This window comes from Jaculus jaculus, chromosome 2 (assembly GCF_020740685.1).
Source record: "Jaculus jaculus isolate mJacJac1 chromosome 2, mJacJac1.mat.Y.cur, whole genome shotgun sequence".
Taxonomy (NCBI): domain Eukaryota; kingdom Metazoa; phylum Chordata; class Mammalia; order Rodentia; family Dipodidae; genus Jaculus; species Jaculus jaculus.
Window position 1 is genome coordinate 98,971,047 of NC_059103.1, and position 144,179 is coordinate 99,115,225.

Consider the following 144,179-nt stretch of genomic DNA (forward strand, 5'->3'; position numbering starts at 1 on the left):
TGGTGCATCCTCCTTGTCTGGTCTTGGCTGGAACAGTTGGGCAGGGGTTTCAGTTTAGCTGAGCATGGTGGTATGTAGGAAAGGGATGAGTGGAAGTTTTCAATTTCCCCAAGTTTCTGATGGCATATGGAAAAGCAGCTGTGGAATGCTGTCTGGAGGTGCTCTTGTTGAGATCAGCTGGGTTCTGTTGTCCTCTCCTTTCAGTTTTTCCAATTTTGCACAGCTGCTATGAGAGAGAAGAAGCTCAAGGCTCTTGCTGGTATGTAATTGTGAGTAAGGAGGAGTGTGTCTCAGCAGCTGGTGGGGACTGAGCCAAACTGATGATTAGTGGCACCTCCCTTCAGCTCCTTTGTTAGGATCTCATCTGGCTCAATAAGTCTTGTTTTACTGATCCTGTCTCTTGCTGAAAAAGAGCATAGTGTGCCTTACCGTCCCTCCTTATTTTTCACCTGGCTGTCGTTGGCAAGGCTTCTACTTCCCCATCTTACTCAGAATTCTCCACTCTACTTTTTACATCAATTTTCTGTGTTAACTACTCTTTTGTTGCTGTGACAGTATCCTTGAAATAATCTTAAAAGTATAAATGCTTTATTTTGGCTCACAGTGTCTGATATTTCATGCATGGAGCCTGGGCTCTCTTTTTCTGAAATTATCCATGGTGAGTAAAACATCACACTGAAAAGGAATGGCAGAGAGCAACTCCTTACTTTGTGAAACAGAGATAGTCAGGAAGCACCAGACACAAGGCATGCCCCTCAAAGGTATCCTTCCAGTAACTACTTTTCCTACCAGGCCCCATGTCCTGACATGCAATCCCAAAGTCATTAATGGATCAACATCACTTAATCACTTTTCAATAATGGCATCAACTTGTGACCAAGTCTTTAACACATGATCCTTTACAGGGGGTGGGGGAGCTTCATACTCAAATCATAAATGTTACTAAGTATTATTAACAATTATAGTTAATATCTTTGAATACAACTATGTATTTGATATAGCTCCAGGTACTTGAGATGTTATATGTAATCTTTTGATAATGCTTCATTTGATAGATAAGGACATTGAGGTAAATATTCTATCCATGACCATATAGATAGTAAATGGCTAAATTTTATTTCTGACTTAAAAATAAATTATCTTTTGATAAGATGGCCAAGTAATCTAGGCTTGCTTTCTCTTCAAACACAGAATAGTAGATATAAAAAAACTTGTAAGCGATGATTGAGATTCCTGAATTAGCAGAAAAGCCACTAAGAACTCTCCAAGTAGACAGAATGCAGTTTAAAGTAGTGTGGAGTTTAAAAAGTAGACTATAACAAAGGAGATAAAACAGGTTTGGGTGCAAGAACTTTCTACATGCTCCTTCTTTCTCTTTCTGACATTTGTATGTGAGATTACTTCCACATTATCACCGCAAAGCAAGCAATATGCCATCACCACAGTGTCAGCAATAGTTGATGTTAAGGTGGCACTGGAGTTCAGCTGAGTATGGGTGAAAAATACAAAGTTGTGGGTGAACAGATCATCCTATAGGTATTCTCTCCTTGTGGGAGCTCAACTATCCTCAATAGATGAGGTCATTGCAGAAAGCATGTTGAAATGTAACACCCAGGGAAGAGATGGAGGAACGGGGTATGTGCGAATGGTGCAGACACATCAGTGTAATCCAGATCCTAACACTAGAGGTTCTTCACCCTGATCCGGGTTAATTTTATCCATCTCTAAACTAACTATGGCTGGGATTATAAAGGATCCCTGAGATAGACACTGGAAGTCTAAGATTTGATATCTCCAAGGAAATGCTTATTCATTATAGAACATATCACATTTTAATAAAGCAACATATTACCTAATAAAAGACCAGATCAATTATCTCAACAAAATTATTAAGTATGTAAAGGACTATTGTACATAATAAGCAAAAAAAGGAGTTAGAAATAAGAATTAACTGTGGGTCCTTACTGAAGGAGATAGGAGAAAAGTAACTTCTCTTAGGCAGTTCTAGTTAGGGACAGCAGACCAAAGAGGGGTCCAGGGAAGATGCCACCTCACCTTGGCAGGAATGGTACTCAAGTCTGATCCAGTTTCACCCACAAAGGCTGCAGTGACCCTTTCTGCCTCCCCAGTCTGGTACTCTACCTAGTGGGCTAGACGTTGGGTCACCCTTGAGTCTTCAAACCAATCAAATCTTCCCCTTACATACCTAAGTATGACAAATCCAGTTTTAATTGACTGTAAAGGATTGTCCTGCTGGTACCTGCCTCTATCTGCCCTGTGATCTGTTCCATCTGGACATGTAAGTCTGCCTCTCTCTCTCTCTCTCTCTTTTTTTTTTTTTTTTTTGGTTTTTCGAAGTAGGGTCTCACTTTAGCTCAGGCTGACTTGGAATTCACTACGGTCTCTCAGGGTGGCCTTGAACTCATGGCGATCCTCCTACCTCTGCCTCCCAAGTGCTGGGATTAAAGGCGTGCACCACCACACCTGGCTAGTCTGCCTCTCTTCATGTCTGCTCAGGAGAGAAGGCTTCCCCTCAGCCTGGGCATATTTTTATTTGTTTGTTTATTTATTTATTTATTTGAGAGCAACAGACAAAGAGAGAAAGAGGTACAAACAGAGAGAGAGAGAGAGAGAGAGAGAGAGAGAGAGAGAGAGAGAGAGAGAGAATGAGCACTCCAGGGCTTCCAGCCAGTGCAAATGAACTACAGACACGTACGCCCCTTGTGCATCTGGTTAACATGGGTCCTGGGGAATCGAGCCTCGAACCAGGGTCCTTAGGCTTCACAGGCAAGCGCTTAACCGCCAAGCCATCTCTCCAGCTGGGCACATTTTTAAACTCTAGATCTAACATAGGGGTACTTCCTCTGAACTCTAGGCCTGCTACATGTGTAATTTCTCTAAACTCAGGGTAACCATGGGTGTAACTCTCTTTACTACCCATTTCTTATACGAATTTCCTGGTCTCTGTTTTGGTACTTTCTTTCTGCTATTCTTTCTTAAGCCATCACCACTTACTCTCTTAACTTCTTCCATGGGGAGGCTCACGGCAGATGCTGTACCTTCCACATGAGTGCATGTTTATTCTAAATCTCCCTTCATAAGCTTCTAGACCTTATCTTCTACATGCTTGTGGCTCTCTCCAACCTTTTCCTAGACCTCAGCTTCTCTTAAATGAACCTCATGAACTATGCTGTGCTTTACTCACTAGTCTGTGTCTCTTTTTTTTTTTTAATTTAATTTATTAGTTTTCTTTTCAGTAAATACAGGCAGTTTGGTACCATTATTTAGGCTCATCTGTGATCTACCCCCTCCCATTAGACCCTCCTTGTTATTGAAAATGGGTCATGCATTGTGGAGTTAGCCCCCAGTTATTAGTATGATAAATGTCTCTTCTACATCTCTCTACATGAGCTTCTAAATCCTGTCTTCCACATGATTGTGACTCTGCTCCACCCTTCTTCTAGATTGCAATTACTCTTAAAACCCCACAACTTATAACTTCTCTTTAAATAAAAATCAATAATTCATTATTTATCCACGAGTTTGTGTTTATCAATTCTTTGTTAAAATTATATAGGGACCTTAAATTGGAATTGATAAGTTTGGAAGACCCCTCCTGAATCCCCAAATCCTATATTACTATGATTTGGATTTGAAAGCAATAGTGAAAATAAAAAACATAACAGCAGCATAACTGGATATCAGTGAAGAATTAATGGTAAAATGGAAGTTAAGTAGCTATTACAGAAGAAAACAAGACAAATTTAAGGAAAGAAAATTACTAAAATCTTAATGAATAATTATGAAATAAAATATATGAGAAGTTAAAATGTATAAATACAAAAATTTATAGAATATCAGTAATAGAAGAAAGAAGGAAATAGGAGAAAATATTACATGAATAGCTCATAAAATAAAGGAAAGATCCAGGTGTGATGGTGCACACCTTTTGTTGCAGACAGCTTCAGGTTCTCTGAGATGAACTTCTAGATTAGGCACAGTTATGGAGGAAGGGATTTATTGAAGTTTACAGATCCAGGGAAAGTTCCATAATGGCAGAAGAAGCCGGCCTTCTTTCACAGGACTAAGCACACAGAGAGAAGCACAAGCCTAAAAACCAAAAGCTACACAGCACAGCACACTTCAAGAACTCCAGATAGGTACACATTGCATATCTTTAGATTGAAATCTCAAACCCACCACCACACCTTAAGATCCACCCAGTGAATATATGGGGAGCCATCTATTTAAATTACCACACCTTTAATCCCAGCACTCAGGAGGCAGAGGTAGAATTGCCATGAGTTTGAGGCTACCCTGAGAATACAGAGTGAATTACAGGTCACCCTGGGCTAGAGTGAAACCTTACCTAGAAAAACCAAAAATAAATAAGTAAATAAATAAAGAATATAAGATAAACATGAAAATTAATTATTTTGGGCTAGAGAGATGGTTTAGTGATTAAGGCACTTGACTGCAAACCCTAAAGACTCAGGTTCTGATTCCCAGAACCCATGTAAGCCAGATGCACAAGGTGGTGTATATGTCTGGAATTCATTTGCAGTGGCTAGAGGCCCTGGCATACCCATTCTCTCCCTCTATCTCTCTCACATAAGTAAATAAATCAATAAAACTAAATATCAAAAACAAATATTTTAAGAGTAGCTGAAAATTAAAATTGGAACATGTAAATTTATTGTCATAAAAAATAATCATTATGCAATAAATGAAAAAAGAAGATAAAAATACATAGCAAATAGAAATCTTGAAGTCATAATACAACTTTAATATTCAATGATAGAAATAAATAAAATGTATTTAATGCATAACTCAAGACTTCAACATTCAATAAAAATATAACCAAATTTTATAAACCATTCTTGAAACAGGAAATTATAGAATTTTTATATACCACAAAAACCCAAAGAATTATTGAGTAAAAATTTTATCATGAAAAAGACAATTCAAAACAACAAAAGTATTAAGTACTGATAAAAAGTATAAAATGTAGAATTAGCAAAGATTATAACATTTATGTATTTAATAATATATATTTGTAATATAAAAGAACTTGAATTTATAGAATCCTGATGAACATAAACTTGTCAGAAATGGATGAATTAAACCCTGTCATTGGAGATTTTTATAGAACATTCAGGGAAATTGGTAGATGAAGCAAATAAGACAAGTCTACATTTAGAAAATTCAAATAACACAGGTGAAAGGCTAAACTCAGTGTGGCAGGGGAGGGGAAGAGGTAGGGTAGCCATGGAATTTGCAAGGGATTAAACACACACATAACTGCTTGGTAAGGCTCCTGCCATGCCAAAAGCACTCTGTAAACAGCAACTATTTTTCACAAATGACTGCATCACAATGAGGAAAACAATGATGTCGATCCCTATATTCTGACTTTTGCTTTAAGCAGTGTATTCCTCAAATCTTCAGGTCCATCACAATGCAAACTTTCTAAGTAAGAATCCAGCAGGAGAATGGGTTCCATAGTGTGACAGTTAGCATTCTGGACTCTGAAATAAGCAAGAGACCTTATGGATTTATCACTATTTCTTGTTCTGACTTTATACATTCGTAAATAATTCAATTTCAGAGCCAGGTCTGCAGCTACTGAGTCCTATCCAGGAATTTTAAGCTCTATGGCTTGGCCTAGCTGTAGCATTAGGAGAACTTGAGACATGGGATTGCTACAGGGAGCTTGTTTGGAGATTTCCCTGGAATAGGAGGTATAACTCTCTTGAACTTCCAAGCTCTTTTTGCCTTAATATATAGTGAGTGTCTGAAACCTTTTAACCCATTCAGTGCGACTTCCTAAATTGCTAATTTAAGGTTGCCTTTACTTTTTTAAAGGTTCTTAAGATCTTTCTGATGAGACATTATCTATCTTTCTTTCATTTTCTTCATGTTCTTGTGTAGTGTTTCTCCAGAGTATCCCAGACTGTGAAGTCAGGAAAACTTCAGAGCCTAGAGCAAATGATTTCCACTTAGAATATCTGGGACAAGAACATGTTGGGATTCTTTCTTGAGTTGCTACTACTGCATCAGGAATTAGAATCACATGGAAGGGTACAAAAGAAGTCTTCCTTGCTGATGATCCATAGAGTATTCATCCTGGATGTATTACACATGCCCCACTACACCTGATCTGTCAAAGAACAACAGAGCATCACTGAGCAAAAAACTTCTAGGATTTCACTTCACTGTTGTCCCAAGTGACCCATGTATGGTGAGTCAGGGTAATGTAATTTTCTTTCTGCCATTGGGGTTGGGGAACACCCTCTAAAACCTTAGGTGTTAACAGAGGAAAGACACTGATGCAACAGAGGAGAAATGGGACTTGGGTCACAGGTTCATGGGTTCCCCTCACCTGTCGATCTGCTTGCCAGGGATTCACTGGATTGTTGCATTATTTACTGAAATTGATGACTTAGGACTTGGGATAATAGTCAACTGAGAACAGGCAGCTTCCGTGGCATATCTTCTGTCTTCCATGATTATGGTGTTACTTTTCAGGGATGAGGAGAATGCCAACAGCTGATGTTCAAGGTGTAAATACTGTCCTGGGTCATTATTTTCCTACTGAAGCATCACATGTGGCATCAGAACCTACAAGATTCTTCTACAACCTTTAGATGTTGTGGCCTATGACCCTTGTGTGAGGGGGTACCTTTCATTGGAGTTAGGAGTCACTGTAATGCCCTTCTTTCTCTGAGACTACTCAAAACTACTTACTGTGCCCTTGGTGTTCAAGGAGTATTCCCAAGTACAGTGTACACTAAAATCTAGCAGGGTCCTCCATGTTGTGCTTTTGTTTTGTTAGTGAGGACACTAGGTATAGCAACTATTTTATTTTGAGGAAAGTTAGGGTTTAGGGATGTTTTAGCTTACTCCAGACATTTGACCTCTACATTTTATGGAGGTGAGATGCTTGTAGGTGGTATGTTGTTTGTTCATACAATAAAAAAAAAAAAAATCCTCTTCTTCTGAGGCTCTGATTTGTCAACCCAAACTGGTCTTGAATGCTTAGTTCTTTCTTGTTCATCTTCTTCTGTCATAGGACCCTAAAAGGTGAAGTGGAAAGGAATTTCAGGGCAGACGCTTAGGAAGGCGCTATTATTATATAGATGGTGACACTGAAGCACAGAAAAGTTCATGAATGCTATAAAATTTCACAATAAATCTGTGCTAGCATTGGACATGCAGCCAATGGCCCTTTGCTTAACCTGCATTTGTTGCTTTGAATCCTCTACTGTCTTGGAGTCCAGAGCTTATGTAATTGCTAATAAGTGAACCATATGTAAAGTCAGTGGTCTTTGTTCTCCAAGAATAATATTGCTAATGCTAGCTATGTTTAGCCAGCGCTATGGGTTCTGTCAAGCAAATTTATTTATAGTAGTCCATTTTATCATCCAAGGAACCCCCTGAGATTTATACTTTTGTCACTTCATAGATGAAGGAATAAAAGTTTAGAGAATCAGTTGTCTGCCCATAGTGTCTCAAGTTAAACAACAACAACAACTATGTTTTATGAGGTAGTTACAATTCTGTCTTCTGAACTGATTTACTATAAGCCATGAAAAGATGCTTTTTAAATGCTAACTGAATATAAATATATGAAATCATGTCATTTAGAAATTGTCAATCTTTCATGGAAATATACAATGTCCAATTATAACCATGCACATAGAAATAGAAGGATAAATTAAAAACTATTTCGTTTATTTATTTGCAAGCAGAGGGAGACACATAAAGGGAGAGAATGGGCATGCCAGGGCCTCAAGCCACTGCAAAGGAACTCCAGATGCATGCACTACTTGTGAATCTGGCTTTATGTGGGCACTAGGGAATCGAATCCCAGTCACTAATCTTTGCAAGCAAGCTCCTTAACCATTGAGCAATCTCTCTATCCCAAGAATCCTTAATTTCAAATGCATAAAGCTGCTATCAACTTTTTCAATACAGTTATTGGGTACTATACATTCATTCATTTAAAAATTATTGGGTACTTACTGATTGACCAGCATTGTTCTAAGCAGTGCAGATTAGTGTCAGAATGGACAAAGCCTTGCCTATGAGCAGCTTAATATTTATATAAACTCACATTGTTTATTAGTCATATCATGGCTTAAACTCAAGCTGACTTTTTGTGTACTGTGATATTGTCACCAAAGTGAAACATGATGAAGAAATGACTGGCTCCTTGGACAGATAGGTGAGGTAGAATGTACAGCTTTATTTGGTAGGTTACCTTCCAAATTATTCCTCTGTGACAGGGGTAGGCTAAAAGAAAAAAAGAAGGTGAACAAAGAACTTCTGCTTCAAGCATAATTTCCTTACTTGCTGATACCATTTCCACTTAAGTAAATTTATCTCACACTCATCTCTTTCCTCTTATACCCATAAAAGCATCGTCCTCATTTCTAACTTCCAAGCTTGCGTACTATATTTGCCAGCTTGTGGTTACCTATGGAAGACGTTTTATGGCCTGAAAATGCCTGGATGAAGAAGCTTCCCTCTCCCCAAATATGCAGAGTAAAACTGATGGTAACATATGGCCCTATATTTTTTCCCTTCTTGCCAGTTCACTAAAATAAATTTACTTTCAATTTACATATTCTTGTCTACATTTCAGAGATTTAAATATATTTGTAAGGTCTGTCCTGTCTATCTTTTTCTAAGATTATGCAACAGCTTTGCATGCTGTTTAGGAAATAACAGGAACTTTTATGATTTTTAGAATCTTTCATTTCCTAAGAAATTTAGAAAAGCTTATGAGATCAAAAAGAGAAAGACCAGGATGTCCTAAGGCATTTAAACTTATATAAAATGAGAGCAGAATGTCCTAAGAAATGTAAACTTATGAAAAAAATATAAAACTATTGTTTCTATAGCTTAGATAGTAATATACCTTTCAAATCTGACAACATTATTTGTATCAAACTTGGCATAAAAATTTAATTAGGCTTAGTGGTTAAGGTGATTGCCTGAGAAGCCTAAGGACTCAGGTTCAATTCCCCAGAACCCATGTAAACCAGATGCACTAGCTAGAAGCTCTGGCATACCCATTCTATCTCTCTATCTCTTTATCTCTCATAAATAGATAAATTTAGAAAATATCTTAAAATTTTTATTAGGTAGGTACATCCTACCCCTATACAATTCTATTTGGATCCTTTAAATAAGGGCCAGCTTTTAAGGAATTGTAGCAATGTGACAGAATTTGTGTTAGAGACTTTAATGAAGGAGAAACTTATCAGGGAATGTTGGATTTTCTAAAATGGAATTAATAGTCTTATCCAGAGACAATGTTCCTTCATTGTTCTTAGAGAGAAATGCTTTGAGAGAATGACTCAAAAGATTGGCTTCCCTTTTCTGTGGTCCAGCTTCAACTATTCTTGAGATTTTTTTTGTCACCAGACAATTGAATGGAAGAAGGAAGGGGTTTATATTCAAGTAGCATCATGTCTACTATGTACCCATGGGAAAGTGTTCCAATCATGTGAGGAAGCAATGCTGGTCCTGTGTTGCTTACTGATTTTCTGATTCCACTGTGGAGAGCAGAGCTGGGTCTGATCTGACTGAGCTGGGTCTTCAACTTCCTCGCTTATCACATGGTCAAATCTTACTTAACCATGCCTGATAGGTCATGGATATGGAGTATTTAACTTGGGTACCCATGTTTTCCCTCAAAATCCATTGGTCAGTTAGTAAGAGTGATGTTTATGAGTCAGATGTTCACTGAGATGCTTTAAGAAAATTTTAAGAACAGTAGTCTCAAGCTGAAGTTGTTTGCAGCCATTTGGCACTGTCAGAAGTTTGTCATTACTGAATGGAGGGCTACTCTATCTGATAATAGTGATGTGGGCATTGTTAAGTATGTTATAATGCACAGAGCAGATTTTCATGATGAACCTTTGGGCTGGCTAGATATTAGTTTTATTTTGTAATTGAAATATTTTCAGGGCTCAAACTCTGATACGGTCAATTGTGTTCTAGAAGTGTTTGAAAGACAATTCTTATCTTCGTTATTCTAGTGCTTACCACATTCCTGCCTTCTTTTTGGAGTACTATTTCATTCTTCACAATATCCCTGGATCTATGGAAGCAGTTTAGGATCCCAAAGTGAATAGCTTTTTTCTTGACTAAATGTAGAAATTGTCCCTGGGTCTGTAGGGGAAAATCTAGGTCATTACACTTTATTACAGACAAGAAATGTCAGAAGGGTCTGGACTTTCCTTATCACTGCCTCTTAGGGAGTCCTTCCACTATCTTCTGAGACAGTGCTTCCTAGAGAATTAAAATCTCTGGGAAGATTGCCCTTTTCCATAAATACTGACCCCAGATACCAGATGTCAGAACTATCTTTTTATTTATGGGGCAAAAAAAAAAAAAAATCTAAGGGCCAGGAATGGTGGTGCACACCTTTATTCCCAGCACTCACAGATTGAGGTCGGAGGATCACTCTGAGACTACATAGTGAATTGCAGGTCAAACTGGGCTAGAGAGAAAGACTCTATCTCAAAAAACAAATGATCAATCAACCAACCAACCAACAAACAACAACAACAAAACACAATCTGAGTCTCAAGGTGTGTGTGTGTGTGTGTGTGTGTGTGTGTGTGTGTGTGTTACTTAATAGTTTATTTTGGTAGAAAGTCACTTAAATTATCTGGTACTATAAATTGGAAAGCATTATAGCTTCCCTGCTTACTCTTATTTTTATTAAATCAAGGACACACTTTATAGGGATGATACCATCTTTTCCCTCCTCCTGCCCACATTCTGCAGAGGACCTTTCTCAGTAGCTTTGCTGGTATTCCCCATGGGGTTGTGGGAGTAGCAGTCAGTTACTGAGGGGAGGCAATGCCTTTGGGCACGACATCCCAACCTGTGGCCCTTACAATCTTTCTGACCCTCTTCTGCAAAATTCCCTGAGCCTTGGTGGGCGAGTTTTAAGTCTACTTCAGTGATGAGCTCTTAGGAGCCTCTGGATCTCTTCTTTGGTAGGCATTGACTGTCCTCAGTGTCTGTCTCCTTTACCCTGGTGCTGATTTTCTGGCTCATACTAGAAGCAGCACTCTTGCTCATCTCCCCAATTCCTCTGCAGTTTTACCTGGGCCTTGACTGAGATATGAAGGGTGATTTATCTCCTTGGGTCTCACTACCTTCTGAAAAAGAAAAACAAATTCTCTAATGGTGAGTGAAGTCAACATAGGCTAAATTGGATTAAAGTTATTAATTTAGGGAGAGTTTGATGGATGTAGCCCCTCTCTTAGCCAAATACTAGTGGGAACTTGATGTTGGAGAGAATAATCTTTGTCTCCATTATATTATGACCTGGTTCCCAGTTACATATATGGCTTCCTTTCCACTGAGTAGAACTTGCAGCTAAGATCTTGCAGGTCTTTGCAGAAAGCCAGTGGTTACCCACCAAGGCTATTGCCACTATTGCACTGATGTGTACATCTTGTCAGGCTGGGTGCTTCTGAGTGGATTAGACCACTTTCCCCCAGGAGCTTATGTAGTGCTTTACAGCACAAGACAGGCTATCTGAGGACTGGCTGTCTTCTGGATTCCAGCCAGGTTTCTGTGTTCTGTGTTGGCAGAATATGGTGTTTTCAGTAATAGGGTCTTACCTTTTATGAAGATGGGATTCTTGCCTCCCTGGCCAAGAGCTCTGTCTTCTTTCATTCTAAGTTCTGGGCTTTTCAATGTATTCTTCCCTCCCTCCATTCCTTCCTTCCTTCCCTTAAGCCACATCTTCTCTTAAAGCTCTCCCTTAGCAAGTTATAAACTATAACAGCTCTCCTTCCTAAAACTCTAAGCTATAATACAATCTTTCTGCACTTTATCTTTGGTCTGTGGATTTCATTAGAATTCATAGACAAGAATCTGAAGAAACCCCCAAATTATCAACACATTGGCATATTGTATCTGTGTGTTGGTAAGGAACTCTAAAATTACTGTATCACTATCTCCATTGCACCCATGTGCATGCTCATTCCTGGTCCTATCCCTGAAGATCATATCAGGCCTGAGCTTCACCTGAAGAAATAGACTCAAATGCACTGTAGCAAACTGCTGAAAGTCAAGCAGGTTTGTTTTTTAGTATGCAAAACGCTATCTTAGAATGTCATGCAACCAACTATATGCTTGAACAGAAAGATTCCTTAGTGCATTTTACTTATATTGCCCAGGCAATTTCTGACTCATTTTCTCATGCTATTTCACATTACAGTGTAGCCATCATCTGGCATAGGAAATATATGTTAGTGCTCCTATATTTGCTGAAAATAAATGTAGGTCATAAAATTTATATATGCCATAAAACAGGCACTGAAATGATAAATAATGAAAATGAACAATCACTTGGAAGCAAAAGAATATGGTGAAGCATCAATTAGCTTTGTTTTTTACAGAATGGAATTGATAATGAGTAATGTCATCAAAAAAGAGTAGAGTGGAATTTCCTTTCCAAATTTTCAGCAGAGCAGATATTTTATAATCAGCAAGTGCAGCAACAGAATCATAGTTAAGGAGGCAGAAGTAATATACAGTAGATGAAAAGTTATAGGGCTGGATGGTGATTTGAAATTGTAAAAAAAAAAATAGTTTTACATTTAAATTATATTCAGAGACATGGAAAGACAAGATTAAAGCCAAAGTGGGGAAGTGATGTTTTTGCATGTGTGTTCAATCATGAAGGCTTTAAAACAGTGTAATTAGCTTGGGATCTCAAAAACAGCAGTGTCTGACTGTCGGGAAGAGTCTTATTGTGGGAGATGGAGCAGCTGTTCATGCTGGTGAGACAAGTGCAATGGAGATTTCTGAATTTGAGAGATCAATACTTATAATTGTGGAGCTTGACATTCTTAATCTGATAAGAAAAAAATTTCACATAGTATGGCATTCTCTGTCTCTCTTTGAAAACAAACTGAACTTAGGAAATTATTTCTCTTTCTGATAGGGAGACATTAAAGGATTATCATATCACAAAACTTTCTAGGCATTTTCTCTAGAATGCATCATAAAAATTCAGAGAGAATGAAAGAAAATAATGAAAGAATAAGGGATGAATTTGCTCGATAAAATCCTTTTGGAAGGATGGTCTTGCCTTCTCAGTGGAAAAATCACACAGTTTTTTTCTACTTCCAAACTAGGATGTCTCACCTTTATTAACCTCTTTTAATTATTTCCATATTTGTCCCAAACACATCCCCTCATAAAGGAAGGAAACACATGCACAGTAACCAGTGGAATATTTTTGCTTTTAATTTTACTTTAAAATTTCCGTAAGCTGCTTTTTATAATTGCTTACTAAAACAAGTGAGCCTAGCAAATTTGCCAAAGGAGACAAGAAACGCTTCATGTCCTGAGGACTTTCCATCTTCCACAGAGAGTTGAATTTTGGCATTACACAGTCCCATCATGGCCAAAAAATTAAAGGATTTTCTATTTGAATAGCTAGCTGCATTCAGAGATGTTAGCCTAATAGGAATGTGTATGTACAGTCAATATTACCTCGGATGGATTGCAAATCTGTGCCAGGGAAGTCTCTCAGAAATCACTGCAGCTGCTGTGTTTCTGCTGGAAAATAAATAACAAATATATCGACATGTCTTTTTCCTGCAAGATGAGCTGTACTGATCAATGTTGCCGGAAGGGCTGTCGGGCCCAGTCAGAAGTTGAATGTGACAGTCAAAGTTGGTGCCACACACATTGATGTACTTTGTGGTAGTAGAACTCAGTTCTTCCTGTTTGAATTCTCTAGATATTCTTTCAGTACAAAACTAAAATTTCATGTCACTTGTAGAGTAATAGTGTGCATCTTTTCTGCATTTTTCTCCTTGCTGACATTCTAGAGTTGAACCATAAGACATCAGCAGAGGGGAGATACATGACTCCCCTTTTCTCCCTCTCTCTCTTCCTCTGTAAACTTGCAATGAAAACATTTTGCATAAACAAATTCCCAATCATAGCTAATCATATGAAAGCTGACAAAAGCACGTTATCCTGCTCAATGAAAATACTAATCAAAGCAGCTTGTCAATTGTTAAAGTTAATGATTTAGATATGCAACACTCTGACTAAATTTTAGTGGGTAATTACATAATTATGTACAGGTTAACACAATCAAAAATAGCAGTTGCCTCCTCAGTCTTTAAAGTACATGAGGGTTCCACAGTTTCTTTCAGAAAATGACTGCATGTCTCACAATATTTGAGACTCAGGTAAGGCTCACCTCTTGCACTGAGCAAGGATTTCTCAAATCTGAACTAAACTACCCAGAGGCTCAACAGCAGGAGGCCAGTCTGACCTTGGCAACCAGTATTTACAAGTTTCTATCCCCTTTTGGGAGATCAGCAGATTTATTATTCATTACACGATAATTCATTCTAATTCATGATGCCAATTTTCCATCTTTAATGCTACTTAATGAAAAATCTGAAAAAAGTTAAAGATATTTCAGAACAATTTCCTTCAGATATTTCTTCATTAATTTCTACTACCCATTGAAAAGTGCTTCTGACAAAGAAAAGAATTTCCAGAGGAATGATTTAAAATATTTTAGAATGTAGTACCTTGAAATGTTGGGATGTTCCCTAAGGCTAAGAACATGTACAATTATGAGCTGGAGAGATGGGTTAGCATTTAAGGCACTTGCCAGCAAAGCCACAGGACCCAGGTTTGATTCCCCAGGACCCATGCAAAGCCACATGCACAAAGTGGAACATGTGTCTGGAATTTATTTGCAGTGGCTGGAGGCCCTGGCATGCCCATTCTCTTTCTCTCTCTATTTGCCTCTCTTTCTCTCTCTCAAATAATTAAATAAATAAAATATTTTTTTAAAAGACTGGAAGAATATGTGCAATTATTTTAACTTTAAATTTTCTACTTCAAGCACATAATATGGAAAGAATGAAAGGAGACCTGGTCATGTGTGTTCTCATGTCCTTCTTTCTCTTCTTTGGCTCATACTGTACCTATTATCCTTTATTGTTGTTCATTGTGTCCTTAATATGCCTCAAAGACCATAAGATGTTGGGTGGGGGCATTAAGAGAAAAACAATTAACAAGCGTTGTATAAGACACAAAGACAATAGAGACAGAAATGCTAAAATTAAAGTATAAGTAGGAAATTATGAATGTGGAGGCAGATATTTTACTTTTGCAATGTTGGGGACATACAGTTTGGAAGGGTCACAAAGAAAATCACGCATCTAAATGCAAGTATTTAGGTAAATAGTTTTCTTTTTTTAGGTAAGGGAGCTTGTGCAAAGATTAAAGAGTCTAAGAACCTTCTGGTGCTGTGTTTGGAAAGCTCTGGAATATATAGGATTTATGTCTAGGAGTATAAAGGAGGCTCTGGGCAATATCTGATATGGGGCCTAATACTTCTGGGACTTCAATGTGATGATCTTTTTCTTCATGTAAACATATGGGATTAATAAGCACTGGCTATTTTTATGTCAGACTCTCTTCCTTTCAAGAGGGAAAGTCAGTGTCACATCTATTACATCTATACATTTTCCACTTGAACCTTTTGCTCCTGCCTCTTCTTTTCATTTCTATGAAAGAATAATATAACAGTGCTCCATAATGACTTTTTCTATACCTTGTGGACTTTTCAGTGAGTGTTTTCTTGGGTCAATATATACCACCTCCCCTCCTCACCCCAGAAATGTCCTGAAATTGACAAGACATCTTTCTTTAGGCTTGGACAACAAGATATGAGACAAAATTTATGTTCTGTTTTAACGTAAGATACAATCAGGAACAGGAAGAGTAAAGGGAAAGGAGACAAGATGAAGGGGTAGAAGAATAGATTAAAATGGCTATAGTTTCAAGAGCAAGTAGAAAAATATCAGATCCATCAGTCTTTGGAAATAACTCTGAGAAATTATATGGAGAATCACATGTCTGCAAAGGGGAGGGAGGAAGAGGGATTTATTTCCAGAAACATTTTGCTATTCAAAGTGTGCCCTGTCGCTTTAACTTCCTCATTTTCCCCGGTGTGCCAGCAGTACAGGCATGCAGCCATGCAACAGGAAGTGGTTCTAAGAGAGGAGACCACATGGTGCAGTCAGTGCATGTGAGGAAGAGAGGTTTCTGAGAGTAAGGAATAGCTGTAGAGTTCTAGAGGTTACTATTTTATCTCAGAGTATGGCATGTTAAAAGCTTTTTGAATGGCACATTAATTTAGTAACCATGTATATTCCAAAAATTTCTGGGTAAAATTGGTCACCACAGTACCATTATAGAATTAGACAGACTGAAGGGACTGTAAGCCCTTTGAACAGACCTAGGTACTATTGGAAAAGCCTTGTGGGCTCTGACTACATGTTGTGTGACTGGAGGTCATTTCTGGTATAACTAATGATTAGAACACTTCTCAGAATGACATTTTCTTTTATTACAGAGACACCCTTGACTATACCATTGTATTATGTCCTCTACTTTTAAATTCTTGTGTATATAAGCAAAGACTTCAAGAAAAGATTTCTTTTTTTTATAAATAATCTTCAAAAATAGGATGGGTTTTCACCATGGGTTGAATAGTTCCTTTGAGGAACAAGTTTTGCAGTGTTGATAGTCAATGCTAAGTGACAAGACTGGCTATAGATTGTATAAACTGGACTTGTGGTCAAGTAGAAAAACCCCCACAATTCCATACTCTCCTATGACATCTTTAAATTTTATCCATATGAACTATGTATTTGGACATCACTTTTACTAATAGTTCATTTTGACTCAGAATGAAAGAATATCATTTATACTTGGAAAGTTACATTTTAGAGTTTTTTTCCCTTAGTTTTTTTTTAATACACTCCAGATATTGTTATAATTTTTAATGTTATTTTAAAACTTATTTCCTCATTTCAGTTAAAGGATACATCTTTTGTACATGTGGTTGTTCAAATGAAAGCTGAGAAAGGCATTTTTTGACCACAATATAACTTACACAAAAGAGAGATCTGCCTCCTCCTTTAAAGAAGCAACACATTTGTTCAAAAACTTTCTCTCCATGCATTACTTCCCATATTACTAATGGAAACATGTATAAGCACCAACCCCAAAGTTCAGTCTTCAAGAGAAAGTTACAAAGTTAAAGAAGGGTAGCTTGCCGTGTGTGTGTGTGTGTGTGTGTGCATGCATGCATATATATATATATATTTATAGTCAAATTCTCATGACACCAATGCTAAAAGTGGTATCAATTAAATTTCCATTTTGGGGGGGGGTCCCCTGCTCTTCAATCAGATTTTTTAGCATTCATAAAGTATATTATTTCTATAAGTTTTCCATTATGTACAGATTTATTTTCCTTAGGAAGTAAAATGAAGTTTGAAAGTACAGTTTGAGGTGTGGTGACAGCAGCAACAGCCAGTTCCTGTCCATCAACAAGCCCTAATTCTTTCAATGTCTTCGAAAGATCCGGCCTTGTTCGTTCTTCGATAGAGGTTACTGACTGTAAGTAAAGTGTTCTATTTTTCCCCTCTAATGTGGCCGTGATAGCTGGTGATTTCATTTGCCTGGAATTCACTATGTAGTCTCAGGGTGGCCTCACACTCACGGCCTTCCTTAGTTTTGAAGGCTAGATTGAAAGAAATAACAATACCTATGCTAGGCATGTTTTTAATCTATTTTTAATTTCTGTTTCAGTGAAACCTGCAATGTTGATCCATTGTCCTTTGCATTACAGTGAACCTACTTGCTGCTCAGCTCGTAAATGCTAATATTCCTATGACACACAGAGCCCAGCTCCTGCAGCTTTTGCTTCAGGCATCACCTCCTTATTCTTTTCAGCTCCTTATTAGAGAAACACACCAACCTCTTTCTAGGGTCTCTTACCCATTCAGTACTTGAGGAATGGCAACTCACCTTGTGTCTCCAGTAGGCCCGCTGTGCTTCCACACCATCTTACACTCTGCTCTTTCCCATGTCCACCTCAGAATAGACATACACAAAGTAACATTTTCCTACTCTGGTTCTCTAGTTCTCAGAGCGCATAGTACCTTACCTCCATTTCAAAGAGGTCTACACTCACAGCATTACTAATAATGAGAAGACATTTTCCTAGTGTCTTCTTTTCTTTTTTTTTTTTTTTTAATTTAATTTATTAGTTTTCTTTTCAGTAAATACAGGCAGTTTGGTACCATTATTTAGGCTCATCTGTGATCTACCCCCTCCCATTAGACCCTCCTTGTTAATGAAAATGGGTCGTGCATTGTGGAGTTAGCCCCCAGTTATTGGTATGATAAATGTCTCTGCAAATCATGACCCAACGTGTGATTCTGACATTCTTTCCGCCCCCTCTTCCACAAAATTTCCCTGAGCCATGTTGGGTTCATTTTTGGTCTGCTTCAGTGCTGAGGTGTTGGGGGCCTCTGAGGCTCTGGCTCTCTGATTTGGTAGGCGTTGATTTTTCTCTGCTTTGGTCTCCTTCCCTTTGTGCTGGTATCTGGTTCACAGGAAAACATCACCCTTGCTTGTTTCGCCAGTTGTCCTTAGTTTCAGTTGGGCCCCTTTTGAGGTATGTTGGGGCAGCTCTCTTCTTAGGATCTGCATCTATCTGGAAAAGAGAAGCAGATTCGCCAACGGAGAGTAAGTTAGCACCCGGAAAATTGAGATAACACTTACTTTTTTGATAGACAGTATGATAGGTGTAGACCCTCTTATACCCCGTGATTGATGGTAGCTTGATATTGTAGAGTGGGCTTGTGTTTGGGTATGGTTGTGACTTGTTTCCAAGCTCCAGCTATGGGTCTAGTACCACTGAGTGGATCAGTTAGCCACATCAAGAGCAGTTGGTTCCTCACCATGGCTGTGTACCACTATTGCACTTGTGTGGGCATCACATCCAGTTATTTGTTGCTAATTAGGTTAAACAATGTGTTGCTTGGACAGATCTTGGTCATTTCCCCCAGTCACCTATGTAGCACCTTCTGGCACTAGACACGCTGACTGTCTGGGGACTGACTCTCTCCTGGCTTCCAGCCATGTCATTCCATTTTATGCATCAGCGGCGTATAGAGTCTTCAGCAATAGGGTCTTACCACTGGCCTTTGGTGGGTCATCAATTACTCTGACAGAAGTCTGTCATTGTTTTGGGAAACCTTATAGGTTTCTCTGATCAAAAGCTCATTGTGGATGGTAGTCCCAAGCTGGAAGTGGGGGTTACAGGTCAGTGTCCACTAAGAAATTGAGGAAGCACATAACTAATATACAAGAGTTAGAGAGGAGAGAGATAGAGGGGAGAGGGAGAGAGGGAGGGAGGGAAGATGTAGGAGATTTACGTCAGTCTTGATCCTACCCTCTCCAGTGTCTTGTGGTTCAGGTGTTTCCTGTAAGGGTCTAGTGAAGGTTCAGCCATTTGGTCTGTCTTTTAGGACAGGCAATTCACAGAGGAAGAGATACAAATGGCAAACACACACTTAAGAAAATGTTCAACATCCCTAATCATCAGAGAAATGCAAATTAAAACAACTATGAGATTCCCCCTTACCCCAATAAGGATAGCCAACATCAAAAGGTCAAATGAAAATAAATGCTGGCGAGGATGTGGAGAAGCAGGGACACTCATTCACTGTTGGTGGGAATGCAGGATGGTACAACCACTTTGGAAAGCAATATGGAGACTCCTGAAAAAGCTGACTATAGAAATACCAACAGACCCAGTTATACCATTACTGGGCATCTACCCTAAAACCTTCAAACCAAAAGCCAGAGAGATTTCCTCAACCATGTTTGTAGCGGCTCAATTCGTGAGAGCTAAAAGCTGGAACCAACCCAGATGTCCATCATTAGAAGAATGGATAACAAAGATGTGGTATATCTACACAATGGAATTCTATACAGCAGTAAGAAAAAACGACATAAAGAAATTTGAGAAAAAATGGTTGAACCTGGAACAGATCATTCTCAGCGAACTTACCCAATCACAGAAAAAAAATTGACACATATTCTCACTCATCTGCAACACCTAACCTGAATTTGCCCAAGATGCCTTACATACCCAGCAAGCACCTCATGGACTAGACAATAAGATGGATGGGAGGGTGGGGAGGGAATCGAAGGGTGGGAAACAGTAATCCGGACCCAAACGGCAATGGTACCATAAAATTCTACTTCCTAATAGTGTCTTCTTTTCTAACACTTATCTCACTTCTTTTTTCCTTGCCAATTGCTATGAATTAGTATTTCATAGAAGACACAATTCCAATGTTATATTTTCTATGTACTTGTAGGAGTTCTGGTTTGATTCATCCCACTCCCAACTTAAATCTTAACTGTTATGAGAATAAAAAAATGTTTCTTCAATTTAAACATATTTTGAACATAGTATGCCAGAACTGTTTTTTTTTTTAATGGGATATTAGTTACTGCAGCAAGTACAAAAGATTATTATTATAAATATCATTATTAGTAGTTGAAATGCTACCCAGGGCCTACATTTTGAAGTTCTTTAACCATCATTCTAGACCCAGAATTTAAGACATTTCCATACAAACTCAAAGCAAACAGACATTTTTCACAGGTGACACAAAATTTCATAGTCTCTTTTCTTATCTTTTCCTTCCTTTTGTGTAGGATTGATTTATATAAGAATTCTACTTTGATGAGTGAGCCCAAATGAGAGTTCTTCTATCACTTAACATCCATACTTCTGAACAGGTTTGAAGTTAGGGCCAAAGGGCTGTGCACCGCATGAAATGGAATCACAAGTGCAGGCGGCAGTTTTTACAACTTATGTGCACGATAAGAAGCCACACCGCACACCACTCAGGAAAGAAAGAAAGAAGCAGCTTCAGAACAACAGAAAAGTGGAAGGTTCACTGTATAAAAGACTCCAAAAGAATGCTTGTGGGATACTGTACCATTTCTCAAATCAACATAATCTCCAATTTTACCAGTGAATAATAGGGTGAGTTCAGACACTGAAACTGGACCGAGTAAAGCCTGTGTTTACATGCCAGGAAAAATGATACACTGGAGGCATCTGCTCCTGGCTGCCATTATTTTGGGATTGCACGTTCCTTTCTCCATAGATTGCTTCATTCTTCAGAAGTGTCGGATGGAGAGGAAGCAGAGTTCATATCGTCTCTGCATGAGTGAGATCTTAATAGTTTTTTTTTTCAGTTAAAAAATTTAAAAATTGGGCTGGAGAGAAGGCTTAGTGGTTAAGCGCTTGCCTGTGAAGCCTAAGGACCCCGGTTCGAGGCTCGGTTCCCCAGGTCCCACGTTAGCCAGATGCACAAGGGGGCGCATGCGTCTGGAGTTCGTTTGCAGAGGCTGGAAGCCCTGGCGTGCCCATTCTCTCTCTCTCCCTCTATCTGTCTTTCTCTCTGTATCTGTCGCTCTCAAATAAAAATAAATAAATAAATTTAAAAAAATTTAAAAATTGTATGTATGTCTACTTTATAATAAAAGAAACAGTGCATTTAAAATTGGTTAAACATTGAACAGAGGGATTATTTTTACCAGTGCCACTCATATAATCTTTGGGTTTATATTATGACAAATACCACCATTTGGTCAGAAAAAGATTTCTTCAACAAATAAAATCATGGGACACTGAAACAAGTATGTCTTTCTTTGGCATAAATGATATAAATAATGAAAACAAAAATATTCATAGCAGATATTGATGTGAATTACTAATGTAAACCCTAAAATCCAGTGCACAAATCATTCATTGAGGTTTCTGGACATCATTTGGTAAAAATCTGCAAGATGGTTATTGTCCAAGGACAGTAGGTACCAGGATGACTTCTTACTAAGTTATGTTCAATTCTAGAAAAAAGCTGGGGAAATGGGGAAGTAATCCCAGATCTCTTTGTCTATTTCGTCACCTAAAAAAATTCAAATTGCTCATCACTCATATAACATTAACCTGGTATTTTTTCATGCCACTTGTTTAAAATCCTTGAGCTGATGATCACCACCTTTCATATGAAGTGAAATTTCTTCACTGATCTACGTGTCCTTTCATTATACAATGCTTTAAGAAGTCAGTGCCTGGTTCTCTCCAATTTTTCCCCAGCTACACAACACATTACAACTATCAGCTGGTGGAAGATATGACCACATAACCATGACTATTACATATGCTATTCTATCACCTTGGATAACTTTTCCCTACTCTCTGTATACTTATCATACCTTTACTTAATTTTTGAATGCCTCAGTACCATATATACCAGCATCTGTATGTGTTTAATGCTCTATATTTCATTGTGTATGTTTTCATAGTTCTGCTTTTATATATGTGTTCATTTTGTTCATCTTTCTCCCTATATGAACTTGGAGGGTAAATCCTGGGCTTTGTTTATCTTGTACACTAGCATTTAGCTTTTTATATCTGTTGTACAGGGATTATAAGGTGAAAAGTTTGTAGAAGGACTGAGTGGACACAGCTGTAAGCTGCAAATGTCACAACTAATTGATGGAAACTATTAAATCCATCACATCTAGTTTGGAAAATAGATCCCAATCCAAAGGCAAGTTGTGGATTGTGGGATATTTACAAAGCAGATGTAGAACTCTGTTGTAGTCAGGTTCACATTGCTGGAAGAAATCACCCAACTGAGAACAGCTTGTGGGAAAAAAGGTTTATTTTGTCTTAGAGACTCAAGGGTAGGCTCCACGATGGCAGGGAAAAATGATGGCATGAGCAGAGAATGGACATCACCTGCTGGCCAAAATCAAGTTGACAACATGAACAGGAGAGTATTCCAAACACTGGCAAGAGGAAACTGGCTATAATGCCCATAAGTCTACCTGCCAAAATATACTGCCTCCAGCAGGCATTAATTCCCAAATCTCCATCAGCTGGGAACCTAGCATTCAGAACACCTAAGTTTATGGGGAACACCTGAATCAAACCACCACAAAGTCCTGCCTTCAAAATGCAGGACATCCATTCAAATCCCGAACTCCCCAAGTTGTCAAGGATAGGTCAGTGAAGTGAGATTTCTGTGTAAAGTAAAAGTTATTTACTTTGACCTTACTGGGTGTTTTTCTTCTTTTCTAAATATGCTAATAAGTAAATCCTTTATCTGATGGGTTAATTTTAATTTGGTTAAGTATTTTAATGATACAGTCATTAATGTGTAAAGGACTGGCTCTTCAGGGTAGAATCTGCAAAGCATTGATCCAAACTTATCTTATTATTTACAAACTTATCTTCCTACCTCAGGTAGTTGGCAGCAGGAGAGAGGAAAAGCACAGCTACAAAGTGAAAGCAGAGCACGTGGTGAAAAGAAAAGAGGGACACAGGCAGATGACTTATTCATCTCACAGTTTCAGCACCTAGCACAGGCCTTGATACTGGTAGGTGCTCAATATAGTTTTGTTGAATAATTGAATGACTGAGTGAATGAACAAGCCAGGCAGACAGAAGGAGAGAGATATAGAGAGATGCTATATTTGGGTAAGTTTCAGTAGGGGAAAATCACAGAATGAAAATGTTCTAGTCTGATCATGAATAAAAAGCAGAGAAATATATGAAGTATTAGAACAGATCAAGCCTAGATTTTTGTGTATGTAATTTGCCATAAAATAACCAATTTTAGCAGTGCATTTTGATGAAGTTTCATTAAGTTTAGAGTTATTCAATCAAAGACACAATCTAGTGTTAGAACATTTTCATCACTTCAACAAATTCCTTCATACCAATCCTTGCCCCAGGCAAACATTGATTTGTTCTCTGTCACTACAGTTTTGCTTTTTCTAGAAATTCACACAAATGAACCATATCATGTGTGCACTTTTGCTTATAGCTTCTTTCACTGAATGTAGTTGCTGAGGTTTTATATTCATGTATCAGTGATTCATTCTATTTCTATTGTAGATTAGCACTATTGCATTTTAATAATTTTATCAATACTGTTATACTTTGAAAATGAAAGGCCCACCACAGTGTCATGTGCTTGAACACTTGGTCTCTAACTCATAGGACTGTTTACGAAGGTTGTAAAACCTTTTGGATAGGGGACCTCACTGGCATACATGGGTCACTGCGGCTGATGTTGAAGGTAATAACCAGTTCCTAGACTGCCTGATATGCCAGGATGTGAGCATGCCATGCCTTAAACTCCCTCTACCATGGACAGAGCAGCTGCCACTGCAGTGCCTCCCCTGCCATGGTGGGCAGATATCTACTGACATATGCATGAGCTAAACTAACCCTTCTCTTCCTCTGAGTTGCTTCTGTCAGGTATTTGGTACAGCACCAAGGGAAGCAAATAAACAGATCGTGATATCACCTAAATCATATTAAATTTTATAGGAGAAAAATCATCACGACTCTTCCATATAATCAAGCACTAAATTACAACAGTTTAATCAATGACAAGAGCTCATTTCGATGAAATACTAAAAAATACATAAACACATTTTATTGCTAGGAAAAGTTCCAGCTTTGTATCTTGATAATGTTCTTTTCACTTAATGAATCTTTCAATTAAATAATCATAGCATAAAGTCACTTTTGAACAGTGATTGTAGAACTTTGGCAAAATTTTGCAACAAGGTAAACATTATCAACTTTAAACTTCAAAAAAAATTAATTGCTTGGTTAGATAAACAAGATAGCTCATGAGTTGCTGTGAACAGCATGTACATCCTGAGAGGGAGCTGGTCATGGTTTCCAGCCTTGGAATTACCTTAACGATATGGTTGTAAAAGCATTGTCAGCAGAAGCGTGCTAAAAGCTTCTTGAGTAAAATGGCTCATTTTGGTTTGGGAATTGGTTCCATTAAGTCACTGTAGCTTGAATGGGCCTGCATTTCATTTCTTGTATGCACAGAATACAGACAAAAAGCAGCTAAAGATAAAAATTAAGTACAAGAAATGAAAGAAGATGGAGAAGAGAACAAGTGCATTGTTCTGTTCTGGCATCTCTCCTTTTGACCAAGAGAGTGACAGGAAGTGTGGGCTGGTCATCTTTATCGACCGTAAACCACGAGCCTGGTGGACCATCCCTGCTCCACATCAGCTGTCGTCTTAATGTGTTCAAGACTGCAGTGGTAAGTCAATTAGTGTCATACACTGGTGTTCCTCGCAACTGGTGTTTGTTCTTTACTTCTGTTTGCCTCTTATCCCTTCTCTGAGAAACACAGTTAGCTAAATGATGGCTTTTGAAGTGTACACTTCTACCAGACACTCAGATATTTTCAAGGAGAATATGCATTGAGAATCAGGCTGGAACTGAGCTGGGAATCTCCTTTCTGTTGACTAACTGCCATAATGCTCAAATTCTAGGTAGCCTGCTTGAGGCAGTGGGGTAGGAGGAGAAGGTTTTCAAAAACCTTAACCAGCCGTGTATCCTCCAAAATATATGACCAAACAACCAGGAAAGATGTGCCCCCTTGGAGCAATAGTGGCATGATTGTGATGGGCGTACCCACAGATGGGAATTCATGCCTGGCATTGATAACCTAGTCAAAAACTATGGCTTAGAAGGTCATAAGCCCTAGGGGGAAGCTAATATTGATGTTTGGTTAAATGATATGCTATGCCCATCAAATTGCCCTCTTTAATGTTGATGTTTATGCTCATAGAGAGTGCTGTTCTCACTTTTGATCAGAGAAGCTTCTTTTCACAGACAGTGGTGACTACTGGGAAAGACTCAAAACTCTTCAAAATGCTGAGAAGTAACAATTAAACATTTGGTATTAACTGAGGCATCCCTCTCATACTTAGCAAGGCTCAGGAATATTTGCAAGAGAGATGACTAAAAATAAGGTAAGACTCAGAGGATGAGGAGGAGTGCTTTGGAACACTGCATTCTATTTTTTTTTTTTTTTTTTGAGGTAGGGTCTCACTCTAGGTCAGGCTGACCTGGATTTCACTGCGGAGTCTCAAGGTGCCCTCAAACTCATGGAGATCCTCCTACCTCTGCCTCCCAGGTGCTGGGATTAAAAGCGTGCGCCACCACACCCGGCAGGAACACTGCATTCTAGACACAAGGCGGCCATTACATTCATAGCTTCTCAGGTGCAATAAAGTACAATACTGGGCCCATCAACATGTCATGGATGATGGAGAAAGGCAGAAAGAGAAAAATAAACAAATATGGAAAGAAAGAATGATGCCAAGTTAGAAGAGGGACCAGTTGGAGGAAGGAGGGGCTTCAGTGGAAGAAGCATGGGAGGGGATAAGAGTCCTAGGAGGGGTTTTGATCAAAATACATTATATGCATATATAAGATTGTTAAAAATAATTAACTGATGGAGTACAGGTATCTTTTCAATGTATAGTCTTAAAATTATGAATAACTACATATTACAGTCAAAAAATTTTAAATGTCTAACCATTAGACTGTTACCTCTATATGAGCTGTGTTTATATGTTTTCTTATATTGATCAAAATTTATTTTTTTAACCCAGAAAAGAAATACTTTAAGGCAAGTTAGCCAATGAGGAGAATAAAATACTCATTGTCCAAGGTGGAGCTCCTTCTTTAGGTTTAAAAACTGAACTGAGGGCTAGAGAGATGGCTTAGCAATTGGGGTGCTTCCCTGAGTAGCCTAAGGGCTCATGTTCGACTCTCCAGATCCTATGTAAGCCAGATGCACAAGGTGACACAAATCCACAAGGTCACACATGCATACAAGTTGGCTCATGCTTCTGGAGTTCAGTTGCTGTGGCTGGAGGCCCTGACATTCCAATTGTCTCTCTGTCTCTCTCTTTCTCACTCTGTTTCTATCTCTAATAATAAAAAAAAAAATTTAAATGAACTGACCCAAGCATGGTAGCACACACCTTTAATCCCAGCACTCATGAGACAGAGGTAGGAGGACTATTTTGAGTTCGAGGCCAGCCTGGGATTACAGAGTGAGTTCTAGATCAGCCTGGGCTAGAGTGAAACTTAAAGAAAAAAATGAAGTACACTATGCATTATGTAAAACAAAGCCTTCGCTATTTATAAAGTTAGAGATCTAGAATCAAAATAAACATGATACAATGAGTTTTGTTAGTAACTTTGCAAAAGGAAAAATAGAGGCTTAGAGAGGTTACCCAAGGTAATAGTTTGCATATAGCTATAAACATTGCTGACTATTTTGACAGCCCAATCTTCTGTTACTTGTCTCTCAACATGCCCTCTCTCCCTCTTAGTCTATGTTCTTGTCTTACCTGTTATAGTTGGTGTTTTCAAGAGTCTAAACTCAGCAGCAACACAGAGAAGATACAAGTTTATCATTTCTCAGAGGACCACCATGAACCATTGCTGTCCTGTACATTTCTAAGGTGAATTTAATGGCTTCCTAGGACTGAAGAAGACCAGTTCAATTAAACTTAAAATGACAATAATGGCCATTGACAATATTAGTCACTTCTCATCAGGCCAGGTCTGACCAGTGGTTTATGCAGGGAATGCGTGTGCTTGCCTGCTTCTTGCCATCTCTCTTACCTTGTCATTTGATTTTGTGTTGAAGTAAACAGGAAGGATTATACATAAGGATTAGTACTTATGTCTTTAAGTGAAAAAGTTATTGGGAATCTTCAAATTGCCACCAGCACCATCTCTGTGTCAGTGGCCACATGACTGACACTTTTTTGGAATATGTGTTTGTGCCCTTCAGGTCCTTCTCATTCTAACCTGGGGTCAGCTCTCATTCTTCTTCCTCTGGTCCCAACTCAATTGACTTGTGGGGAACCCCTACTCTGTAGCCTCTAGCTATCTGGATATACCTGCTCAATTGCCAGCCTTCTGAGGTCTGCCCCATACATGCTGGTTTAAGTTCAGTTACAGTTTAAACCAGAAAGGTACCAGTTCTTATTAGCCTGGCCATGAGGCATTTCCTACATTTGTACTTTATGATTTTAGGTTTTCTTTTAATAGCCCTAATTTCTAAATCTCTACTTTCAGATTATCTTTTTCTCCCTTAGTTAAAAAAAAGAACATGTTATAAGCAGTTTTCTTTATTAAAACATGTCTACAAATTAGTCTCAAATACCAATGGTTAAAAAATAAGGTACCTCATAGGACCTTACAATTTGTCAGCGAAACCAGTCTGGATCAAGTATCCATCTGTTCATCACTTCCTATCTAAGAAATCTTATGACTTTACATCTTGGTAAAGTATGGAAAACAGTTTTACTTAACACACAGGTCCATCAAATAGCCAGAGACTAAACTAACTTATCAACAGTTATTAGGTTAAGAGATATTTATTAAAATCTACATTTGTTTCAGAAAAAGAACCTCCTATAAATATCACTTTAAATTATATCCTCCTTGTTTCTAGATTAAAAATATAGCTGTGTTACTGTTCCTACCACTGTGACAATATACCTAACAGCAACGATTTAAGTAAGGGAGGAATAATTTTGGCTTGTGGTTTCAAAGGGTTTAGTCCATCGTGATGGGGAGAGCAGTTCACATTATGATGGGCAGGAACCAAAGGAAGAGGAAAGCAAGTGTTTTGCTGGCTTTTCCCTGTGTCCCCTTTTGTTCTGTGTAGGCCCTCATTTAATCCCTTCTTGAAAATTCCAGCAGATATTCCAAGAGTTATGCCTCACTAATCTCCTAGGTGATTATAAATTCAGTTGACAATGAAGATTAACCATGTGGAATCTGACATATAAAGAATGGTTGCTGGCAGGGATAAGTCATCCTTTTTCTCAGTTCAAACTTTACAGTCCTAGAAAGCACATGAGGGCCAGTCCTTTTCTCTCTCTTCATGGGATATTTCCAGGGGTTTTGCTCACTCAATTTTCTACTCAGAGATGCCTAGACAGGTGCAATCCCTTTTGAGTTGAAAATATGTTATAAAATTTATTAAAACTCTGGAAAGTTATCAGAAAAAGGATTATTGTCCCCATTTTACAGATAAGAAAACTGAATGTCAAAAAGGTTAAATGAGATGCACAAGGTCATGTGATACTTAATAGCAGTGTTACACTTAGAACCCCATGCCTCTGGTTTTCAACTCCATGTTCTATCTGCAGCATGTTTGGAGAGCCTGAAAGGTTATCACAACAGAAGGAAAGTTAATTCAGCTGCAGACTGATTAACCTAAAGGGGAATCCAATCAATGCTGGTGGAGGGCCAGAAGAAGCACTTTTCTTTCTACACAGATTTTTTTTTTGAAACCAGGACAGCACAATATCTTCCATCTGGATCATAATCAGAATCCCAAATACCATAACAAGTGAAATTACTCTTCCCTTTCTGTCATTGCATCTGTCTTCCAGGGGTGGGAATATAAGTTGCTAAAATTTTTATCTGGCAGCCTGGAGCCCTTCTCTTTATTGCATTTGCTTTCTGTGCTCAGACCCAGCACGTTTCTGGACGTGAGATGGTGGACGATGAACCTAATCAAAGAGTGAATATTCACATGATGCAAAGTGGAAATGCTAAGGCGAACTAGAAGGTAGTTAGAATTTGTGTAGGTCAATTACCATTCAGGAGGGCAGATCTGCGCTCAGATTTCCTCCTTTGAGTAGAATGCTGGCTCCCATTCAGGAAATGGCATTTTAAGTGTGGCCTTACAGGCTTGAGACCAGAGCTTGTTTTGCTTATTCTCAAGGGAATTATGATAAAGGTAAAATCAGGGAGGTGAGGTTTTATAATTACTACAAGGATATGAAATATGTGTGTTACTTTCATTTTCATCGAGTAGTTGTAAGTTACAGTCATCCATTAATAGCAATTTTACTTTGTCTTCCTGTGATGCTCTCTTACATTTTTTTCATATTCAGTTTTTCTTCATTAAAAGGCCAAGTATTAATTTTACATTAATTGGAATACATACAATGCATTTGAAAGATGTATCTATATTTTTAACTTATTAAAACAATCGGTTTTTCTCACTAAGTGTGAACACAGCAGCACTTAACTCTTTTCTATTATAAAGCACTTTATGGATCACATTTGCTCATTCATTATCTCATTTTATTCTCACAACATCCTGTGAAATAGAATGTATGAGACATTGTTTCCAATGTAAGCCTATATATGAGAATATGTCTCTATGCTTTGGGGAAATTTTATTTTGATTTATTACATAGTTTGCTAATGTGAAAACAGCTTAAATAGTCTTCTGTTCCTAACGTCTTAACTGCAGATGGATTTCAATACATTTTTATAAAACAAAATGTAGATAAATTCTCTCTTTTAAATAGCATTAGGGGAAAAGGAATAGACATAATTTTATTTAGGGGGAAATAGAGAACATTTCATAATTTTTGCTAGTTTTCTGGATTATTACCTATCGGTCTCTCTCATTTTTAAACTATTCAAAGTAGATTCAAGTTTCTTTCATTCAGAAATTATCTATTAAGCAACTGTTGTCTTGGTTTTCATAGTGATATTTGCTCCATTTTTCTGATAATATTTACCAATTTATAACCTGTCCCTTTAAGATGTGTAACCAGGGCAAGGAGCAAAGACTCTGCAATATTCTTTATAATTTCATGGGGTCTTCTGAGGAAATGTGCCAATTTTATGGGGACTCGTAGGGAAAAATTTTGATTTCATGTGGATTCGAGTGAAAAGGTAAATTTCATGGGATTTCTAAAAATGGCTGAATTTCTCAGGATCCATGAAATCTATGACAGCCATGGAGAAAATGGACTGCACTTGTCATGGGGTAAATTTCAGTGCAGTTTGTAAAACTTTTTTTCTTATTCACCTGGTATGACGTACAGTGTACACTTTGACTGTTTACTTTCTCTTTGATGGATATGCTTAGTAGAGATAGAACTTTACCTACCTAACAACAAATAAAGAAGTGTGTGGGGGGAAGTTATGGCTTGTTAAGAGCATATATGATGTGCTTGCTAGCCATCCATGACTTAAGTAGACTTTAATGTTGGAAGCCTGGTCAGTGTGGTAATACCTGATGTGGATGGTATAATCAGGGAATGGAAGAAAGAGTGTCCTTCTCATAGACTTTTTCTCCATAGAGGAATAAATGTGTAAGTTTTATGGAGACCTTATTGTTGTGGTTCTCCAAGCTTGACATACATACAACAGAGTCCTTGGTGAAGATGTTAAAAATTCAGGATGTTTGTACTCACCCAAACCAACTGATCAAGTCACTTCGAAGATAGAATTTGGTATTCTATCTTTATAGTTTAATGCCCTAGTAATTTTAATTGTGAGAGACACTATTTGTTCAAATCCACTATGTGTTCAACTTCAGTTGAGAGACACTATTTGTTCAAAACCACTTTTCTTCTCCAATGATACCTATCTAATACAATATTTCAAGTTATCTAATAAATCTTCCATACTCTCTTTATAAAAAGCAGGTCAAGTCCAATCAGCTGGTCTGGTGATTGGAACTAGGGCTGTGTTATAGAGAAAGCTGCGATGAAAAGATATCGAAGCCAACTGTGAAGTTTGGGCCTAAGGAAGAATTGTGAACATAATACCTACAGTAGCTGATACAAATATCCTTTTGGTGACAGTGTTTCCATGCATGTTTCCCCTGAAATAATGAAAAAACTTTAAAATTTTTTAAATTATGTTTATATATTTATGAGCAAGAGGAAGCAAGAAGGAGAGAGAGAGAGACAGAATGGGTGCGCCAAGGCCTCTAGCCACCGCAAACACATTCCAGATGCACGTGCCACCTTGTGCATCTGGCTTATGTGGAATCTGGGGAATTGACCCTGGGTCCTTAGGCTTTGCAGACAAGTGCCTTAAATACTAGGTTATCTCCCCAGTACCTAAAAACATTGTAACAAGATCCAAATAAAACAGAATATAATTTCCCCTCAATTCATGATATCTGCACTTATATACCCTTCAGTTCATATTCAAAGTGATGGATACTTTAAGATGCAAAACAGTATTAGATTTTAATGTGTATAGAGCTTTTTCACATAGCCAAATGTCTAGTGGACACTGGAGGTAGTGTGTATGCAAGCGCCCCCTTCTTAGTGTGAGGCCACAGGTGGAGAAGGTTTCTAGTAAGCGTATGTCCTTGCCTATAACCATGACACCTCCTTATTGTGCTGAGAGAAACTTTCCAGATTTTTCAAAATGTCTCCTAAGTTGTAACTTACTACTTCTTCGTTGGTTTACTAAGCTATATTATATGCAGACATTACCAGAAATGGAAACATGAATAGATAATTATTCTGCTTCTAGTCTTTCCATATCTTCCTATTTCTTTCAGTGTAAAAATTCAACCACTTATATTAGCATGTAAAGCCTCCAGAGTCTGGTTATTGTCACTCTACTATTTTATTTATTAATTTTCTTGAGGTAGGGTCTCACTGTAGCCCAGGCTGACCAGGAACTCACTCTGTTGTTCCAGGCTGGCCTCGAACTCACAGTGATCCTATTACCTCAGTCTCCCCATTGCTGGGATTAAAGGAGTACACCCCCACATCCAGCCTGCCTATGGCTGCAGGCTTACTGGTTTGTTTAAACACTGGGCTGCTTTATGCAAACCTGCATTTAGAGGTGCATGTCACTCTTCTTAGAATATGATTTCACTTTGCTCATCCAAAAGTTAAGATTCAGTTAGAGAATCTGGAAAGTTTGTTTATGTTGTTTCTCTTCTCTGCTTTTCTGACCGTTCCCTAGGCCTATACTATTACGAAAGTATTTTACTCAACCTTTGAAAGAACTTGGATACTACTTTTCTTTTAAGTTTTTTTTTTTAACCTTATTTTATTTATTTGAGAGAGAGAGAGAAAGAAGGAGAGAGAGTGGCTGAGAGACAAAGGGCATGCCAGGGCCTCCAGCCACTGCAAATTAACTCCAGATGCATGCATCCCTTGTGCATCTGGCTAACGTGGGTCCTGAGGAATCAAACCTGGATCCTTTTGTTTTGCAGGCAAACACCTTAACCTCTAAGCCATGTCTCCAGCCCTTTTAATTTTTTTTTTAAAATTTATTTATTTGAGAACGACAGACACAGAGAGAAAGACAGAGGAAGAGAGAGAGAATGGGCGTGCCAGGGCTCCCAGCCTCTGCAAACGAACTCCAGACGCATGCGCCCCCTTGTGCATCTGGCTAACGTGGGACCTGGGGAACTGAGCCTCGAACCGGGGTCCTTAGGCTTCACAGACAAGCGCTTAACTGCTAAGCCATCTCTCCAGCCCCTTTTTTGGTTTTTACTTTATTTTTATTTATTTATTTGAAAGAGAGAGAGAGAGAAAGAAGAACTTGGATACTTCTTCACAATGTCTATATTTTTCATTGTGGTGTACAAAATCTTTAAGATATGCTCCTGTATATCTTCCTGGCTCCTCAGTTTATGATTTCTGCTGACACACAGCATTTCACCATTGCAACTCTGAGACATACCCATATTCATCAGCTAGCCTGTAATCTTGGGCATGCCCAAAATGTTATTTCTTAATTTCATTACCACCATGACCCCTGCTCATTCTACAGGACTGCTTGAATATCAGCTTAGTTGAAAGTCTATTGGGTATCAGATATCATGATTGTTAGTGAGGTTGGCAAAATGGTGGAGACTGGGCCTTTGTTTATATGGCCACAGTAATCCAGTTATCAATCTTCCCTCTCCCCTGAGGCTGGGTTATAAACCTTGGATCTGCCAAATCTCTATTACAGCACTTATCTCCTAGCATTGTACTATGGGCTGTAAGCTTCTTGATGAAAGTCAGTGAGCCATTGGTCTCTGTGTGTTCAGCACTTGGCATAGTTCTACACTTGCAGCAGGCACTTAAATAGTGAGTGCAAACCTGAAGAGTTCACCAACTGGCAAGATATCCAAAATAATATCTATTAGAAAGGTCTGGAGGACATTTTCTTCATACTCTGAGTTTAGATCATTATTTTGTGTAGTAGTTTGAAATATGTCCTCATTTATTTTCTCTTCTCTTCCCCAATTCTCATAGAATGTTTCTCTTGATATCAGCCCCAGAGCTCTGACTTGGTTGGTATTCCTGACTTCATCTACTCTGTAGAAAGGAGAGGCCCAGAGTGGAGAGTTAGCATTTGCACAGATTTGCTTATATGGCTCCTGGGTACAAGTGAAGGGGTAAGTTATAAGTCCTCTTCTAACATCTGTAAGTTAGACAATACTAACTAATACTAGATCTTCAATTTCTCTGCTGTCTAGTTAACTAATAATTTAAAGAAAAACAGAATGGCTGCCTGGACTTGAGGATTATGCATTTTCTAAAACAATCCTGCATAACTTGATTTCTACTTAGGCAATAACAAGTTTCACTTTTATGTACACAAGTAACACAAGTACACTTTTGATAAATATGACATAAGTTTATTCATCCTTCAAAATACCTTCAGGAGCATAATCTGGGCTTCTGAAGGATAAGCTTACCTTTATAAGCAGATATCTAATTTTGTAAATGAGACAAACTGACAGTGGAATTCCTTATATTTTATTTTTATATTTAAGCTCGGCCTGTTGGTTCACACCTTTCTTCCCAGCAATTGGGAGGCAGAGGTAGGACGATCACCATGAGTTTGAAGCCAGCCTGAGACTACATGATGAATTCCAAGTTAGTCTGGGCTAGAGCGAGACCCTACCTAAAGAAGAAGTGTATGCTTAGACTTATTAGAAATCAAACAAAAAATGTCATTGTTCTTTCTAGAATAGTAATTGGTAGTGAGAAAGTTCATAATTTATTATGTGTATGTGTGCATGCATGTCTGTGCACCATAGTTCAGCCATTGTGTTGTCCTCTCCTGTGTAAGACAGACGGAGTCCTTCTTTGTGCTGTGCCACTAGGAAGCCCAGACTAGCTGGCCCATGAGCTTCAGGATCCTGCTGAAGCCATCTCCCACTGCTATAGGTGCACTGGGATTGCAGACACATGCATCACTTTGTACCTGGCTTTATGTGAGAGCTGAGGATTCAAATCCTGGCAGGCAGGCTTGCAGAGAAAGCACCTTTAATTGCTGAGACATCTCTATAGCCCTGCTGGATTCATTCTCAGTGTACTCCCTGATGTCATTAAGTTTCTGGGTACTTGCACAACAGTGGTTTTTCACAAACCAAGCCCTTACATTTCAGTAAGTAATTTAGGAAAATTGCCCAAAATGGAGAATTTTAAATAAATTTCTTTAAATTAGAGCTTAAAATCAGATTGGTACCTTTAAATATTTTTTAAACAAACTAAACCACACAAATGCACACACAAAATGTAAGCCATGTTACTCACATTCAGTTATATTTCCCTTTCAAAGGGGTCCTGAGTTGATTTTTACAAAATATTTATTTCATACAGCTTCAAGTTTGTTGTGAATGTTGTTTTTTGCTTACTTGTATAATTGCATTTATTTGATATGTTCCTTTAGAATATGGTCTCTATTGTTGCCAGCCTCTGGTACAACTTTCATTATTGGATGTCAGGAATATTAAACCTATTCAACTAGACAATCAAAGCAACTCATTTCAGCCCCTCCCATTTGAGAAATGACCATGGAACAGAGATAAAATAGGGGTCCTATTCCCTACCCCTCAAATGGTGGCAGGCTGGAGCCACTCTTAGCGTTCATACAAGATTCATGATAATCCTGGGACTGGCTTGGTTCTGACACTGTATTAGATATGTGAAGATCCAAGCTGCTCTCTACATAACTCAGGGCAGAATAGGGATTGCTTTGTAGCCACCCTGGCTGTTTTAAAGTTTTCTTTTAACCCAGTGACTTTGAAATTTCTCAGTATTTTTTTTTGTGTGTGTTTGAGTGAAAAGCGAGTCAGACAGAGGAGAGCTGATGTTCCCCAGGGGCAAATCGTGTTTCCCCGCTCCTCTTTATACCAAAGTTTTTCTCGCATTTTATCTTATATCTCTTCCTACAAGCTAAAGATTTGAGCAGTTCCTTTCTTACTAAATTTAAGGGAGGAATGCTGCAAGGGCATGCACCATCTACTCCATCTTAAATGTTTCCTCAACATGTACAAGGTAAATGAAGAAGTTTTCTTTAGACTCTTACAATATTATGTGGCCTATAAGCCTTTTCATTAGAGTTACCCAACCCCTTTCCCCAAATCCTTGGATATTTGTAGAAAAACATTTGAGATCTTCACTTCAAAAAACAATGGTGAACTGGAGAGATGGCTCTGTAGTTAAGGGCACTTGTTTGCTTGCAAAGCCTGTCTATCCTGCCTGGAATCAATTCCCCAGTAACCACGTAAACCCAGATGTACAAAGTGGCACATGCACCTGAGTTTTTCAGTGGTGAGATGCACTCGTCCTTCTATATATTCATTCACCCACTCATTTTTTCACTGTCTCTCTCTCCCTCTGCTTGCAAATAAAGGTTTTTTTTTTTTAAATGGTAAAACTATGCTTTTATAGTTGTAACTTTCATCAAGAACTAGCAGCAAGTACTTTTTCTTCACTCTGTATTGGTAGAGAGGAAAGTGAGAAAGAAGGAAATAGATTTTGCTATCCAAAAACCACTTGGACTCTACTAAATAATTTAATCTCATTTACGAAAGTCCTAAGGACCAGGTCTTTCAAATGTAAGTTGAGATGAGCAGGAATGGGCTCAGGAAGGTCAAGTGAGATACTGAAAAAAATCACACAGCCACGTAATAAATCCAAAGTTCAAAATCAATCTTATCTAGTTCCCAAGCCCACACTTTTCCTGGCACCTAATGCATCATATAGGAAGAAGAGAAACACAGGCACCTAGCCTAACCAGGGGACAGTGAAGATTTGTGTTTTATTTCCCTGGTTTCTGAACAACCCTTCCATGAAATGGGAGTAGTATTACCATATTGCATTTCAGGGCTGTTAAATGTACAAAATACTGGTCAAATTGTAACCAGCACAAGTATAAATCTTAGCATCTTCATGTTTCTTTCTGAATCCCTGACAAGAAATTTGTGAGATTTCTCCTGTGATTTGGTCTGAGTTAGCATTTCCTTGTTGGGACACCTGCTTCTCCACTCATTTGCTACACAGGACATTGAAATGGAGAGGTAGATAAATGTTTTTCGAGCATTGGGGAAATGAACAGCAACAGGTTAAGTAGGGCATTACATCTCCTGTATGAAAAATGATAGATGAGGCAGTTTGGTAATATAATTCCATTAAAACATCTAATTTAACTCTCCCCCCATGACATGTATAGTAAGTAAAAAAATCTGTTTTACTCACTCTTCAGCTATAACTTTTGTCCTTACTTTACCACTGTTGGCAAGGCTGGCTATTATGTTGCTAAAAGGTACCTCTGTGTAAGAAAGCTATATTGACACATTTCCATATTGATTTGATCATATTTACTTGACTTATTCTATTTTATTTTATTTTATTTTTTTAATTTATTTATTTTTTAAAAATTATTTATTTATTTATTTGAGAGCGACAGACACAGAGAGAAAGACAGATAGAGGGAGAGAGAGAGAATGGGCGTGCCAGGGCTTCTAGCCTCTGCAAACGAACTCCAGACGCGTGCTCCCCCTTGTGCATCTGGCTAACGTGGGACCTGGGTTAGCGAGCCTCAAACCGGGGTCCTTAGGCTTCACAGGCAAGCGCTTAACCGCTAAGCCATCTCTCCAGCCCTATTTTATTTTTAAATGAGCATAGAAAAGAATAGATTTGATTCTGATATTTTCATACAGTATTTTGGTGGGTCCTCCTCTATCACTTCCTTACCCTTTGCTGGTGCTCTTAAGCCCCAAGGAGTCTCTTTTCTACTTTCATGTCTAATATATCCCATTTATCTCCCCTCATCTCTTCCTTAGAACCTATTTCTCTCACTTACAATCCCCTTCTAGTTTTATCATCCATACTTACACTACTATATAAATAAATTCATGTAAAAATAAGAAGCTAGGATTTGCATATGAGAGAGAACATGTGGTATTTTTCTTTCTGAAACTAGATAGCTCAATGAATGTAATAATTTCTATTTGTTCCTGGAAATTTCATTTTTTATATATGCATAAAATTTATTTTTGTGTATGTTTCACATTTTCATCATCTATTCATCCGTCAGTGGACATCTAGGTTGATTCCGTTTCCTTACTATTGTGAATACAGCAGCAGTGAAGATGGCTGAGCAAGTCATTCTGTGGTAGGTCATAAAGTCCTTTGGTTGTATGTCCAGGAGTGGTTTGGCTGGGTCATATGGTAGATCTAGTTTTAATCTTTTGAGAAATCTCCACGCTAATTTTCATAGTGGCTATACCAGTTTACATTCCGACCAGCAGTGAATAAGGGGCCTCTCCTTCCCTGCATCCTCACTAGCATTTGTTGACTTGATATTATTTTCTAACAGAGGACTGTGTTCAGGGAACTTGAAAGGTTCCCAAGAAACAGATTCGCATCCATGCATTCTAAGCTTTCTCACCGTCAGCTGTTTCTAAGGAATCTTTTATAGGTTGCCTTTCCTTCTTACCTGTGTTATGCTCTGCAAGGGCACAGAGTAATTTATTCATAGAACTTGCCAGTTTTGAGCTTTTGCTTCATGTTAGGTACTATTTTCGGAACTGGAGGTAATAGCAATAAGGGAAACAGAGTTTGGTTTTAGTAGCTAGTGTTTTAGTGTATATGTGTTTGGTGAGGAGCTGTTTGTTGTGTGTGGAAAGGTGAAAATAGATAACAAGCTAACACATGTAAAATATATATAATGCTATGAATCAATGCCATTAATGAGGCATGTTATTAAAAGTGCCAAGGCATGGAGTCAGAAAGGAACTGAGGAGATGATGTTGGCTCCTATTTTACATTGAATAGTGAGAGAAGGAAGCTTTGAGAGGTTATTTTCTAAACAAAGGCAGGGATACTTAAACTGGGTGGTACTTTGTATGTTCCCAACCAAGATTCCCGTCTTTATTACAGCTTGTAACTTGGATTTCCAGCTGCCTAGCTGGAAGAGATGTCACAGTGGGTGGATGCTGGGGTCTACACCTAAGGCGTTACTGGGGGCGGATCTGATTTTCTAGCCAAAGTGATATGCTCTGGGAAGTGTGAGCTCTGGGGTCTGCTATAGGTTTTGTGCTTGCTTGGATCTGTGAAAGGGGGAGGGAGGCAGCTTCTGCCATCCATGGAAATTCCCTTGGATCTGTATGCTTCAAATAAATCCTTTCCTCCCTTAACCTGTGTTTTTTTGGAAGTTCATCCCAGCAATGTGAAGATAACAACAACACGCAGCGTGAGCTCTGTGATGTCCACGTGCGAGTGTCCCAAAGAGAGTGGTCAGAACAAGCAGTGGTCCCAGTAAGTGTGCATGTGCATTCATCAGAATCAGCCAAAAGGCCAGCGTGGCTTGAAAATAAGGAAGAGGTAGGTGGGTAGGCAAGCCAGAAGCAGTCAGATTGGATAGAACCTTTGTGAAAATTTTGATTTTTTTTTTTTTGAGGCAAGTCCAACAGACTAGCCTTTTTTATGAGTGTGTGTGTGTGTGTGTGTGTGTGTGTGTGTGTGTGTGTGAAAGAGAGAGAGGGGAGAGAGAGAAAGAAAGAATTGGTATACCAGGGGTTCTAGTCACTGAAATTGAAGTCCAGATGCATGAGCCACCTTGTGCTCATGTGCAACCTTGCACATGTGTCACTTTGTGCATCTGGCTTATATGGCATCTGGAAAACTGAACATAGGTCTTTTAGCTTTACAAGCAAGTGCCTTAACCATTAAGCCATCTCTCCAGCCCAAATTTTGATTATAAATATACCCCACCCCACATAGTAAAGGATTGGTCACGGCCTGTGGCACTACGAAGACATGGTGGAACCTAGTGGAGAGAAGTTAGGTCATTGGGCATGGCAGAGAAGTAGTATCATGACTCTGACCCTTTCTTCCTCTATCTTTCATTCTGATTCCCAGCCTCCAGGTATAGTCAACTTGTGTACTCCTGCCATGCTGACTGGCTGCATTCCAAAAGAAATGCATCCAGCCAATAATGAGGAGAAACTTCTCAAACCATAAGCCAAAATAAATCTTTCCTTCTTATAAATTGCTTCATCTTAGGTATTTGTCACAGCAAAGCAAAGCTAACTCAGTCTCCTAGACTATGGAAAAGATACCAGATTCTACTTGGAATGAAATGGGGCTCATTAGTCTGCTTTGCCAGAGGAGGAGTACTCAAGCTTCTGTGTCCAGACAAATCCAGTGTAACACTTAGAAATCTTTATAAATGGGATGTGGGCAAACTTGGATTGTGGGAAGTCATACAAAATGAGTTAATGCACATAAAGAGCTATTATACTAGTTACTTTACTCACCAAAATCCCAGAGAGAACAATTTAAAGAAAAGAAGACTGATTTAGGCTCAGGGTTTCAGAGGGCTCCACCCATGGCTGTTTGGATCCATGCACTGGGGCAGAACATGGGGCAGCAGGCATGTGTGACAGATAGGAGGCAAAGGAAGAGACAGGGACCACATGTGACCTTCAAGTTCATGTCCTTTGTGCCTACATTACCTGGTCACCCTCTTCTAAGGTTTCTAGAGTCTCCCAGAATAGAACCACCAGCTGCAGAGCAAGCATTCAACCCCTGGTACTGTGGGGCATGTCCTAATCACACCATGGAGCTGCTGAGTTAGTGCACCCCATGATCCTACAATGTGACTGTCCCCACAACGTCAGCTTGGAGGCTAGCATCATTAGGTGATTTGGAGCTGAGCACTTTCTGGGCTCTGACCTAGATCCCTTTCTCACTTGTATTGGTTTTGGGAAAATTATTTTTTCTATGTTTGGTTTTTTCATTCACTGAAAGTATCCTCTTTAAAGTATCCTCTTTTTTTTTTATATGGATAACAATATTCTGTATTCATGGGATCATTGTAATGATTAACATGAAACTACTTAAAATACTTAGGGTACCGTGTTCAATGCAATAAACACCCAATGGATGGATTTTCAGTTATACCACTGTATAACATTTGGCTTTAAAAAGTGGTTTCACATGCTTCCTTTCATAAGAGCCTTATGAGGTAAATAATGTATTATTATTTCCATTTTGTAAAAGTAGATTGTGGTTCAGAGAAGTGAGGTGACTGGTTAATGATCACGGAGCCAGAAAACAGTTGAGCTGGTATTGCATCCAGATCTTCAAACTCTAGCCACTGTCTTTATTATGATCTGCTGTATTTGAATATTTACATGTCTTAGAGGAGCTTAATATTAAGCATCATAACTTTAAAGTGGTTATTCTTTCTATTTTAATCAAGGTTCCTAAGACAATATTTGCATATTAATATATATATATGGGAGAACCCTTTAGAAAGAAGACAAACTTAGGTTGTTAGAACATAAAGCATGGACTTTGGAGACTAGATGTGAATTCGTTATTGACACATTGTAGGCTTCTGAGGAAACTGCCTAACATCTTGAATCTTTGGTTTCTTCATCTGCTAAATGAAATCTCAGTATATTCTCATATCTGCTGGCTAGATTTTTTAAGTCATATGCCAAGATAAAGATGGAAACACTTAGGGAAAAAATGCTACATATACCACATGTGTTGCTACTATTAAACTCCTCTAAGAAAATTCAGATCTAGACACCTCCAAAATACCTTCTGGGGTTGGTTAGTAAGCATTTGCTCAAAAACTTGAATTCTTTTCTTTTATCAGGGAAAAGAATGAGTATGGATTAAGAAAACTTTTCCTTAGTGGCTCAAATTAATGGAAATTTTCTTAAATTGCTTAAAGAAAGTTGTTCAAACCATTTTCTTCTTGACTTGTAAGAGAAATCTCCTGGTCTCTGAATCTGCTTTAGCGGCTGCAGCAAAACACCATAGACCAGGTCAATTATGCACAACTAAAACTTATATCTCACAGTTCCGGAAGGTGACAAGTTGAAGATCAATGTGGCCACAGATTTAGTGTCTACGGAGGACCCCTTCCTGATTCATAGACTGCATCTCTTTGCTGTGTCTTCATGTGGCAGAATGGGCTAAGAGTGACTTTAAAGTCTTTTTGATAAGGGTACTAGCCCCATTTCTTCCAGCTCAGGCCTCATGATTGAATCACCTCCCAAAGGCTGTGCCTGTAAGTACCTGTACACTGGGCGTAGGTTCCCATGTATGAAGTTAGTATGGATTCACATACTGAGATCTTGATACCTGGCTTTCTTCACCATTAGGAGGTATTGCCATGGGAAAGAGTTTTTACAAACCTGTCTACTTATTACAATAAACATTTTTTGAGTCTCTATAGTATACCAGTTGTTCTATTAGGGGATGATGACAAAGACATATCAGCTTTGACTTCATGGGCCCTAGAAATTAATGGCCTCAATAAGTTTTGCAAACTATGCTGGATCCACACATTATATAAGCTATAATAAGGCCTTTTATAGAGCACTGTGGGAGTATAATTCAAAGTATACCCAACTCTGCCTGATGTTGATGGGGATGACTGAATCAAAGGAATATATCACAAATGACTTCCTTGTTTTTTGTTTTGTTTTTTCAAGACAGTGTCTCACATTAGCTGAGGCTAACCTAGAATTCACTCCGCAGCCTCAGGTTGTCCTTAAACTCACAGTGATCCTCCTACCTCTGCCTCCCAAGTGCTGGGATTAAAGGTATGTGCCACCATGCTAGGCACAAATGACTTTTAATATGAACTGTGTACCAGAAGGAAAAGCTTCCCAAGAATATAACTGGAATGGGAGGAAGAGTTTCATAGCAGAGAAGGACATTTGTAGTATAACTAAAAAGCAAGGCAGTCATTGACCTCAACAGTGTATGGAGCATATGCAATGATGCTGTGGGATGTGATTGAATATGGAGGCTGAATTTAGAGAAAGTTGTTTGGTGGTTAATACAGTAATTGGTCTAGTTGAACCAGGACAGCAATGTGATTGTGTATGACTTCTGCAAACCTTTAATAATGTCTGCATTAGAGGAGATACTTAGGTTGCTATTTCTGTAGGTTCAGTGACATATGGGTGAGGAAGGAACTAAAGTCATGAAATGGAGACATGGAGACTGAATAGAAATGATTGAAGTATAAGAGCTATTGACCAACTGAATGTGCAGTTTGAAAAAAAAAGAGAAAAATCTAAGACTGTCTCTGCGTGTATAAATTTTGATTAAAAGAGAAAATTAGGTGCCTGGGGAATATTTCTCAGTGGTTAAGAGCACTTGCTGAGCAAGCATAAGTTCCTGTGTTCAATCTCCAGCATCCACATAACAAAACCACATACACCTGTTAACCCAGTGCTGAGAGGGCAAGGCAGGAGGATAGCTGGGGCTCTCTGGTCAGCTGGTGCAACCAAACAATGATGTGAGTGAGCTCAGATTGAGTGAGACACCCTGTCTCACAGAAATGAGCAGAGGAGTGATAACTGAGTACACCCACCATCCTCTTTTGGTCTCTGCATGCATACATGAGCATACATCTGTGAACATACATCTGCACACACACACACACACACACACACACACACACACACGCACACACACAAATGAGCTTTTAAAAAATAAGCAAACATGGAGGGAACTGTCAGTAGGTAAAAAGATTGAAAGTCAAAGTGTTACAGTAATGGACATAATTTTAGGGCAGATATAAGAAAGTCAGATAATACATTGTGGATAGTTTAGATGAGGTTTTAAAGCAGCAATGAATGCTGGTAATGGTGAAAGAGATCTTTGTAGATTTGGAATATGGGTGAAAAATGAAATAGAACAGATGAGGAAACTAAGGGGAAATGGTACTTTGAGCAAGGAGATAGTCATGAAAACCCCACGTTAGACCAGTAACATCAAAAGGAACCTGAAGAAAAGACCAGAGAGGCAGGGTAACAAGGTGAGGCTTTGGAGAACAAGAAAATAAGAACATGCAGAGAGTAAGTGAAGGATGCAAGAATGCCCACATTATAATGGAAGATGCATTTGGCCACGTAGGAAGTCATTGCTGTCCTTTTCCAGAGCAGTTTTAGTGAAACAATGAGGTCAAAAGCCTAATTACAGAAGAGGGGCTCAGAAGACGTTTGCAGACCCTGTGGGGTTTATGCCTTTTACTTTTTTCCCCAGATAGAGTGATATAAGAATTAAGAAATGTGATAGAGGTGTGAACCATAGTGGGAGGCCATTTTTAGCGAGGAGCTACTTTATTATACTTACAGGTTTAAGGAGGAAGAGCGAGATCCACACACTGTTAATCCATACAGGTTCAGGAAACTTGAGTGAAGGAAGACTTGCCTTGTCAAAACTGCCATTCTGAGGAGGGACTGAAATGGTTAAAGCACACATGTGTGATTTGTGTCACTGTGACAAATGTCCTGACAGAAACAATTCACAGGAGGAAGAGGAGATGAGGTTTTTTTTTTTTTTTTTTTTTTGGCTCATGGTTTCATCCATGGTGTGGAAGGTATGGTGGAGCAGCTTGGTTCTTGGCGGTGGGGGTTTGTGGTAGAGCTGTTCATATCAAGGAAGAGCAGAAAGCAGGCAGAACAGGAGGAACTGGAAGCTGAGGATAACCTGAAAAGGTCCACTGCTACTGACCACTTCTAACTAGCTAGGCCCCACCTCCTAGAGGTTCCACAGCGTCTCAAATTAGCATCGGCAGCTAGGGACCCATGTCCTAACCATGAGCATGTGGGGGACATTTGTGACTCAAACCACAGCAGGTGGTAAGGCTGTGCTCTGCATTGCAACACTCCCTATTCAAGATCATAACCCAGGGACATGAACTTCACAAAGAACAGTGTTAGTTTTTCCCTAAACTATAACACATTTAAGTGTCAAAATATTTTATAACAATAATAGTTCAAGCTATAGTAAAGACATGATTTTTTTTTTTTGAGCCACTTTTAAAATTTCTATCTTGTTTTCAGAGTAGGAGATATAGTCAGGTGGTTGGAGAAAGGTCACAGACTCTATGGGACTGACTGGGATAGATAAGCAGTAGATATTTTCTGATATTTATCAAGACCAAACTTGAATGCCAAACCTGGAACTTTGCCCAGCTGCATATACTATCTGGCTTATGCTTTTTCCGACAGGGAAATAAGTAAGGATCAGATGGGTGGCAGAAACCCGGCCATATGCATATTTATAATATTGCAGACTTGCCTCAAGCTAAGCCAATTCAAGCACGCAAGAACTGAAAAGTTTAGATGGAAGCTGATGTTTTCAGGATTCCAGGATGTGGCTCTGCCAGAGCAGTGTGTTAACTTAATGAGGGAGAACGTTTGTGTTTCAGGAAGGGAAGCAGCCACGTTGTCTTGACAAACACATCGATCCCATCCCTCCATGCGGGGCCTGTGCTTTACAGAACACCCCTCCCAGCTCCCCACCGAAAAGTAAGCACTCAGAATCTGACTGTGAAAACACCCTCAGGGTTTGGATATTGCCCATCTAATCTCCGTATGCTTTTCTGCAAGCCATAGTAATTGCTCTCTGTAAATGCATTGCTTCTGAATTCCCTTTAATGCAATCTTTTGTTCCTTTCTGCTCATGGCCTCCTTTGCTTTTGAGCCACTTCCTATCTTTCTCTTCTCAATACCCACCAGAGTTTTAGACACCTCAGTAATTATCTCTTCGAAAATCTTCTTTTCTAATGAACAAAAACCTAATGTTTGTACATTCTCTTCACAGTGACCAACATTGGTGCCATTTGTCATTTTGTAGTCATTTCTGCACCTTCCCATGTCTTTGATATTTTCCTGTAATAAGAGGCTCTAAACTTTGCACAGTATTTCAGCAGCCTATTAGTGTTTGATGTGTGTTCTTCACTAATTTTTCTCAGATCCTCAGTTTCCTCAGATCTTGTGTTTTGAATCTTGTAGAAGGCATTGAAACCATGGCATCGGGTTTCTGCTTGCTCTGGGCTCTGGGTTTTTCTTGGTCCAGATATTGCTAACAGCTTTTGATAACTTGAATTTATGGTATTACTTGGATTTACTTCTCTGGCTAGGATGTATTCTCAGGTTGCACTCATACCTAACATACCCCACAGTCTCATTTTTAGAATGCTTATATAGTCTGTTGTGCTATACTGCTATAGTTTGGATTATCCCCTCAAGATCTATGTATTAAATACCTGGGTTTCATCCTGGTAATATTAGAAGCTAGTAGAAGCCTTCCAGGATGTGGGATTGTACTGGAGAGTTTGAGGTTGTTGGGGGCATGGTCTTAAAGACACTGAAAGTGCTAGTCTTTTACTCCTGACCATCATAAGCAGCTTGCTCTACCACATATCCCCACCCCAGTATGATGCTTCAGTAAATTTAAAAAGCAATGAGGTCAATTGACCATGGGCTGAAACTTCTGAACACGTGAGCCAAAATAAACCTTTCCCCCTGTTAAGATGATTATCTCAGGTATCTCATTATAGCAATGGAAAGCTGACAAACACACATACTCAGTGAAAAGTGTATACCATATGTATTCTATTTCTTTCTTTCTTAAATAGTCATGTCTCTATCTTAAGTCCCATCCTGAAAATAAAAAAAGAATTCACTTAACAATGTGTGAAGACAAAGGGAAAAAAATCATCAAAGCTTTTTCAAGTGCAATTTATTGTTAAAGTTCTTTTTATCAAGATTTCCTAATGTGAAATGCTTGTATATTTTAATCTACTTCCTTTTGCTCACTAAACTTAAAGCTCTGGACTAGCCTTCTTCCCTCTACCCTCAACTTACATTGCCAAGGTCAACACATGGATACAATTTGGGTTGTTAAGGATCTCTGAGTTCATCTACTCCCATGTGCATCAAGATTATCCTACACCGAGAGACTTAGACTTGGTAGAAGATTAAATGTTTCAGTGTGTTTTCTGTTGCTAATATGATAGACTGGGTAAGTTATAAAGGAGAACAAAATTGACTCATGATGCTAGTCCACAGTCAGTGGACCAGAATATCTGGCATCAGGCCATCTGGTGATGGCTTTGTTGATGACAGAATTCTGAAATGGTATAGGATATTACATGACAAGAGACAGGGAACAGCAAAATATCCAACCAACCTTGCTAGAAAAGTGGATCCATTCTTGAGATGAGGTGTCATTTGGTCATATCCATTACTATCTTATGGAGATTATATCTCAACACGAGTTTGGAGATGACAAGCCATAGCTGAGGAATTACTCTGTCCTGGTACACAACCTCATCAACAGAACACAATAATTAACTCCCTAACAGATTTCCTGTTAGAAATTTCAAGTTATTGCACTTCAGTTTCTGTCTGGGAAAGGAAAAATTATGTGGGGCTTTCCACTTGCATGTTTGGTAAAGCCAAACTTCGTGGGAGACAAGTAGCATTTTGCCTTTGTCTCATTTGAGTGAGACAGACAAGGAAAGAGGTCCAACAAAGAAACATTCTGGGAAGGAAGTCTATTCCCTAATAGTTCCAGTTTATATATAGAACCTCAGGAGCCTCATGAATTTTAAATATGATTTAATTTGGAAGTACATACATATTTTATCTTCCAGAGATATGGCACTATCATTATGCAAAACCCAAATAAAAGGATACTTTTAGGGCTGTAGCTATAGCTATATGCTGAAATGATATCTTTCACATGGCAAACTAAATCTCCATAGGAGAAAGGGTCACTCTGGCTGTAGGACCTTAGTGGTGGCACCAATCTGCTCATATAGCTTGTCAATAAAGGGTTGGAGTGCTAACTTAGAAGGCAGAGTCAGATTGCCAGACAGGGAATCCTGGGAGACTGAGTATTGTGTGATGAGGGGAGAGGATGCTCCCTTTCTCAGGCTCTTAGAAGGAGTAGAAAGAGACAAGAGGGAGCAGTCCATCATCGAACAATATTCCCTTGTTGCAGAGCCGAGGCTGTGGAGAGTCCAGACTCATGTGGTGGCAAGACAGAAAAGTAGTGGCTAAGAGCAATCATAGCCAAATGAACACAAGATAATCATCTAGGGCTCTACCAATTGGTTTCCCTTAATTAGTCCCCAGGGACATAATATCCCTTGTACAGTTATTCACACAGACAAGTCTCATTCACGTCATCGAAACAAATGCTTCTTTGGCCCCTTCTCTGTATAAAATACTTTGTTGGATACTGGAAATACAGATAAGCACGTGGTTCTTGCCTTTAAACTGAGCTTGGGATGTCTTACTGATGATGAGATGATTTTTTTAATGATGCAATGTGTTAGTTCTTTCATAAATTGTCTCTGACTCATTCACATGACAAGTTTATACCAATTGCTAGTGAGGCGCCATTGGTACTATTTCCTGTCCAAATATCACAGATGATGATTGGGTATAATAGGATGTATTCAACCTGGTCAGGCCCTTAGAGAAACTTGACCCCACAGAGCATGAAAATGAATACCTTGGGTTTCTGAACAAGCCATCTCTTTGAATAATATGCATGCCACTGTTGACACAAGAGAGAGGTCTGAGGCTGTTTGATTTAAAGTTTTAAAATGACTTGCTTATGTCCAGAAAGCATTCTAATTCAAGACAAAACAACTCATGTTGCAGAAGCATGAACACACATGGTAACACTTGTGATAGAAATTGATAAAAATAAGAGTCATAGCTAAAGTGAAAATTTTGCTTTAAATTACACAGGAATATTTGTGGTGCTTCCAACACTCCCTCATTTCTCACACAATGGAGTCCTCTTTCTTTAGCTCTGCTTTTCCACAGAGAGAAAGGAATAGACCCAAGGACACAAAGTCCTGCGTTGGAGCCAAGGTTGGAATTCGGATTTTTGGGTTTTGTTTTGTTTTGTTTTGTTTGGCTCCTAATTTGAGCCCATTAGACTATGTCTTCTTTTAGTTCTATTATTTGGTTTTCTGTTCTCTCTGTGTTTACATACTCAAAGTGATAAAGTACGTCTTTGTTCTTATGTTACTAATGCAGGAGAGGTATTTTTCAATTTTGCCAAACTACAACACTCTAAACATGCCAAATAACTGCTTTCAACAAAATTTTTTTAAGACATGCCTTCAAATGGGAGTTAAAAATAGGAATGCAAATGCTAATAGCAGTATTGATAAAAGAAACTCCAGCTTCAAAAGTGAGAAATTCAATTATAAAAAAATGGAAAAAATATTTGAGGAAAATACTCTGATGTGTATGAAAGTACTGATGGAAAGCGTCATTCTGTGGCATTATTATAAGTTAAGTGCAGTGCTCTTCTATGTAGTTACCTGCAGGTTAGCTACAATGACAGGAGAATGGCTCTAAGACAGCCCATTATGGTTAAAAATGCCTGTGGAGATGACGTTTGTTTGATATTTGGATTCCTTGGATACTTTTCAACAATGCAATACAGTGTTACTAAGTCAGGAAATTGACTAGACTCAGCCCAAGTAGCTTCTTAACATTGAAAACGTACATGCCAATCATAAACTTAATCCATCTGCATTTCAGAGAAATTAGGGCTTCAGCGAACACACTTTTTTAAGATCACCTAATGTATAAATGGCTATGTAGTCAGACAAGAGTAACATTATGAGAACATACTTCATTATTTTGTTTGTTTGCTTGTTTGCTGAGGTAGGGTCTTGCTGTATGTAGCCCAGGCTGACCTGAAATTCACTATGTAGTCTCAGGCTGGCCTAGAACTCGTAGCAATCCTCCTACCTCTGCCTCCCAAGTTCTGGGATTAAAGATGTGTACCATCATGCCTAGCTAAAGTACTTCAATTTTTAGAGCGTCTTACCCAAAGTAGCTTAAGTTCTTATCCAATTGCTGGTAATTAACTTTTTCAGCACTTCTATAAGGGTAAGAAAACAAGATTCACCCTTTTTGTTGTTGATATCAATATTTTTAGACAACTCTTAAGATTTACCATAAACCTTGAGGAAGCTGTAAAGTCTAACTGCAGGATGTTTTCATCCTAAGAATTCTGGGTAACGTAAACCTCTTAGATATCCAGACCATGTGCAACAATCAAGAGTCAAAAGCCTTCTACAGTCCAAGACTCAATCACTAGAGAATGAGAGTAGGAGGTGAAAGATCTGGAATCCCGCCATGACAGGATGAATGCAGAATTCCAGCTTAGTAAAAAGAGGCTAAGGAACACATGTGATTCCCAGTGGTAGACTTACAGGTATTAATACATCACTTCATAGAATCTGGTGTGTCTGCCTCTATCACAGTGGGGTTGCATTGGAAAGGCAGCCTCTATCTGTATTCCACTTATCCTCTATCTGTATTTCACTTATTAGCAGCCTTTTCACCTTCCTGTCTAGTTTTATCTACCTATTTCTAGAGCTGGAGTCGAAATCCAACTACAGGCCTTTAAACATATATCTAAATGCATAAAGAAGAAAACTGGGAAGCAAAGCTATTAAGTGTATTACATCTTCCTCCATTAGCTTTATGCCTTCAGATTTCCCTGTGAAGCTAGATTCAAGTTTAAAATTTTTACACTAGGAAAAATTCTCAAAGGAGACCTTATTATTGGCTCAATTGTACCTGCCCCCAAATTCATCTGTTGAAGTCCTATCTCTTTCATCCTTCAAAATGTAATTGGTTTTGAGATGAAATGTGTTAGTCAGTTTTCTGTTACCGTAACATATTACCTGAGATAATCAACTTACATACATGACAAATTTATTTTTGGCTTAAAGATTTGGGCATTCCTGTCTAAGAATTGTCTCCTTCAATGGCAGTCTCCAGGGACCTATAAAATCCTAGTAAGCCCCTCTGCTTAGAGCTTCTACCTCTTAGGGCCACCTTTAGGACCAAACCTGTAACACATGGACTTTTGGGAGAACTTCCAAAGCCAAACTCTAGTATAGAGCCTTGAATCAGAAACAAAATGACGATGGGTTTATTAGTGTAAACTCTAATCCACTATAACTATTTCCTCATAAGAAAGTAAAATTTGGGCACAGACACATACAATAGGAAGAAATTGTTATGTCAAAGAGAAAATACAGCTGCCTGTAAGCCAGCGATCGATATATATATATATATATATATATATATATATATATATATATATATATATATATATGTATATATATATATATCGAGAGAGAGAGAGAAAGAGAAACCTCTAAAGAAACCAGCCTGCTGCCCCTTGATCTCATATGCACCCTTCATAATTGTGAGAAACTTCAAGCTACCCAGTACTTAGTTCTTCTGAAAAACTAATAAAGCTCCCAAACATCTTCTCTGGTCTTACATAAGCTATTGCTCATAATGTTATGTTAAACAGCTGACTTTAAAATTAGTGACATTCCTTTGAATTTTCCATTGCTCATCAGGTAACCACAGGTGCTATGAAGTGTATGAGGATTCTATAAAGTAGTAGTGGTTTGAATAAGAAGGGTCAGGTGAGAAGGAATGTAGACGGACCTTACGGAGCCCAGATGAAAGTCAAAAGAAATGGTGCCTTCAGCATCACCACCAAGATGAACTGAATTCTCTCAACAACCCAAGTGAGTTTGAAGTAGATTCTCCATAAAAGCCTGGTCTAGCCAACACCTTGACTTTGACCTTGTGAGACCCTAAAATCAGAGAACTCATCTAAGAGCTTTTGGACTTCTGATCTATAGAACTATAAAAATATCAGTCAATGGGAGTGTTGAAAGTTGTGGGGTTGCAGCCACTCATTTTGCCATACTAAAGACTACTGCAATGCATAGAGAGTTTCAGCTCAGAAGAGAATAGTGGTTGCTCCTGTTGGCTGGGTCTCATGGTTAGCTGGGGTGTTTAGTACTCTTATCACCACAAAATCCACCAGAGTTTGTATACCATATACATTAAGAAACTTCATGGTAATGGAAAATTAAGATTTCTTTTTCAAATCAGACGAATAATAGACGATTGTAATTTGAGTTCTCTTTAATGTGAAGTTAAGTCATAAGTTAGATTTGAGGTGCAATAAATTTAATACATCCCTACTAGATGGAAATGAGTTAAAATAACTTGAATAAAATGTGACAAATACTCAGATCTGGGTAATAAAAATGGTATTGTGTAACAAGTATGCTGCTGGAAATCTTTTCTACTATTGATGAACTTCAAACTAAAGTAGCCTTTCTAAGTGGAAATGTTTTGTATGCAGTTAATGACATGAAACAAGGACTCATGGAAAGATGAGCAAGGATAGAAAGAGGTGTTTTGTCATAATTAGTATTATAAGTATGGTGAAAAGTGTAATAAGAGATTTTCAGGGAGAGGGGTGCAGAGGGGTGAATGAAACCTTGAAGGTTTATGACAGACAGGGCACAAAATATGAAGAAAATCAAGAAACAATATATGACAGAGAAAATAGGCTCTCAGAGTGAAAAGATTTTACAAATGGCCTCTGCTAAGCAGGATGGAGTAAAGGGAAGATGAGACTCTCATCCCCAGGTGAGTATTGACCTGGACACCTTGCTTCTTTCCATCATCTGTTCTGTTTACTCTTATCAGTGTACTCACTTCTGACTTCTCTGTACAATGTTGTCACATGAGTTAATGGCCATGTTAGACATTTCTACAACTTTGAGATTGTATTAGTTGACTTTCCTCCCTCTTGGACTCAATGTCTCAGATAATTTTTCATTTGTATCACAAAAGAATTGATTAAGTTTGAAAGTTTGGAACATTTCTCTGGCCATGCTGAGTGGATCTCAAGGTAAAATATAGCAGCCAGAAGAAAAAAAGATTAATAAAAGGGGCTAAAAATCAAGTTGTCATCATTGTTTTGGAAGAAACAATCTATTGACATAATAATTAAAAAGAAAATGCATTGATTGATTAATAATTCACTCTAATACCATTTTGCATTTTTAATTTCCTATGGAATTAGAAGTGTCCAATATGAAGCTGAGTTTGGTACACATTATTTGGGAAATGTACAGCCAAGTTTCAGTAAGATTTGACATCACATTTATTATTTATGTTTGCTTGGACTATCAGAAATGATTCCAGTTTCATTCATCTGACCAAGGAGAAAAAAAGCATCTACCACAAGAACACTAGGCTGAAGATACTGTGTACATTGTGGAGATTCCTATAATCAGAACCATAATCACCTATCTCATCCACATGTAGTGAGTTCCTACTCTGTGCTGTGTTTTATTATGACAACAATATAAAATCCTGTTTTCAGGAAGTTTATATTTAAGGATTGGGGAAGAAAAACTTAAACATGAGAATAATATACTTTCAAGTACTGAGATAATCTACATTATTTTCAATGCAAATGGCTTTTTCATGCTTTGTAAATTTATTCTAATATTTCATTTTCTATTCCACACCAAACATTACCCATGAATTTTCAACCATGGCTCATAATTGGATCTTTGTTTGATGTTATTCTTTTGCGTCTTGAAAACAACTTACCCTTTACCTAGAGATGCATTTCATCTCTAGGTAAAGGGTATTGTCAAATGTCCTACCCTTATTTACTATCTTTTAAAGGCTTCTCATCAAACAAAAATAAATGCCATATGCAGGGTTGCTCTGGGTTTCATGACCAAGCCTGGTCAACTTACTCTCTTATTCTCTCTCCTATCCATTATGACTCCATTATACTGGAATTCTATTAAGAATTTAGGTAAGACATAGAGTTTAGGGATCCTGTGGACTTGCTTTCCAGCCAAGGAAACTAAGGTCATAACTAAGAGGTCATAACTTTTGTAGGTTACTCAAATCTTGCTTGGGCTCAATTTTGTTTTCTTTAACATGGACAGCATTACCTACTTGAATTGTTATGAAGATGTTATTTGATTTATGTATGTTAACTTTACAGTCATGAATCTTGTATATTAACTTCTTATATATAATAAATGACGTAACTAATAGGTATTATTATCATTATCCATCCCTGGCCTAGAATATTAAATCTCTAATATTTACTTAGGTGTTCATAAAACAATCTTTCACTCTATTTTTCAAAATTAATCACAGACATAACTTTCTCTGAGATGTCTCTAAACTTAAAAAATTAAGTACTTGTGAATTTGTTAGAATGGAATTTAATTGTAGCTACACTGTATTCTGCATGGTGGTGGGTTAAAATTTCTTTGATCTTCAACTTTTGCACTTGTGGGATAAGGACAAAAGTCCTGTCTTGTGGGTTTTTGCACTAGAACTAATAAGTGAACCTTTCTTACTCTAATACACAGACATATTCATATCACTTTGTCATTATTTGTTTCAATATTAATAGAGAGTCACAGTGTTTATCTTTCCCTCACTACTATGAGAAAATAACTGAGGCAAGATAGCATTCTAAAAAGGAGTTTAGTTAGCAGAACATTTTGCATGCTGAAGACCCCTGGTGCAGGCTCTCTGAGCTTTCCTGTCCCAGCTGTAGCAGATACTGGGCTTCACACTACCTTTCAAGAATACACCACCTGGAGATCTAAAGACTCCACGCTGGGCTGCATTACCTCAATGTGTGCCACCTCACAACATTGCCTCATTATGGACCGTGCTAACAATACATGAATTTTTGGTGGTAGAAGCTCTATCTATATCTCAGCAGGCTTTCCAAATTATGGGTTTATTATTGACCTCTGTAACCCTTCCTTGAGTGCTCTTGCCATAAGCATGGGATCTTTTCTATGTTTCCTTCAGAAGCAGATAGGCTGTGTCTAGTCATGTGGAATCTAGTCATGATGCATTTTTTAAATCAAATACCAACACAGCTTGCTACATAGAATGGTACCACCAGAGCACTCCATCTTGGCATGTCCATATGCAGGAAGACAGAATCAAGTAAGATTTGTTCTGGAAATTGCAAGTGAAGTACAAGTCATATGTAGAGCCAGAAAAATCTTATTTTATTTTGAGAGTGTGGTAGGAGAATTTCTTTAAGGAAAATTGGCCAAAAAATGGCTCAAAAAGATACATACTAATGAAAAGATTTTACTTTAAATAAGCACCTTAAAATTATCACATCATTATTTTTATAAACATGTACAACATACACCAACAATTAAGTTTTAAATAATAATGGACATAATAAAAATATAAAATTACTCACCTGTCATGTTTATGTATTTCATTTTTGCTGTTATCACTGTTATCCTTATTCTTCAATATTACAACATCTCATTGCAAAATTATTTGGAGAAAAGCTCCCAGATCTCTGCACAACCATGTTATTTCAATATTACTATTTGAATTGAGTATATATCAGAGATGAAGATAACTGATGTTAGCTTACTGGTAGATTTTAGTAATGAAGGGAGCACTTATACTGCCTATCTCAGGCCATTTTTAATAACAGTTAATAATTGGTCACTACATCAAATCTATAGTAAGCAACCCCCAATCTCATTTCCATCTGCCATTCACTTTCTAAACGCAGTTGCCATCAATAAGCTCTTGTCCTATACATATTTTAAATTATGCAGAAGTGCTTCCTTGATTAGTACACTCTGAGATTGAAGTGTGTTTTTAATAACCTTGCACATGTATAGATACTATATTAGCCTTTTATTGCTAAAAATTTTCTATTTAGTCTGTTACATTATAAAGTTTTAGTTTCTCTCAAAATCTTTGCAAACCATTTGGGCCATGGTGAATGGTTGCTTGAATGAGTTGACTCATCTTTTCCTGTTTCACACACATATACTCCTGAAAGAGATGAATCACCAAGAGTGAACCTTGAGTCCAGACTGAAGCTCAGCCAAAGTAAATACCAGACTAAGTAAATCAGTGTTTCCTTCAGCTGGGCTGCCTGGGGGCTGACTAAGGCAGGGCTACACATACACAGAAGAGGAAGTGCCAATGACAGAGAGACCCTGACAGCCAATCAAATCATTCTGAATTGGAAAGGCTCAGTGAAAGTAGGAGAGAGAAATGCCATAAGAATGCATCAAGTTAATTTCACGCTTTTCCACCTTCAACTTTTGCACAAATTAAATTTAATGCTCTTCAGCCTGAGTGGTCTGCATGCAAAATGGTATCACATGGTTGGGGATGACAGAGATAAAAGGGTTCATCATTATTTACAAAATTCCAAGAAAATATTTGTTCTGTAATTATGAGTAATTTCACAGTAATTAAAATGCTCCTCTTATCCTTTACTTAAATGTACTTACAGCTCATTCATTAAAATTAAACCATTTACTTCCCTGATATTAAATACCAAGTTAAGACAATAAACTAATTCAACCTATTTTTGGTTTCAATTTTCATGTAAATAAAATGAGGGGTTTTGTTCATTAGATAATCTCTAGGACACCTTTTTGTTCTAATGCTTTGCAATCTAAATATGGTCTTCCTTGGTGACAGTCCTAACAGAAATGCTAGATTAAAACTGCATTGTGGGGCTGGAGAGATGGCTGAAAGTTTAAGGCATTTGCCTGAGAAGCTTAAGGACTCATGTGAGACTCTTCAGGTCCTCTCTAAGCCAGAGGCACAGGTGACACATATGCACAAGGGGGCACATGTGTCTGGAGATTGACTACAGCGGCTGGAAGTTCTGGCATGCCAATTCTCTCTCTCACACACACACACTCAATCTTGCTCTCGTTCTCTTGCATGAAAAAAGGTAAGTCTGCCGGGCTTTCTCCCCAAACCTGCATAAGACAGGGCTGGAGAGATTGCTCAGTGGTTAAAGCACTTGTATGCAAAGCCCAAGGACCCAGGTTCAATTCCCTAGTACCTACATAAGGCCAGATACACAAGGTGGAGTTCCTTTGTAGAGGCTAGAGGCCCTGGAGTGCCCAATCTCTCTTTCTCTCTCTTTTGCTGCCTCTTTCTCTCTCTAAAATAAACAAATAATTTTTTTAAACTTGCATAGTACAGGAAGATAGGACATAGGCATGGTTTATGTCATATTTGCAGGAGAGAATAGACACATTTCTGATATTTAAGCAAAGGACTGAATCCAGTTTTCTATGCACGATGGAACAAACTTAAATTAACTGCACCAACAAAAGATAGCCTCAAGCAGTAAGTAATTTGTTTTACCTGGACATATGTGTGAGAAAATCCTCCTCCTCCTAAATATACCACTCACCTACCACAGAGCATTGAAGAAGTTTTGGAAGTAGAAGTCTGTCTTCTTGATCATTTACTTCAAGCACAAGGAGGTGAAATAACCCATAAAAACCAGAAGGGTAATTGTAGGGGGGGGCAGCAAAGACAGTCTAAGGACAAGGACCTTGCAAAGTAGGCAAAAATCAATATTTGTCATTAAAAATATTTATTTATTTATTTATTTGACAGAGAGAAGGAGAGAGAGAAAGAAAGTGAATGGGCGTGCCAGAGCTCCAGCCACTGCAAATGAACTCCAGATGTGTGCACTCCCTTGTGCATCTGGCTTACATAGTTCTTGGGGAAGATCCTGGGGAATCAAACCTGGGTCCTTTGGCTTTTCAGACAAATGCCTTAACTGCTAAGCCATCCCTCCAGCCCTTCCTTTTAAAAAATATTTCATTTTAATTTATTTACTTATTTATTTGACAGAGAGAGAGAAAGGGAGAAAGAATATTTGTCATGTTTCAAAATCACAGTTAACAATATTTTTCTGCTGGCAATACTCCAAGGATGTTTTCCCTTGTTTTGCTCTATAATTTGGTTCCATAATAATATGTTCAATAATACAAAATTTCATAGCCTAAATGTGGGAGTACCTGTCTACTAGCTCTGGGAAGAACTTTTCCTGGTGAATCCTGATCAACCCAGAAGACTGGGGTGGTGGGTAAAAGTGAGTGTGAGGCATCTGGGTTGTTTGACTGGGGCTGGTGCTCTCATCGGGTTGGACTTCTTTTGAGAGAATGTCCTTTCTGATGGGAGAAGGGATGCAAAGACCCTGGAGATACAAATGGCAGAACGGGGTTGTCATCATCTTCATCGACTTTTACCCCTCATGAAGATGACACTTGTTAGAGAGCAGAGAGCCTAGTGAAGTCCGCTCACTGTGTCACAGAGGTGTGGGAAGTGTATGCTTGACTCAGGCTGAGGGAGTGTTCCCTGGATGGTGCCTGCAGGGGCTTGATAATTTTTCTTCACCATATAGAGTATGACATGAAGCTCAAAGATTTTGTCTCTTCAGTAGAAATTACAGTGAACACATGTGTTCTTGCCTTGTGCAATCTAGGTGTGGGTGGACTTTTTCTTTTTTGTCTAGTTCAGGCAAAATGTCTTTGAGAAATACTATTTTATTTTCTCCCGATTAGTATTATTATTTTTCTGTTTGTATTCTGAGCCTTCCTTTAAAATACTGCATTTAAGCTAATGTCTGTACTTCTTTCTGCCCTAATCCATGACCCTCTCTCAGTTTCCATGTAATTAAAATGCTCCCCTGATCATGTAATCTCCTTCCTCTCTCTTCTTTCCCATCCTTAGCTCCACCTCCTGAATTGGTGACACCTTTCAGCATGTCTTTTAGAAGTTGCTTAGAAACTTCTGTGAAGTCTTTTCTGCTTGCCCTGGAAGTGCTTGTTACCGCATAAGGTACCATGGAAACCTCCCATCAATATTTATCTAATTGCACTCTAGTTATCAGCTCACATCTATTTACCCCCCTAAATCATGAGATCCTTAAGGGCATGGCTGTGAGTTCGCTGACTCGGTATCCCTAGTGTCCATCCTAGTACCCAGGCACTCAAATAAATATTTGATAAATGAATGAATCAAAAACAGGAGGAAAGAGTAGGAGGTAGAGGGTGGCACAGAAGAATCAGAGCGAGTCTCTGAAAGGCTGTCACCTATCCCACGGTCCCTCTTCCCTTCCCTGGAGAGACTGCAGCAGGCAGCTTTCGTGTGGACAACATGAGGCAACTTTGAAGCAAAGATGAGACTGGTCAACCAGATGCAGCAAAGCAAGGAGAATCATTGGTCCGGCAGATTCTGGATAAGAAGCCAGTGGTTTTTATCTACTATTTGATGGAATACAGGCGATTTTTAAAGCATTTACATATGCCTTTCATGCGATAATCTGCAGGAAATGGTTATGATAATGAGTTTCAATTTATGACTTATCTATCATGGAAATTTCTACTATGTTAGGCAGTTGTCTACCTTATTGACCATCATTTTGAGTACCCTATATCATTTTCATTATATGTGAGGCAGCAAAAAAAAAAAAAAATCTGTGAAAGTCTAGTATTTCATAGTAGGTCTTATAACTGTTAAGTTTTGGAGTAATGCAAAGTGGCTGCATCAGTTGAAGACCAAAGCCAGAGAGTTACCCATAGAACATTTCCTACCAGCATCTGGAAGGAGTGGATTTCCTCTGGTGTATGACCAGCGAGGCTCCTGCTGGTTCTAAGAGCCACAGAAGTCTTATGATTTCCTGCTTTGTACCAGAAGAGTTTCATTGCCCTTAACCATTTCCTACAGTGTGATGGAAGTTTATATATTTTGCCAGAACTAACAATGTTACAGTACCCCAGGAACTTTGGCTTACAGGAGCATTGCTATACCTCAAGTTCCTGTTTTCTCAACCAAAGTTCAGATGGAGTTCTCTGATGCTCATCTCCTTTCTTATGCACTCGTTCTAATAATGCATGGTGGTTCTTCCCAGACTCATTCTTCCATTTCATTATCTACTTTTTAAAAATTCATTTGCAAAAGCAGAGCAAGAGCCAAGTGTGGTGGCACACGCCTTTAATCCCAGCACTTGGTAGGCAAAGGTAGGAAGATTGCCATGAGTTTAAGTCCACCCAGAGACTCCATAGTGAATTCCAGGTAAGCCTGGGCTAGAGTGAGACCCTACCTCGAAAAACAATAAAATAATAATAAATAAATAAATAAAGCAGAGCAAGAGACACTTACACACACACACATGAGAAAGAGAAGGAGAAAGACAGAGACAGAGAGAGAATATGAGCGGGCATGTCAGGGCCTCCTGCCATTGCACAGGAACTCCCACTTTGTGCATCAGGCTTTATTTGGGTACTGGGCTCAAGTCTGAGCTGACAGTCTCTGCAGGCACATGTCTTTGATCACTGAGCCAAATCTCCCTCTAGCCCCTCTTCTATTTCTTCATGCCCAATAACTTCCTTTCTTTCCCTGAGATCTCCATTTATGGCATACTGAGCTTCCCACACCCACACCCACACCTCTTTCCCAGAAAGCTCGCTTTACTTTAGTTATTGGAAGCCTGGTTCCTTCTTCAGGATAGGAACCTTTTCCCTGGATCTGTCCTTGGGGGACACTATTTACTCAGTCCTTATAAGGTAAGGAATGGGTAGTCTTTTCTCTGAAGTCTCCATCACCACAATGGAGCTATGATTTCTCAACCTTTGCTTACATATCTTACTGCTGTTTCCTCTCCTCTCTGTTCACTGTAAGGTCCTCTTTCCATGGTGAGATCTTTGCTGCTACTAAAAGTCCTTCTCTTCTTCATTGATTACCTTTTGATTGCTGAGATTTGGACTTGTCTCTACCATTTTACTTTGTGCTAAAAATGTTTTTAAATTTGTTATGCAAATGGAGAGAGAAAGAGCACGAGAGAAAGAAAATGAGAAAGAGAATCAGGATGGGCCTACCAGGCCCTCCTGCTGTTGCAAATGAAACCCAGACACATGCACTACTTTGTGCATCTGGCTTCCTGTGGACACTGAGGAATTGAGCCCAGGTTGTCAGGCTTTGCCAGCAAGCACCTAACTACAGAACCATCTCTCCAGCCCTTCTTTGTGTTTTTTAATGATCTGACTTTTCTATGTATCTTTTTCCTTGGCCTTTTCTTGAGTGGTTGAGGTATTGATGTTTTCTCTTTTGATTTGTGTCTTCTATTTCTTTGGATGAATAAGATCTACCTTTATTCATCTAGTCCTCATTCTTTATGTTTTGACAATCAGGTTAGTCAGTCTTAGCCCATTGCGTAAGAACATTATGACTCAGAACATTTTGTGATCATCTCTTATAATTCACATAGTATTGCTGTCCAGCAAGTATATCCATCTACCTTTTAAAATGTCTCATAACTAGAATATTTTAATTTTTATAAGGTAAAATGGAACTTTGTGGAAGAGGGAATGAAAAGATTGTAAAAGCCACAGAGAGGAAGGGAATATAGGGAGACACTGCCCCTCCCCTTACAATGACTGACTGCTGCTCTCACAGCTCAGAACCCACCCCCCATGGTGAACACCAGCACTCCCACTGAGAAGGGCTCTCTGCAGAATGAGGACAGGGAGGAGGGAAATGATGGTACCAACACATGATGAGTCCATACAAATTTGTCCTAAATAAAAAATATTATCACCCATCTGCCATTCTGTTTTCATTCTGGTATCCTTAAGACTTTTTCTGGACAGATCAAACAAAATTTCTTTAGCTTAAAGCAACCTTTTAATAAAAAGTTAGTGATATATACATGAAATGTTTCCAGGTATTAAATAGTGTCCAGCTTGATGAATTCCCACAATGAATACATACAAGTGAAAGTCCAGGAACTGGAAGATTGTCAGAGTCCCAAAGCATCATGGATATACTCCCAGTAATGGAAGCCCTCTTCTTTTTCTATGATAGCCACTCTTCTGACTCAAACATTAGGGGAATATTGTTGTTCTATTTTACTTATTTATTTGCAAGCAGAGGAAGACACAGAGGTTGACACACACACACATAAACACTCACACACACAGATTGAGAGGGAGAGAGAGAGAGAGAGAGAGACTGAATGGGAAAACCAGGGCCTCTAGCCACTGCAAATAAACTCTAAACACATGCACCACATTATGCATCTGGCTTTGTGTGGTCACTGAGGAATTGAAACTGGGTTGTTAGGTTTTGTAGTGAAGCACCTTAACCACTGGACAATCTCTCCAGCCCTAGATGAATTTTTCAAAATATTTTATTTTTTATTTATTTGAGAGATAGAAAGAGGGAGGGAGGAAAAAGACAGACAGACAGAGAGAGAGAGAGAGAGAGAGAAGAGAGAGAGAGAAAGAGAGAGAGAGAGAGAGGGAGAATGGGTGCACTAAGGCCTCCAGCCACTGCAAATGAACTCTAGACACATATGCCACTTTGTGTATCTGGCTTACATGGGTCCTGGGAAGTCGAACCAAGGTCCTTTGGCTTTGCAGACAAGTTCCTTAACCACTAAGCCATCTCTCCAGCCCCTCCTGTAAATGAATTTTGTGTTTTCTTCTTTCAGTTTCATGCTTGTGAAATTCATTCCCATTGTTTCAGATGCCAGTGCTTTGTTCATTTCATGTCTGTATAGGCATTGACTATAGGAATGTGTAAACATGTATAATTATCCTATTAATGGACATTGAGTTAGTTCTTAGGCTTTTGCTATTTTAAATTATATTGCCATACATATTCTTGATAATATCTTTTTTAGAATATGTATGCATAATTCTATATACTACATGCCTACAAGTAAAATTATTATAAAATACTATATAAAGAGAATGATTGTGAGAAAGGGCTAACTAATTTTCCAGAGTTGTATTAGTTTCCATTTTATAATGATGATGACCATCAGGGTGTGAGTGTTCATTGCTCCAATTCTCATTGATACCTCTAAAAACATCTTGCCATTTTTAGATAATTTTTCAAACTCATACAAAAATTGCAAAAGCATGACATAAGTTCTATAACATATTAGCCATCTCCCATGGCCATGATCATTTATTAAAAGTAATAAAAACAGGGCTAGAGTGATGGCTTATTGGTTAAGGTGCTTGCCTACAAAGCCTAACAATTTGGGTTCAATTCTCCAGTACCCACATAAGCCAGATGCACAAAGTGTGCATGCATCTGGAGTTTGTTTGCAGTGGCTAGAGGCCTGGCATGCCATTTCTCTTTCTCTCTCTCTCTCTTTCTCTCATCCTCTCTCTCTGTCCCTCCTTCCCTCCCCTTTATGTCTCTCTGCTTGAAAATAAATGAAACTAAGTATAAAAAATGCTTTTTAAGAAGTAAAACAAGCTAATTTTTACTAACTAAACTACAGATTTTATTCAGATTTTACTACTCTAATGTTTTGTTGTTGTTGTTGTTGTTCCAGAATCCAACACAGGATTTCACATTAAGCTTTCTTGTCATTGCTCCTTAGTCTCCTCTATTTGATGGCCTTGACTTCCATGACTTTGAGAGATATAAAGGACATTTCTTGGTTTTTGAATTGAATATCCTTTAATCTGTGCTTTTGTTCAATTTTTTTTCATAATTTACTTAGACTTATTCAATTCATCTACATTTTGCAATTTTAGCATGTAGATCTTAAGGCTGTCTTTATACTTATTTCTAAATATTTGCTTTTTGAGTCTAGGAAGCCATTATATTATTTCAAAACTTTCACATTTATAGAAATCATATACAACTGTACAACATGTCTCGCCTAAATTATATTTTGATTGTATATGACAGAGTACAGGCATGATTGTGGACCTATAAGATTACAATGGAGTTGAACTTTTTAATTGCTTAATCATGTTGTAATAATCATAAGATACTAGCACAATGTATTATTCATGTGTGGGTTCTGAAGGTGGCACAATCAAATCTACGGTGCGAATTGTTTAACAGTATATACAGCAATGTAATTATGTGTAGTTGTTAATGGTATATCTCCCATGTGTCCTACAACATGGTAAGCCCATTTATGAAAACTTCTGAATAGATTATGAAGTTATATGTTGATATAGATGATTTTATTTCATATTTCCCCAGCTTTCTATATACTTATTTTCCTGCCTTTATTATACTAGCTAACTTTCAGTAGGATTTTATTCCATATCCTAAGAATTCACTGAGGTTTTCAACATTGTTTGTAGTATACACTTTTTATTTCTATTTTTCAAGAGCTTGTTTTAGGTTATTAAAGTTCTCTCTGCACCTATTTTGCTGGAGATTTTTCTAAAATGCACATATGGCGAAATATGTCAAAAGCTTTTTCTCCATATATTAACAGTTCATATGGCTTTCTTATTTAGTGTTTTAAGACAGGTTTATTTTTGAATATTGAACTAGATCTACATCTTTGTTATGGTATACTACTTATTATTTATTATGGATTAAATTTTATCATATTCTACAGAATTTTGAATCTATTTTCAAAAGGGATGTTACTCTATAATTTTCTTTTTAAAAATATTCTATTTATTTGAAAGTAGAGAGAGACACACAGAGAGAAACAGAGAAACAGAGAGAGGAGAGAGAGGGGGTGGGAGATGGATATATTAGGGCCTCTAGCCATTGCAAATGAACTCCAGATACATGTGCCACTTTGTGCATCTGGTTTTATGTGAGTACTGGGGGAATCAAACCTGGGTCATAAGGCTTTGCAGCAAAACTACTTAATGGCTGAGCTATATCTCCAGTCCTAATTTTCTTTCTTCATCTTTTTTTTTAAATCTTCTCTGATTTTAACATGAAAGTGATGATTATTTATAAAGTAACAGCTCAGAGGGTATTATGTAAAGAGATATTTTTTCATGTTTTTAATGTCTAAGAGAATACAGCAGGAAAAAATATCTGGATCTTGAGTTTTAAGGCTATTTTTGTAATCTACAAATTCAATTTACTAGGCATAGATTACTTGTGGGTACGTTTTAGTAGTTGTATTAGCTTTCCATCATTCCAACAAAATAACTGAGAAAATCACTTCAGTCTGTGCTTGACTGGCTTCACTGCTTTAGGTTCTGAGTCGAGAAGGACAAGTTGGTGGAGTGATGCTCATTGCTACTTACATCATGGTACTTGGAAAGCAAAGAGAAAGAAAGGAAGTAGCTGGAGTCCCAGTATTCCCTTCAAGGGCATGCACCCAACGACCTCACTCTTTCACTTGGCCTGCCTTTAATGGGATCAGCCTTCTCCCAGTTGTGTAGCAGGCTGGTGCCCAAGATTTTTGAAACATGGGCTTTGGGGACAGTCTTGATCTAGTCATGCCATGGTTGTCTGATAAATCCGCCATTCCAATGATCTTGATTGTACAGATATGGCACTGTTTCTCCTCCTATGCTGTTAAGGTCTGCAGGCTTGGAGTGCTATCTTCCCTTTTATTCCTTTTATTTATATGTTGTACTTTCTTTTTCTTTGCCAGTTTGGCCAGAGGTTTTCAAATATTACTAATATTTCGAAACATTTGGATTTTAATTGTTTTTTCTTATTTTTAATTTCTTTGATTTCTGTACTTGATTATTTCCTTCTGTCTAATGTATGTTCAGCATGCTTTGCTTCATACTGTTTCTTAAACTGGAATCTAGATGATTGACTTGGGACCTTTCTGCCATTCTAATGTAGCATTCAAAACTTGACACATCAGTGTAAATTCTGCTTATGTTGCAGCTCAAATACTTTGCAATGTTGTACTTTCAGTTTCAGTTGGTTAAAAGAAACTTCCAATTTCTCTTGTGTTTCATTTTCCTTTTCCTCTCTCTATTTTCCTTCATTTCTTCCATCCTTCCTTCTATCTCTTTCTTTCTGCTTTTTTTTCTCTTTCTATATCTTTCTTTTTTGGGGACAGGTCTCACTGTAGCCCAGGGTGGACTGTAATTCACTCTGTAGCCCTAGGCTCCTTCCTCAGCCTCATAAGTGTAGGGATAAAGGCATGAGCCACTACACCCTTGGGTTGCATATCAATACATTGTGTAAGTACTAAATAGCTGAGATTTTCCAAATGTCAATCTATAGTTGATCACTTCTTTACTTCCATTTTGATCCAACATCATGCTTTCTATGAATGTTCAACTAATAACATGTATATGTACACATATGCAGCTATAATATGGTGCTATTGCTGGTGATGTTAATGATTCTCAAACTTCCCAGCACAGAATCATTTTCTTATCTCACTCATATTCAAACTTCTGGCTTCAACTATCCATTTTGAAAACTCTAAAATCTGTGTGTGCAATACAGATGTCTATTTTTGTGTCCACCTTTGTGTGCACCCAAAATCTTCTCACTCGTCTGTTCGTTGACATCACAAATATTCTTAAAAGTTAACACCAAATGTGAACATAAATTTACTTTTCATACTTTACTCAGAAATATTCTTTAACCTATCTAGTTTCAAAGTCTAGAAACCCAAAACTTTCTCTTCATCTTGCTCTATTCTTATTTCTTTTCTTTCTTTATGAGAGAGAGAGAGAGAAAGAGAGAGATATTTGGCACACCAGGGCATGTGTGACATTGCCTTACCTTTGTGCCTCTGTCTAACATGGGATCTGGAGAGAAGAACATGGGTCCTTAGGCTTTGTAGGCAAGTTCCTTAACTGATAAGTCCTCTCTCCTGCCCAGCTGTTCTTATTTCTTATCTATATTTATGGAATTGTGTTCTACTTTCTTTCTGCCTCCAGAATTAAATGTCACAACATAGTATCCCTTTGTTGAAATCATCATACTGAAGTATAAATTTTGACAATTACTACTTTACCCTTCTCTCAGTACATGTAAGACTAATGTTTCATTGCCTTAAGATTATGAAACAAATCTTATGATGGTAGGTTGTAGTCTATATGCTTCCTAGTTATGCTAATTTCGTTACTACTTTCCCGTTCTTTCTGTACTTTACACATTAACCACATAGAACTGCCTGCAAAACATTTCCTACCCTCACCTAATTTTCCACATATGCATTACCTATTCTCCATGAACATATGCGTAATGTCTTAATATATCATATTGTAGTTGTTTGCTATTTTGTGAACTCTTTCAGAATGTAATAATTTTACTCATATCTTTCTATATCCAGTCAAGTATCTGACTCACGATAAATACTTAATAATTCCTGTTCTAAATGAATGGCTTATTGAATGAAAGAATAGCACTGAACCAGGTTTGGAAAACACATATTCTGATCTCAAGGAATGCATTTGTTCTATTTGTAGTAGAGAATTATTGGCTAGGTGCCATTTTAGTATAGGGCAGGTCTTACTTCATAAACAGGTAAAGTTTTTTTGTTGTTTTTTTTAACCTTTGTGACTATGGAAGCAATTGTTCTGGTGTTTTGAATAAATATTTCAGAGGTACTCAGGTCTGTCGCTTTTAAAAGGTTTAACTGATACTTAAATGTGTTATTTGTACTTTCTCATCTGGGAAAACAGCTTCTACATTTCTGTCATCACATGGTGTATCAGTTATTGTCTCACTGTTGAGAAAAATACCTGACCAGAAGCAACTTAATGGAAAGAAAAAGGATTAGTTCAGCTCATTGTTTTAGAGGATAGAATACATCTTGGCAGCAAGGCATATCAGGTCAGAAGCTGAAGTGGTAATTACTCCAACATGAAGGAGAGAGAGAGAAAGAGAGAGAGAAAGAAACAGTGAGTAGGGATAAACCACAAATCCTAAAGGCTGGTGACCAGTGCCATGCCTTTTCCAGTTGAACTACATCTCCTATCTCCTAAACATTCTAGAACCTTCCCAAACAGCACCAGCATCAGAGGACTAAGTGTTCAGACACATGGGGGGGGGGGGCATTTGAAATTTAAGCCACCAAGTATGACCTTCCATAATCCTAGTACAACATTCTACTCATTAGATTATCTCTTCACTGACTAGAAGAACTTAGTGTTATTTATAACTTGAGAACTATTATATTGCTAATTTATGAAAAGTTAAATAAAAATTATTCTAGTATAGGTGTAAGAAGCAGCAGGTCTTCAAAATAAATTGATTCCTGTCATTTGTTTTGTTAATCTGATCTAACAGTTACAATAACTTCTGGGCTGAGCTTTGCTTTTTTAAATTATTAAAATATTTAACTATATTGAATTCAATGTCTCTTCCTTATTTAATAACATGTTAAAACTGGTTAGTCATAACTAATGTGTCCTCATACACTGAAATTGTAAGATGGGGTTGTAGAATTTATCATAGAGATGTCATAGGTTACAGTGAAATGTGGTACTTGAGTATTCCACTAAAGAATTTTGATGTTGATTTTGTTATATACAAGTTTGGTAATACAGTCTGGTTCAGTCTTTTGGTACTGATGAATTATCATGACTTCTAATGCATCAGGGCATCTACTATGCCTAGAAATTAGCACATGGCCAGCTTTTAATAGATATCTCCTGAATAAGTCACTCTTTCTGGAAGATATAAAAATGAATGCATTACTACTGCCAAAAATCATTGATATTGTTTATTTGTAGCCAGGTTTGGTGGAACAAACCTTTAATCCCAGCACTTGGGAGGCAGAGGTAAGAGAATGACTGTAAATTCAAGGGTACCCTAAGACATAGTGAATTTCAGGTAATCCTGGGCTAGAATGAGACCCTACATCAAAAACACTTAAAAAAGTGAATAGATTGTTTACTTTGTGTTTTATTAGTGTGTAATAATTATACAAAGTAGTGAGTTTCATTAAGACATTTTGATATGTGTATATAAGATACATAAATTATATTTATCCTCTGCATTATCCATACTTATCACTTCTCCCCCCTCCAAATGGCCCACTTCCTACATGCTAATGTCTATTTTTTCTTTAGATCCCACATATGTGAGAAAACATGTCATCCTTCCCTTTCTTAGTCTGACTTATTTCACTTAACATAAAAATATGATTTTGTTCTGAATGGCTGAATAATACTCTGTTGTGGATATATTCCACATTTTCTTTTTCAATTCATCATTGGAGGGCATCTATAATCACGAGTAAGGAAATATCACTATTGCACACTGCCTTTGAATTCTTTGGTAGTAGCTCCAGGAGTGGTATAGCTGGACCATACTGTAGTTCTAGTTTTAGACTCTTTTAGGAACCTCTATAGGGATTTCCATGATGGCTATATGGATTTACATTCCCATCACTAGTGTAAAATTGTTCTCCACATCCTCCTCAGCACTTCCTGTTTTGGATTTCTTGATGGTAACTATTCTACTAGGGTGAGATGGAATCTCAATGTAGCTCTTTTATTTGAATTTCCCTGGTGGCTAAACATGTTTTGATTCTTATTAATGGCATGTTTCATTGAGTCCCTAGATTTATTTAGTCTATGTTCTAAATTATGAACATTTATTTTATCCCTAATTATGCTGGAAAACTATTTGGGATATTGGTATTTATTCCTATGTCAAACTTAACATTTGCAGGACAAATTATAAGAAATTTGAAATTTAAATTTTGAATATTATTGTTTTCTTTTGCTTTCCTTTCATTAAAAGGAGAACTGGGCATTTAATACCTATTTTCTTAAATGAAGATAAATGGGTGATGTATTTTCATTCCCTGTGTATGGCATATTTCCTTTTAGGCAATAAGTTAATATCCTTCTTCATCATCTCATGTTTTTCCCTAATTTCAGATGCTCATCCACAAAATAGGACACTATTCTGCATGGGGTAATAAAAATGAAATACAACAAAGATGGAAAATCAGATCTGGCATTTAGGAGACAGTTTTAATATGCCACAAATTCTTGCATCCTTAGGCTGCTCAGAGTTAATAGACATCGCATGTCCTGTGAAACCACAGGACAGAAATAACTGATAAGGGAACAAATTAACTAAAACATAGTTAAGACATCTTCTTTGTAGTGGCTGATTAAAATTTGGTTCAAGGCATATTATTTGTGACTGGTGGTAACAAGGAGTCCAACCAATTAAGGTCCTTAAAGAGCCCAGAGAACTTATTCCAAAAATTATTTTTACCAATGTTTTCCAGTTGGAATAATTGTTTTCTGTTCACCTGAATTTTTCATTTTGCTGTCCCATTCCTCTAACAGGATGCTTCAAGGAATCCTTTCCCCTTATTAACTATCCTGATGAGCGAGTAAAACATCTGTTCTCCTTGCCTCTACTCCAGCCCTTTCTGATTTTTTTTAGCATCAGCTTTATTGAATTATCAATTGAGCAGCTTCTCTTAAGATGATCATCTCTGGAGAGCAATGTAACTGCCCCAGTTCTGCTCACATTAGGAAATTGCTTCCGCAGACATTATGCAACAATAGAAGGTGATAATCCTGGTCCTGACCCATCACACTATGTACTCCCCCCTCGTTTCTTCACGTGGCTATATTAGGGTGCATTAATTGGAATGCAGAGAAGAAAGACTTCTCTGGGGAACATAGCTTCATTGTACTTTATAGTTGCAGGGAATATCTGACATACTTCCCCAGTTCTAGGCACACTTGTAGTAAAAGCACCTTGGAAAAGATACTATGTAGCCAGTGGAAGGTTACCAGAATATTCAGAAATGTTAGAAAACATAGAGGAAGACAATTGGAAGAAAGGACATATACTTATTTTCAAACCTGAAGGTAGTTAAACTTATTCTGCATTTCCTCAGATATTTAGATGGGTCACTGGGCAATGATTATGTGAAGAAGGTTATATGGCAATAACAAAATTTCTGCTTCCACAATATTTGCTGGACTTCACTTCCCACTGTACAAACTCTAGACCCAAATGACCTCCCTACTCATACCAGCTTCTCTGATAACTTTCCGTCTAGGCTCTCTTGTCCCCCCTTTTTTAGCACTTCAATCCATCCTCTGAAGGGCAGCCAACATGTTACTAAAACCTGCACTAGGCTATGTGATTCCTGCCAAACCCATTCCTCTTATTTTGGATACAAGTATCAAAACCAAATTCCCTTTCTTGCCTACAAGGCCCTGAGTAATCTACTTTGCCAAATATCTTTCTGCTCTTTGCACATGTTCTTGTTGCATAGGTAGTTTTCTTTCTATACCACCAGGCTAAATATCACAAATGCACACCCAAATGTTAGCTCTTGGCCCAAAAGGAATACTTGGCCCTCAGGTTCCCACTTCTGACACTTGTCATTCAGCAACTACCCAAGTGCTTAATTTCAAAGGGGCCAGAGCTAGCTAATTGTGCTATTTCTTCATTACTTTTAACGTATCTCATTTTACCCTAGCACTTTCAGAATATATCAATTTGTTTATTTTGGAAGTACAATTTTACATTTATAAGCACAGTGACTTTTTTACATTTAATTTAATTTATTTATTTGAGAAAGAAAGGGAGAGAGAGGGGGAGAGAGAAAATGATAATGGGCATGTCAGGGCCTCAATCCACTACAAACTCCAAAAGCCTGTGCTACCTTATACATCTGACTTACATGGGTCCTAGGGAATCAAACCTGGGTCCTTCAGCTTTGCAGGTAAGTGCCTTAACTGATAATCCATCTTTCAAGACCTTATCTGAGGAAAATGTTTGGCTCACAAAAGGAGACAGGAGGGATTTATTAGATGGAAACACCTCTCTACCCCTCCTATTGAATGACATTATAATTCTAGATCTCAACATGTCCAAAAGCAAGTACAAGTGGCCTATCCATTTGCAAATGTTCATTTAAATTTAAGTATTACATCTATACATTTCATTTACACAGGATACCCCTGTGGTTAAAAGGGTTATACTGGAGACCCCAAACTGTAATGGGTTTCTCACCAGGTTCTGTTGAACAGTGCTGTGCTCACTGTGAGACTCTTTGAAATTCCATATTTGAAAATATTTCACATACACTTTGAGCCTTATAGTGTTTCCCACTCATTGTGCTTAAGTCAACCAGAATATACATAGTTCTTGGCAGGATGCCCTAAGAGAACATTCAAGTGTTAGCTGAGAGGAACAGCAGCACTATTTTATACAACTGTGTGATTGTTGGGCTGTTCCTTTTATATGGGGGTGAATCAACACCAGAGTGAATTAAATAATGACAAAAATTTTAACTATGTTTTTAAAGCTCCAGAAATTGAAATATTCCACGTTTTAATGTCATCTTATGTCTGGTTTTGTATTTTTTTGCTGACAAGTGATGGGCTTTCTGATTATTTCAAGGGGCAAGAGGAGAAAGGAAAGATTGGATAAAAGATAATGTCCATCTTTGAACCTCTATGTAAATCAGATTGCTTTTTGTTCTCAGAGATTGTGATGCTAAGCAGTTCTTCCTATATGTGTGAATATATGTATATGTGTATATATATATATATATATATATATATATATATATATACACATATATATACATATATATATTACATTGATATTTAATAGCAAAATAAAATAGATTATTACTAGTAATAATCGACATTATTAATCAGAAGAAACAAACTCTACATATTCTTATTTGCATTCATAGGGAATTAAAATGCAGTGCAATAGTCTAATTATGCATATCTTCTGAACATTAATATTCACCTTAAGTACTAATTCTCCATTCATATGAATAATTAAACCTGGCTTTAGTTAAGTTTTTTAAAGTACTTTTGAAAACTCATTCATTTCTAAGGACTAAATACCCTTGATATATGCTTTTTGATCCTGATTCCATGAGAGTATTTTCTTTCCTTTTTGTTATTGTACATTATATAAAATTGGATACTCAAAGTTTGTATTTCATAACTATCTCAACTTTTATTGAAGAATAGTAAAGTTAAAGTTCTGTCACATCATAATTGGAAATCTTTAGCTAAAGATTGTATAAAATCTTTAAATTTTATACACTAAATAAAATGATTCATTGGAAAGTTCATTGGCTTGATTCCTATTTCGAAAAACTCCCTCTTCTTAAGAGTAAGGAATTGCTTGAAATATTCTACTTTACATATCATACTTTTTAGCATGGTCATCTGGTTTCCTTAACTTGGTAAATTTTCTCTGACTTGTGAGGAAAGCAAGAGGAAATCAACTAAATTATTTTCACTGATAATCCAGGAAAACATGTTTGCAGGCATTTCAACAAGCACCTTGTTATTCAAATGAAAATGGTTTGCACGCTGAGTGTCTTGCTAAATTCCTAATTTCTCTGCCCATCCATATCATTGATTGATCTGTAGATGTAGATACTTGTCTTCCCTTTAGGTCGCTACAGTGGCTGTTTTTCTGAAACTTGGCATCTCACTAAACACTCTGCTAGCACAAAACAAACACGGGGTACCTGCCTTTTGCATTGAGCTCTTGAAAACTATTGCTTAAGACAAGTGTTTTCCAAAATTTAATGAAATAGTCACCAAAACAGCATTGAGAGATCAGCTGTCTTGTTTGGTTTTCTGGAGCTTTACTCATTAAGTAGAAGTGAGGTAGAGTCCTATAAGGCCACTGACTAACTTTCCTAAGGCCTTGGCTACAAATCATTCAATTGTTTGGCTGCTAAATTTTTAGTGGCAGTAACAATTTGAATAAAAGCTACTAAAATTCAGCCTCCTGATATGTCACAATACATCAGTAGAAACAGCCTTCCTAGAACTCAAACAAGGGGACAAAATGTTCATGTTTTGGGGACTCATAATAATACCTGAGAAATGTTGCAGAGAAAGACATATGCCCACATGTGGGTGTTCTGAGGTTTTTCCAAAGGGGAGTTTTATGACAAATATATTTATTACTATGGTGCAGATGTAAAGTTTTACCCAAGAGCTTATGTGTTGACGGCTTGATACACAGCACGTGAATCCAGTCACTAAGAAGTGACCTATCATCTAATCAATATGCTAATGCTTTGATAGACTCATAATCTGATGGTTTTATCTTTAAATAATATGAATTAGAAGGTTGGGGCCAATTGGAGGAAGTTGATCACAAAGTACATGTCCCAGAAGGGTTCATATTAGTTTTGGCTCCTTCCTGTCCTTCTCCCTTTTTATACTTCTTGTTTGGGTGCATAGCTGTGCTTTACCAGGCCCTGACACCACCATGTTCAGCCACATCACTATCCCAGAAACAATGCAGCCCACTCACCATGGGCTATACTCTCTGAAAATATTAATTTGTGTCCCTTGTGTGTTTGTTCCCATGACAATAAATCTGACTAAAAAATTCATGGACCATGGTTTACCCACAAAATAAAGTTACAAACTAATATTACTTATACCCTGATAATGGATTATTTTTGGGGTTGTACTCATGATAACCAAGCCATAGCTAGAAGGTTCCTTGTGTCAGGCTATTTTTTTTTTTTTCCTTTTGCCACTTTGATAGGGAGGAAACTCTGGACAAACTATCTATGACATGATTTCAAATAGAAAGAATTAGAAGATATGCAAATGGAGGGAGCATGGTATGAACCAGAGTGAGAAACAAAAGGATAGAGGTCAAGATACGTACATCTCTCTTAAAAGGCACTTTTCAACTTCCATTAGGATCTCAAAATTAAGGCATTTATCATCTACCAAGAAGGCAATTTATGGTGGCTGAACTATCATAGGAAAGAACGAAATTTATATTCTAAGCAATGAAGCAATATGCAAACACTAAGATGAACAGTTAAATTAATGGAGCTAGAGGGTTAAAACATTAAGAAGCTGGATGTGGTGGCATGCCTTTAATCCAAGAACTAGGGAGGTAGAGAGGTAGGAGGATCTCTGTGAGTTTCAGGCTACCCTGAGAATACAGAGTGAATTCCAGGTCAGCCTGGGCTAAAGCAAGACTGCCTTGGAAAACAGAAATGAAAAGAAAAACAAACAAAAAATTAAGTAGGAAGAGGCATTATGATGAGTAATTGTAAATTGATTATTTAGTTCTGCTTACCATGTTGATAAAACAATTGTCATTTTTTATTCGTAGAAAATCTACTCTTCAATTATTTAAAATTTTGTGGAATTGATTTAATTTACTTTTCAAATTCAGCCTCTGTTTCTCCCAGTTCTGCTGCCTTCCTTCTCTTTAAGAAGTGGGTCATGGTGCGTCATGCCTTTCCAATCACCCTTCAGAGCATTACTGCAAGGTGATAAGAGCACTGGTCTTACTTAACTGCTCAAAATTTGATAAATGCATAAAGTCGCATAGCACTGATTCAATTAATATTATGAACACTAGAGTAATTATTATTATTTATTCCACTAATACATAAGGGGAAATAAAACATATTTTAAAAGTTTGTTTTTACATTTCATTTAGATCCAAAAATGAGTTTGTGATATTTTCATTTGCATTTTGCTTATATTTATCTCCTGATACAAATCCCCACCTACTGCCCCTCACTGTTCCCTTCCTCCTCACCTTCTGCGTTATTGTCATAAATAGTATGTATTTAACCTAGCTATGATAGAAAGCATGATTATTATTTTTCTTCATCTCTTCTTTTACACATGATCCTCTTATTCACTCACATACATATTAATATTAATGTAAATATATAGATACATAGGTAGATTCTGAATATGATTGACAAATTAAACATATATTTGTTGAAGTCTGATTTATTTCACTTAACATAAAGATCTCAAGTTTCATCAGTTTTCATGTGAATGATATAACTGCATTCTTCTTTATGGCTGAATAAAATTCCATTGTGTATAGATGTCATATTTTATATGGATAACTAGGCTGTTTTCATACCTTCATTATTTTGACTAGTACAGCATAAACGTGAATATTTACATTGCATATTTCTGGGGTATGCTGACTTAGAGTGTTTTGGGAATGTATACAAGATATAGTTGCATCAAGCAGAAGTTCTATTTGCAGGCTTTTTAAGAATGCCCATGCTGATTTTTATAGTGACTACAACAGTTTCAGTAATGATCAGGATTGTAAAAATCTTCATTCCCATGTCCTCATCAGCAGATATTGTCCCTTGTTTTCTTTTTACTTGGCTAGAAGGAGAGGGGGAGAGAGAGAGAGGTAGTGCATTTTCCTGATAAATAAGGATGTTGAACATTTTTCAATATTTGTTGGTCCTTTCAGTAATATCTATTCAGTTCATTTGCCCATTTCCTGGTTTTATGACTTTTTTCAATGTTTAATTTTGGAGTTCTTAATGTATTCTAGATATTAATCTCCTGTCTGATATATAGGTACAAAGATTTTCTCCCATTCTTTAGGCAGTTTTTCCTTTGCTACACAGAAGCATTTTAATTTCAGATATCTCAATGTCAAGTTGATAATGAATTCAGGCCATCACACAAACAATCTTGGTGTGTGTGTGTGCCTTCTCCAGAATAAGACCCTAAAAGAGGTTTGGTGAGTATCATGGAGGTCAGATTTGGATCTTGGGAAATTATGCTTCAACATAGTATCTCCGTATGTTATGTCTCTTTTCCTTACCATTTACTGTGTGTATTTTTTTTCTAACTCAACTATTGTCCTCAGTAATTAATGCTGATACCTTCCATGCTTTGTAGTTACATGTGTGTAACAGAATCATTCCACTTGCCTTCTTCTATGTATTTTTCTGCTTTACCTGTGCTTGTTCTGCATCAAACTTTGTGCACTTACAAATTTTGTCAGTTGAATGTACTCCTGTTATGTTTAGACATTGTATGTAAGTGTCTATTAATAATCATGAACTCCATTTGCATAAGACACTTTTAAGAATAAGAAAATAAGTCTTGCCAGGTGTGGTGGTGCACGCCTTTAATCCCAACACTCCAGCGGCAGAGGTAGGATGATTGCCAAAAGTTCAACCCACCCTGAGACTACATAGTTAATTCCAGGTCAGCCTGGACCAGAGTGAGACCTATCTCAAAAAAACAAAAAGCAAAAAAAAATGAAAGAAAGAAAATAAGTAGTCTTGCTTTTGGGTAAAATGTAGATTACAAGCCAGTTTCATGTGATGTAGTGAAGAAGAGTAAGGATAACAAAAGTAGACTGTGTTCCAAAGAGAGAAAGATTAAAAGCATTATAAATGACCATGGGAGTAAAAGGACCTCTGAAAACTATGGAGAAATGGGACAACTCCATAAAAGAAGTATATGGCCCAGCCTTGCTCTTCATGGATCCCTAGTCATGGGAAGGAGAACAGAAACTTCATTGAAATGGTAAACTGGGAGGGCCTGGCAAAAAACTGGCAGGCAGTTCTACCAACAGGACACACTATAGTTCTTGTAAGCCACAACCAAGTTGCAGGGTTCAGTGAGACAGTGGCTCCTCTGGGATCAGCAGTGGAGAACAGGTCCTTCCTGTCATATCCCATGATTTCAGAGGCTATTATCAGATACCACCTTGAGAAGAAACCTATTGTTAAAAGTCAGGCTACCTTAGGGACCTGAGAATAAGGAACAATGAAAATTTCATCACAGCTGAATAAAGTACATTGTGCATATGTAACACATTTTCATTATTCATTAAGCAATAGACATTTAGGCTATATATGTGAAGGGAGGGAGCATGGTGTGAACCAGAGTGAGAAATGAAAGGATAGAGGTCAAGATAGGTACATCTCTCTTAAAAGGCACTTTTCAACTTCCATTGGAATCTCAAAATTAAGGCATTTATCATCTACCAAGAAGGCAATTTATAGTGGCTGAATTGTGAATAGAGCAAGAGAGAAAATGGAGGTCTAAGTCACTGTGTAGTGGGGATATAGAGTAGAGCCCTTTAAGAATATGCTCAGGAGGACTAAAGCTGAGTCAGATGATAGATTTATTTTTAGTTGTTTGAGAATCCTATACACTGGTTTCGATGGCTGCAGCTGTTTATACTCCCACCAGCACTGGATAAGAGTTCCAACACTGAATAAGAGTTCCCTTTTCCCCATATCTTAGCCATCATTTGTTATTATTTGTTTTTTTCATGCTAGCCATTTTCACTGGGATAATATGGAATCTCAAAGTGTTTTTAATTAGCATTTAACAGGTGTTAAATGTTTCTTCTGAAACATTTGTTAACCATTTGTATTTCTTCGTGTGTGTGTGTGTGCGTGTGTGCACGTGTGCGCGTGTGCGTGCGCACATACCACAGAATATGTACACTGGCCAGAGAACAGTAATCTGGTATCAGTCTATGTTTTCCACCTCTTTTGAGGCAGGCTACCTTTTTGTACAACATAGTTTGGGGGGCTAGCTTTTCTGTAATCTTTGAGAAAATTATCTTGTCTCCATTTCCCTTTTCACTATAGGTATGCTCAAATCATACAATTTCCAGTTTTTGTGTGGGGTCTAGGAATCTGAACTCAGGTACTCACACCACAATGACAAGTGCTTTATCCACTGTTCCAGCTTCCTAGCAAATTTGGCCCCATTCTGAAGACGGCCACATCACTCAAAAGACAATTAAAGATTGGTGGTCTCATTTATTGATATTTGACCTTTTTGCCTGGATGAATGAAGTCCATTCAGAAAGTCCTTACCTATGCCTTCATCTTGAAGTATACTCTAATTTTTCAGTGTCTAGTATTATATAAATTCCTTGATCCATTTGGAATTGAACTTTACATAGGGTGAGAGATAAAAGTCTACTTTCATTCTTGTACATATAGAAATCCAGCTTTATAAGAACCATTAGTTGGGCTGGAGAGATGGCTTAGCGGTTAAATGCTTGCCTGTGAAGCCTAAAGACCCCAGTTCGAGGCTCGGTTCCCCAGGACCCACGTTAGCCAGATGCACAAGGGGGCGCACGCGTCTGGAGTTTGTTTGCAGAGGCTGGAAGCCCTGGCACGCCCATTCTCTCTCTCTTTCTCTCGCTCCCTCTATCTGTCTTTCTCTCTGTGTCTGTCACTCTCAAATAAATAAATAAAATTTAAAAAAAAAAAGAAAAAAAAGAACCATTAGTTGAAGATACTAATTTTTCTTTATTGAGTATTTTTGGCATCTTTTTCAAAAATCATGTGGTTGTTGTTACATATACTTATACCTGGTTTTTATTCTTATTACATTGAACTATATGTACCTTTTGTGCCAATGCAGTTCTCTCTCTCTCTCTCTCTCTTTTTTTTTTTTAAGCAAAGGCAAAGAGCTTTATTTCAGGCTTAAGCTCAGACTCTTGACTTCACCATCGCAGTGGATCTGTACAAGAGCCCCAAGTAGCAGGCGGGCAGGGTTTTTACAGGGATTTGAAGGAAGAAGTGGGCAGGTACATGATTGGTTGGTTTGAACAGTAACTCTACTTGTATTCTTTTGATTGGCCTTAAGGTGTTGGTGGGCAGAGACTAAGGGAATTCCAGGCATATTAGATAACCTTTATTGTGATTGGCTAAGGCAAGCAGCAGTAACATTTGTATGCTTTTGATTGGCTGGGGCAGAGAGGCAGAAGGGACAAGTGTTGGGCAAGTCTTGCCCTGAACAGGTCTAGGGGCTGACTCAGGCCCTTGAGTGGATATCTTTCCTGAACATATGTCAGTGCAGTTGCTCTCTGCTTTCAGTGGGACCGTGAAATTTAGGGCCTAGCCAGGGTAGTGCCCTAACGAAATCTGTCATGGCATCACTCTGGTGCTTGGGTCCTTCATTCCCCCCACTCTATGTACCTAAGGGAAGCTAATCTTGAGTTCTAGGGGAAGGTACTGAATTCTCAAGACCATCAGTTGAACACCTGACACATTGTTGGACAAACAAAATTAAGCCACAATTCTCTTTTGATTATAGTATATTGTAGTTACCTCCTTGTTCATGGGACAAACATCCAACCAGAAGTAGTTTATGGGAGGAAAGGATTTCTTTCAGGCTTAAAGATTCCAGGGGAAGCTTCTTAATGGCAGAAGCTGGCTCACTTCATCACACATCCATAACAGAGAGAAAAAAAAGAGTAGCCAGAGCTCAAGTGGTCTCTGGATGCATCTTAGTATTAGACTCCATTTCAAGGCCTGCCTGGGGTGACACACCTTCAATAGCCAGGCTCTATTTGCTAGAGACTAAAGTACTAAGTTTAATCTTAATCAAAAATACCTGAAGCAAGCTGGAGAGATGGCTTAGTGGTTAAGTGCTTGCCTGTAAAGCCTAAGGATCCTGGTTCCAGGGTTGATTCCTGAGGGCTCATGTAAGCCAGATGCACGAGGGGGTACAAGCATCTGGAGTTTGTTTACAGTGGCTGGAGGCCTTGATGCCCCCATTTTCTCTCTATCTGTCTGCCTCTTTCTCTGTCTGTCACTCTCAAATAAGTAAATAAAGATAAACCACCATGCCATGGTTCTAAAGTATCTTGATACCTATGGCATTATTCTTTTACTCAGATTTGTTATGTAGCTGTTGTGGGAATTTTGTTGTGGGAATATATATTTTAAGATTGTAGTTATGTGTGTTACAGGAAAATTTTTCCCTGGGGAGGCATGGACACAAGTCTATTCACCCAGGATAGGCCACACATGACAGACCCAAGTATGATTACATCAAAACTAGTTTTGGTGATTCAATATCAAGAGACCAAACTTTAAAAATCATGGATAAAAGATACCACTGATAGCCCATCTAGTGCTGGAAAGTGCTGCATGAGCTACATGAAGGGAAAGTGGCCAACAACTGTCTGAGCAACCAGAGGTCTAAGCTACTCAGAAGCAAACACCCTGACAGGATGTACACACCAGTGCAATAGTGGCACATAGCCTCAGTAGGTAACCAATAGCTTTCTAATTGGCTAAGAGATCAGCTCAGTGTAAAGAAACCCATATATAGAATTGGGAACCAGATCAGAGTCCTATGGAGACAAAGATTATGCTCTCCAGTGTCAAGCTCTCACTAGTTTTTGGCTAAAGGGGGGTTATATGCATCAAATTCTCCCTGATTAAAAATGTTTATCCCATTTAAACTTTGTTGACTTCACTCTCCATTAGAGAATCTGTTCTTCCTTTCCAGAAGGTAATGAGACTGAAGAGATAAACCTCCCCTTGCACTTTAGCCAAGCCACAGATGAAACCACAGAGGAATTGGAAAGATGAGCAAGAGTGCTGCTTCCATGCTGAATCTGATAACCAGCACCAGGGTACAGGAGACAGACCCTGAGGATACTCAACACCTACCAAAGCAGAGATCCAGACGCTCATAAGAGCTCATCACTGAAATAGACTTAAAACTTGCCCATCACAGCTCAGGGACTTTTGTAAAAGAGGGGGTGGAAAGATTGTAAGAGCCAGAGGTTGAGACATCATGCCCAGAAGCTTTCCTTTCCACAAAAAAATAACTGACTACTACTCCAACACATAAACCGCAACTCATAGGGGATATCAGTAACCCCAGTGAGGAGGTCCACAGTGGAAAGGGGGCAGGGACAAGGGAAAAGAGGGTACAAACACGTGATGTATCCATATGAAATATGTTGATAATAATAATAATAAGGAGAGAACTGAAATGAAAACTACAGATGAAGAAAATCTACTCAATAAAATTTTAATAGTAAAGTTTCCAAATCTAGAGCAAGAAATGGCCATGAAAGCAAGGGGCATTTACAACTTCAAATGGATAGAAGCAGAGAAAGTCCATCCACAACACATTTTATTCAAGAATTAAAGTGCAAAAATACAAAACAAAACCAAGAAAAACAATGCTAAAAGACATACATTAAAACCCATTTAGCTTATAAAGGAAACATCAGAATACCATTATATATCTCAATGGAAACTCCATGAGTCAGGAAAGCATGGAACAAAATATTTCAAACACTGAAAGAATTCCTGCCCCAAATTACTACATTAAACAAAGTTATCACTTAAGATTGATAGTGAAATAATGACATTCCAAGTGAACTACAAATAAAAGTAACTCATATCCTCTAAGCCAGCACTGTAAAAGATAGTTAAAAATCCTATTATGGTGGAGGAGGGATGACAGTTTCAATCATGACAGTGAAGAAAAGAAGACATTTTATGAAAGAAATATGTGAATGAAGGAAAACCAAGAGAGCTGGAGAAATTTCTTAGCAGTTAAGGTGCTTGCCCACAAAGCCTAAGGACCAGATTCAATTTCCCAGTAACCACATTAACTAGATGCATAAGGGGCACATGCATCTAGAGTTCCTTTGCAGAGGCTGGAGGCCGTGGTGTTCCCATTCTCCTGTCTGTCTCTATTCTATCTCTCTGCTTTCAAATTATTAGAAATATTTTTTTTTTGCTATCTTTCTTTTTTATTTTAATTTTTTTTTATTAGTTTTCTATTCAGCAAATACAGGCAGTTTCGTACCATTATTAGGCTCATCCATGACCTACCCCCTTCCCATTGGCCCCTCCTTGTTGAGGTAGCACCTTCTGGAACTAGACATGCTGACTATCTGGGGACTGACTCTCTCCTGGCTTCCAGCCATGCCGTTCCATTTTCCATGTCACCTGCATATGGTGTCTTCAGCAATAGGGTCTTACCATTAACCTTTGGTGGGTCATCAAGTACTCTGACAGAAATCTATCATTCTTTTAGGAAACCTTGTAGGTTTCTCTGATCAAAAGCTCATTGTGGATGATAGCCCCATTCTGGTACTGGGAGTCACAGGTCAGTGCAAAACTAAGAAGAAAACCATCAAGCCCAACACAATGCAGCAGCAAATATCTAATACAAGTATGAGACAATAAAAACAACAAATGTAATCCAAGCAACCAGAAAAACACCCAACAAAATTTCAAAAGTTAACAAGCTTATCTCAGTAATAATCCTAAGCATATATGGTCTTAAACTTTCTACACAGAGTAGTTTATTGGATTAAAAAACAAGAACTAATGATCTTTATCACCAAGAATCATAGTTTAAATGATAAAAATACAGAGCAAAAAATATAAGTCTGTTTACAAGGAATTGGAGGTTGAAATAAGCCAGCATTATTATTGTGACATAAGATAATATAGATTTCAAATTAAAATAACCAGAATTAAAGTTCATTATACAGGGAATAATCCACTGATAATATAGAACTATTTTAAGTATATTTGAACTGAAATTTAGGATTTCTAATTTTTTTTCCTGCTTTGAGCAGAGTTTAGTAAAAGGACTATTTACCAGTGTGACAGAAGGACATAAGGACACCATACCAGAGGGTCTTTTTTTCCTCAGGCTAGAGTCGTTGCCAATATCTCTTTTAAGCTCAAAAAGAAACTGGAAAGCCACTGAGTTTTGGATGTGATCAGTTTTCAGGGCAGCCACCAGCTGGAGGGAAGATGCCATGCGGGACAAAGAGGTAACATTCAGAGTATTAGTGCTGGTGACTTTTAATGGCAATGTAGAGAGTCAATGATTGCCTCACTATTATCCATAGTCACATTACAAATATATACATATTTAAATTCTCCTGAAATAGATGCTACGATTGCCATTTTATTTTCTCTTTTGGACTGATCTAAAGCCTGACCTTGCTCTTCTTGTAAGTCTGGCCTTAGGTGTCAATTATGTAAGAATATCTGTGCTCCTAGAGAGAGGACAGTGCAACGCTACTGAACATAAGAGATAGGGTATTTCACTCATAGGTTGTTATGATACAGAATTAATGATTTTTGTGAGCAACTATGTATGACTTTTACAAACAAAGACTTCCATGAAGTTGAAGGGGCAGTTGAAGTGGATCACTTTAGGTCATGTAAGCAGATCATCTCCAAAACAGTTATATTTGTGCTTAGATCTGAATAATCCATAGGAGACTAAATCACTGTGCATGGCAGAGGATGATCATTTTAGGCAGAGAGAACAAGGAAGAGGTCACACTGGAGGAGCAAAATTCTCAGTGGACTGAGAACATAAAGCACCAGGGAAATTTTGAGAAAAGTCGACATGGTATCAAATCAGGCGGGAGCCAAGAAGATGATTTGTGACTTTGTAAGTCATAGGACAGTTGGTATTTTATTCAAAATGCAGGAGAAGTTATATTCCTGCAAGATTGCTCTAAATCTGAGAATGGCATGAACTAACATACAACTAAAAACATTCTCCTACATTTATTGGCTATCTGTACATTTTCTTTTGAGAACTATTGGTTCTAATTATTTATTTTGTTTTTGTTTTTGTTTTTTCAAGGTAGGGTCTCAGTGTAGCCCAGGCTGACCTGGAATTCACTCTGTATTCTTAGGATGGCCTTGAACTCATGGGAATCCTCCTAATGTCTGCCTTCTGAGTTCTGGGATTAAAGGCGTGTGCCACCACACCTGGCTTAATTATTTCTTTTTCACTCTTTTCTAATATTTGTTATTATTACTACTAATAGTAACATATTTATTAATAACATATTTCATATGTATATATCATATGTTGGTACCCCCTTTTCCCTTGTCCATGACCCTTTTCTGTTGGGGACACTCCTCGGTGGGGTTGCAGGTATTCCCTATAGAGTTGTGGTTTATGCGCTGTAGGAGCAGCAGTCAGTTATTTTTGGGATGAGGGAATGCTTCTGGGCATGATGTTTCAAACTGTGGTTCTTACAATCTTTCCATCCCCTCTTCCACAAAATTCTGTATGCTGTTGTGTGTGAGTTTTAAGTCTACTTCAGTGATGAGCTCTTAGGAGTCTTTGGATCTCTGCTTTGGTAAGGTTGAGTATCCTCAGGGTCTGTCTCCTACACCTTGGTGCTAATTATCACGAACAGCAGGTCAGCAGCACTCTTGCTCATCTCCCCAGTTACTCTGTGGTTTCAGCTGTGGCTTGGCTGAAATGTGAAGGATAGTTTATCTCTTCCAGTCTGGCTACCTTCTGGAAAAGAAGAACAGACTCTCCAGTAGAGAATGAAGTCAGCATAGTTTAAATGGGATATGCATTATTAATTTAGGGAGAATTTGATGCATGTAAACCTTCTTTTAGCCAAAGACTAGTGAGAGCTTGACACTGGAGAACTTAATCTTTGTCTCCACAGGACTCTGATCTGGTTCCCAATTCCAGATATGGCTTCCTTTGCAGTGGGCTGATCTCTTAGCCAATCAGAAGTTATTAGATACCCAGGGAGGCTGTGTGCCATTGTTGTACCAGCCTGTACATCCTGTCAGGGTGTTTGCTTTTGAGTAGCTTAGACCTCTGGTTGCTCAGGCCATTGTTGGACACTTTCCCCCAGTAGTTTATGTAGTGCTTTCCAGCACTAGACAAACTGACTGTCTGGGGACTGGCTTTCTTCTAGCCAGGCCTCTCCATGCTCTGTGTCAGCAGCATATGGTGTTGTTGTGCCAAGACCCCTGACCAGGAGCCAAGACCCCCGGTCACCCAGAAGTCACCCAGAGAACCACCACAGAAGCCGAGACACTCAAATGGAAAAGCAGCAGGTTTCTTTATTGCAAGCATAGGTCTGGGCTCCGTCCACACAATCCAGCACAGCGGTAGTGAGGGAGAGAGCCCCGACCCTCAGAGGGAAGGGGTTTATAAAGAAAAAAATACCAACAAGGTTACATCATATTGTGACTTTTAAAATGTTTGGTTCTAAAAGGGCACAGCCTACTTATCTTAGGTCAGTAACTTGTTTGCAGAACCTATCTTTTGCAAGAGGCCGGGGCCTCCATGGCTAGGTATCTCTGGAATGCCCTTAGGTGGAGGCTTCCCAGAAATCAAGGGGTGGGGAGGCTATAGCTAAGCAACCATGGATACAGAAGGAAAAACTAGCACATTAGTCAGCTAGTTCCTCATCTGAGCCGGGTCTGGGCTCTTTATTTACTCAAAATGGCTGTCTGACTTAAAATGGCAGCACCACTGTCCAGCCACTAAGCAAGGTCACAGGAGCCAGATGCAGCACATTACTTCTCCTTGGTCTCTCATTGTCTTTAGAAATAAGGTCTTAGTTTTTGCCTCAGGTAATCAAGAGCTTTGACAGAAAGCTGTCTTGATTGGGGCACCTCCTAGGTCTTTCCAATCAACAACTCAATATGGGTAGCAACCAATCTCTGGTGCTGCAGGTTACAGGCGAGAGACTGAAAAAAAAAAAAATGCTTTTGAGCTTAGGCTTCCTTCCACTCTTACCAGAGCCCTACTTTTCAGGTGCTCCCTCTTTACTCCTTGTGAGGGTTATATCTTTCAGGCTATCTCGAAGGTTTCTATGGTATCAGCTCATTTTGGATTTGGTCTTGTGTTTGTTTTCCCTCCCTCCCCTTCTCCTGATCACACATCCATCCATGCCTATTGTCTGGGCCTATCAGGTACATCAGCAATTTGAGCAGGGCCAGGTTAGGAATCACAGATATGTGACACTATGAAGTGTTTGACTTTCTGTGGTTGTGAGTTTGCTGAGTATGATCTTTCCCAAGTCTGTTCATTTTTCTACAAATTTCATTGTATCATTTATTTTCTTACTGCTGAGAAGAATTCCATTGTGCAGATGTCCACAACTTTGTTATCCATTCATCCAATGATTGGCATCTGGGTTGATTCCAGTTCTTAGCTATAATAAATTGAGCAGCTATAAACATGGTTGAGCAAATATTGCTGTATTTATGCATGGAACATTAAGGATAAATGCCCAATAAGGGAATAACTGGGTCTGTTCGTGGTTCTATGTTCATCCTTTTGAGAAATCTCCAAATTGATTTCCATAGTGTTTGTACAAGTTTCCATTCCACCAACAGTGGATGATGAGAGTTCCTCTTTCCCCATATCCTCATCAACTTTTGTCATTGTTAGGTTATTTTTTTAATTTATTAGATATGGATATATTTAGTATGTAAAGAGCACATGTTGGTACCATCCTTTCCCTCCTCCCTGCCCCTATTCCAAAGAGGGCCTCCTTGTTGGGGATTCAGGTCAACCCCATGGGGGTTGTGGGTCATGCATTTTGTGGGCAGCAGACAGTTATGGGTGAGAGGCAATGTCTCTGTGCATAATGTCCCAATTTGTGGCTCTAACAATCCTTCCACCTCTTCTTCTGCAAAATTCCCTGAGCCATGTTCGGTGCATTTTAAATCTATTTAAGTGATGGGTGCTTAGGAGCCTCTGTACCTTTGCTTTAGTAGGTGTTGAGTGTCCTCAGTATTTGTCTCCTTTACCCTGGTGTTGATTATCAGGTTCAGCATGGAAGCAACTCATTTCCCCAATTCCTATGTGGTTTCAGCTGGGGCCAGGGTGAAGTGTGCTGCTAGGTTGAGGTCCCGTTCCCATCTGATAAAGCAAAGCAGAATCTCCAGAATCTCTGGAGATTGAAATCAGCACCTGTTAACTGTGATAACTATTATTAATTTAGAGAGAATTTAAAGGGTGTGGACCCTCTTATTGCCCAAGATTAGTGGGCACTTGATATTGGAAAGCAAAATCATTATCTGGATATGATTCTGACTTGTTTCCCAGTTCCAAATATGGTTTCCTTTCCACTGAGCAGATCCATTAGCCAATCCAAGAGCAGTTGCTTACCCACCATGGCTGTGTGCCACTATTGCACTTGTGTGAGCATTACGTCAGGTTGTTTGACTCTTAGTAGCTTAGACTTTGAGTTGTTCAGAGAGATGTTGGCCAATTTCCCCCAGTAGCTCATGTAGTACTTACAGCTCTGGATGGGCTAACTGTCTGGGGACTGGTTCTCTTTTGGATTCCAATGAGGTCTCTCCATGGTCTGTGCCTATAGCATATGGTGTCTTCAGCAGTAGGGTCTTACCAATAACCTCTGGTGGATAATCAAGTGCTCTGACAAAAGTCTGTTGTGTTTGTTTTGGGAAAACTTGTAGGGCTCTCTGATCAACAGCTCATTGTGGATGTTAACCATGTCTTGGTAGCAGGAATTATAGGCCAGCACCAAGAGAAAGAATAAAGAAAAGGACAGAAAAAAAAAAGAAACAGGAGAAATTGAAGGTTAGGCTTTATTTCACCTTCTCTAGGGTCCTTGGATTCTGTTGCTCCCTGTAAGGTCCTGTTGGGGGTTCAACCTTCAACCTAACTTCAAGTATGTAGGATTATATGATAACAGCTCAATTTGGGTTCATATTTGTGTCTCCCCCACACCCTTCCCCTTCTCCCAAGTTCTACCCTCCCTATTGTTCAAGCCTCAAGATGCCATTCAGGTATGTCAGCAACTTAGGCTGATCCAGGTTAGGAACTGCTGATGAGTGAGACCATGTGACAATTGTCTTTCTGTGATTGTGTGAGTCTGCTTAGTATGATTTATTCCAAGTTCAACCATTTTTTCTATAAATTTCATTGTGTCTTTTTTTCTCATTAATTGCTGATTAGAATTCCATCATGTAGATATACGACATCTTGGTTATCAAATCATCCAATTATGGGCACTTGGGTTGATTCCAGTTCTTAGCTATTATGAACTGGGCAGCTAGGAACATGGTTGAGGAAATATCTCTGAACTGAGGTGCGGATCTTTTAGGATAAACGCCCAGTAAGGGAATAATGATCTGTAGGTAACTCGATATTCATCCTTTTCAGAAGTCTCCATATTGATTTCCACAGTGGTTGTACCAGCTTACATTTCTACCAACAGTGAATGAGTGTTCCTATTTCTCCACATCCTCGCCAACATTTGGGGCAAGGTAGAATCTCATAATTGTTTTAATTTGCATTTCCCTAGTGGTTAGGGATGTTGAGCATTTTCTCGTGTGAGTTAGAAATTTGTAATTCTTCCTCTGAGAACTCCCTATTCAGTTCAGTTCTCTTTTCCACTTTCGGAGTGGGTTGTTTGACTTTTTGTTGTTAAGGTTTTTGAGTTCTTTGTAGATTCTAGATATTAGGCTTCTGTCAGTAATATAGCAGGCAAAGATTTCTCTCCCATTCAGTGAATAATTTATTGGCTCTGCTTATGGTATGTTTGTCTATGCAAAATCTTTATAGCTTCATAAGATCCCATTGGTTGAGTACTTGTTTAATTTCCTGGACTACTGGGGTTTTGTTCAGGATGTCTTTCTCCTCTTCTATATCATGGAGAGTGCCTCCTATTTTTTCTTCCAGTAGTTGAAGAATTTCAGGTCTTATGTTGGGGTCTTTAATCCATCTGGACTTGATTTTTGTGTATGGAGAGATGAGTGGGTCTAGTTTCATTTTTCTATTATATGGTCATCCAATTTGTCCAACACCATTTATTGAATATGCTGTCTTTTCTCCAGTCTACATTATTGATAGCTTTGTCAAAGATCAAGTAGCTGTAGTTACTTGACCTAAAGTTTGAGTCTGCAATTCTGTTCCATTGGTCTATGTTTCTGTTTTTATGCAAGTACCATGCTATCTTGATTCCTATAGCTTTACATGGGGTATGGTGATACTTCCAGAGGTTTTTTTTTTTTTTTTTCCCCAAGGATATGTTTGGATATCCAAGACCTGTTGACATTCCATATTAATTTTTATATCACTTTTTCTATCTCTGTTAAGAATGATGTTGGGATTTTTATAGGTATTGCATGAAATCTGTATATTTCTTTTGGTAGAATTGCCATTTTCACAATGTTAATTCTATCTATCCAGGAACATGGGAGGTCTTGCCATCTTCTCTAGTCCTCCTCAAACTCTATCTTGAGTGTTTCTTTTTCTTTGATTTTTTTTGTTTTGTTTTGTTTTGTTTTCATTATATAGGTCTTTCACATCCTTCGTTGGTGTTATTCCTTTAATAACTTCAGTAAAGTGGCAGGATACCAAATCAATACACAAAAATCACTAGCCTTTGAATATGCAAAGGATGAATATACAGAGTAAGAAATCAACGAGGCTGACCCATTTTAAATAGAGCTTCTAATTTTATAAAATGAAACAAATAAAATAAATAAACATATAATAATAATAGCTGGTGGTGTCAATACCTCATCCTCCCTCACTAGTAAACAGCACATACAGACTACAAATCAACAAATAAATTTCAATTCAATGCAACATAAATGGACTTAACAGATATGTCCAGAATATTCTATTTAACACTAAAACATATTAATTCTACTAAGTAATTTATGGAAAATTTTATAAAGCTTGCCACATTTTAGGCCATAAACATGTACTAACAAATATAGTAGTAGAAGTAAAATAATTTCTTGAATCTTGTCAGACAATAACAAAATAAAACTAGCAATCACCAGGAAGAGAAATGACAAAAACTGTTTAAGTGCATGGCAATTCAATTGTGCATTCTTAAATAACTTTACAAAATCAGAGAATAATTTAAAATTCCTAGAATCAAATAAAAATGAAAAGACAAACCTTCACCAGGCCCTTACAGGAAACACCTGAACCACAAGACACTGGAGAGGGAAGGATCAAGTCTAACCTAAATCCTCTACATCTTCCCTCCCTCCCTCTCTCTCCCTCTCCCTCTCTCTCTCTCTCTCTCCTGTCTAACTCCTATATATTAGTTACCTTTTTTCCTCATTTTCTTAGGGGGCACTGACCTGTAACTCCCAGTACCAGCATGGGGCTATCACCCACAATAAGCTTTTGATCAGAGAAACCTACAAGGTTTTCTAAAAGAATGATAGATTTCTGTCAGAGTACTTGATGACCCACCAAAGGTTAGTGGTAAGACCCTATTGCTGAAGACACCATATGCAGCTGACACATGAAATGAAACAGCATGGCTGGAATCCAGGAGAGAGTCAGTCCCCAGACAGGCAGCTTGTTTAGTTCCAGAAGGTGCTACATGGGCAACTGGGGGAAATGACCAATATCTGTCCAAACAACTCATGGTCCCACCTACTTAGCAGCAAATAACATGGTGTGATGCCCACACAAGTGCAATAATGGAACACAGCCATGGTGGGGAACCAACTGCCCTTGATTTGGCTAACTGATCCCCTCAGTGGTAGGACACCCATAGTTTGTGCTGGGAAACAAGTCAGAACCATATCCAAACATAAGCCCACTCTCCAATATCAAGCTATCATCAATCATGGGTACAAGAGGGCCTATACCTATTAAAATCTCCACAAAAAAAGTAAGGGCTATCTCATTTGTCCTGGTGCTAACTTACTGTCCATTGGAGAATCTGCTTCTCTTTTTCAGATAGATGTAGATCCGAAGGAGAGAGCCACCCCATCATACCTCAAAAGGGCCCCAGCTGAAACTAAGGAAAATTGGCAAAACAAGCAAGGGTGCTGTTTTCCTGATGAACCAGATACCAGCACAAGGGGGAAGGAGACCAACACAGACAAATTCAACGCCTACCAAATCAGAGAGCCAGAGCCTCAGAGGCCCCCAACACCTCATCACTGAAGCAGACCAAAAATGAACCTAGCATGGCTTAGGGAAATTTTGTGGAAGAGGGGGCAGAGAGAATGTCAGAGCCACATGTTGGGTCAGGATATGCAGAGACATTTATTGTACCAATAATTGTGTGCTAACTCCACAAGGCATGACCCATATACCTCAACAAGGAGAGGTCAATGGGGAGGAGGTAGGTCAAGGATGAGCCTAATTATGGTACCAGACTGCCTGTACTTGCAGAATAGAAAAGTAATAAAAATAAATTAAAATAAAAATGAAAGGACAATGGATCAGAACTATTGGTATATAGCAAGGAAAATTCTAAGAGGAAAGTTCATATTAATGCTTATTTACAAAATCTTATAGAGATCTAAAATAAATACCTTTATCATGTACATCAAGGTCTTAGAAAAACAAGAACAACCTAAAGCCGAAATCAATACAGAGAATTTTTTTTTAAAGATTTATTTTTATTTATTTATTTGAGACAGTGAGAGAGAGTGTGTGTGATAATGGGCATGCCAGATACCCTAGCCACTGCAAACAAACTCCAGATGCATGTGCCACCATGTGCATCTGGCTTATGTGGGACCTGAAGAATTAAACATGTGTCCTTAGGCTTCAAAGGCATGTGCCTTAACCTGTAAGCAAACCGTCCAGCCTAGAAAGAAAATTTTGTTTTTGTTTTTGTTTTAGTTTTTGTTTTTTCTGAGGTAGGGTCTCACACTGGCCCAGGCTGACCTGGAATTCACTATGGAGTCTCAGAGTGGCCTCAAACTCATGGCGATCCTCCTACCTCAGCCTACCAAGTGCTGGGATTAACGGCATGCACTACCACAGTTTTTTGAGGTAGGGTCTTACTCTGGCCGAGGCTGACCTGGAATTCTCCATGGAGTCTCAGGGTGGCCTCGAAAGCATGGCAATCCTCCTACTTCTGCTTCTCGAGTGCTGGGCTTAAAGGCATGTGCCACCACGCCCGGCTAGAAAGAAAAGTTTTTTAAATTCAGTACAGAAATAAATAAAATAGAAGCTAAAAGAACAGTACATAGATTCATGTTGGTTCCTTTAAAAAACAACCAGGATAGATCAGTGTTTAGCCAAATTAGTTACAAAAAAGGGAGAAAACCAAAATTAATAAAATTAGAAATAAGAGAGAGGAACACTAAAACAAGCACCAATGAAATGTAAAAAATTATTAGGAAATATCTTGAAAATGTGTATTCTAAGAGAAGGGAAAATAAAAAAGAAATGTATAAATTCCCAGATACACAGGATCCATCAAAATAAAAGCAAAAATATTTGAACAATTCAAACATATCTATGCCAAGCAATAAGATGGGAAACCCTATCAAGAGTTACCCAATAAACAAAAACCTCTGGCTGGATGGAATCTGTTGAGTTCTACCAAATCTTTAAAGAAGAGATGACACCAAGACTCCAAAACTGTTCAATAAAATATAAGGGGAATAAACACTACCAAACTAAGAACACAGTATTACCCTGTATTACCACAACCAGACAAAACAGAAACAAAAGAGAAAAACTATAGGCCAATGTTCCTGAAGGGCATAATGCAAAAAATCTCAATAAAATACTTTAAAACTAAACTCAAGAATGCAGTAGTATAATATACCATGACCAAGAGGGTTTCATCTCAGGGATATAAAGATGGTTCACACATGAAGTCAGTCAATGTAGTGCATTGATGTACAATGTAGTATATCAGTAGACTGAAGGACAGATGATCTCAATAGATGCTGAAAAAAGGTTTTGACAAAATTTAACAACTTCATGATACAAACCCTGAAAAACTAAGAACAGAAGAAACCTACTTTAGCATAATAAAGGCTACACACAATAATCCTATAGCCAACTGTTGTAGTTAATCTTTATTGTCAACTAGACTGAGTTTAGAATCACCCAGGATACACAACTATGCATGTATCTATGAGGATTTTTCCAGAAAGGATTAACTAAGAAAGGAAGGCCTCTTTGAATATGGTGCCATCCCATGGCATGGGGTCACAGAGTGAATAAATAGGAGAAGGTGAGCTGAGCACCAGCAGTCTCTCTGCTTCCTGAATGTGGATGCAATGTAACCATCTCCTACCACCCATTACTTCCAGACCATGACAGACTGTATCCTAAACTGTGAACCAAAATAAAGCCTTCCCTCTTTAGTTGCTCTGTCACAGTGAGTGAAAGTAACTCCTACACTGGCAAAGTCCTGTCTCGGGAAGCGTCGGTGGGGATATAGGAAGGAAGGAAAGGGCAACACTAAGAGGCCTGGGCTGAGCTAAAAGGAAATCTATTAAGACCAGAAATAAGGAAATGAACTGCTATGTACTTCATTAATGTATGTTGTTTACTAGACATTTTATCTCATTACTAATTAAGCCATTTTAAAACTTTATTATTTTATTCTCTGAAGTATAACATGATGATGGCATGTCTGTCCTGTATACTTGCTGAAAGTCCCTAGATGATTTTTTCAGCATATTGATACACTTGTCAAAACATCCATTTTAAATATCTATCATCAATTAGCACTTATTAAATATTCATGGAAAAATACAACTTTGAAAAATCTGTTAAGTTGACTCAGTAGATATAACAGTAGTTAGATCTCATACAACTTTAAATTTTTTCTCCTCCTCTTCCTTTTTCTTACTTTACAAAGGTTGTAATATTATATTCCCTCTTTTCTGGTCCCCCTTTCCCTTAAGGCTCTCCTCAGTAGGGTTGTTGGTGTTCACTGTTGAGTAACTGAGGCCCCAGTCAGTCTTTGCTGGGGCTAGGTCTTAGGCTATTACTACCCATTCTGTGGCTCTTACAGTTTACCCTCTTCTTCCTCAATGGTCTGTGAGCCTTAATGGGTTTGTTAGCAGTTTGATTTTGTTATGAGTTCTCTGTATCCTGAGTTTCTTATTCAATGTATTTTTAATGAAGATGTGGTATATACCCAATGGAATTCTACATAGTTCTAAGAAAAAATGAAATAATGAAATTTCTAGGAAAATGGATGGAGTTGGAGAAACAATTTTTAAAAATTATTTTGGTTATTTATTTTAAATCAGGAAGAGAGAGAAAGACAGAGAAGAGATGAGTATGCCAGAGCCCCTTCCACTACAAACAAACTTCAGATGCACGTGCCACTCTGTGGAGACTGGAAAATTGAACTCAGGCAACTAGGCTCTGCCAGTAAACACCTTTAACTGCACAGTCATTTCTCCAGTCTCCTCCACACATTTTATACATAATTTCAAGTTAAATTTTAAGGATATGTTCAAATTAGTGCAGTAATAATTGAACAACATAAAAATGGGGACAATACTAAAAGTATAAAGTAGAAAGTCAATTACTCAGAAGCTCCTTCATTAAAATCTTCCATTTAATACACTATTTGACCAAACAGTATACACACATTTTCTGCATTCTCTAGAGCATATGGTATATAAAGTGCTATATTGTAATTTTCACTACCCCGCCTTTTTTTTACTGAATCACAGTGAGAGTGAGAAGTCAGCTCAGTAAAATAAAATGTGCATTTATGCTCATTTTTAGTTGTTGTTAGTGTTGAGATACACACACACACACACACACACATATAGAAGTGAGGTCAAATTCCCTGAAGCATGAAAAATATTTTGGAAATTAGAAGCTCCAACACCATCCTGTGGAGATAAGTACTGTTAAGGGGAAATAGACTGGTAGTCTGCTTCACCCACAAAGAGATCATAAAGGATCTGACTAGGCAGTACAGGAGTAACCAGCATGTGGAAGGAAGAATGGAATACAAAGTAGCAGCCTGATACTCTTTAATGAACTCACTCAAGGACATGAAGTCACATGCCTAGGTCTCACCACAAACCAGCTGATTCAGAATGGAGGGGGTTTGTTTGTTTATTTATTTACTTAAAAGTAAAAAAAAATAATTCAGGTTATTCTGATGCATGATGGATATAACACATGATGTAGTCCAAAGCCAGGCTGGGGGTGGGGCTTCTTCCAAATTGACACTAGAGGATCCATCCATAGAGGTCCCAGTGTTAAGAAGCAGCTAAGAGGACTCCTAGACCCAAAGGGTAGGGTGGGGCTTCTAGTACTGAGAATTTCTCTCCACATCTGGGTGACTTCACTGCTCAAAGAGGGCAGCAACTTACTGAACCAGCTGCCTGGTCTGTAAAAGGAGAACAGCAGCCCTCTCTTAGTGGCATGCCTTTCCATAAGTTGGATATGAACATGGCCCTGAGGAATGCACTTCGTGTGTGCACAGGCTGAGCTGGTCTTTCCTTAGATGGGCTGGGGCAGCACATGCAGAAAGTTCCCGGATACACTCACCGAAACAGTAGCCTTTTCTCTTTTCCTGCATCTTCAAGGGGTTTCTCTCCCAGCTACTAAGAAGAGACAATGGCAGAAACTAGGCAAAGGAGAGGAAAAGTGAGTAGAATTCCATGCTTCCATGAGGTGGTAATGTACATGCTGCCTAGGAAAAGGGGCAGAATAGTGGCCAGCTGGTTTCACCCCCTTAAGGGAGGGAAAAGAAAGAATTCCTGGCCTGTGAATGCAGGGAGGGAATAGGACTTGCTGCAGCTGTGCCTAGCTGTGAGGTGAGGGCAGGAAGAGGCAGGCCCAGAGGGGAAAGAGAGATGAGGTAGGGACTTACTTTTACTTTTTAAAAAATATTGTATTTATTTATTTTTGTATATTTGAGAGACAGAGAGAAAGAAACAGATGGAAAGAGACAATGGGCACATCAGGACCTCTAACCACTGCAAATAAACTCCAGATGCATGTATCACCTTGTGCATCTGGCTTACATGGGTACTAGAGAGTTGAACCTAGTCCTTAGGCTTTACAGGTAAGCACCTTAACTGTGAAACCATCTCTCCAGCCCTAGTATAAACATTTTGAAATTCATAAATACTTTCTAGAGTGAGTCTGTCAATTTACAAACACATTGGCAATATGTTGTTGACATTAGATGTCTCACCAAAGTACAATCAGAATAATATTAATTATTTGTAGAAATGTTTATTCATTTGGTAGGTAAAAGTTATTTTCATAATTTACTTTTCATCTACTTGATAATTAGTACAGTTAAACATATTTTTATAAATTAATCAGGTTTCCTATTTGTTTTGTGAACTCATACTATTTTCTTTGCATATTCTCCTGCTGAGGGATTAATGTTCTTACCAATATGTATATTTACTTTATAAGTATTGATAATTTACCTGTAAAGGTTATATACCTTTGGGTGATATAATTTAGTAAATACTTACTCTCGATGTGTATGTCCTGAAAGTTTGTTTATTTTATTTTTGATATTTGTCCTATAAAATTTTGAATAGTTTGTCTTAGTGGTTAAAGTGCTTGCCTGCAAAGCCAAAGGATCTCACACTCACCTGAGAAGACATTCACCTAAGAAGCCTAAAACCGTGGTTTGGTTCCCCAGAACCCACGTAAGCCAGATGTACAAGATGGCACATGCATCTGGAGTTCATTTTCAGTGGCTGGTGGCCCTGGCATGACTATTCTATTCTCTCTCTTTCTCTCTCTCTCTGCTTGCAAGTAAATAAATAAAAAAGAAAAAAATAATTGAAGAGTTATTTAATTTTATAATGTATTTCCCCACAGAATTTGATATTTCAATGATACTAAGATGAAAGCTTTATATAAGTAATTATCTTTCATATACAGTTTTTAAGTGTAAAACACTCATTTAAGTTATACTCATTAAAGCCTCTGTGAGATAAAGGGAAGTTACTTGTAAATCAGTGAGCTAGGGGGTTTATTGATGGGCTCAGTTCTGAAATGAGCCATAGACATTAGGGTGTGAGGAAATCAGCAGCCTGCTTTCTTCCCTCATCTTCCTGCAGTGGAATCTCATAGGGCTATAGGCATCTCCTACAACCCTGACTACAGCTTTTCTCAGCATACTTTAAAAAAATATTTATTTATTTATTTATTTGAGAGAGGTGAGGGAGAGAGAGAGAGTGCGTGCGAAAGAAGATAGAGATAGATATACAGATAGATAGATAGATGATTGATCAATAGATTGGGAGGGGGATGGAATGCCAGGGCCTCCAGCCACTGCAAATGAATTCCAGATGAACTCCAGATGCATGTGCCACCTTGGGCATCTGGCTTAAGATGGTACTGGGGAACCAAACCAGGGTTTTTAGGCTTCTCAGGTGAGTGTCTTAACCAATAAGCCATTTCTCCAGTTCCTCAGCATGTACGTTTAATATCAGATCCAATTGCACAGTTCCCTGTTCAGATTTCAAGAGCATGGCCAGCTCATCTTCATAGGTGAGGTCTCATTCTGGGTTTCTGACCTAGTGCAGATTTACTCTTTCAGCTGGGGGTTCCCTCTATGGACAGTGATGCTTATGCATCAAACTGACATAGAGTTTACTTTGGGCTGGCCAGTGAATCTGAAGCACACAGATTTAGGTTTGCTGAGATGTACTTCCAGACCAGGCACAGTTATGGAGGAAGGGATATGTATTGAAGCTTAGATCCAGGGAAAGTTCTATAATGGCAGAAGAAGCTGGCCTGCCTTCCCAGGTCCAAGCAGAGAGAGAAAGGAAAAAAAAAAAAAAAAAACAACAAAAACCACAAGCCAGAAGCCAGAAGCCATACAGCACAGCACACTTCAGGAACTCCAGCCAGGCATACTTTACGTATCTTTAGATTGAAATCCAAAACCCACCACAACACCTTAAGATCTGCCCAGGTGGTTGCAGATGCAAAATACAAACTTAAAAAACAAAAACAAAAACAAACAAACCAAAAAACCCACTGAATATATTGGGGGCCATCTATTCAAACTACCACATTCTGCCCCTGGCCCTGAATACATTCATAACCATCACACATTAAAAAACTGTACTTAGTTCAACTTAGAGGGTCCCCATAGTCTTGACCAATTTAAGATAGCAAGTCCTATAAAATCAAACAAGTTAAATATTTCCAACATATAAAGGCACAGAGCAAACATTTTCAACTGGTATAATTCATAGCAAGGAGAGACTAAAACAATGCAAACTCAACCACCATCAAGCAATCATCAAACTTCTGCAGTTCAAGTTCAATATAACCAGAGACTGACAGTCTCCAGATTTTCCAGTTCCACTCCAACTGGGCAGAATCATCAGGGAACACTTCCATCCTAGGCTAACAGTGTGTTCTCTGGTAGTCTTTGCATAGTCCTGGCATATTCAAAATTCATGTAAACCATGGTCCATCTTCCAAAGACTCTTTTAGCCTATCAGGGCATCAGGTCCTGCCTCATGCCGCATCTGAGCAGCAGCTCCTGGAATTGTGTGCAATTCATGACCACTCCTCACATTTTTCTAAAACCAATATCAGGTATAGAGGACACAGCCATATTTAAATTTTTTTTTGTTTATTTTTATTTATTTATTTGAGAGCGACAGACAGAAAGAAAAAGAGGAAGATATATAGAGAGAATGGGTGCATTAGGGCCTCCAGCCACTGTAAATGAACTTCAGATGCATGTGCACCCTTGTGCATCTGGCTAACATGGGTCCTGGGGAAGTGAGCCTTGAACTAGGGTCTTCAGGCTTCACAGGCAAGTGCTTAAGCACTAAGCCATCTCTCCAGCCCCACAGCCAGATTTTTAATTCAGGGACAAAATAAATTTTAGCCTTGAAAATCAGGTTTCTTCTCCAGTCAACTCTTTCCAAAAGAGTTTGCGTTTCTATGATAGTCCTTCCTCAGGCACCCTTTTCATTGTTTTAAAGTAAAGCAGTTGGGCCATCTTCTAATGTGTTGACAATAGCAGCTTCAGTAACCTAAAACCAGTCTCAGGGGCTGTAATTTTAACTTGTTTGAAGTTTTTCAACTTAAAAATCTTAAATCTCTCAGTCCAATATCTTTAGCCAAGCACATAAATCCATAACAAATTTAACCTTGATTAAACTCTCTGGGCCTCAGCAGCAGAATGTAGCCAGCCCTTATGCCAGTACCTCAGTTCTAACAATGTCCTCTGTAGTCTTTCCTTTCCCATAGAAAGCTCATAAACCAAGCTTTGAAGTTTAATACTGTCTGAATTTAGCATTCTCAAACTCTCATCAGAATAGTCCATAAAACTTTGCTTACCACTCCAGAAGGCATCTTTAGTTGCAAGTACTAAGTCCATGCCCATGCCTCCAAAACAAATGTTCCAAAAGAGCAACATCTACATGGTCAGGTACATCTCACCCCATTCCTGGTACCAAAATTTGAAGCAGACAGATTTAGGTTTACTGAAATGAACTTCCAGACCAGGCACAGCTATGGAGGAAGGGATATTTATTGAAGCTTACAGATCCAAGGGAAGTTCCATAATGGCAGAAGAAGCTGGCCTGCCTTCACAGGTCCAATAAGAGAGAGAGAGAGAGAGAGAGAGAAGCAGAGACACAGAGAGAGAGCCAGAGAAAGAGAAAGAGAAAGAGAAATACAAGCCAAAAGCCTGAAGCCACACAGCACATTACACTTCAGGAACTAGCTAGGCACACTTTGCATATCTATAGATTGAAATCTGAAACCCACCACCACACCTTAAGATCTTCCCAGTGACACTGTCTCCAGCCAGTTGGCTACAGATGCAAACTACAAACTAAAAAAACAAACAAACAAAAAAAAAAACCACTGAATATATTGGGGGCCATCTATTCAAACTAACACAGTGCCTCAGAATGGAGTTCTAGGGTTGGAAGTCATCTGACTGACGTTGCTGTTGCAGGTAAGAAGGTAGTGGAGCATTCAGGACATTGTGAAGTTAGCTTGAGATCTGCTGCCAACCAGCTGTGTTGTTACCCAAGTGCCTTAACACCTTTCTAGTCATAGTTGGTATATATGAAGAATATGGTATGTGCATAGCTTTAGCATCTATTTCAACTCCAAAATATCTGTAATTCTTTAAAAAATGTATTTATATCTTTGCAAGGAGAGAGAGAGAGGTGTCAAGACCTCTTACCATGGTAAATGAACTCCAGGTGCAAATGTCACTTTGTGTGTCTGGTTTTACGTGAGCTCTGGGGACTCAAACCTGGGTTGTTGCTCTTGGCAAGCAAGTACCTTTAACCACAGACCAATCTCTCCAGATCTCAAAACTGTAATTCTTATTTACAATCTTTGGCCATCTGACAGAAGGGAAAGTTTCCTCTGCTCTGTGAAGCTCTTGGCTTGGATGATTACACAGGGATACTAGTGAATTCATCCACGAATTAAATGAAGCAACACATTGCACAGCACAAGTCCTGATGGTGTTTAAAAACTTGACATCCAGGAGAACAAATATACAGAGCAGGTTGATTATAAGACATTTCAGTTAGTCACACAGTGTGAACAACCAATTTATTATTTTCATAATTTCTACTGAACTCAGTGCTAGAATTTGCTAAGTTCCTAAAGAGAACAATCAGCACCAAATGCTCCTCAAACTATGAAAACTAATACTTAAGCTAAAAAAAATCAGTAATATAAGCAGAAAAACCTTTAAGGACTCATCTCTTTGGGGGGTAATTAATGCTAGCTGCCAGGAAAACAACACTGAAATCTTAGTAACTTAGCAACATAAGTGTTTATTTCTGGCTCATATCATTGTAGATATTTAATGTGTGGCCTTTGTATAATGACTAAAGAATCCTGGCACTGTTGTCATCAAGGTCTTTTTCAATTTTCTGCATAGGTTTCTTTGCTTTTAGCTGGAATAAAACAAAGAAGAAGTAAAAAGTGACTCTTGACAAGTCCATTCTTTGATACAGCTAGCAACATGGCCTTACTCTGATCACAAGGGAGCCTGGGAAATGGAGTTTTCCTATGGGCCAGGAGGAATAAGTAGAATTCAAAACACTGAGTCTGTCTTTGTGATCATATCAGTAGTGAAATATGTGCTAAGTGAATAATCAAGAGTTCATACAAATAGAAGTTTCTATCTTATAAGCACACTAAATAAATTGTTAATACCAAATTTACTTTCTAGAGGCTAAAAATAAAATTTCCTATCCAAATAAAGTGAATTTTGTAAAGAAACTTCTAGGATAATCCTTATTAGTCTTTTAAAAAAATCAATAGGATCTTCCAGTTAAGATGGCGGCATAGGTACCACGCCAAAGCAGCCTGGGGGGGGGGGGGAGACCAAAAAAAAAAAAAAAAACCTCAGCAAAATACACTTTTACTAAAAAGTGAGGTGTATAGGAAATCGAAACGGCAGTGGAGAAGTAGAAGAGATCCAGAGCCTGCACAGGCTGGCAAAAGCGGTCCCAGCAGGATCACCGACCATAGCAGCGGCAGTGCACCAGAAAGCTGCAAGGCTCAGCTCCAGCCACAGGAAAAGCCAGGTGTGGGGAGCTTCCACTCACACTGGAGCTCTCTGCAATTTAAGAAACATGAAGGGAGAGCGGCAGTGAACAATGGAGGAGCAGACCACAGGGTAGAAGAACATGTGGAACAGCCATAGAACCAGAGCAGCTGTGGCTCCCTCCCCTCCCCCACCACCTGTGCCAAGATCCAGTGAACAGAGCAGCGGTCCCAGGACCCGGTCACACCACGTGAGCAAACAGCGGACCCAAGCAGGAGCAGGGTCTTGCAGCAACATCAGCGGCTCTGGCACCAGCAGCAGCAGCCCCAGCAGTGGCAGATCCAGTAGCAGCAGCAGCTTCAGAGGCAGCAGTCACAAATCCAGCAGCAGCAGTGGAGGATCCAGCAGTCGCAGCAGCAGCAGCAGCATTAGACCCAACAGAGGTGACAGACCCAGCAGCGGCAGCTTTAGCATCAGTGGCAGTTCCAGCAGCAGAGGTGCCGATCTGCAGGGCCACGGTTACCAGGCTCGGTATGCCCCACTGAAACAGCCAGTGCCCAGCTCCAGAAATCAGAACAGCAGCCCAAAGACCCAGCCAGCAACTTGACTGAGACCAAAATCATCCAAAAAGGTAACTGGGATTGATTGCAACAGGGAAGGGTCTCACTTGGTTACAAGCTGACTTGGATTCCTCAACAGAACAGAAATCTTAACCTCTTTGTTGCTAGAGGATCTAGTTGTTATAATAACTACCCTTGCATAAATATTTGGTGCTGTTTTTGATTGAATGAGTACAGTGTTTAGTTAAATTTTAGAATCTACCTGTATTTTATTCCACTCAGCCTACTTGAATACTCCCATAGCAGGGAAACACAACCCCTAGGCACACGTTTATAGATACTCTGGGAGCCTTAAGAGCCATGCCTAACACCTTAAGCTCCTATCCTGAAGATATATAACATCAAATCAACTGATACAGAAAAGAATACCTAGCTAGCTAGAAAATCCAAGCATTAACTTAATCCAAGATGCAAAAAATATACATTATAACACAAGAAACACTAAAAAGCAAGACAATATAAGTCCACCTAACAGTATTAATGCATCAGAAATGACCTCCAGTAAGAAAAAGTTAGAGGAAATGCCTGAGAAAGATTTCAAAAGAATGATTGTAAATATGTTCAAAGAAGTCAGAGAACAAATCAAAGGAATCAAAAAGGAACTCAAAGAGGAAATCAAAGGAATTAAAGAAGATGCAGGACACCAATTTCATGAAATAAAGAAGGCAATACAATACATAAATAAGGAAATAGAAATAATAAAGAAAAAATAGTCAGAATTACTAGCAATGAAGAACACAGTTAATGAAATAAAAAACTCTGTAGAAAATCTCACCAGTAGAAAGGATGAAGGAGAGGACAGAATATCTAAGCTAGAAGACCATGTGGCAGACGTAATACAGTCCAACAAAGAGAAAGGCAAACTTATAGAAAAGTATGAGTGGGAATTTCAAGATATTCAGAACACTATGAAAAGATCCAATATAAGAATTCAGGGCCTAGTAGAAGGAGAAGAATTCCACTCCAAAGGCAGAGTAGGCATCTTCAACAAAATCATAGAAGAAAACTTTCCCCCAATTGAGAAAGAGGTGGCAATGCAGATACAGGAAGCCTTTAGAACCCCCGCCAGACAAAACCTGGAAAGAACCTCTCCTCATCATATTATAATCAAACTACCAAACACACAAACCAAGGAAAAAATATTGAAAGCAGTTACAGAGAAAAATCAAGTTACCTACAAAGGGAAGCCCATCAGGATTACAGCAGATTATTCAACACAAACTTTAAAAGCCAGAAGGGTTTGGAGTGATGTATTCCAAGTTCTGAAAGATAACAACTGTCAACCAAGGTTACTTTATCCTGCAAATCTATCCATTCAAATAGATGGAGAAATAAGGACATTCCATGACAAAAGCAGGTTAAAGGAGTATTTGAAGACAAAACCAGCTCTACAGAAAATATTAGATAGGACCCTCCATGCTGAAGAAAAGGAAAAGCACACATATAAGGAACATGGATAAAACAAGCAATACTCAAATACTAGTTAACATAAGAAAGCAAAGGTAGAACTGGAACCACACAACAAAAAATGGCAAACATAAATATACACCTTTCAATAATATCTCTTAATATCAATGGCCTCAATTCCCCAACCAAAAGATATAGGTTTGCAGACTGGGTTAAAAAGCAGGATCCTACAATTTGTTTTCTCCAAGAAACTCACCTTTCTACAAAGGATGGATACTATCTTAGGGTAAAAGGTTGGGAAATAGTGTTCCAAGCAAATGGATCTAGAAAAGAAGCAGGGGTTGCTATCCTAATATCTGACAAGGTAGACTTAAGTTCAACATTAGTTAAGAAACATAAGGAAGGTCACTTTATATTGATTAAGAGCATCCTCCAACAGGAGGAAATTATAATCCTAAACATATACGCACCTAACATGGGGGGCCCCAAATTCATCAAACAAACACTATTAGAACTAAGGTCACAGATAACACCAAAAACAGTGGTGGTGGGTGACTTTAACACCCCACTCTCATCAATTGACAGGTCATCCCGGAAAAACATAAACAGAGAGGCATCTGGACTAAATGAGGTCATAGAAAGAATGGACCTAACAGATATATACAGGGAATTTCATCCAAATACTGCAGAATATACATTCTTTTCAGCAGCACATGGAATATTTTGTAAAATAGACCATGTATTGGGACACAAAGCAAATCTTAACAAATTCAGGAAAATTGAAATAATTCCTTGCATTCTCTCTGACCACAATGGAAATAAACTACAAATAAGTAGCAAGAAAGGCTATAGAGCATACACAAAATCATGGAAACTATACAATACACTACTAAATGATGAATGTGTCAATGAAGAAATCAAGAAGGAAATCAAAAAATTTATAGAGTCAAACAATAATGGGAACACAACCCAAAATCTTTGGGACACAATGAAGGCAGTTCTAAGAGGTAAATTTATAGCCTTTAGTGCCTATATTAAGAAATTAGAAAGGTCGCAAGTAAAGGACCTAATGCTTCACCTTAAACCCTTGGAAAAAGAAGAACAAGGCAAACCAAAAATCAGTAGATGGGAAGAAATAACAAAGATTAAGGCCGAAATTAATGTAATAGAAACAACAACAAAAAAAATCCAAAGAATCAATGAAACAAAGAGTTGGTTCTTTGAAAGGATAAACAAGATTGATAAACCCTTAGCAAATCTGACCAAAAGAAAGAGAGAAGAGACACAAATTAATAAAATCAGAGTTGAAAAAGGTAACATTGCAACAGATTCCAGAGAAATTCAAAAAATCATAGGGACATACTATAAAAGCATATAGTCCACAAAGTATGAAATCTGAAAGAAATGGATGATTTCCTTGATTTATATGACCTACCTAAATTATATCAAAATGAGATTAATCAGTTAAATAGACCTATAACAAACATGGAGATCTGAACAGTTATCAATAATCTCCCAATGAAAAAAAGCCCAGGCCCAGATGGATTCACTGCTGAATTTTACCAGACCTTGAAGGAAGAGCTAACACCATTGCTTCTTAAGCTTTTCCAGGAAATAGAAAAAGAAGGAATTCTACCAAACTCCTTCTATGAGGCCAGCATGACCCTGAAATAAAACCAGACAAAGATAGAACAAAAAAAGAAAATTACAGACCAATCTCCCTCAAGAACATAGATGCAAAAATTCTCAATAAAATATTGGTAAACAGAATACAAGAGTATATCAGAAAGATCATTCACCCTGACCAAGTAGGCTTTAGCCCAGAGATGCAGGGATGGTTCAATATATGCAAATCTATAAATGTAATACATTATATAAATGGGTTGAAGGACAAAAATCACATGATTATCTCATTAGATGCAGGGAAAGCATTTGACAAAATCCAACATCCCTTCATGATAAAAGTCCTATGGAGACTGGGAATAGAAGGAACATATCTCAATATAATAAAAGCTATTTATGACAAGCCTACAGCCAACATATTACTAAATGGGGAAAAACTGGAAGCTTTTCCACTAAAATCAGGAACAAGACAAGGGTTTCCACTTTCCCCACTTTTATTTAACATAGTTTTGGAAGTCTTAGCCATAGCAATAAGGAAAGAGAGACACATAAAAGGGATACAAATTGGAAAGGAAGAGATCAACTCATCATTATTTGCAGATGACATGATTCTATACATAAAGCACCCTAAAGACTCTAGTAGCAAACTGTTAGAGCTGATAAAAAAAACCTACATCCATGTAGCAGGACACAAAATAAATACGCAGAAATCAGTAGCCTTCATATATGCTAACAACAAACACACAGAGGATGAAATCAGAGAATAACTCCCATTCACAATTGCATCAAAAAAATAAATAAATAAAGTACCTTGGAATAAACCTAACCAAGGAAGTAAAGAATCTCTACAATGAGAACTTTAAAACACTCAAGTGAGAAATTACAGAAGATACTAGAAAGTGGAGAAACATCCCTTGTTCCTGGAGTGGAAGAATCAATATTGTGAAAATGGAAATCTTACCAAAAACAATCTACACATTTAATGTAATCCCTATCAAATTTCCAAAAGCATTGTTCATGGAAATAGAAAAAACAATCCAAAAATTCATTTGGAATCACAAAAAAACCTTGAATATCTAAAATAATACTGAGCAACAAAAAGAAGGCTGGTGATATCACCATACCTGATTTTAACCTATACTACAGAGCCATAGTAACAAAAACAGCATGGTACTGGCACAAAAACAGACATGTAGATCAGTGGAACAGAATAGAGGACCCAGATGTAAATCCAGGTAGCTGTAGCCACCTGATATTTGATAAATTGCCAAAAATACTCACTGGAGAAAAGACAGCCTCTTCAGCAAATGGTGTTGGGAAAACTGGATATATATCTGCAGAAGGATGAAAATAGATTCTTCTCTCTTGCCATGCACAAGAATTAAGTCCAAATGGATTAAAGACCTTAACAGCAGACCTGAAACTCTGAAAGTGCTAAAGGAAAAAGCAGGGGAAACCCTTCAAAATATTGGTCTTGGCAAAGACTTTCTGAATACAAACCCAATTGCTCAGGCAATAAAACTACAGATTAATCACTGGGACCTCATGAAATTACAAAGATTTTGCACTGCGAAGGACACAGTGAAAAAAGCAAAGAGGCAACTTACAGAATGGGAAATAATCCTTGCCAGTTATATATTGATAGACGATTAATAACTAGGATATACCAAGAACTCAAAAAGTAAAATAATAAGGAATCAAATAAACCAATCAAAAATGGGTTTTGGAGCTAAATAGTGCATTTTCAAAGGAAGAAATATGAATGGCATATAAGCATCTAAAAAAATGTTCTATGTCACTAGTCATCAGGGAAATGCAGATTAAAACTACATTGAGATTCCATCTCACTCCTGTCAGATTGGCCACCATCATGAAAACAAATGATCATAAATGTTGGCAGGGATGTGGAAACAGAGGAACCCTCCTACACTGCTAGTGGGAATGCAATCTGGTCTAGCCATTGTGGAAATCAGTGTAGAAGTTCCTAAAACAGCTAAAGATTGATCTACCATTATGACCCCGCTATAGCACTCCTAGGCATATATGCTAATGACTCATCTCATTTTATTAGAAGTACATGCTCAAGCATGTTTATTGCTGTTCAATTTATAATAGGTGGGAAATGGAACCAGCCTAGATGTCCCTCAACTGATGAGTGGATAGTGAAGATGTGGCACATTTATACAATGGAGTTCTACTCAGCGGTAAAGAAAAATGAAGTTATGAAATTTGCAGCAAAATGGATGGACCTGGAAAGGATTATACTAAGTGAGGTAACCCAGGCCCAGAAAGCCAAGCACCACATATTTTCCCTCATATATGGATCCTAGCTACAGATGACTGGGCTTCTGCGTGAGAAGGAAAATACTTAGTAGCAGAGGCCAGTAAGTTAAAAAGGAGATATAAAGGGAAGAGAAAGGAGGGGAGGAGGTTACTTAATAGGTTGGTATTGTATATATGTAAGTACAATGATTGAGATGGGGAGGTAATATGATGGAGAATGGAATGTCAAAGGGGAAAGTGTGGGGGGAGGGAGGTTATTACCATGGGATTTTTTTTACAATCATGGAAAACGTTAATAAAAATTAAATTAAAAAAATCAATAAAGTTTTCAGCAAATTATTTCATTAAACAGGAGATTTTTTGTGATGTGTCCAAAGTTTATTTTTTGTAAATTTTTACAAATGGATTTTAAATCTCAGGAAAATTTATGTGAACAAATGGCTCAGCAGGACACTCAAGATTTTCACATAGCATTCTGTATGTATGGGATTTTTGTTCTTATATGTTGTGTTTGGAGTGGGAGGGATGAGAGGTAAGGTTTGTGTATTAAAACTTGAACTCACCATCTTCTTGCCTCAGCCTCCCAATTGTGGGATGACAGTTTTATACCACTATATCCAGCTTCAGTTTAGATGTGAATGTGAATCACCTTTCAGTAGATTTCTACTTAGTTTCGCATAAGGAAAGTAATAGAAACAGAATTCATTTCTCCTTCCAGCTTCATTGAAAGAGCCATTGAAAATGAGTCATGGTTTACTACCAAGGTTGACTTTTTTCCACATTTACTTTATATTTATTTTCCATTTACTTCCCTACAAAATAAAATATTCTTCCCTTTTCCCCAATTCTACCTTTATTATTATTATTATTATTATTTAAGTTTTTCAATAGACTTTTTGACACTGTCACCTTAATCTCTACTTCTGGTAGTATTGTGATTTGACTCAGTTATCCTTAACCAATAACTCAGAGGATATTACAAAATAGAAATTTCTTTTATCGTACCAATAACTGTGGGCTAACTCCACAATGTACGACCCATTTACATCAACAAGGAGGGGTCCAATGGGAGGGGGTAGATCATGGATGAGCCTAAACAATGGTACCAAACTGCCTGTATTTGCTGAAAAGAAAACTAATAAATTAAATTTAAAAATAGAAATTTCATTTGTGTTAGTTATATTACCTTCACATATTTATCCATGAATTGAGAAGTAATAGTGTTTCAAGTAATATAGGAGTAATTTCCAAGAACTCTGTTAGATCATACTATTTATTATTATCCAAGCTAAACAAGAATTACTAAATTTCCACCAAATTAAAAGTATTTTGATTTTTATGGTGTTTTGTTTTCTGCCTGATAGGTTCAAAGTCATTGGTTTGCTGCAAATGCTTGACATGGACAGCATAGAAAAAGCATCTTGCATCTCTTTCCCTTTTGAATATATGCACCAACGTGTCAGAAGAACAGAATATCAAGCTTATTTCCACTAGCTTGGTAGAAAATCCATTGATTAATAGTTTTCCCTAAGTTGTCTTCATTTTGTCATAATAAACTATCAACAATTCTAAAGAATGTTGCAATTAAAATATACTTAAAGAATCATGGTTGTTATGGATACTGGTACATACTCTACATTGTGGGATGTAGCATTTCTATGAGATTATAAAGCAATATTTATCCACCTTTAACCCTATTAAGACTTTATTCAGGAAAAATATTTGAAAACTTTCATTTTATCAGAGTTGCATATTTCTGGATAGAATCATAAGATAACACTTCCTAAAGAAATAATTTTGTGTTCAGTTTTTCATATCAGAATATATCAAAATAAAATTAGTTTTTATGATATTAATAAATAAATGACTACTTTATCCCCTTTTTGGAAATTAAGTAATGTATTCATTTTTAAAAATGTATTTGTATATGTGTGTTTGGCATGTACATGTGCACGTGTGTGTGTGTGTGCAAAAGTGCCTCTTGCCATTGCAAATAAACATGATATACTTAAGCCACTTTAAAAAAAATATTTATTTATTTATTTGAGAGAAAAAAAGAAAGAAAAAAGGAAGGAAGAGAGAGAGAACAAAAGGAAGGAAGATAGGGAGGAAGGAAGGGAGGGAGGGAGGGAGGGCGGGAGGGAGGGAGGGAGGGAGGGAGGAAAGAAGGAAGGAAGGAAGGAAGGAAGGAGCAGACAGTATGGGAGCACCAGAGCCTCTTGCCAATGTAAAAGAACTTGAGACATATGCCTTTAAGGGGGCACAGGTGAATTAAACCCAGGCCATCAGGCTTTGCAAGCAAGCAACTTCAACCACCAAACCATCTTCCCAACCCTACTATATTCATTTTTACAGTTGTCCTATACTTGTTGGTGACCTACCAAGTGCCAAGCCTTTTTAATCTTGCCTAGAAGATCATAAGCAATAAAACACATATACATACTCTATTTAGGTAATGCATATAAATAATTAGGGATAGGCATATGATGGGATGCTAATCAGCCATTAGATAATTCTACAGACTGACACTTAGTAATGTGGGAAATATATACCATATGCTTTTAAATGAAAATGAGCCAGACTCAAATTAATGTGCAAAACATAATTTTTATTTTTATAAAAATAAGATTCAAAAATATGTTGGAAGGATATGTATCAAATGTTTATAATAATTATCTCTCAGTGATGCTGTTATAGGCAATTATTTGTTTGTGGTTTTCTGTATTCTGGTAGTTTAAGTTTCCAGCATGTAATATATTTGTAAATAAGAGGAAATGATATTACACTTGGAAGATACTATCTGGTCTTAAAAGTCAATATCAATAAAATTACTATAGGTTAAAAAGTGACATACCTATTTATTTATTCAATAAGCTAATTTATTAAATATTTCTGGTTTTAGGTTTTATAGATGTTCTGGGAATGCAGTCCATCCTAAAAGAAAAAAAAAAAAAGCCTTTAATTGTGCATAAAGCCTTAGGAAAATTCAGAGACCTGGCAGGTTTCTGTGGTTGATATATGGCACGAGGTAATGGTAATACTAGAAAACTTTGTCACAATTCAAATGAAAGGCATTATCTTCCTCTAAATGGCATCAAAGAAAATCTCGAAATTACCACAGCTGGAAAAAGACTCAATTTTGAATTTAAAAAAAACAGACTAATAGGAAATTCATTTTTTATATCATAAAGACAACATTAGTAGATGAAAAAGAAATTTGAAAATGTCACTGTCTCAAGCATTTGTTGTTAATGATGGCAATTTATTATTTACAACTTTTGGTTTTCTTCCATACTGTATTATCTTAGATCCAGCCTATTATAGGCATGCACACATGTTTCCAATTTCATTAGAGATTAAGAGGGCTTGTGTTCATGGGGCTGTGTGGGGTTGAGATGGGGAGTGGCTGGAGCAGTGTCAGGTTTCCCCTTGGTTTTGGAATTTTGAGGTGCTCAAAAAGAAAAGGAATTTTCACAACAGAATGAGAAGGAAGATTTCATATAGCACCACCAATTTTGGCTCACCTTAATTAATTATCTATTGGTTAGGGCTGATTTGTACAAAATTATAATTTTAAATGTCTTCTATGGCAAAAGTTTTTAAACATCAAATTCTGACATCAACTTAATGTTGATGGTGGCATGACTTAGATTATAGCCTCCTCCACCTGAAATTCTAATTTCTCAAAGTTAAGTCCATGATTTAGATTGTTTTGAAATTTCATAATTTACTTAAATGGACTTGATTTATTTGGTAATTTTAAAAAGTAACTCAAGTTTGATATTGTTAGGCTTCCTAATATTATTTTGCTCTGCCAGTGATATATCATGAATTTATTCTTTTTTTTTAATTTTTTTAAATTTATTTATTTGAGAGTGACAGACACAGAGAGAAAGACAGATAGAGGGAGAGAGAGAGAATGGGCACTCCAGGGCTTCCAGCCTCTGCAAACGAACTCCAGACGTGTGCGCCCCCTTGTGCATCTGGCTAACGTGGCACCTGGGGAACCGAGCCTCGAACCGGGGTCCTTGGGCTTCACTGGCAAGCACTTAACCGCTAAGCCATCTCTCCAGCCCATGAATTTATTCTTGATTATACATAATGAATTTAGTCTGTAGGTGCTAATGAATTGCCTTTTAAAGTAACATGGGTTGGAAAAATTTTTGTTAAAGTATCTAAGGCTCAATATAACTGGTTTTGTTGCAGTGTAACTTATGAACCTGATAATCATGCAGGGTTTATACTAAACCTTCTTTAGTTGGACTTTTCTCTTGTTTTTAAGCATCTACAATGACCAGCAAACAATGGCACTTTAGCAGAAATTTTATAAATGTTACAGTACAGAAAAAATTGTGAGCTATAGCTACAGACAGAAAGAAAAAAAAATATTTGTGAAATTCTACTATAAGCACTGGGTGTTTAACAGAAAACAAGAGGAAACTAGCCTTGAAGAAGAAAGCAATGTAGAACTAGGATGAGAAAACATCTATAGATTACTGAGTGTCAATAGTGTGCTAATAACAGAGCCACAAATGAGAAGGTGCCACAGACCTCAACTCAGGATCCTTGGGATTTACTTAGTGTGCTGTCAGCCCTGCTATTTTAAGGCAGCACAAAATATTTCTATCCTAACTCCTTCTGGCCTTCACTCAGCTCTCAAATATCTGGCTAGGGATCAAGATAAAAAACCAATCTGTTAAGACATTTTGCTGTCAGTATAACAGTAAGAAAATATTCTGAGCAAACACTGTTTTCTGCATTATAGAATGACATATTCCATATCCATTTTAGGTGTTGCTTGCTATGTGTGTCTGAGCATGCAGGTAAGACAAACAGAAGATCGATATAGATAATGATAAATACATACCTACATATATACATACATACATGCGTATATACATGGATAGACAGAGTCTGGCTGAAAATCTTGCTATGGAAATAGGACAAGATTTTATATTTGAGGGAAAAAGCAGAATAACTGTGTCTTGGGCTTCTACAAAGATCTCCCCACAGAGTTATATGATATTTCTTTTTATCAAGTCCTGAACATTTGTATTTCAAGGATTTATTTCTCAGAAATAAAATTGCACCTTTTATTGTAATAATTTCATGCCTGTGAAGAAATTTGCTCACCTTTCTTGCTTTTGTATATTCAGTTTGCTTTCAAGTAAGTCCCTCCCCTACTCTTTTCTCCCATGCCTCACAGTTCAAGACCTACTCCAGATGCTTTCTGCAATTCCAGCCTTTCCCTGAACTAATTGAAAGTGATAATGTTCCTTTTACTTTCAAGTTTATAAACATCTGACAATTTTTTATCCACCACATTGGATTATATTTACTTTGTGTTTCTCCCATTAGATGCCAGGATATAGAGCATACCTCTGACTTACATGTCTTGATAACTCTAGCATCTGGCACTTTAGTCTCACAAATTATTCAATAATTGGCTTCCCCGATTAAATGAATTTGTGTTGGCAGAGGAGAAAGCTTCAAGTACTGAATGCCTGAGGGAGGATTCAGGCGAAAGAGGAAAAGGAGAAAGACCCTGCTCTGTGCAAGGAGGTGGATTTCACTTATTTGACAGCTTCCTTTAGGGCTGACCCTTTGTACCAGGCACCACCTGGGCAGAGATCTGTGTATCTAAAGCCAAGTCCTTAATTTGAAATGGGGGGATTATTTGCTAATCCCATGAGAGGGTCTGACTCTTAATTTTCTAAAAGCTATTGCTGGAGAACTTTCCGGCTTGTTGCAGTAAACTATTATGATACATCTTTTGATAATTTCTCAGAAATCTTCAAAGTGTTCAATTAATCATTGAACAATTTCTTTTTCTGTAGCCAAATACCTTGTATCAAAGTACTGAAGAGCTACAAGGAATATAGTTACAGTGAAAAATGGGAAACACCACAGTATACACCTGAATATGAGGTAATTCAAGTTACAGATGTCTACAGACATAATTGTGTCATGACATTGGAACTATCAAGATACAAGTTTCAGGGTTGTCTTAAAAAATAGGTATTTGGGGGCTGAAGAGATCACTCAGTTGTTAAAGGTACTTGCTTGCCAAGCTTAACAGCCTGGGTTAAATTCTCCAGTACCCATATAAAGCCAGATGCACAAAGTAGTTCATGTGTCTGCAGTTGATTTGCAGTGGCAAGAGGCCCAGACATGCCCATACTCACTCACTCTCACTCTCTCTCTCAAATAAATAAAATTAAATATTTTTTAAAAATAGGTATTTGGTGATAGAGCAGGTAAGACTCCTTCCCTTGTAAGCATGAAGGTTTAAAGGGGACCATTTGAGTTTGATCCCCAAGCACCCATTTAAATAGCTGGGATGGTCATATACAAATGTAAGCCCAGTTCTGTGGGAATGAGAGATCAGAGGATTCCTGGGGCTTGAGAAAGTAGTAAGCTTTGGAATCAGTGAGAGACTAACTCAAAGAACACATGGACGAGCCATGGAGAGGACACTGTACATTCTTCTCTGCCCTTCTTGTATACATAAGGCACACACATATGTGCACACATGTACATATACCACATACTCATGTAAAAATGTAGGTATTAGTAAACATAAAAATAAATCTCTTATAAAGGAATTTTCTCTCTGCAGAAAAACTTCATCTGTAATTGAAAACAGTACCTGACCAACTAGAAGCTCCCACTAATCTTTAGCCAAAAGAGAGGCTACACCCATCACATTCTCTTTTAATTAACTATGGTTATCTCCGTTAACCTAAGCTGATCTCACTCTCCATTGGACAATCTGGTATTTTTGTTCTTTTTCAGAAGGCAGCAAGAATGAAGGGCAACCAAAGTCTATGAACAAGACAAAAAGGATAGCTGACTCCTTATGAGATGAGCTGCCCCCTGCACATCACTCAGGGCCCAGGTAAAGCCACAGGGAATTGGTGAGAAAAGCAAGAGTGCTGCCTCCACAGCAAGCCTGACAACCAGAGCCAGGGTGATGGAGACAGACACCAAGGAGACTCAAAACATACCAAAGCAGAAATCCAGAAGCTCGTGATAACACAACACGACAGTAGGCTTAAAACATCTACCCTGGATCAGGGAATTTTCCAGAAGAGTGGGCAAAAAGATTGTAAGAGCCACAGGTTGGGATGATATACTCAGAGGCATAGCCTGCTTCTCCCAGTGACTGATTTCTACTTTCACAGCTCATAACCCACAAGCCCATGGTGAATACCAGAAACCCCACTGAAGATGGCCCTCAGTGGAATGGGGTCAGGGAGGAAGGAAATGGTACCAACTCATGATGTGTCCATACAAAGTTTCTACTTAATAAAATAAAAGTAAAAAATAAACAGTACCTGAGACTGAGAGAAGTAAGTTTAAACCTACTGAAATACATTTCCTATGGATATAATTCTTTAGGCTTGATGTGAGCATTGACATCTAGAAATGAAAGTTAAACACTGAGAACTTTTAGGAAGACAGGCCAATACTTAACGGATGCAATAGAATGATAGCTTACTTTCTGTTCCTCATGTGTGTTTCTTCTCTTTCCTCTCCTGCTTTCCCTATTATCTCACTGGCCAATAACTGAGTAGTTTCTTTCTGGAAAACTTGTTCAAGAATCCTTACTCCTAGATATGCTCCTGGAAAACCTAACCTTAAGAAACCATCCTCATATTATCCTTCATTCTTTTTAATTTTAAACTGGTCTGATACTTCAGCTCAATGTGCATTGACAATTACATGTTATTGTCTTAACATTATATTCATATTTTCCAAATTTTAGTTTTCCTGTCATTTTATAGATAACTTCTTTAGATCTTTAATACTGTTATTGAATGTATCATTTACTATATCTAATTTCTTGTTTACCCATTCTTTGAGCTTTTTGTTTTATTTACACATAGCTTGCTTAAAAAAGTTCTAGGGCTCAAGAGACGCCTTAGGGGTTAAAGGCACTTGCTTGCAATTCCTGATAGTCTGGGTTCAATTCCCCATTACTCACATAAAGCCAGATGCATAAAGTGCTACATGCACTTGGAGTTTGTTTGCAGTGTCAGGAGGCCCTGGCATGTCCATATTCATTCTTAATGTCTGCCTCTTTCTGTTGGTTCTCTTTCTCTCTCAGATAATATTTAAGTAAATAAATGAATAAATATATTTTTAAAAATTTAAAGTTCTATTTAGTTCTTTTGCAATCTGGTATCTATTTTTACAAATTTTCATGTTTTAATGATATATTTATTTATCCATATTAAATGTACTATTTCATGTCTTGCAGCAAAAATCTTCCCATCATCTGTTGTAGTACTAGATTTCAGTTAATGGATTCTGTTAGGTCTTTTACAATTTTTGACTAGGACTTTATATTCCTTATTTATTTATTTAAAGTATTTATTTATTTATTTGGTGGTAGAGTTTGAGATAAGGTCTCATGCAGTCCAAGCTGTCCTTGAACTTACTACATAGCCAAGGATAACCTGGTATCCCCAGTCCTCCTGTTTTTTCCTCCAAATATTCATATTACAAGTGTGTATCACCATGCACAGCTAGAGGATTCCTTTAAAGCCTAGTTGGAAGGTGTGTTCCTTCAAAGGGAATTTATCTTGGTTCATCTTACATCCTTGGGAGCAATACTAATGTGCAACCACTTTAAGTAGATTGGACGTAGGCTTACTGTGTCAAGTCAATATGGACTCAGCCTACAGACCCTCATGGAGAGTGTTCTTTGGCTTCAAATCCTGTATGGAGATATTTTTTTAGAATTTAGCACAACAATCATAACAAAGAATGCTGTGTCCTGGGGGGTCCACTTATTCCTGGTGCATACCATAGTCCTGGGTACAGTTTTTTAGGGTACTGACCACAGGCAGAATGTCCTGTTAGATTTGCAGCCTTGATGAGCCTTAGGCTTTGTCTTCTTTGTTGTCTGTCTTGTCCTGAGCCTGGAGGGGAAAGCAGGAATCTGAGATTCAACAAGATTACGTATACATATCAAGGTTAAAATGGATTCAGAACTTTCTTACTAGTTAGATAACAATTTTAATTTATTTTCAAAATTTGAAAGGTCATTTCTGTCTTAAAAGAACAAAGATATGGATATAAAATGTTTTAAAACATATATTTTAATTCAATAGTGGGTTTATGTTAATGGAAGCAAATGCTTTCAATATGTTTTGTTGTTAAAAGGTCAATACACATGAGTTTCTCCCAAGGTCAAAGAGAGCCCATTTTTAACATGTTACTTACTTACTTATTTGTTTATCTATATACTGATTTGCAAGACTATGGAGACTATCCTGTAAATACTAAATATGCTTCTAATGAATAGCTGTAGCAGTCCTGGTGTAGCAGCAGTCAGTTTAATCCTTTCAAATTTTGTTAAAATTATATTAATTAAACTCTAATGCATTGATCATGAACACTATTGTGCAGATTTAACAGGAGATCCAATACAAATATCAGTTAATACTTAACACTTTGTGAAAAAGTAATCATAGAATTTACCAAATTCCATTCAAGATTTTTTTCAGTGAAGACTTTATAAAGAGACACAGTACCCATATAAATCTAGAGACCCAAAATGGCACAAGTGCCTGGAGTTTGTTTTCAGTGACAGGAGGCCAGTAGGCCCTGGCATCTCTCACTCTCAACTAACTAAATAAGAAATTATATATATATATATGTTTAAAGTTTCCTCAAAAAAGCATAATGAACAGGAGACTAAATGTTAAAATGTATGAGTAATAGGGGAATACTTGATATTTATTTCCTAACACTTTTTTGGGATCATTTTTAATTAGTACTTTGACTCATTCTAAGTAGTAAAAATGTTTTACTTTTCAAATTGCATTTAAGAAATAACAGTTTACTCTTAAATAAGGACAAATAATGTAGGAAATAAAATAAGCCATGAATAATTATTATACTATATGGTATATGTTAGTGTAGAACAAAGCTAATATTCTAATTTTTACTCATTTATTAATTTATTATTTCACTCTTTACTCATTTACTTTTCTGTTTGTTTTCCTACCCATAACTCAGCAATTATTGAATTGTTTTCATGTGTAAAAAACTATACTTGTCTTATATCTTTTAAAAATGTTTTATGTACGTATAAATGTATATATTATTTGCAAGGAGATGTCGGGGGAGTATGTGCATGCCAGGACCTCTTGCTTCTACAAACAAATTCCAGCACAGGTGCCACTTTGTGCATCTGACTTTATGTGTATACAGGGGAATTGAATCTTCGCCTGCAGGAATAATAAGCAAGTGCATTTAACCATTGAGCCATCTCACCAGCACCGCCTTATGTGTTTTTATTGTGGTTAAGTGTAAAATTCACAAGGGTTTGCTGATATATTAAAAATAATTTTTGAAACACTCAAAGTAATTAAAAACCTTGTAGATTACAAATTTGGGGCTTATTTGTGTTTCAAAACTCTCTCACTAGGTAACTCAAGCTCACGTGGATCGCTGTGTTGCCAAAGTTAGCCTCAAATTGCCGCCTTCCTGCAATACGTTTCCATGTGTTCTCATTATAAGCACACACCAACACACCTTCAGAACCTAATTTCTTGTATAAAAAGATTTATACCTAGGTGGCTGCAGAGATGGCTTAGTGGTTAAGGCATTGCCTGCAAAGCCAAAGGATACTCACTCCAGATGCACAAGGGGGCACATGCATCTGGAGTTTTATTTGCCGTGGCTAGAAACCCTGGAGTGCCCATTTACACACACACTGTCTCCCCCCCCTCAAATAAATAAATAATAACATATATAAAGAAAAAAGATTTAGACCTAGAGATTTAGATGATTTGCTCTAGATTATTCAAATCACTCATGGTTGTTTTAATACCTTGAGTGAAGATATTAATTCTACTCAAATGAGATAATAATTATGACATAGAGACATATAGTTTATTATTATAATTATGGCAGATTATTTACTTTGACAATAAAAGATATAACATAGTGGGCATTACTGTTGTGTTACAGTGCAGATAGTGTCTCCCTTGATGGCTTCATGAATTATAAATAAGTTAATAATACTATTTTAAAAACTAAAGATTTTTAAAACTTTCTTAGGATCTGCCTTTATGCTGGTTGTAGAATGATACATAATTATTTGTACTGTTGCTTGCAACTGGATCAGTGAGCAACGAATTTTCTTTGTAAACCCTAATCAGGAAAACTGATATCTCTGACTCTGTCTACTGCAGTTGCTTCTGAGTGGTCTTTGTCTGATTAGATCAATTGAAAAGTATAGCCAGGCAAGTTTGTCATCAACATAGCGCGAGGCAGTTAAAAGTGGAATCATAACAAAACCGCAGGAGCAGCTACGTATTTAATCTGGGGCAATAATCAGTGTAATTCTGCCATAGCCAATCTGAACAGAAAGCAAACCATGGTATTTCATGGTGATCACCTATTCAAGAAACATCCTGGGCCAAATCAAGCTAAATTTTCACATCCGAGGAAATCAGGACCATCACTTCTCTCTGCAGATGGAAAACTTCTTAAGACTGCACACTTTTAGTAGCAGCTGAAAATATCTTCATTATTTATTCATTCCAGGATGCACTTATAAATATGAAATATTATTATTTGGGCTTGTTTAATTTTAAAGATACCATTAGTTTTAAATTTTTATAAACTACCAAACAGGTGGCAAACTTCATAAGTTAAGGAGGGTTGTTGCTCAAGAAAAATAGGAAAATCCCTTGGTATGAAAACTTAAGACTACAATTTACTGAGTGCATTTATGTATTTTTTTTAAAGTATCCTAAAACAGAAAACTTACTAGCTGTTGCCTTTATAAAAATGGTCACCTCACTCTTACAAGTTTCCATTTGTAGTAATAAACACCCTGTGCTTCAAAAAAAGGATTCACAGGAGCTGGAGAGATGGCTTAGCGGTTAAGGCACATGCCTGCCAAGCCTAGGGACCCCGGTTCAATTCTCCAGTTCCCATGTAGGCCAGATGCACATGGTGGCACATGCATCTGGCATCCATTTGCAGTGGCTGGAGTCCCTGGCACACCCACTTTCTCTCTCTCTCTGTGTCTAATAAATAAATAAAAAATAATAAAATTTTTAAAAAAGGATTTACAGGGCTAAGGAGGTTACTTAGTGGTTCAAGATGTTCACTTGCAAAGCCTCTGGCCCAGTTTAGATTCCCCAGTACACAAGTAAAACCAGATGGACAAAGTTGAATGCATCTAGAGGTGTTTGCAGAGCTAAGAGGTCCTGGTGTGCTCTTTTTCCCCACTCGCTTTCCTTTTTCTCCCTTTCTACTGGCAAATAAGTACATATTTTTTTTCAAATAAAGGATTTAGAGTGACCTTATTTTCTGATAAGTATATGTGTGTCTTTGCAGATTTTTTTCTGTTTTTTTTTTTTTTGTAGAAAATATTATTTTGAGATTTCTTAAAGGTTCAGCAAGGGCATTTTTTAATGGGAAAGGTTATGCAGAAACTGTCACTCTAATTGACCACCAAGGAGAATTAGAATAAATATGAGTGCTGTGGAGAGGGCACAGTTGGTAAGAGTGCTTGCTACAGAAGAATAAGTACCTATGTTTAATCCCCAGCACCCACAAAAAGTTGGGTAAGGGTGTGCATGCCTGTAATGCAGTGCTGAGATGAGCAGGTACCGGAGGATCCCTGGAGCTCACTGGTCAGTTGGTCTAACCAAAAGAAGGGTGAGCGCCAGGTTCAGTGACAGGCTGTCTTGGGGGTGTGAGGCAGAAGAGTGACAGAGGAGGACACTGGACATCCTCTTCTAGCCTCTGCATGTTTGTGCCCAGGGCATGTACATTTACACATACATGTGCAGGCACCACACATCCACACATTCCCACACATATCACACATACTACACACAAGAAAGAAATAAAAGAGACATTCTAACGTCATAAAAAGAACCTTTACAGGGTTGAATCACTTAACAATTATTAACTAAGACCCATTTGATGCTAATCACATGACTATCTCTGCATGGAGACATAAGAAAATATCCTGCCCTTCTAGGTATTTATAGTCACATGGAGAATGCAGACATACTAACAGGGCATTTACAATATAGTGTACTAAATTTCCTCAAAAGGCTATCATGAGGACTCTTAACATAATACTTTGGAGTATAATGAAGGCTTTTCAGGGAGACTGTCTCCAAGATCTCATGGATGAATAAAAGTTAAAAAGTAAAAAAAGTTGAAAACAGTAAAAGTGTTCCCAATGGAGAGAGACTTAAACAGAAGTAGGAACCTTAATTATCAGCATATAGGTAGTGAATTCACCTGCCGCTCAGAAAGATAATTAAAGACTAACAAAACATAGGCAAGGAAAAGAACCATTCCTATTTTGCATCTGTCCTTGCCACTATGGCAAAGTTATCATCAAAACAGAATGGATAGAAAAACACCATTAAAAGTGAATTGAAGTCCCAGAGAAAAAATAAAAAAAAAGAAGACATTATAAGAAGCCACCCAGGCGTTTTAAATGAATTCAAGTTTACAGCCATAGACAAATTACATTCCAAGCTGTGGAAAGGACTTACAGATGTAATCACAGGATGATTGGCAGTAATCTACAAGAAATCATGGAGGGGAGTGCTGCTAGGAGATGGCATCTGAGTGAAGAGCCCCCCAGTTCTCTCAAAGGGTAAAATGGTAAGTTCTGGAAACTATTAGATCAGCTCTGTTGATCTTTAATACATTCTAGAATGGATTACTCTAACAAGGAATTGAGAGTACTTGGAAATAATGAGCCTACCTTCAGGATCCAGCCTGAGTGCACTAAAAGCTTTGCTACTGAATTAGCCTTATTTAATTTTCTGTAGGTGGAGTAGCTCAGGAGATTTCAGGGGGCTGAGAGGCAATATTGTATCTAGGTAAGGATTTTTATGAAATCACTCACATGTCCTTGTGGCCAGGGATAGCAATCTGACTGGTTGATTGTAGGGGCAGGTAGGTGTGCAGCTATTGGAAGAACTGCATGCAATTATTAATTTGATGTTAGCTGACAGATATATTCTCCTCATATGTCTCACGGCTTTATCCTTATCCCTGTTTTGGTCTCATTTCAAAATCTAATCTTTATGGAGACACATTAGTTTGGCAAGAACAAGAAAATGCTTTGATAGAAACAAAATGCCAATATGTTTGAGTAGATAGAACAACACAGAAAAACCAGGACAGTAAGATTTAGTAGCAGATGTGAATGTACAATTTTTACTTTTACAATCAGTTACATAAGAATGTGCTTGAGGTAAAACTATTCATCACAAAACAAGTACAAACCAAAATGAAGAACGTAAGTACTTTTGTTAGACCCAAACCTCCAAAAGCTCCATCTGCTTTATTTTTAAAATTTCCACTTTTATTATTAATGTGCATGCATGATGTATATACATAGGCATACATGCTCCATAACAAACATGTGGAGATTGTGGGACACCTCCAGAATCTTCTCCTAGCCTTCCACATTCTTTGACACGGCGTCTTTGCTGCTGCTCACTGTCCCCCGACCCCCATTCTCTTGGCTTGCCTCCTATTCCTGAAGGTGCGTTGGAGTTCAGGCACACTGAATTTGGCCACTGGTAAAACCCATCCCAAGTATTACTACATACAATTATAAATGTATATTGAACAGAAGATAAGTTTTTACCCAACATTCATTTCACCTGCCCTGATACAAGCAATAAGTAAGATCTGAGTGGACCTGGTTTGACCCCCAACTTCAATAGGAGGCTGTACTCACCTAAGGTCAAGGAGGAAAATTCCATCTTTCTTTGCATTCTAATTGGCTTAATGACTCCAGACATAAGCTTATCAGTGGATAGCCTGTCTCTGGTTTTAGGGATGGATTCAGAGTAGCCAACTGATGTAAATGTAAGAGGTCCCCTCCCTCCTGCAGTTAATGGGAAGCAACCTGCCTCTCCTGTGGATGAAGCATCAGGCAGTACTAATTGCTACTGGCAAGCATCCAAAGATCATGGGGGAAGTCGGTCTGGGCAGAGAGTTAACCCAGAGAAGAGCAAACCACAGGAAATGGACTCAGAGCCCTGATGGAACTAAGCCTAAATTGCTCAGAGGCTTAAGTTTCCAGCCCAACCTTAAGCCAGCATGAGGTTGGCTTCCTGTGACCTGTGACTGAAATCCTTTTAACAGACGGAACGGCAAAATCCTAATAAGAGTCTCATCAAAGCAGAGAGAAATGATGCCACCGAAGGAAATTTTAAAGAAAGCAGGAAGAGAACGTAAGGGTCATCCAAGTTGTTTGGAAACATCTGTCCACGAGGGAAGAGTGGATGGCTGTTATTGTTTGAGGATTCAAGGCTACGACTGTTGCTGTTGCACTGAAAGAAGGCAAATCGTGATTTACTGTAAAACACACAGAGAGGCTCTGTTTTAGAGGCTCTGTTGTAGTAAGAGCTGTTTGCTGATCACTGAGACAAACAGTCAAGAGCAAGGTCTGAAAATCCTATTTAGTCCCAAATTTAATTTTATTCTGCATTCAGTAAAGGGGCTTACTGTTTTAAGAGAGGTTGAATTCTGCCTTGATGTCCCTACATAGCCTGATTGACATTTCTGATTGTATCTCCATCTCTGCCACCAACCTCTGGACTAATAGCACAGATAACTAAGCACCTGAGCCATCAGCAGACTGTATCTCCATCTCATGAGTGGGTGGGATAGAATAAATGATTTTTATAATTGTTTGTAGCTATAATTTTATTTATTTATTTTGCCACCCAAAAGAAATTACTGGAAGTGTAGCAGTCAGGCTCTTGGCTTCTCATAACAATAGTAAAAATCAAAATATGGGAAATTAGAATATCAGCTTCCCATTAATCATATTACTTCTCAGAGTCAAATGAGGGATCCCCTTGGGAAATATCATTCAGGTCTAATTCTGGAGACATTGTGCACCTAATTTCAGAACTAGAATCTTCTGTTGAGTTGAAAAAAAAAAACAACAACAAAACTCAACCACTTAAGAATTTATTAAGCACTTATTTTCCCAGGTCTGTGCTAGCCCTATGACAGCAGAAACCAAATCTAAAGTTCAAATCAATTGTTAGTTTTCGGGTTGGTTCATCTCTATTATTCAGAGGCTGCATGAATCCTCCTTAGCTTTTGTGTTTAGTACTGAATCTAGAATATTGCCAAGACTCTCAATCTAGGAGAGACAATGGGGAGGTGAATAAAACCACTTTCAGTATTTATTACATTCTTTTAAGAATTACACAGAGTTCCTTTAAGTACAATGTATAAATCTATTTTGTTCTCTACCCATAGGTAATGTTATATGGAATTATTTTTAAAATAGATAAATATTTTGATTTTAACTTATCTAAATATGTATTTTTAGGGCAACATAAATAAAAAACTGGATTCACCATCTCCTGGGAATTTAATAACTTTCTATTATATAGTCTTACTGTGTACATGTTCTATGACCTATAAAACATAATTCTTGTCATCTAGAAGGCAGTGAGAAATCAAAATAAAGAGATGAGCTTTTGAATAGTTTGATAGACATTTGCTATTCTATATGGGGTACCTCAGGTGTCACAGGAACATAGAGAAAGGGAAAAAAAGACAGACAGGAAAACCAATATAGAAAGAATGGGTCTTGGTCTCAAAGGATAGGCTGAGCTTCAAGAACAGAAGAGAAGATATGCAGAAAAGGCAAAAACAAGAGTTTTGGAGGTTCAGAAGCAAGAGGTACTCAGATGTCTGTGAGGTGAGTGAGTAACTTACTAGCTTAATGAGGTGGGGCTTTGTGGGAAATAATGCCAGCCATTTGGGCTGTGTCCAGATTCTGACCTATTTTAAAGACAAGCAAGTAATTTATAATTAAACAAGGTTGAAGTGGGGCAGCTGACACTGTTTTTGAGCAGGGAGCAAGAGAAGTAATGCCTAGGTAAGTGAATTTTGGCAGTGAGCTATAACATGATATTGAAGTTTAAAGAGAAACTTAATTCCTTTGTGAGTGACGATGTCAGGAAATGGGTTAAAAGATTAATACAAGATACAAAATTGTGTGAAGGACATTTTGAAGAATAAAAGAAAAATAGTCTATAGTCTCATTGGAATATAAGTAGCCCATGCTGGTTTTCCTTGTTTGGAAGGCACTCATTTAGCACACAAACATATCAAACCATAATCTGAGATATATTTTGTATATATACAATATATTTTATATGTCTCCCCAAATAGACTACAATTTTTTTTAATTTTATTTTTAATTTGAGAGCGACAGACACAGAGAGAAAGACAGATAGAGGGAGAGAGAGAGAATGGGCGTGCCAGGGCTTCCAGCCTCTGCAAACGAACTCCAGATGCGTGCGCCCCCTTGTGCATCTGGCTAACGTGGGACCTGGGGAAGCGAGCCTCGAACCGGGGTCCTTAGGCTTAACCGCTAAGCCATCTCTCCAGCCCTAGACTACAATTTTTGTGTGCATTTTATCGTTGAAAAATAAGTAGTCCAAAACGTGAAATCTTCAGTGAACAAGAGGTAGCAAGAGTGGGAAGCGATATGACATAGTCATTAAGACACTGGACTAAGGTTCCATACTGACAGAATTCAAACCTAGGATCTCACCTCTCACCTTCTGTTTGTGGACCATTAATATCCTAGTGTCTCAAATGCATCAGCAAAATCAGCACAAGGATATATTGAACTCATAATGCTATTGTAAGGATTGTCAGAGCAAGGCCTGATGCAAAGTAGTTACATATAGTTGTTTAGTTTCAAGTACCGTGTGGCATCCCCCAATAGATCTGACAGATGATTCTGTCTTTGTGTATCCTCTCCTCCCTTCCCTTTTCCTCTGCTCTCCTCCCATTCTCTTCTCTCCCCTGTCCTCTCCTTTCCTCTCCTTCTCTCCTTTCTGCTGAAGTCTTTCCTTCTCCTCTGCTGTCCCTCTCTTTTTTTTTTCTCTTTGTATTTGTAAGGGAATGAATAGACATAAGCAATCAAGAGTGAGATTTGGCAAATATGAGATGCCAAATCAAAAGAGCCACCAAGATGGCTACTTGAAAGCAGGTGACTTAAGTGAAGATCAGGTTTCAAGGAGAACATGAAAGTAATAAGGGCACTTGGTGAAAACGGCTAAAAATATAGGGATTAGCTATTAACAGACTGTGAGTTCCTGAATGGTTGTGGAGAAGAGGAAACCTGGATCAGATGAAGGGCCTGTGTAGAGCTCTCTCTGCTGAAGTGTGCTCACTGGGATTGGACAACTGGGAATGCAGAGCTGGTCCCATTGAGTCTTGGTCTTCTGTGACCAGCAGTTTTTCAATTGATAGAATGTAGAAGGCCCACAACAGATACTAGGGCTCTGCTATTTTTACAAGAGAATCCTAAGGAGCCATTGTTTTTCTAAGTGGCCAGAAACCTTCCAAGGAACTTCTAAGAAGTAAGTTATTTGCATCAAAGCAAAAGCCTGACTGTTCAGAATTGTAAGCACATGTCAAATTTTTTTTCACAAATTTTCAAAACACTTTCATTTCTTAAAGAAACATTTCCTAATAGTTCATAATTGTAGTTATATAATTAAGTACATGTTTATTTAATGACTGTTTTACCTCACTCAAATGAGTAAAATGTATACCTTTCTTACTCACTAATGTAGTAATTATATCAAATGCACATCTATGTATGATATGAATAACTCTACATCTAAATATATCATCTGTTGTAGGGGTGGGGTTAGGTTAGTTCAGTTGCCAAAATGGATTTATTAGCAATGATCTTATCTAACTTCAAAGCTTTTCTCTCTGCCTCCTTATCTGCTTATCTATGGAGAATCAAGGTTGTTTATAGAAGAACAACTCAGTGACTAATGAACTTAAGGTCCACAGCTGTACAGAGTGTTTTACTAACAACTTTATATATAGAGTTCCCTACAGGGGAAAGATATGCCTTGGCCTATGTAATTTATCAGATTTTTAAATATCAAAGCTTTGGTAGAGTATGAATAGGTTATGAGTGTTAATATGGGACTTTTTTGTCATTGTTTAGTCAGTGGGCAAAGAGATCATTTTTACATTGCTGTAAATTTTGGGTGGTTATTTCATGTTTTAATCCCCAACTACATCAGAACTCTCGATTGACAGAAGAAGAGTCACCTGGTCTGAAGACAACTGAGTCTTGCTTGACCAAGTCCACTGTTTTCTTGTTATACTCTGAGCTGTGTTAGGAAAGGCAGAGTAGCATTATATAATGCTACATGAAAAAGGCTTATCTTGTGGCCAGGGCACTGTGGTTAATGGGTGAGAAAACAAGGTTGCAGAGCCCTTACTGCCCTTTTAATAGGACACCCTGGAATTAATGAGGCTGTGTTGTCAGGGTTTGTGGGATGACAGCAGGCACCAAACCATTTATTGCTGCTTTCCCTCAGTACATCACTGTCTTTAATAACAATGCTGCACACATTAATAATCATTTTTCTCAGTGACTTAGAAATTGTTATTTCTTCACTGCCATACTCTCAGATAGCTGCTGTAGCCTCATACTTCTGTACACACAGCATCACACTTGGTTGGACTGACAATGGTTTGGGTTTTGAAAAGGTATTATGAAACTTTGAAAAATTAGAGAAGCTTTTGTCCTTCTTCGCTTCTCATTACTCCCGACCCCACTCTAGTGAGTGAATGAACAAGCACGTTAATGAGTGTTTGGTACTCTAAACAGAGAAAAGTTGAAAGAGAAGTCTCAGGGATTTTTGGAAAGACAATAGTGAAGTTAAACTAGTAAGCTGGGCAGGAAGAGACCATTAACATAGCCTCCAATGGTAGGCTAGAAGGTGGACTCAGTTCGAGTGGGTTCCAGCAGCACTAGAGAGAGTAAAAGGCATGGAGAATTAGAACCAGCCATTCCTAAAACAACATACGCATTTGAACACGTCCTGTTCCTTCCATCCCAGCAACCATTTCAGACAGTGCAGAGTGGGATTCTGGAATCTCTTTCCTTATAGACACTTAAATGCACTGACCTCCCTTACCCCGTCATCTAACCATCACTCATGCCACCAACAAGTCACATTGTAGAGACAGTGGGGGAGGCTAGCCTGTTGCTTCTAAATCTACCTTTTCCCTGTACAAACACCCTATCTGCATAGTTCTAAAATATTCGAGGTAGTTTTTTTGTTTTTGTAGTTTGACTACATGTTTATTTAGCAAAACATCAATAGTAGATTCTATAAATCCCTTCCACCCCTGCAGGTACGTTTTTAATTTTAAATTTATTATTTTTATTAATTAGTTTGTACTCAGTGAATACAGTGAAGTTGGTACCATTGTTAGGCTTGTCCACGTCCAACCCCTTCCCCTGGCTCCTCCTTGTTGAGGTATATGGGTCATGCATTGTGGAGTTAGCCCACAGTTATGGGTAGCAGAAGTGTCTCTGCATATCATGACCCAGTGTGTGGCTCTGAGATTCTTTCTGCCCCCTCTTCCACAAAATTTCCCTGAGCCATGTTGGGTTCATATTTGGTCTGCTTCAGTGATGAGGTGTTAGGGGCCTCTGGGTCTCTGCATATCTAATTTAGTCGGAGTTGGTTGTTTTCTGTTTTTTGTAATGAGCTTCAAATAGGAATACCCCAAACCATTCAAGTTTATATTAGTCAGTTAAACTCTTGCATGACTTACTATGCCCCAGTTTCTATGATGACATTTTATCATGTTACACAGTAGCTTTCTCTCTGGCAATCTTGCCTCTCTCCATATAATGACCAAAGTGACATGGAAAGATGGTGTGTGTCCCTCTTGCCCTTCATATATTGAAGCCTGACTCCTGATGTGGTAATTCTTAGAGGCTGAAATGAGAGGCCTTCATGAGATGCATGCTGTTATGTGGAGAGCAGTAGGACCCTGGAAATCTATGTCTTTCCTTCTATGTCTCTGTTCGAGGGGAAGGCACATCAGAGTGAGAAGACATTGCCTGCAAGCAGACACAGTGAGAGGGGTGACTGTGAGCCACCCAGAACAGAGCCTCACTGGAACCTAATTTCAGACTGCTAGACTCTAGAATTATAAGAAAATACATTTCTTTTGTCTAAGCCACATAGTGTAGATTTCTGTATGGCAATTCAAACCAACACTAAATGTTAATCACACCTAAAGTTAATCACATCTTAAAACTTGCCTGCTAAAAATCTTTAGGCTTCTTATTTCTCTTGGGATGAAAACGCACATTCCTACCACAGTCTACAAAGTGTTGACTATTCTTTTCTATAACCTCATATTTTCTTGTGCCATGAAAGACCATTTGCCACCACAGAATCTTTCCAGGTGCTCATCCTACCTGGAATGTTTTCTCCTATTCTTTTTAAAAATGTTTTATTTGTTTTTATTTATTTATTTGACAGAGAAAGAGGGGTGGGAGAGAGAAGAAAGAGAGAGAATGGTTGCTCCAGGGCCTCCAGCCACTGCAAACAAACTCCAGATGTGTGCGCCCCCTTGTGCATCTGGATAACATGGGTCCTGGGGAATCAAACCTGGGTCCTTTGGCTTTGTAGGCAAACATCTTAACCACTAAGCCATCCCTCCAGCCCTTTTGAAAATGTTTTAAAAAATATTTTATTTATTTATTTATTTTACAGAGAAACAGGGAGAGAGAGAGGTTTTCTCTTATTCTTTTCCTTCATCTGTCTTGTCAGTATTCTGAGCACTTCAATTATATATGTGATTATTTTTTAATTATATTAAGTTTTTTTTTAAATGTTTCCCTCTCCCAATACATGGCACACTGCATTGAGGCAGATGCCATTCTTTATGTTGATATTTTCTTTGCAACTGGCACAGCATTTGAGAGATTGTTTCTCTAAAATATTCATAGAATGAAGGAATACTAGTCTGGAATTTTTAAGCATTTTCCTTGACATAAAATAACACCTTCCTGAGATTAGTGAGCAATATAGTCAGGACGGCTAATGGTGATCCCAAGAAACCAAAGGGCAAGATGTCTGCCTATGCCTTCTTTGTGCAGACTTGCAGAGAAGAACATAAGAAGAAAAACCCAGAGGTCCCTGTCAATTTTGCAGAGTTTTCCAAGAAGAGTTCTGAGAGATGGAAAACAATGTCCAGCAAGGAGAAACCCAAGTTTGATGAAATGGCGAAGGTGTACTATGATCGAGAAATGAAAGGTTACAGATCAGCTAAAGGAGGCAAGAAGCAAAAGGACTCCAATGCCCTCAAAAGACCACCATCTGGATGTTTCTTATTCTGTTCAGAAGTCTTTCCCAACATCAAATCCACAAACCCCAGCACCTCTCTTGGAGATGTGGCCAAGAAACCGAGTGAGATGTGGAATAACTTAAGTGACAGCAAGAAGCAGCCTTATATCACCAAGGTGGCCAAGCTGAAGGAGAAGTAAGAGAAGGATGTTACAGACTCTAAGTTCAAAGGGAAGTTTGATGGCACCGAGGTCCTGCCAAAGTTGCCAGGAAAAAGGTGGAAGAGGAAGGTGAAAGCAAGGAGGAAGAGAATGAATAAAAATCTGTTTATCTGTCTCCTTGTGAATGCCTAAGGGTAGAGAGCACAGTGATTGACACATCTCTCATTTGAGCCATGTCCATTGCCTTCACTAGGTTGAAATACAAAACTTGATCACAATCATATTATAGTCTCTCGATGTGTCAGTGGTTTACATGAAGTGGCTCCAAACACATGGGTATCAAAGATTTACATATTTCCAAACATTTTTAAAATGCAAAGGCACTCTCATGTTCTCCTCACTCTGTGTACTTTGCTGTTGGTGTGACGAGGCATTTGGAGATATTTCTGGCATTTTGTTTTCAGCTTGTAAGGTGGTATTACCTATATGGTTATTTGCTAGAAATCCTGAGTTGCCAACTGTAAGTATCAATAGTTTGTAAAGAGGACCAAACAACTGAGACAAACTCTCAATGCTCCTCGTGTGGCATGGAGAATGGGGCGGGGAAGATGCCTTTTGGAGGGCCTTGTAGCTCAGAGTGTGCACTGTGAGGATGGACCTGTTAATACTGCACGGAGCATCCATTTAGCTTCAGGTTGTCTGGTTTTGTACACAGTGACACAGCATTCTGCTGACATTCTTAGTTGTGGACAAAGGGGTGGGGTCAGCTGGCATGAGAAGAAGTGTTTGGAGTTATTCTTTTAGTTTAGTTCAGTAGAGTTTCAAACTTTGTTTCTAAGCTAGAACTTGTTTTTGTCAGCAAAGCAAAAGAACTACTGCATCATTGGAAGTTCAAGGGCCCTCTGTACTTAAACACAACTTACAACATTCTGCTATTTTTTGTATGTTTAGAATACTGCTAAGTTTTTGAAGTCAAATAAACAGTATTACATTAAAACAAACACCTTTTTTCTAAAACATCTTGTTTATTCATTTGAGAGAGAAAGAGAGAAAGAGGCAGAAATATATAGAGAGAACCAGCATTCCAGGGCCTCTAGCCACTGCAAAGGAGCTCCAGACACATGTGCCACCCTATGTATTTGGCTTTAAGTGGACGGTGGGGAATCAAACATAGTCCTTTGGCTTTTCAGGCAAGCACCTTAACTGCTAAGCCATCTCTCCAGCCCAACACCTTCCTTCTTTAACTCATTGTTTTGCATTCTATTGCTTAGAATTCTATGCAACCTGTATTTGCCTTTCCACTCAGCATTTCTAAGTACATATATGCTGTCTAGTATGACCCCTAGTAAGTGGGAATAATCTCACTTATAATCTGTATTATTCTACCATGCAAACCCAGTAGACTTCTCCATAGTAAGACTTTTTAACATGAAAAGCTGGAGCCTGGCTCTGAGCCCTGCCCTTTGAATGTTTCATCTTGGCTCTCCACTAATTTCACTTCTGCTTTTGGGATCAGGAATTATTGGACCATGGGGACAAAGTCACCCACAGCCTGTGCACAGCATTTGTGGGCATATTCCTCAATACCCAGAAACTTGGGATTCAGTGCTCAAACTCCAGGTTAGTAAAACTTCTTTCTGCAAGATTTGATCCAGCTTTTTCCTTACCCTTTGGCCTAACCACAGGCTGTTATCATAGGTGTGGGAAGAGCCTGGACAAGAAGATGGTCATGTCCACATGCCTATGTAGTAGGGATAGGGTAGGGAAGAGAAGCTTTTTTAAATCACTAACTTAAGAATTAGTTAAACAGAGTTAAACCTAAGAGGAAAGTTATTGTGGTTTTGGACATTCACCCCAAAACTTACTACTTATGGGCTGGAGAAATAGCTTAGTGGTTAAGCACTTGCCTGTGAAGCCTAAGGACCTCAGGTTGAGGCTTAATTCCCCAGGACCCACATTAGCCAGATATACAAGGTGGTGCATGCATCTGGAATTCACAGTGGTTGGAGGCCCTGGTGTGCCCATTCTCTCTCTCTCTCTCTCTCTGTCACTCTCAAATAAATAAGCAAAAATATTTTTAAAAACTTACTCCTTACGTAAGGCTAGATAAGAAATCATGATAAAAGGAAAACATAACATTCTTTTAGTTAAAAAAAAGTGAGAATTAAGGCCGTAGAGTAAAAATTACATTACTAAGATTATTTATTGTTATTTGGTCAAAAACTCAAGATTTTTACATACCTTTTTCTTTTCTTTTTTTAAAATTTTTTTAAAATTTTTATTTATTTATTTGAGACTCACAAACAGAGAGAAGGAGGCAGAGAGAAAGAGAGAATGGGCGCACCAGGACTTCCAGCCACTGAAAACAAACTCCAGATGCATGTGCCCCCTTGTTTATCTGGCTAACGTGGATCCTAGGGAATCAAGCCTTGAACTAGGGTCCTTAGGCTTCACAGGCAAGCACTTAACGGCTAAGCCATCTCTCCAGCCCAGATTTTACCTTTATCTATAAGCCAGTTCTGAAAGGCACTTCCAGCTTCTTGGTATGTGTAACTATAGAAATTATTGTAGACCAGAAAGGGATTTTTAAGATGCTTTACACCTACCTTCCAGAAGTTCTCCACAATAGTACTGATGGTCTCTGAAGCTATAAAATGGCAAAGTCTGTGAATGGAAAGCAAAATATAGATAAGTTTTGATCATTCCCCAAACCCACCTTAATAGTTCATGTTCAGGGTGGGAAGTTGGCTGTGGGTCAAGTTCAAGGAATCACTATTACTCCCTGCCCGAGGAGACAAGAGGGCAGCCTTTTACCCAAGTTCAAGGGAGCCCCATCTTTTTTTATTGTGGTTTGTCTGAGCATGAGGATTTTAAACAGTAGGAAATATGATATCCCTAAATAAAAATCATAGAAAAATAGAAAACTTATAATGAAATTATTTGACCAGTTGCATTCTTAGAGGACCTCAATCATAATTAATATTGAGATTTTGTTATACAGTTAACAGCTATCACTGTATATTATTTATATTGTTAAACTTGACACAATCAATTTTGAGTGGTCCTAAACTCTTGGAAGAAGCTTTATAAGCAGAGAAAGATCAAGTGTCTTTAAAGCCTGAGTAAAATAAGGGAAGATGGATCAGGAAGGGAAAAGTGAATAAGGAAACAAAAGGAGCTAAACAGAAACACAAATGTGTGTGTAAAATGGTGATAAAATCAATAGTGTCATCATCTTTATCTAGGCTGTGCATGGAGTGTCATAAAACAAAGTAAGAATATTCCCTTCTCTGTCCATGACTCATAAAATACTGTCGTTTCCATATAACATTAGTAGGAGTATAATAAGGAGATTTGGGCAGTACAAATATAAGTCTGGGCAAAAGTGATATGAGTTACAGATTTTGCTAAGAGTTTTTTTAAAGCGTCTTAAATGCACATTTCATGCACATTCATCTTTCCCAAAATTGCTCAAGTAAAACATATATAATGGTAGAGTCTATAACTTATCTATTTTGTTTCTTTTAACTTCAGCCACTTTATATATTATAAGTTATCAGTTTTCTTGTGAGACATGGAATTTAACTGTTTTGTCTTTAGTTAATAATGAGTTCCTATATGTGTAGTTACATTTTTAGCATACCAAAAGTTTAACCATTGGAATTTTTTGATTATATGTTATGATTTGGAATAAGAAGAGATGATAGCAAACCTTATATTTTTTTGCAATGTTCTTTGAGCAGTATCATGGGATCTAAAGTTTTTCTTATGCCAGAAACCATTTTCAGATACTATGTTGCCAATCTGTTACCTTCACTCTGCAAAAAAAAGAAAAAAAAAAAAAGTCAGGTGCTTATGTGAACATACACCACCACCGAGAAGATAATATAAAGGAGAAGAGAAGCCATCCCCCACTGACATAAAGCTATCATTGCCATTGTGAACAGCATATTAACAAAACCATGAACCTTCAGTACACTGCATCACAAGGGTTTCTGCATCACATGATAGAAGTGTATAAATATTACTGATGAAAGTGAACCCTCTGTGCTTTCTGGTGCAGAGAATGAAATCAAGCATCACACATGCATTGGCATGACACTCCAGGTGGACTCAGTATGAACACTGAGGCAAGGATAGTTTGAAGATAGTAAGTTCCCCAAGGAGGCTTGTGTGCATATGTGCTATCCAGTTTTTAAAATTGTTAATGGGTCAATTGGAGCATACCCATCTTCAATGCCACAATATCAGAACAGCGTGGAATATTAGTCGATTTTGAAAATCCAGCCAAACTTACAGCTCCTAACAAATTGTACATAGTTCTTATTTCATGCTGTGGAATTACTCTTGTTTGTGTAATTTTGAAGGTTTTAAAACAAATTGCATTAGAAAAAAATATTTTAAAGGAAAGCATTTATGAAGATAATTCTTTGAAGTTGATGGACTCATTAAAATGGCAGCAATATTCAGGTGCTTAGATGTAAAAAGCAAGTAAGAATGACTTTAGCTAAGTACTATTTAAATAAAGTGTTTATTATTCTGGGGTGGGAGTCTTGTGATAAAATAGGCTGAATTGTTTTGTACCTGTTCAGTATAACCACTTTTTCTTTCTGGATGAAAGTACATTAAATACAAAGTCACATCGCAAGATGAAGTAAGAAAGAGTTGGCCTTACTTAACTAACTCTGAGCGTCTGTCTTGGCTGAGCTGCTTTGCTCGAGGGCAGAATGAAGAGTTGCATATGGTATCGATTAGATAGACTAGGACTCAGCTAATTGCTGCACCCCTGAAGTGTAGCCTAAATATCCCGTAGCTAGTTTCGTGGGCTCCTCAGATAATTAAGGATGTGATTTTTAGCTGAAAGACAAAAGTAAGTCTAACAAACATGCTACTTCCTGTTCACCATGGAATTTATTTGGTCTGATAAATCATATATGTGATATCCATTCTTTTTTACTGATAATGGGTAAGTAAAAGTATGTGCAGTTTTCAGTCAACAAAAAGATACAATACTTTATATTTAAAATATTAAATTTAAAAAAAAAAATCTAAGAATCAGGCTGGGTAGATGGCTTATTTGTTCAGGTACTTACCTGTGAAACCTAAGGACCCAGGCTCAATTTCCCAGTACTCATGTAAACTAGATGCACAAGCTGGCACATGCATTTGTAGTTTTGTTTGCAGTGGCTGGAGGTTCTGGTGTACCTATTCTCTCTCTTAAATGAATAAATAAATAAATAAATAATTTTTTTTAATCTAAGTATCAATCATTCAAAATGTGAGTAAGGTGTCCTTGTTAAACTGCCTATATTTCTAATCTCTATCTGTGTATATCTGCTTACATCATCAATATATTTACATGTATGTGTAGTTGCAAACATTCATTATTGGATTTATGGAAAAGCAACTGTCTTCCTTTATTGACTATGTATTTTATGAAAGGTCTCTACTTATTATTAATTCCAAACTATTTTTATAGCTTATTTGAATTTCCATCTATCATCATGTTATGTATATTGCTATTTTCTTTCTGCCAAATGTGTATGCCTTTAGTTTTTTCTTGTCATATTACACTAATTGGGACTATGATATTGAGTAAGACTTATGACAAAGAACATCTGTACATTTGTATATTGTTCCTAATTTTACAGGGAAGACATGCAATTAATGACCATTAAGTATGAAGCAAATTTTTCTACAGATGTCCTTTAATAAATCAAGAAAAGTTACCCCTTGTCCAGTTTTTCTGTATTATAATTTTATATTGTATTGTATTTTATCAAATACTGTTTCTGCTATCACTGATGCAATGTTTTGACTTTTTTTGCCTTCAGACTATGTGGTGGGTTTTGCTGATGAACCTTTTGTTGTTGTTGTTTTGCTTTTTGTTTTTGAGGTAGGGTCCCACTTTAGCCAAGGCTGACCTGGAATTCACCATGGAGTCTCAGGGTGGCCTTGAACTCATAGCCATCCTCCTACCTGCCTTCCCAGTGCTGGGATTAAAGGCATGTACCACCATGCCCTACTGACTAACATTTTGTACATTGAACCAGTCTTGTATATCTTACATAAATTTCACTGAGTTGTGTATTAAATTCTCTGTGTAGTTTGTTGGATTAATTTGCTAGTATTTTGTTGAGAATTGTTACATGTAAATTAATGAGATATAGTGATTTGTAGTTTTCCTGTCTTAGAAAGTCTTTATTTGGTTTTAGAACCAGGTTAAGATTGGCCTCAAAGAGTAATTGAGTGAATATTCCCATTTATTTTGTTTAAAATACTGTGACACATTCATATCATTTTGTCTTTAAATGTTTAGTGGCAACCAGATGAAGCCATCTGGGACTTGTTTTCATGAGAAATATTTTTTTTTTTAAATTGTCATAGTAATTCTTTTTGTGTGAATGGTGGTAGTTTGTATCTTCTAAGGAAACTGTGGGTATAGACTTGTTTGTGGTGGTCTGTCTTCTTATCTTCCATGGGGTGCTTCCATTTCAGGTGTAGATGATTTACATCTTTTCTCTTTCCTGTTGGTGAGTCTCACTAGTTTTGACAATTTCATTAATGTTTTCAAAACCTCACACTTGAGCTTCATTGATTTTATCTGTTGTTATTTTTATGATAGTTTGTGTTTTAATTTGTATTCATTTATTTTTGCATTAGGCAGCATTTTCCTTTTTTTTTTTGGTTCCTAAGGTAAACAAATATATTAGTGACTTTAAGCCTTCTTTTCTGATACATGCATATTAGTAATAATTAGTTATTTATGCTATGAATTTTCTTCTAACAATTGATTTAGATTCACATAAATCTTCTATATTTTCATTTTCATGTAGCTCAAGATAATTTTGACTTCTTTGACACTTCATATTTCACACATGTGTTATTTAAGGATGTTTTAAAATCTTTGATATTTAAATTTTTTGTCAAATAATTTCACTCATATAATTTGTGTGGTTTTATTTCTCTAAATTTATTAAAGTGTACTTCATTGTTAACAGTATATCTATCTTAGTGACTACTTCCTGTGAATTTGAGAAAAATGTGAATTCTACTCTTATTGGAAGAAGTAATTAAATATAATTAAATATGCTAATTTATTTATTCTACTTGGGGCATCTGTATTTTTACTGATTTTTTTTCCGTTTGTTTGCTGGATCTATGATTTACAAAATGAGAAGTGTTAAAGTCTCCAGCTATACTGATAGATCTTTCTATGTCTATTTTGAGTTTCAATAGTGTTTTCTTTCTTGTAAATTTTATGCTGTGTTGTCTAGTGCATATACATTAAATATCTTCATGGAGAATTTTTCTTTCTCCATTGGGTAGTATTCCTTTATTCATTGATAAAATTCCTTTTATGAGGTCTGCTTTTGTATGAAATTTAAATGGATATCCCAGCTTCAGTTTGATTAGTGTTATCTTTTTAAAAATTTTTTGTTTATTTTTATTTATTTGAGAGTGTCAGAGAGAGAGAGAAAGAGGGAGAGAGAGAGAGAGAGAGAGAGAGAGAGAGAGAGAGAGAGAGAGAGAATGGGTTTCCAGCCACTGCAAATGAACTCCAGATGCTTGCGCCCCCTTGTGCATCTAACGTGGGTCCTGGGGAATTGAGCCTCGAACCGGGGTCCTTAGGCTTCACAGGCAAGCTCTTAACCGCTAATCTATTTCTCCAGCCCTGATTAGTGTTCTCTTGATACATCATTTTCATTCTTCTAATTTGTATAATGGCTAAAAAGTGTTATTTATGACACCATTATTGTTATCCACTTTGTTTATGTGCTGCAAACATCCAGTATCCTAGTAGTATTACTACTTTTTAAATCATGATTTTGAGATCCCTTAAGAAAAGAATAGGGGTTGGAGAGATGGCTTATGATTAAGGTGCTTCCTGTGAAGCCTAAGAACACAGGTTCAATTTCCCAGTACCGATGTAAAGCCAGATGCATCTGGAGTTTGTTTGTAGCAGCTGATAGCCTTGGTGTAGCTATTCTCTCCCCACCCCCTTGCAAATAAATAAATTCATAAAAATAAAACTTTAATTTTACCTCATGTATTGTTTTCTATGATGTTTTTTTCTTTATGTTGGTTTAAATACTGTCTTATCATTTTTTCTTCATTTAGTGAACATGATTGAAGCTATTACATAGTAAATATCTTCTGGAGGTTAATTTCTTCAAGTTGTGTTTATATAAAAATGTTATTAGTTTTCCTATGTTTTGGTGGACAGTTTTAAACAATGTGAAATTTTAGAGAAGAGATTATTTCTTTCAGCATTTCAAATATTTTATTCCATTAATTTCTTTTTTGCATGCCTTTTGACAAAATTTTGATATTTTTAATCCTTCTTCCAGCTCTGTCAAGATTTTTCCTTTGGACCAAAACTATATGTTTCTATAAGGACTATATTTCTATAAGTTTTTTATTTAAAATGTCAAATATCTTAGCAGCCTTTTCTCATTAACCTTCTATCACCTTCTTATACAATATGAGCTATGCTACATTTATCCTCATTTTACAGATATTAAAGGGTAGTAAGTGATTTTGTAGTTTTCCGATCGAATTCTGGCAACTTCCATGCTATACTGGCTCCCACCATAGCATCATGTCCCTATTAAAATAACCTGGAAACAGCCAATGCTGAATGAGTAGTCTCTTCAAATTGAGAATCTGCTTTTTACGGTGTTGGCTTCTCCTCTCCTCTGTTTCTGCTTTGAATTCCCTCTCAGTTCTACTTCTTGCTTTAAGTAAGAAATCATTGCTGAGATGTACTATCTATCTTGTCATGTGTATTACATGGGCTGCACGCCTAAAATCACAAGAATAACCATTTTCTACTTATTTACTTGTATCAAAATTCTAATAATTATCAACCATTGCTTTTCAGTAACAATTAGATGAAAACAGAAGACTTCTCACTGAAAGAATATTAAATTAGCTGAGCGTGGAAGTAAATGCCTGTAATAACAGATAATAGGTGGTGGAGGCTAGATGATTGCCAAATTTGAGGCCAGTCTGGGAAACTTAGCAAGATTCTGTTTCAAAGGAACAAAAGGGCTGAAGAATGTTAGCTCAGTAGTGGGGCAATTATCTGGCATATACAACACTCTGGGTTCAATCCTCAGTAAGTCGGGGGAGGGGAATAAAAATTTATAATTCACCTGATAACAAAGAAAAGCATAAGGCAATTTACACAATTGAAATAAAACTTGCTTGACTATGCTTAAAACTTATGATCCAGAATCTTTACCATAAAATGCCATGGAAATCCATCACATTTTTGAAAGAGGTCCATCAATAATGTGAAATTTTAATCTGCCTTGAATTTTCTCATGATTAATGTCCCTAAGCATGTGTTCATCATAACATTCAGAAATAGGGAAGTATTAATTATGAGACCATAGACACAACTATTGGCTCCCATTTTTTAGTGAATTCCTAAACCTGAACTGAACTACTTATATTCAACTATGTAAACAAAACTTGCCAGCACGTCCACTCCAACTTAGTCCTTATCCAAAGTCAGGTGTTTACAATCTAGAACACTTGAGGGCTAGGGCCTGCCTTCAATCCTTCTCAGGCAGCAGGGCGAGGAAGGAGGTCAGAGCTCAGAATCCTGACTCCAGATTACAAGGGCAACACAGGAGAAAAGCAGAAAAGACACGAATTCATTACAGAATAACAGCAAGAGCAGGCACTTAAAAATGAATTGAGAAGGAAATTTCTTAGAAGACTAAGAATGTGGAGGAAAAGGAGCAGTTAATCTGAAATACAAAATTGAAAGGCATGGCAGATGCACAATTCTCGTCTTCCAGATAAGATTCCTTCTGGAATTCTAAAGCAACGAAAAGAAGCAAGACAATTGGCTGCTGGGCTCAGTATGCAAATGTGTGCCGGGTGACACAGTGAAGATGTTTATTATAGAAGTTAATGCAGTGTCAGAGTGAAAAAATCAATATTTAACCCTTTTTCCCTGCTATCCGTTGTTCTGCTGAGGAATGAAGTCAGAACGGAAAATGAACACCCTGGAAAGAGGAAAATGCAAGGAGATTTTTCATTAGCAAACTGTCACAACACGGGACTCTGGTATTAGTCATAATAAAAGTAAGTCATGAATGACTTGCATTTTAGTTAGTATATGCGTGTTATATTGTATTTTATATATTTTATGTGGATTTGAGCAACATATTAAAATTTTTATTTGCCTCAACATCCAGGTAGTCAACCCTTTAGAGATCTACTAAGTACATTCCCATGATTTTTTAGAGTAATCTCTCAGAAGAGAGTTGTGTCACCATTCTAAAATTACTCAAGTAGTATTGGCAGGAAGGTACAGTGACTCACACTTACCTGGTCAGGAGGTGTTTGATGCCAGGATGAAGCCTATTTCTATGCCCTGAGTGAGCTTTGTGTGGCCATCTGATGAGCCTGTGCCTCATACGTTGAATACACTGTCAAAATATCTTTATCCTTTTATGATGTAAAATATCTTACAAGTGTTAATGAACCCATCCTTAGCATGCTATAGAGAAACTGAAGGTAATTCTCCATTGTATGGAAATAAAAACGTGTGGGCTGGAGAAGTGGCTCATCAGTTAAGGTGTTTGCTTGCAAAGCCTGAGGACCTGGATTTCATTCCCCAATACCCACATAAAGCCAGAAGCACAAGGTGGTACATGTATCTCGAGTTCATTTGTGGTAGCTAGAGGCCCTGACGTGCTCTTTCTCTCTCTTATTCTCTGTCTCTTTCTCTATCTGCCTTTCTCTTATAAATAAGTAAATAAATAAATAAAAATATTTTTAAAACTAAATAAAAATGTACTCTTGATACTAGACTCAGAGACTACATAAAACATCCTTTGATGCCTCCTTTTTGTTTGATGAGTTCAGTAATATTTAGTGGGCATATTACAATCTTTTCCCACAATGATCATTAAAGACAGTGTTTTGGTCTGTATTTAAGAAAGTGTCACTGGAAAAGAACCTTAACAAATAATTCTTTCCCACCGTAATATGCATCAGAAAAAGAAGCAATGAAAGGAAAATGCTGTCTATTTCTTGGGAGTGAGGAAGGCTATGGAAAGACCCTGGGCACAGAAAGCAAAGTGTGGGTTTCTGTGTAGTAGCAACTGGACAACCTCCACAAAGGCCCTGGCAGCTGTGTGGGGCCTGTGGCATTTGCTCCTGTCAGAGGTGTGATTAGTGAAATCCCCTAGTGTAACTATCCATTGAGAGTGACCAATTTAAAAACAAGGAGTGAGCCAGTTAATTACATTGTCAGCAATAAATCTAGCAGTGGGCCATGGGGGGGGGGGGCAGTCAGTCCTGTGATTCATCCAGGCAGCCATCTCTACATCTTTTTCATCCATACCATATTTGTTGCTGTGAGTTGGTCTGGACAAGTGGCCTAGCAGACAGGTAACAGGCAGGGACTGTATCTTCTCTTGTGGCTCTCTTTGTTATGTTTTACCCATTTTTGAGGAATTTTTAAGAATCAATTAAAGATTAAATAAGAACTGTGTCTCTAAAGATAAAAAAAAAATAAAAGGTTATTATCATTCAATCTTGTATTTATTCATTCCATAATATCTAATGAAATGCTTCTGTTTGTCAGTTAGCACAAGAAAGTGTGCATGGCAGGAGAACTGAGTCCATTTGTACAGTAAAAAGCATGTTAGTGTACAACACTAATGATTTTCTGCCAATGCATTGAAGTTGCCTCTTTGGCAAAGTCACTCTGATGATATATGTGGACAGCTAAAATTGCTGTTGCCTGGTTCATCATTTTGTTTTGCTTTACAATTATATGTTCTTCCTTCCTTGAACTTTAAACAATATTTTAAAGAAATTATTTAAAAATACAGGGGATGAGAGTGGAGTTTCAAAGGGGTAAGTGAGGGGAGGGAGAATATCACCATGGGGTATTTTTTATAATCATGGAAGTTGTTAATAAAAATATTTTAAAAATGCAGGGGATGGGCGGAAGAGATGGCTTAGTTTTAGCAAAGCTAAAGGACCCAGGTTTGATTCCCCAGGTACTACCTAAGCCAGATGCACAGGGTGGCACATGTGTCTGGAGTTCATTTGCAGTGACTGAAGGCCCTGGCATACCAGTTCTCTGTCTCCCTCTCTCTGCCTCTTTCACTGTAAAATATAAATAAAATATTTAAAAATATAGGGGTTGGAGATATGGCTTAAATGGTTAAAAGGCACTTGCTTATGAAGCATAATGGCCCAGGTTCAAATCCCCAGTAGCAAAGTAAAGCCTGATGCACAAAGTGGTGCCTATGTCTGAATTCAGTTAGCAATGATAAGATGCCCTAGTGCATCTGTTTCTTCTCTCTCTCCCTTCCTCTTAATCTACCTTCAAATAAAGATTAAAGATTTCAAAATTCCATATAAAAGCCAAACAAAAAAGCTTTATATAAGACTTAAAGAATAGTGAGACTTATTACTTTGTTATCAAATAACAGCCGATTTTTAATGTCCTTAATTAAAGATGGTGAAGTGCTCATCAGATCCTTTCAGAGGAAGGCTTCTTTAGTTCTGCTTCTGAGTGTGGGAGAGTACTTAGAATCAAATGGGCCTTTCCCTGTCTTCATGCCCAGTGGGCAGGAGGTAGGCATTGGATCAAAACACCCTGTGAGCTTGAACACATGTAATTCCAGGCCTCTTCTATTTCTTCTTCCCTTCATATTGTCTCCTTTTTCTCATTCATTACTTTTTTTTTTCATTCTCTTTTTTTAACCAAGATTTGAGCTTGTCATCTCTGATTTTATCCAGAAATGTGAAGCACAAACAAGTATTTTAAATGAATGATTACTTAAGCTTCCTTTTTTTCCCTAAAGCAGATGAGAGAAATACTGTACCCTTGTCTCTAGTTTGAGCTTTCTTAATGATCCAAGAACGATTTTCTTAAATGAACAACATGAACAGAGACCAAGAGAAAGATAATAAGAATTTCAGCAAGTTCACCTTACTAGGTTTGTTCCATTTTTGCCTTAAATAGATTTGATGATGGGTTGGCATTTTTAAATAGATTATTATTCTTATGAGAGAAAGAGAACACATTGACATTTAATTTCAAATACAATGTAGGCTTTGGATGGAAAATGAATTTTGTGATGTTATAGTAACTGTTGTACTTTTTTATTATTCCCTTCTGGGGAGAACGAAAAACAATCTTTTCCTGCTTCCTTCTTTTCTGTCTTCTCTTTCCTTCCCTCTTTTCCGTACTCCATTTGTCTAATTCTTTATCTTTGGATTCTTAATATGTTTCAAGACTAATAGGTGCTGATAAGAAGTGATAAAGACTGTTTATGCCACTAAGAAACTGGTGTATGAAGAATGATTTTGATGCTTTGTGTAAGTATGTTTGATTGTGTATTATGAAATGTTTTACAAAAGATCTGCATGAGGAGACTAGGAAAACTCTCCCATTGGCAGTATTCTCTCCTTTTCTCAGAACAAATCTAAAGACTGTTTAAACATCAATTAGGTAAATAGAATTATGGACTGTGAAAGGCATTGTAACCATTAAGAACAAGGCAACAGGGCTGGAGAGATGGGTTAGTGGTTTACAATTATATGTTCTTCCTTCCTTGCTTGCCTGCAAAGCCAAAGAACCTAGGTTTGATTCCCCAATACCCTCCTAAAGCCAGATGCATGATGTAGCACATGCATCTGGAGTTCATTTGAATTAATTAGAGGCCCTGGCATACCCATTTTCTCTCTCTCTCTCTCTATCTGACTCTTTCTCTCTTTCTGTCTCTCTTAAATAAATAAATAAATAAGGGCTAGAGAGATGGCTTAGTGGTTAAAGTGTTTGCCTGCAAAACCAAAGGATCCTGGTTTGATTCTCCAGACCCATGTAAGCCAGATGCATAAGGGGGTGCATGCATCTGGTATTTGTTTGCAGTGGCTGGTGGCCCTGGTATACCCACTCTCTCCCTCCCTCTCTCTCTCTCTGCCTCTTTCCCTCAAACAAATAAATAAAAATAAATAAATATGTTTTAAAAGAACAAGGCAGTAGAGTGAAGGGAGAATGCAGGTTTTCCAGGGCAATTTCTGTTGCACATCCCCCAAAGAAGTCTCCGTGGTTTCCAGGGTGGAGTGTATGGCCACATGTGTAAATTGTTCTCTTTATCTAGATGACATGAGGTATCATACTTGTCTGAATAGGATGGGCTAAGAGTTTAGAAATTTCTGCAGAGCAGAAAGGAATACTTCTTAGATATAGGCAATATCATAAAGCTACTGTTTAATGGCTCTTTATGATATGCTAATTACTGTGTTAAATGATTTATTGTAAGATAAAGTACATGGTCATTTAGCCTTTGATTAGTGAATAGGAGTGTGTTCCATTGAAATGGAGCTTTGTGAAAAATTTGTGAAAGGAGGAGGAAAATATACATAGAATATTCAGAAGCAATGAAAAGATCCTTTTGTGAGGATTAGGAACAATTTATTGGAGGTAAATATTGAGGCCAATACATAGATTGTTGGTTGACAGAAAAAAAAAAATGGAGTTTAGGGCTGGAGAGATGGCTTAGTGGTTAATCGCTTGCCTGTGAAGCCTAAGGACCCCAGTTTGAGGCTCAATTCCCCAGGACCCACGTTAGCCAGATGCACAAGGGGGCACACACATCTGGAGTTCGTTTACAGTGGCTAGAAGCCCTGGCGTGCCCATTCTCTCTCTCCCTCTCTCTCTCTCTCTCTCTCTCTCTCTCTCTCTCTCTCTCTCTCTCTCTCTCTCCTTTCTGTTGCTCTCAAATTAATAAATAATGATAAACAAAAAAAAATTTTAAATGGAACTTAGTTTTAAAATCAATAGGGAGCCATTGAAAATTTTAGAGCAGGATGACCATAGAATTATAGGATATGACTTAGAAATATCAGTGTAGGGGGCAAGGGAGATTGATTGCACAGTGGTTAAAGGCACTTGGTTTCAGAGCCTACTGGCCTAGGTTCAATTCTCTAATACCCACATAAACCATGTTTTGAATAGCTTATTCCTCAGAATCCAAATATTCTCTCTTGATTCAGGAAGGTCTGGGATACCTGAAACTTAAAGGTCACACAACTACTTTCCAAGGTTATCTTAAGTGGAAACTGAAACATTCCTTCCTGGAGGAGGTGTAAGATCGAAGTTCCTGAGGACCAGGAAGTCAACAAGTGTGGGAAAGAGTTGCAAGGCCCTAAGGCTATGTAAAGAGAAACCATTGCTTGGAGAGGAGACTCTCCCATTGAGCTCTC